The sequence below is a fragment of the Hemicordylus capensis genome, chromosome 3, assembly GCF_027244095.1.
Source record: "Hemicordylus capensis ecotype Gifberg chromosome 3, rHemCap1.1.pri, whole genome shotgun sequence".
NCBI lineage: Eukaryota > Metazoa > Chordata > Lepidosauria > Squamata > Cordylidae > Hemicordylus > Hemicordylus capensis.
In genome coordinates this window covers 301,617,579-301,739,474 of record NC_069659.1, presented here as the reverse complement: position 1 = coordinate 301,739,474, position 121,896 = coordinate 301,617,579, and the positions used below count along the sequence as shown (strand labels likewise).

Genomic DNA, 121,896 nt, shown 5'->3' with positions numbered 1-121,896 from the left:
CTGCCTGCTGCTGCCCATTCTCGTCTCCCGACAGGAGACGAGAATGGGCAGTAGCAAGCAATGAGGAGAGTCAGCACGCAGAGGCAGAGCACCAAATACAGAGGGCAGATGTTCAAGCCAGGCATGTGTCGCAGGCATGAGGAGGAGCGCACGCCGCGCGGGACAGTCACAGGCTATGTAGTTATAGGTTGTTAATTATTAGGCCACTGGAAGAGTGCTGTGCTGGGACTGGATATAGACAGCTGCTCTCCCTTTGTTTAAGACCACTTTAAAAGGATCCACCACTTTAAGAGGTGCCTCTTTGCTCAGGTTTGCAGTTAGCAGCCTTAAACTAGAAGTGTGAAAGTTTTCCACCTCAGGGGGTGGAACCCTGTTCCACCTTAAGGCTGAATGCAGAGAGAGGAGCTCTGATAAATTCTGCTGCTCCTCAAAGTTATGGAGTGGAGTCTCCTCTCCTACACATGGGATATGTGTGTCTTAAGCTGCCAATCCAGAGGCAATGGGGGGGGGGGAGGGGAGAAGAAGGAGGAGGGATTCCTTCAGTCCAGAAGCAAAATTTGCAGGGCTGGCACAGCTTTCCAGATTATTATTACATTTATATCCCGCTCTTCCTCCAGGAGCCCAGAGCAGTGTACTACATACTTAAGTTTTTCTTTCACAACAACCCTGTGAAGTAGGCTAGGCTGAGAGAGAAGTGACTGGCCCAGAGTCACCCAGCTAGTATCATGGCTGAATGGGGATTTGAACTTGGGTCTCCCCTGGTCCTAGTCCAGCACTCTAACCTGTTCCTTTCAACAAGCCACAAGGGAGGGGCTGCCCGTGACCCTCAGCCCCAATTAAGAAAACAAGGATGGGGTTATCTGATCAGATCACCTTACTGGTCTACAAACACAGAGGAATAATAGCTCGGATTTCCCGCATTCTCAGCAGAGACTGTAAGGTTTCTAGATCAATCCTTGCTGGTTTTGATGGGTCAACTCTTTGCCTTCCAGCTTCCACTTAGCACCCCCACTGAGTTTCTTTCTAAAGTGAAGCCCCAAACCTTTTTCTTTCTTTCCTGAATTACAAAAAGGACTAACTGGACCAGAAGAGTCTCTCTCTCTCTCTCTCTCTCACACACACACACACACACAGAGCTGCAGAAGCTCTATCATTCACACTACTCTAGGAGTAATTAACTCCTTTGGAGTTATTTTCACAAAGAGAAAGGGGGTGGGGAACAAAACTCTGAATGTTTAAATTAAAAGGTTCTCAGGAATTCTGTACTTTGAGAAATCTGAACCTATTAGCAATTTTGGCACACAACAGTGGATGTTTGATTCCAATGTGTGCAGAACATATTGGATCCCAGCAGCCATCACATTAAAAGGTCCATTTGACAATATTAAGAATATATGTTTAACCTCTTGTGCAAGCCTGACAGGAAGGCAGATGTATATTTAAAATAGTTGATGCATTGCAAATGAATGTGATTATGATGAGGTGCGTTAGCAACTTACATAAAAACAGAAGTATCCAAAAGACAATCTTTTGGCAGGAGGCACAGCCTCTTTCAATCTAAATTACACTAACATGCTTAATATTAAAAGGAGGAAATGCACAAATCATTCAGTGCAACCCTAAGCATGTTTACTCAGAAGTAAGTCCCACTGAACTCAATGAGCTTTACTCTCTGGTAAGAGTGTTTGGGTTTGCAGCCTCCATTTATCTTTGGACAATTTCAATGGGCATCCCAATGTAAAGCTAATGAAGTTGGCAACGCAACAGTAGTTATTTCAGTTCTATCTAGAGGAGAGGAAAGGAGCTCAGCTTAAATCTGGCAGTTCCTTGAAAAGCAATGATCACAAATTCCCTCCCAACAGCATGAGATACTAAAGGAGGATATAAGTGACCTTACCCAACAAGACCGTAATATAATCTCCCTCCAAGCTCCCCTCAATTGATCCACTAAACTTTGAGACTCCTCTTGCCGTGCATCTGAGTTACTTCCGGCTTTCTTTTTCCTCTCAAAGGTACACATTCTCATTGTTTATCTTTACCCTCTCCCAGTCAGTCAGAAAACGCTGGCATTGCAACATTCAACTAGCATCTTCTTTAGCTTCCTTTCGGCATTAATAGTTGGTTGTTTTTTAATCTAAACTGCTTTTTTTTCTTTTGCTCCCTCTGTGTACGTTTTTAAAAACTTTTACAGTTTAAACAAATAAGGACCAACTCCCTGGCGATTAAGTTATCTTTGAGACCCCTTTGCAAGCTATCTGTTCCTATTGTTGTTCTTACTACTCCCTCCTTAACATAGCTGCTTAACATAATAGATAACCCAATCAACACCATGGTGCCAGGAAGACCTTGCTTAAAAGCCCTTGAGCGATGCGGAGATGAGAATGGGCAGCAGCAGGCAATGAGGAGAATCAGCAGAGAGCAGAAAGAAGGGGCAGACATTCAAGCCAGGTGTGTGGGGCCCTAGAAAATGCGGGGCCTGTAGCAAATGCTACATTTGCTACTATGTTAATCTGGCTCTGGTAACAGGAAGAGACCGGTTCAACAAAGGTACAGGCAGGAAGAAGGAAGGGACTCTGCCCCCAGTTAAGATAACAAATAGGCAAATGCTAGTGCCACCTACTGGCTGGACATATTACAACAACATTTCCACACATCTTCCCCCATTTCTTAAACTGACAACAATTATTTTACTGATCTTGAAACCTCAGGGGTTTCCGGATAATTTGACCAGAACGAGTAGTGAGCTGAATACTGGTATCATTGTCATTTTTGGTGGCTGGCCCCAGTATAGTCCCTATAGAGGAACTTGGGGTTCCAGGTGCTGTTTTCTCATCCTCAGCCGGCAGGGGCTGCATGGATCGGGGGCCGCGCAGCCCCCGGAAGTTCCAGGATGCCCCACACGAGTGCACTGGGCATCCTGGAGAGACCCCCAAGCCCGTGAGGCTGCTTGCAGCCTCCCAGCTGGGGGTCTACTCATGTGTCGTCACGCACCGTGGCATTGCACACCCCATCTGTGAGTGTAGCACGATGAGCAGGGCTTCAGCCTGGATCATCCTTCCCCAGCTCTGAGAAAAGAGACTGTGTGCACGATATCAGTGTCTATCATCTAGGAAGACATGTCCTGGCATTTTTAGCCTACGTTCCAGTATGAACCAAATCAGGTACAGTTTAGGTACACATAGAGGCACCTCAGCAGTGTATTTTGTGATGATGTCATCCATCCCAATTCTAGATGGCAGACGTGTACACTTTTGAGATGTGTACAATTTGAACCAAATTTGTTACAACTGTAGAGACACATAGGAATGCCTCAATGGCATAGTTTGTGATGATGTCATCCACCTCTATTCAAGATGGTGGATGTGTGAATGTTTGAGGTGCAAATGAGTTAACTTGTGAACTGCCTAACTGATTTGAACCAAGTTTGCTAGAAGCATAGGGACACATAAGGACACTTCAAGATCATAGTTTGTAATAATGTCATCCACCCTGATTTAAGATGGCGGACATGTGAATGTTTGAGTGCAATTGGGAACCAATTTGGACCAAATTTGGTACAGTTTTAGGGACACTTACAGACCCCTCATAGTTTGTGATGATGTCATCTACCCCAATTGAAGATGGCGGAAGCATGGACGTTTGAGGCGCAAGTGGGAGAACTTGTGAACTGCCTAATTGATTTGGACCAAATTTAGTCCATTTGTATGGATAGTGAAAGGAAAGTAGGCAGATTAGTTCTTTCTTACTAGAACAACTTGTTCTTTTTGCAATCAGTCACTGCTTTTGAGGATTTGTATTATACTGCCAATGTGGTGCAGATGAGAAAAGTGTAGAATCTGAAGCTGAGAGACAAAGTTTATTTATTGTTGAGCCATGGGATGCCTTGGGTAAATCAGCATCAATCAAGCTAAGATTCCCACCAATAAAATTGTTATAATGGGCATTTACTTCATAAGGGCTTCCTGAGAGTGAACAAGATATATAAGGTATATACATATGTAAAATAAAAATAAATAAACAACAGTTATGCAGAACAGTTCAGTTATGCAGGACAGATGCAGAACAGTTCAGTTGGATATCATCATTTGTCCAAACAGTGGTCCTGGATCTACCAGTAGGTCACAGGAAGAAGTGCTGTATAGACATTAATGTGGGATTAATGTACAAAGTGGCTGACATACAGAGCAAGGATGCACCAATGCAGCAAGAAAGCAGCCTGATAGATAGCAGCCTGACATCGGATTATGTCCACCCCTTCCCTAGGAAGCCCTCTGTGCCACCCAAAACTATGTCTCTGTGGGTTGCAGCAGTTGTAAACTGCCTGGATGGTATTTTTTAACAAAAGGAGGTACATAAGTATTTGGAAAATTGGCTGACATACTGTGTAACACCATTTCCAATGGTCGTCAATTGCACAGCTGCGTTTGCACCATTTTTGTGTTTAGTGACTAGTTCTCTTGCTCACCTGCATGACTATTGATGTTGCAAAGCACACGTAACATTGCACAGTATTTCAGCCACTAATCAATAAACCTTACTGTCTAGCATATTTAGAATACTTGGTAGACTGGCATTTTCAGAGTTTCACAGGTCCATGTATCTCAACTGTGTTCAAGCAAGTGACCAAAGGCAGTTTATAGAAAAGGAGCTTCCAAGACATTTATTTAGAACAGCTGCTGCATACACAGAACTGTAAGAATGCACTGAACACATTGAGAATAGACTGTGGTACTAGGTAGTTTCTCATCTGTGGTACTGCTCTTCCTGCCCCTGAGAAGTTTCATTTTCTTGATTCATTGAATTTCTGTGTGGGAAAGCTTTGACAATATACATATGAGGCTAGTAAAAAAAATGCACTTAGACCAAAGAAACCCAGATGAGTGGCAGATTCAGTAGGCAGGCACTCCACAGAAAGCAGCACACAAAGAGAATTATAAATAATACAAAACTAGCTGATCTGGCGCAGACCATCTGTGCCCCTAGTTCTCCCTGTCATTTCTTCACCCTCCCTTCAGCCCCAGTCCATTCTCCTTTCCCCCACTCCCTTTAACCCCAGTCCATTCTCCATCCTCCCCGCTCCCTTCAACCCCAGTCTGTTCTTCATCCTTCCCCACTCCTTTCAGCCCCAGTCCGTTCTGTACTTGGCTTTCCTTTCCCTCCCTCCCCGCCAGCCGGCCGCTGCTGCCATTTTCTCCCCATACCCATCGCTGTCCCCCAGGCAGCTGCTCGCAAACTCTCATGAGAGTTGCCATGCATGGGATTCGCGACAGGTACGTTTAGGAGAATTAGATAGATAGATAGATAGATAGATAGATAGATAGATAGATAGATAGATAGATAGATAAACACCTAACAATCAAACAGCAAGACAAAACAGAAAAACTGCCCATCAATAGCTAGATCCTTAGCATAAACAGAAAAAGCAACAGGCATGCAAATGATAAGCTTTCCCACTCATACTATACATCCTCTTTCTGAAAGGAAGCGGCCAACGTAGTGTTCCTTTTTGTGATTTTCTAAATGTCACTGTCTATTGTGGCTGGGGTGTGTGGAAAGCCAGAAAGATGCTGCTGACAAAGAAAAAAAAATCCCCCACTATGCTTTACATTATTACATGTACATTATCAGAGCTGATGTCTAACTTGTCCATACTAAAGAGTAAACACTGAGCGAGAGAACAATCCAGATGGGAACTGTGGCATGTGAGGAGGCTTTAACCATTCGCTCCTGCCACAGTCCCAATCTAGACTGCCCTACCCCCACAGCTATTTGCTCTCAGGACAAAGGGTCCCATTTCAATATTTTGTTTGCCTAATCAAATGCATTGAGGTCGTTCACATGACTGGACAGGGTGGTGGGTGGGGGTGGAGTGTGGAAGGCTGGTCAAACTCACCTTCCCTCCAGGCAATGGCTGCAAAGTTGCTGAGAGTGCAGAGTGTGCATCCAGACAATCTGCACTGCATGCCTGCAGCATGGAGCTCTGGGAGCCAGGACGATGCATCCCAGCCTCCGGAGATACCGCAATTCACCGCCTGACATGCACAGTGCACTGGGGGTTTCCTCCAGGAGATGGGCACTCTAGGTGCCCTTCTCTGTGTCCACTGGGGCTAAACATAGCCCCAGCGCACACACAATCCTAGAGGCTGGGTTAAGGGCTCAGTCCTGGGTTGTGGGGTCAGTCCCAGAGCCCAGGTTAATGGCCCAGTCTTAACCCTGACTAAGAGCTGGGCTACAAAGCAGGGCTAGACAGTGCTGCCCTGCTGGGATTGGGCCCAATCCCGGTGGTCCTCACATGCAGCTTAACCCAATCTCTGAGTTAAGCGTGTGCATGAGAATAGCCTCATTGGTTGACTGGAAAATGTTTTTGTGATACTGTCATATTTTTTCAGTTCTGTTTACAATATGGAAGTAAAAACTGCAGATCAGTTGGGATCCAGAGCTGTGGTCTGAACGCACATGATGATGATGAGTACATGATGCAACACATGATGAATACACGAGATGCACATGATGAGCACAATGCAACACATAATGAGCACAGGACGCAGCCAACTTGCTGAAACCAAGTAGGTGTGAGCCTGGTTGTTTGGATAGGTGACCTGGGAATTCCACATACACCATCTAGAGCTCCATCATGGAAGAACAGTGGGATAGAAATTTATCTGAAGCTAGACTAGAGTGCCAATGGAGAAAGACTCGGCCCAGATTACAACATAGAGAACATTTTAAGATCTATGCTCTGGCAATACATGCATCAAAGAAGTTCTTTTCTGTCTGCATTACATCTACAAATTCATATCCAGCAATGTTTTGTCTAGGGTTGTGAGATGGCCAGTACATGCCCCCTCCCCCTTGAATTCAAATCTGGAACCATTGGTTACGCGCTGTGATGCTCTTAATAATTATTTTGTATCTCTCATATTTGGATTCTTCAATTATGGCAGAATCTATTACGGAGGTGTACAGCAACTCCTCTTAAGGAACTAGACTGGATGACTTTCAGCTTGTGATTCCTGAGGAAGTGGACAGGCTGCTTTGGACTGTGTGTGTTGGAAGTTGGGATTAGGTGGTACTGTTTTACAGTGGTTCCACTCCTACCTCTTGGGCAGATTCCAGATGATGTCTCTTGGAGACTGTTGCTCTTCATAGCGAGAGCTACTGTATGGAGTTCTGTAAGGTTCCATACTGTCTCTATTGCTTTTTAATATCTACATGAAATCATTGGGAGAGATCACCAGGTGATTTGGTGCAGAGTGTTACCAATATGTTGATGACATGCAATCTCTTTCTCCCTTCAGCTTCATCAGGAAATGGCATAACTTCCCTAATTGCCTGCCTGGAGGTGGTAATGGGCTGGATGAAAGATAAGAAACTGAGGTTAAATCCAGATAAGGTGGAGGGACAAATAATGGGGGGTTGGGACTCGAGGGATGGTTTAGATCTGCCTGTTCTGGATGAGGTTACATTCCCCCAGAAAAAAAACAAGTATGTAGCTTGGGAATACACCTGGTTTCTGAGGCTGGGGAAGTGGCCAGGAGTGCTTTCTATGAGCTTCATCTAATACATCAACTATGCCCATTTCTAAAGGGAAAAGACCTTAAAACAGTGGTACATATGCTGGTAACCTCCAAGCTAGATTTCTGTAACACACTGAGTGTGGGGCAGCCTTTGTATGTAGTCCGGCAACTGCAATTGGTTCAGAATGCAGCAGCCAGATTGGTCTCTAAGGGGACTCAAGAGACCATATAACACTAATTTTAAAAGAACTCCACTGGCTGCTGCTATGTCTCCGAGCAAAATACAAACTGCTATTACCTATAAGCCCTTAACAACTTGGGTCCAGATTATCCAAAGGAGCATCTTCTCTGTCATGAACCCCACCACTTACTGAGATCATTTGGGGAGGTCCGGTTACAGTTGCCACCAGTGCGATTGGTGGTGATGTAGGACTTAGCCTGCTCTATAGCTGCTCCAGGGCTTTGGAATGTGCTCCCTGTCATTGTAAGAGCTTCTCCATCTCTGTCTGCATTCAAAAAAATAGTTTAAGATAGACCTGTTCTCTCCGGCCTTTTGTTAAAACAATTTTCTAAAACTTTTAATTGTTTTATTGTGTTTTATTCCACTGTTTTTAAATCATTGTAAACCACCTTGAGATGCATGTTTAAGGTGGCTTATTAAATTAAATAAATTGATGGCCACTGAGAAAATGGCTGAAGGAAATATGCCACATGTTCTAGGGACAACAGGAGTCCTGTGCTGTTGGTATCACTGGGTGAGGTAGTCACACAAGGAAGATTTGGGAGGCTGTGAATTAGGGAACACAAAGTGTGGCCAAGAACCTGGAGTAAGGGAGGCCGGGATTCGACATTTTCTGGAACTTATCCGCTAGGTCTCTGGGGTATCCCTTAGATACCATATTATGCCTGTACTTAAACAGTTGTGCTGGCTGCCAATACGTTTCGGGCACAAAGTGCTGGTTATCACCTTTAAAGCCCTGAATGGCTTAGGTGTGGATAACCTTATGGAGCGCCTTCTTCTGTATGATCCCCACAGCATGTTAAGGTCATCTGAGGAGGTCTAGCTCCAGTTACCATCAGTACATCTGGTTGCAACTCGGAACCAGGCCTTCTCTGTAGCTGTTCCTGGGCAGTGGAATGCACTCCCGGCAGAAATTCGTAATTTGAATTTATTATTGGCCTTCAGGAGAGCCCTAAAACCTATTTGTTTGGTCTGGCCTTCCAGGGTTTTTAAACTGCTTTTAAATGTTCTTAACTGTTTTAATGATTTTAAACTGCTTTTAAATTTGTTTTGGTAATGATTGTTTTAAATGATTGTTTGTGGGGTTTTGTTTTGTTTTTGTTTTTGTGCATCACCCAGAGCCTTTGGATGGAGCAGTATAAAAAGAAAGAAAGAAAGAAAGAAAGAAAGCAAGTAAGCAAGCAAGCAAGCAAGCCAGGTCACTCCTCTCTTTTAGCCTTTAAAACCTTATTGAAGACATTTCTTTTCCGCCAGGCATTTGCCCTTTAAAATATATTTAAAAATAAATAAAAATATCTGATGCTATTCTTGTTTTGTACACCACCCTGAGTCTGTGGATTGGGTGGTATATTAAATCTTTTAATAAATAGAATAAAATAAATTTTATACTCATAATAACCTTGTGAAGTAAATTAGACTGTGAGACAGTGAATTGCCCAAAGCTCTACAATGAGCTTCATAGCTGAAAATTTGAAGGGTTGTTTTTTCATGCACAGTCCATCTTGCTGTTTCAGGGATAGTATCAGATTGACATTGTTGGGCAGCTTACTAAGGGCTCACTGCCAGTCCCTGAGACCATCTCTGTGCCCATAGCCTTTGTGTACTCATGATGAAGTGACTCTTTCAGGGCCCACTTACGTAGGAGAAGAAGGCCCACGAAGAGCAAATCCCCGAAGCCTCCCTGAAACGTGGAGCTGGCTCTCCTCTGTTTACTATCTCTGGTTACAGCAGAGACAGAGGTGAGACAGCACAGCCCGCCAGGAGGTTTTTCACACATGGCGTTTAGTCTTCATCCTCTCCTGAATGGAGGCTGCAAGTCAACATATCAGTTGGATTAACCCCGAAGTCCCTGCAAGCTATCAGGGACCAGTACACAACTGACTCTGCTTTTCTCCGAATTACTGTAAAAATTACTGCACATTCTAGCTTAGCCCAAATTATGTCCAGGGTTAAAAAATCCTCTATTTTCGGCAGCTTTTCTTTGAAAACCCGAGCTTTCTTGAATGCCGTGGGACTTCTCCTTTGATATATAGATTGGCCATTGGCAATAATTTGTGTTAAGGTCTGCTCTGAGTGATTTGCAATTGCAAGCAATGGTGAGGAGGGATTGTGGCAGAATGGTGAAACTAGTTGGCTACTAGTTGGACACCATCGGCTACTAGTTGGAGGGCTAAAGGCCACCTCCAGCCTCAAAGGCAGGATGCCTCTGAGTACCAGTTGCAGGGAGTAACAGCAGGAGAGAGGACATGCCCTCAACTCCTGCCTGTGGCTTCCGGAGGCATCTGGTGGGCCACTGTGTGAAACAGGATGCTGTACTAGATGGGCCTTGGGCCTGATCCAGCAGGGCTGTTCTTATGTTCTTATAGTGAAGCATCCTGGTATAGATATGCTGACAGTGTAATCCATAAAGCAAAGTAAATATTTGTAATGTATAACATAAGAACAGCCCAGACCAATCAGGCCCAAGGCCCATCTTGTCCAGCATCCTTCTCCAGCGCATGCCCAGAACACGCCGAGGGAGACACGACCGCCGGCACCAGGCGGCCATGTTGGCGGCCGCAACGCGACCGGACAAGCCGGGGGCAGGGTAGAGGCGGCGGCAAGAGGACCGGCCATGCCGCGGAGAGGATAGAGGCGGGAGGGTACAGGCGGGGAGGGCAGAGCTGCTGCCTCGGCATGGTGGGCCTGGCCGGGAGGCTGCGGGGGAGCCCAGAGAGGACGGCGGCCCCGGGGGAAGTCGGAGCCCTGGGGAAGCGTGCCCTGCTGGGGGCCGAGGCGGGCGGGTGCGGCCAGCAGGCGGGCGGGCGGGCGGCGAAGTGGGGCCAGGCAAGCGGAAGCGGCGGCGGCGAAGCAGCAGCAGGAGGCAGCGGCGTTGTGGTACAAAACTCTTCAAGCAACCGGCGGACGTTGAAACGCCTCCCTATTGCACACCACTCCCCTCCAACAGTTGCCCGCACGCTGACAAGTTGTTTACTTCCTCAGCCACTCCAGCCCCACTCCACCTTCCCTCGGTCCTCCCGCCCTGCGATTGGCAACGGTCCGGGCTGCCCGCTCGGTCAGCATCGCCAGAGCAGCCTGCCTGGCCGCCCCTTCGCTTCCCCGACCCACAGAGGCCCCCCATTGGCTACCCTCTCCAGGGGCCCGTAGCTGCCTGTATACCCCCCAGGAGAGAGATTCACAGCGAGGGTCACCCCTTGAGTTGCGCTGCTCTTCTCCCCTTTCCCCCGCCCCATCGCAGCGCTTTGCCTTGCTCAAGGGTCGCGCTGAACGGAGCAGGAAGGGGCGATGTCGGACCCTACTGCGCAATGAGACCCTGTCTGAAGGGACTGACTGCTTCATTAACAGAGGGGCTGGGGGTCTCTCCTGGCGGATCTCTTTAGTCCTGGGTGTCCCTTCCCCCAGTGCTGCATCAGGCTTGACGACTGCGGTCACAGGGCAAGAAAAAGGTGTGTAAGAATGGCACGACACGGGCATGGATTTAAGGGGTGTTGGGGGGCCCCAAGATAATCAGGGGCCAGGAGCATCTTCCTTATAGGAGGCAGGCAAGGCTACAGCATCTGTGGCTTTTTAGTTTGGAAAAGAGGCGACTATGGGGATACATGATAGATAGAGCTGTATGAAATTATGCATGGAGTAGAGAGAGTCTTCTCTTCTAGCGCCCGTTATTTTAACGGGCTTAAAAACACCAGTCTTGAATAATCCCATTCACTCCCATGTCATTTAATGGACCAACTGCCTCCCTGGCAGGTTTCCAGCTTCTGATGTTTTTAAAGAAGTTTTTGTTATTCCTTTGATGCTTTTAGCTAAATGTTCCTCTAACTCTCTTTTCACTTCCCTTATTTTCTCCTTGCATTTCTTTTGCCAGAGTTTGTGTTCCTTCCTATTCTCTTCATTTGGGCAGGCCTTCCAATTTCTGAAGGAAGTCTTCTTCTCCTTTATATCTTCCTTGACTTTATATGTTAGGCATGCTGGCATCCTTCCAGATTTGGTGGTACCTTTCCTCCTTTTTGGCATGCATTCTTATTGGGCTTCTATTATTGTGGTTTTAAATAAACTCCATGCATTCTGGAGCGAAGTGACTCTCATGATTTTCCATTTCAATTTTCTTTTCACCAAACTCTTCATTTTAGAGAAGTTTCCTCATCTGAAATACAAAGTGTCTGTATGAGACTTCATTGGTGATTCTCTCTGTGCATATACGCTGAATTTGGTCATACTATGGTCACTGTTCCCTAAAGGTTCCACAACACTGACATCTCATATCAGGTGCACCACTAAGGATTAAGTCCAATGTCACCTTCTCTCTGGTTGGTTCCATGACCAACTGTTCTAGGGCACAGTCATTCAGTGTATCTAGAAATTTGGCCTCTTTGTCATTACTGGAATCTGAATTTACCAGAAGGTTTTCTATGTGTGGCTAACTGAAGTAACCCATTATTACAGCTCTCTCTCTCTTTGGTGCCTCCCTGATTTCCTTTTGCAACTCCCAGTCACTGTCAGCATTTTGATCTGGAGGGTGATAACACATCCCTAGTACCACACTTCCTTTCAGGCCTTGTATTGTCACCAACAGAGTTTCTTGGTTTTATAGTTTGTTAGATTCTATAAATGATTAATAGAGCTGATGTGAAATTTGATAGTTTTTGAATTTCTAAGGCATTAAAAGAGCATTCTTTTTTAAATGAAAAGGTTTGTTTTTTCAAAACCAACATTGCTTTTTAACTGATATGTCCATCAAGCACTAAAAGGCTTTAAAAATTAGTGAGGCGGTTCCCACGATCAGTGGGAGCCGCCTGGGGAGGGTTAACGGGGAGAGCGGGCTTAGCCTGCTATCCCCGCACACGAGCAGGCAGTCTGCTCTGGGTAGCCAAAGCGGCCGCCCACACAACTGCCGGCTCCGTTACGGAGCCAGTGGGGGCTGCGATGATCAGTGGCCGTGTGGCCCCCGGAAGCTCCAGCATGCCTTGCGCAAGTGAGCAGGGCATGCTGGAGAAACCCCCGAGCCAAGAGGCTGCTTTTCAGCCTCCCGGTTGGGGGTCTACACGTGAGTTGCTGCGGCGCAGAGCCGTGCCACTGCAACTCACGATCAGAAAACCCGGGTTTGCGGAGTGCTTGCTCCACAAACCCAGTTTAAGTGCCGGGCTACTTAAGCGGGTGACCCGCTTAAGAACCACCAGGCTCACAGCCTAGCCCATTGGTTCTCACGATGTGAGGAAATCGGGCTAGCCTCCACAAGCCCGATTTTCTCCCATCGTGTGAATAGCCTCGAAGTCTGTCTTTCTGCCTGCCTGAGTAAAGGCCATTTTAGACCAATTATGATAACACTAAGTTCTGAAAATGTCATCTTAGAAGTATATTCTTGGCTTAGTGGCTATACTCTGGGGGGAAATGTTCTGCACATTAACTTTTGTGTTTTGTTTTTCGCCATTGTCCCCTGCTAACAGAGCAAAGAGGCACCTTTTCAAAGCGGTAATTCTCTTTATTTATCAAGGGGAGAGCAACTGGCCCTATCCATCCCTGGCACAACATCCCTCCAGTGGCTGTTGCTGGTGTCTATCTTATGTTTCTTTTCTTCTTCTTCTTTTTCAGATTGTGAGCCCTTTGGGGACAGGGAGCCATTTTATTTATTTACTTATGACTGTGTAATCCACTTTGGAAACTTTTGTTGAAAAGCAGTATATACATATCCGCTGTATTGTATGAGCAATACCAGGAACTACTCTAGTAGGAGGAAAGCTGTGACTGACTATTTTGATGCCCTGAGTAACCCCACAAAATAAGCAGAAACTGGCTTCCTCAAACCTCCAGTTGTGTAACTACCTTGTTGACTATAGTGTGCCAAAGATGCTAGAAAGCAGAAATATTTCCTTGCAAGTAAATGAATCATCATTGAGCTCAGCTGACACAGATACTTTGCTACGCATGAAAATTTGTTAAAAAACAAAAACAAAAAAGCAATGATATGAACTTATTGCTTTATGAACACCACAATTCTCCATGAACACCATTAATGGAAATGGAAAGAGAATTATGCTGTGCTCCTCTCTCTCTCTCTCTGTCTCTCTCTCTCTCTCTCTCTCACACACACACACACACACACACACACAAACACACACACTCCCCCCCTCCCCCCCATTAGAACAACCTTGTTGTGTAAGCTATTGTGGACTACAACTGATCAGATGAACTATCATTCTCAGTGAGTCTTTATATGGATCATTCAAGGATCACTAGATACAGGTAAGCAAACTGTTTTTCACACACATGGGTAAACAGTGGATACAAAAGGTCACGAAATGGAAGGACAACAATAGTTGTGTCATGTTTTTATGCCGAATCCAAGCATATGCAAAATAAGAACAGAGTGTTCCATTCACAATGGTAGTCACTGGCGTCATGGCAGACATTCAGCACAAGGGAACACGGGTGGCTGGAGCATTGCCCGCACCCCCTGGCTGTGTCTAAGTGCCACCAGTGTAGTGCTCATAAAGCTCTGCGAATGCAGCTATGTGACACGAAGCCCACAATTTCCAATGGGTTGTGCAACTGCATTCGTGACACCCGGGAGTGCGTCTGCATCTGCAGCATTGACATGCATGCAGGGGGCATAGGCACTGCTCCAGTCATCTGCATTCCTCTCTGCTGAAAGTCAGTCGCTAATATTTTGCTATGCTAATTTAGTACCTAAAGAAAAAATCACATTTTTATAGCAGGAGCACAATTTTAGTCCAGCGAGCTTCTGCTGGAATCTCCTTCTGAAGTTTTGTTGAAGTATGGTGAGCGAGGTCAGCAGCAGTATCTTGGAAAATTATATTGACTAGCTGAACATGCACAGAGCATCTGTGCGGCAGTTTACTTCCTTTTTGGGTTTAGTTGGGATAATTCGTTTGGCTGGTCCTTCCTTTGTAGCTGTGCATTGCACCCTGTTCCCCTCTCTCCCCTCCCAGCTCTCTCACTTGCTCTGTCCTCCCCCAGCTATCTCGCTCACTCTGTCCGCCCCCCCGCTCTCTCGCTCGCTCTGCCCGCCCACCCGGCTCTCTCGCTTCCCCCCCCTTAAAGGCAGCTCTTTGTGCTCACAGTTCTCAGCATTGTAGGCAATGCTGGCCAACACAGTTGCTTTTTTTGGTGGGATGACTGGGAGCATTGGTTCCCTTTTTTTTTGGCATGGGGGGGGTCAGGTAGACTGTCTGGTTTTTTGGGGGGGGCTGCCAGCAGCTGGCCCACGCTGTCCCTTTGTGGTTTGTTTTTGAATGGGTGATTTTTGTTTTTTGGTGATGTGGGGTGTGGAAGACTGGCTGGTGGTTTTTTTTGAGGGGGGGGGAACAATGGCACTGGGTTTTTTCTTTTTGGGCGAGAAGGTCAGCAGAGCATCCTCACAGTCCCAACGGTGTTTAGCGGCCCCCTACCTCCCAGCGATTTTGGGCTTCAATTGGTTCTCCGTTCTGTCCATTCTGTCATTTACCCACCAGCTGCCCCCTCTCTGTGATCCATTTGCTCTGCCTTTCCTTTCCGTTCCCCTAGTCTGCTGATTCCCACCTCCCTCGCTGCTGCTCCCTCCCCAGGCAATGGTTCCTCCTTTCCCCTCTGCCTTTCCTCCTTTCTTCTTCTGTCTCCTGAGTCTGCCGATTCCACCTGCCTCCCTAGCTTGCTGCTGCTCCCTTCCCAAGGCAATGGCTTCAGGCATCCGCACGGCTCCGGACGCCTCCGGACATAGTCCTCAACTCGGTCGTCCATACGCGAATTATATATAGAGATTTTATTATTTTATTTTATTTTTACACTTATATCCCACTTTTCTTCCAAGGAGCCCAGAGTGATGTACATCATTATGTGTATCCCCACAACAACCCTGTGAGGTAGTTTAGGCTGAGATATAAGTGAATCACCCAATTAGTTTCATTACTGATTGGGGATTTGAATTCAGGTCTCTCTGGTCCTAGTCAAACACTCTGACCACTATATACAAGTGGACCTTGTTATATGCAGATCCAGTATCCATGGTTTTGTGTATCCATGGTGGGGTAATTTATACCTGACCTCAGCATACACAAAGAAAAATGGCATATAAGTGGTTAATTTCACATATCTGCAGTTTGGAGATTACTGGAAATTACCTTGGTGGTTATATATATATATATATATATATACACACACACACACACACACACACACACACACACACCCCCCACAATTTAGACTACACACACACACACACGACAGAATTTAGACTTCTGGGGGGCATTGTTGGATCACTGAAGACCCGCAGAGCATATGACACTTTATTTGACTGTAGGGCACTTTATAGGACTCATTTTTACTGTTTTCCACCATTTAAAACACAGCTTTAACCTCCGGGAACCTAACCCCCGTGATCCCATAGACTTAGTAACTCAGTGCTCATAGTTTCCTTATCCAATGTAATTGCAGAGAATGGAACCCCCATGAATACTGACGTAGTGCTGTATTTTTAAAAGTTTCTCTTCCATGCTGCATTAGCAACATTAGGGAGTAAAACCCTCAGTTCTGCTCCTGTCCTCCCTGCTCCCACACACTTACCTGTCCAAATTCAGACAAGTGCTGACCTCTTCTCTGCAGCCTGAGAAACTGCAGAAAGAAGGGGGAACTGGCTGCTGGGTTTCATCCTTTGATTGATGTACAGTTAAAATAGAGAAAACAACATCAGCTGACTAAAAACTGCTGGGTGAACATGAAACCACTGGGTGAGGTCATCAGGAGTTTTGGTGCTGGGTGTTAACAGTATGCTGATGGCACACAAATCTACTTCTCCTTTTCATCTTCATCCTCAGGAAATGGCATTCATTCCCTATATGCTTGCCTACAGAAAGTAATGGGCTAGATGAGGGATAAAGAATTGAAACTGAATCCAAGCAAGACGGAGGTGCACATTGTGGGGGCTCAGAATTTGAGGGATGAGTTAGAGCTTCCTGTGCTAGATGGGGTACTCCCCCAGAAGGAGCAGGTACGCAGCTTGGGAGTACTCCTGGGCCCAGGCCTCACCCGGGTATCTCAGGTGGAGGCTATGGCCAGGAGTGCTTTCTATCAGCTTTGGCCAATTCAGCAAATGCGTCCATTTCCTTGAAGAGGATGATCTCAAAACAGTGGGGCATCAGCTGGTAACCTCCAGGTTTGACAATTGCAATGTGCTCTTTGTGGGGCTGGCTTTGTATGTAGTTTGGAAACTTCTGTTAGTTCAAAATGCAGCAGCCAGACTGGTCTCTAGGGCAATCTGGAGAGACCATATTATGCCTGTTTTAAAACAGTTGCATTGGCTGCCGATATGTTTCCGGGCAAAATACAAAGGGCTGGTTATTACTTTTAAATCCCTGAACTGCTTAGGTCCAGGTTACTTTAGAGAGCACCTTCTTCTGTATGATCACCATCACACATTAAGGTCATCTGAGAAGGTCCGTCTCCAGTAACCACCGACTCGTCTGGTGGCGACTCAAAGGCAGGCCTTCTCTGTAGCTGCTCCTGGGCTGTGGAATGCACTCCCTGCAGAAATCCGTAACCTGAATTCATGATTGGCCTTCAGGAGAACCCTTAAGATCTCTCTGTTTGACCTGGCCTTCCAGGGTTTTTAAACTGCTTTTAAACTGTAAATGTTTGGTCTGGTTTTCCAGGGTTTTTAAACTGTTTTAAATGTTTTGTTAATTGGTTTTATATTGTTTTTATATTTTTTTTATTTTGACTGTTAATTGATTTTAATTGTTTTTATTTTAATGTAAACCTCCCCGAGCCATTTTTGGAAGGGCGGTATAGAAATCAACCAATCAAATAAATAAATAGATAATAAAACAGCATATAAACAAAATAACTACATGAAAACGAGTCAAACATAGTGTTAGACAATCGTAAAACCAGGCTGATCAAAGCAGGGCACATTGCTGCTTAAACAAAAGAGACTTTATGCTGTACAAAAGAGATGGGGTGTGGTACAGCATGGTCCAGGAGGGGCAAGGGCCAAGTTCCATAAACACCAACCAAACCCCAGAAGAGCAGGCAATGTACTTTAACACAAAGTCCCAAAAGTAGCAGCTGAGGTTCAGAAGGGCCAGAAGCAAGTCGGGTAATCCAGGACAGCCAGGAGATCAAGTTCCAAAGGCAGGGGGAAAGGGGAGGCTCATAGTAAGACAGGATCAACTCCTCTGAGATAAATGAGGCTGAAGAGCATAATCTGAGGCTCAGGTTTTATAAGGCTTGATCAACTGACAGGGTTCAGCTGAGTGGGCTAGTACTGCAGCCTGAAAAGTGCCCTTGGGGAACACAATTTCAACACCAAACTTACGGCAGGAATGTGGCTCTGGTGGTGCAGGAGGTAGGGTGCTAATATCCAGACTGCAAGTGACAGCCAGGATTCACATCCTGAAGGAGAAGAGCCAGGTAATGCCCCAGCAGCAGCAGCAGCAGAGGTGCAGGACCCAGACACCAGAAGCAAGGGTGAACTGGGCAATGAGGAGTCCCAGGAACCCAAACCTAGAGATGGCCCCCCTTTAGCTTCTGCAGCAGAGGGTCAGAGCCCCAGGGAGGTAGTCTAGGCCAAGAGGCATAGAAGGGCTCAGTGGGAGCTGGGACTCTGGCAGCGATCAGCTTGCTCACTTGAAGCTCTTCAAGGTCCTGCAACTAGCCTTGCTTTTGCCTTACCTCTTCTTGCTGGCCACCAGGACGAGACAGCTAGAGCTCAGCTGCTAGGACATCCAGTTACAGGCCTTCTGGTCGTTACCATGGCTGACATCCAGACTAGCACAACGCTTTTGCGAAGCGAGTGCTCTGCAAACCTGGGCTATCTGCTCGTGAGTAGCTGCGGTGCTGCGGCTACTTGCGAGTAGACCCCCGACCGGGAGGCTTAAAAGCAGCCTCCTGGCTCGGGGGTCTCCCCAGTATGCCCTGCGCACTCATGCAGGGTATACTGGAGCTTCCGGGGGCTGCGCGGCCTCTGAGCTCTCCAGCCCCCACCGGATCCATCCTGGAGCCGGCCATCATGTGGGTGGCCGATCCAGCCACCCAGGGCTCCCTCCCCACTCAGCGCCCTAAACCAGGTCTCACGGATCATGAGACCTGGTCCTCTGTCTCATTCAAGATTAGGTCGAGTGGAAATGCTTCTAAGTGCAGTGGGGGGAAACACACAGAAGCTACAATTCTTTACATTCAAAAAAGAAAACTTTATTTTAAAATAGTTCAATTCAAAACAATCGTTCTTTGGGAAAATTTAGTACAAAACAGCAACCATATGAGCACAAGGAACAAATAAAATATGATAAAAATGCATCCAGTCTATCCTGCACTAATACTGGGCCCTCTGCATTACCAAGAATCCAATTGCAATCACTCCTTGTCAGCTTCTGCAGCAAGCCCGGCTTGTCCCTTGTCCCTCAGGTCCTGCTCTTCCTTCCCAGTTCTGGGGGTTCAATCCCAGACTATTCCTTCAGCTGTTTTAGGAGTGATCCAGTCCTTCAGAGAGTCCTCTCGGTGATTACTCATCTCTCTTTTAGGGATGTGCATGGAACTGGCTGGCTCGGTTTGGTTGAGTCCGGACCGGACTCTAACCTGACCGGGCCAGTTTGGTCCGGCACCCCCTCGAACCACCCCGGCTTGGTTCGGTCCGGGGGGGTTCGCGGACCTATTTGTGTGTATGTGTGTGTACACACACACACACACACACCCCTTTACTCCCCTTTGGGGAGTTGCTGGAGGGGGCGGGGGTGGTGGTGGTCCGTGGAGGTTCCCCCTCCCCCCACCAGCTTTTGATATGCCCCCCTCCGGCCGGTTCAGCCGCTCTTTGACCAGTTTTCAGCCTTCTCCAGCCTAGTGGCCATTTTGGAGAGCTGGAGGGGGGCATATCAAAGGCCGACCCCCCCACTGCCTCCAGCAACTCCCCAAAGGGGAGTAAAGTTTTTTTTTTTAAAATGAAAATAGGTCCACAAACCCCCCAAACATTTGGGGGTGTTCCATCTGGGGTCGGACCAAACAGGAGTTGGTTTGGTTCAGCCCCAAGCCATCAAGCCAGTTTGCACACCCCTACTCTCATTCCAGTATCAGCTCTGACTCTTTTTGACAGCAACTTGCAGTCCTTGAACTCCGTCACTTGATGCACACTGCATTTGACCAGGGCCGGATTCAGACATAAAAAGGAACTGGAGGCAGAATAACCAGAAGTCCACAAACATCAACATCCAAATGCGGGAACATGCAGTTTGGATCCTAACTCAACCCAAGGGTTCACTCACTCACCAAACTCCAATTTGAACCCTCAGTTTGATGTGAGGTTCACTGCCCTGGCCTCCAGTTTGTGGCTGCCTGCATTACACCCAAATTCAGTAATGGAGGCAGCCTTCCCTGGGACCAGAATTGAGGGAAAGAGGCTCCTCCTTCTCTCCGTTGTGATTGGCTGCCGCGGCTGACCATCAATCAAAGGCAGAAGCCCAGCAGCCACTTCCCATAAGGCCAGTGCTTATGTCTGAATTCCAGTAATGGATTATCCCTATACAGAAATCCCACTCATTGGCTGGCATCCAGACTAACGAAGCTAGTTCTGCTAAGACTGGAGTTCACGTTCTAGACTGCACAATACAATATTTGTAGTACTTTTATGCTAGTACCACCTAGTAGCATAGGTAGCTTAGTCTTATTGCTTTTATTTGTTTTCTTACAATAAACTCCTTTTGTTAATTAAAACTTCTCTCCCAGGCTGATTTTCTTGAGTTCATACAGTTGTACAAATTAAGGCTGATTGGAACTGTCTCCTCTTTTGAGCTAAATTCCCCACATTCGCCCTAATGGTGGGTGTTGACTTATAATCCCCGAGGCAGTTCCATCAACAACCGCACAGGGACTGCTTGCTGATGGAGGCCACACAACTTTCTAAGGCCTGAGGAGGGCTACTGAGGCAGTAAAGATGAGAAAGTATTGTTGCAGCACTTTTGGGGAAAGGAAACCATCAGTTGGGGGTGATTTTGTAGTTCTTAGCATTGTGAAGATTTTGGTGTGCAGCAGTTCTTAGGCTCATCCCTTTACTAGATGATTTCAGAGTTCAGAGTCCTGGTCCAATATTTGATCTCAGAAGCTTCCTGAAATTCCTTGTTTACAAGGTAATAGCAAATAGCATCAAAGCAGCAATTGGTGTTGGCAATAATTCCCGCAACTTGTAGAAAGTGGGCAATATTATGTATTGCAATGCAGCTGGCTTTCATGGAATCAGCTATAAACCGAACAAAGTGTGCAACATGGAGAGGCAAAAAGCAAATGATGAACACGGCCATATTTGCAAAAATGATGTTGATTGCTTTCTGGATGAGCTTCTTTTCATTTGGGTGTGTCTCTTTCTTCCTCATGAGTTTCTTTGTGCTTTGAATAGAACAGAAGCTCAAGATTGTTAAGGGTATAACAAACCCCCAAATGACTGATGCAAAGGCAGGCTTTGATGGCTCAATGGAACACTTTCTAAAGCAAACTATTGGCTGCATCCGTACTTCAGAGTATTTAGTTACACATACAATACTTATCATTATGACCCAGAGGACTCCACAGGCAACAGCTGACTTCAGAGGGGACCTCACGTGCTTTGCTTTGAGGGGATACTTGATGGCCATGTGTCGATCCACTGCTGTGATGGTAATAAGGAAGATGCTCATGTATCGGTTTATAAAGTATGCAGATTCCAAGAATAAACACACAGGTGTTTTCCAATTTTGCACCCTAAACATTATCTTGAAAGGCAAAGTTATGAGGAATAAGAAGTCTGCAATGGCTAAATTGGTCATGTATACTCTAGTTGCAGTCCATTTGCTCAGTTTGCAGCAGAATACCCACAAGGCCAAGATATTTAGAATGCTTCCAGTAATGAAAACTGGGATGTAAACAACCATTTGAATGAGAACTAGACTAGAATTGGAGTTGCATGCAGAAGTGCAGTTCATTTCTGTGTTCCTTACTTTGATGATGCTGTAAAAGAAATGTGATGTTATAATCACTCTAATATCATAATTAATGCTGTTAATGACTGTTTAACCTTTACGAGCACTTCAGAGTGTTAGAAGCATTATTTGTTTATTTAGCACATTTCTCTACTGCCCCATATAAAATTATCAGAGTGGTTTACAATTTAAACACAACAACAAAAGTAAAGATTAAACCAATATGAATATATTATACCAATTTAAACCAATTTAAAATATAGATAAAACCTCTAAAACTTAAAATGTAAAACTACAGATTAAAAGCCTGATTAGAAAAGTATGTCTTTAGATTTTTCTTTAAAACATCCAGAGAAGGGGAGACTAATTTTGTTAGGGAGTGTGTTCCCAAGTCCCAGGGCAACTCTAGAAAAGACCGGGTTTTGAGGCAGCGGGGTTAATGAAGAAGAAGGCGTTCTCTTAGATACTTGGACCCATGCTGTTGAGGGCTTTATAGGTAATAACTAGCACTTTGTATTTCACATAGAAACTCTTAATCCTTGCAACAACCCTGTAAAGGTCAGCATAATTATTCCCATGCAGCAGATGAGAAGGTGCAGACAGAGAGACAGTGGCTTACATACTACTTACTTACTTAGCTGCCTATCTAAGCACAAGTGAGCTTGTTGTTTTTGTGCCCCTTTAAACCCTGCTGGCATGGCTTGCAAAGGCTTGGGCTACTAAGGAGTACATCCCTACCCTCCTGCTGCTATGCCTATTATTCTCATTAAGAGATAGGGAGGCCAATGGAGACATTTTATTCATTTTTATTATTTATACTCTGCCTCCCCAAATAAAATTCTGCCTCTCCAAATAAAATTCAATGTTAGTTCTCAAATTCCTAACTAGAGAGCTGTGTGAGAGCAGGCTCTCCAAGGTCCAGGAAGCCGGAGGGAGCCCCTATTTGGGTCACAATATTGTGCGTTTGTATGACTGTGTTTGTGGGGAGGATATTTCTTTCCTACTGTATTAAATCAATTGAAATGCATATATATGCTGGGATACTAATTTAGTCCTATTTAGAGCAGACACACTACAATGGTGAACTTGTCAAATCTTCTCTTCCAGCTGGGAACCAGGCTACTAGATATCTAACCACTCTTCATTTTGCTAAATTTAGGTCAGCCTTTGCTAGGGCTACTATCTTTGGCTTTGCTTCAAAGGAGGTTCACTAAAGAACATCCTGTTTCGGGGTTATGTCCATGTGGAGAGGGTAGCCTGGAAACAGTCACTCATATTCTTCTATACTGCTCCCTTTATCGTGATTCTAGGAGTGAATTACTGTACCCATTACTAGAGCAATTCCCTGGAAGGCCTGATTCCTTCTATCTTAACTACTGCTTGGCTGATACTAACGATGAAGTCACCAAAGTGGTAGCCAAATTTATTTATGGGACGATGAGACAGACATCCCACCACAGTCTTTTATAGGTTTGATTTTATGGTAGTTTTAGTTTTATCTTTATATGTATTGTTATATTTACTCTGTTTATTGTAACTGAATGGTTGTGTTATCGTCACTTTTTTTTCTGTTTAGCCTATGGCTGCATTAAAAGAACAAACAAACTTGTCAAATCAGGATGCCAGCCATTATCTAGATGAGTTAACATCACAGTGACAGTGATAATTTATTTTACTTAGCCCTTGACATTTTTGGATGACAATTTATAGTTGCTTTATTACAGATACACTTGCAGGGTATTCAGGGAGTGAATGGCCTTCCCAGCTTTCTCCCCCAATGACTGGCCCTTCAATGCATGAAATGACTGTCTAAATAAAGTTGAACTTTTAAACAGCCCTGAAAATGGCAGCGTGGAATGTTGCAGGAGCTAGGAGCAGCTGTGTGGAAAATTAAGTTCGAGTTAGAGGCTACATGCATCCCAGGCTACATGCCTGGGGGTTGCTTTTGGGAGTGCCACCTCCCCACCACCCCGGAACACACCCACTATTCCACACCTGGGTGCACCTCTGCTGTCCTCTTTCCTGTGGCGTGCAGTCCATTTCCAGTCATTAGCTAAGGATAGCATGCTGGTTTTTGCTTACATTCATTACATTTCCTGACATTCACCTTTTTGACACTCCTATTTTTTTAAAAAAAACCATTTACCTCATATGCACACATTTGTATTTGCATGGGCCCGAAGACCCACCAGTCATAACGTTTGTGGTGTGGGTGGTTTCTTGAGGAGTGGATTGGAGGTTGCTTGACTTCTGGATCCTTCCCTAGGTCTGAATACCTTGTATTCCTCCCCCACTTAAATATATATATATATATATATATATATATATATATATATATATATATATTTCTATAGAGCATTTGCACGAATGCAAGCCAGAAAACACACTTCAGTTGCTGGGCATTCCTCCTGTAGCCATAATATTTCTGGGTCATTTTCTTGTGGTACAGGTCAGCATTTTGATAGTGGTTTGGCTTTGGGCAAGTGGTAATCTACAGTAGGTACTTCAGTGGGTTTCTGTTCTGCTTTTGCTTGGTTATTAAACTATTTACACACAGTCTACCAGATGTTATTGACTGGATTTGGTACTTTGATTATCAGGCCCTTTCCAAGGGTCTAGGATAATTAAAGAAAAATTAAAGATAGCCTCGTAGTATTCGTGCTGTCCAGAGTAGTTTGGCCTTCTGTAGCTGATGTGTTGTAATTTTATCGATACGCAAGGTGTCAAGATGACACTCTATGGATGTGAAAGCTGGACTTTGAAGACACAAGATAGAAAAAGCATTGACGCTTTTGAACTTTGGTGCTGGAGAAGACTTTTGAGGATACCACGGATAGCCAGGAAAACAAACAAATGGATCATAGAACAGATCGATCCAGAATTTTAACTCAAGGAACAAATGACCAGGCTCAAACTATCATACTCTGAACACATGTGAAAACCCAGATCCCTTGAGAAGTCCATAATGCTGGGAAAAGTTGAAGGAAAGAGAAGCAGAGGATGACCAGTAGCAAGGTGGATGGACTCGATTAAAATAGCAATGAATGCACCACTGAGGGACCTTAAACGCCAAGTTGAAGACAGATCATCCTGGAGAGAATCTATCCAAAAAGGCTCTCACCCTGGTAGCCACCCACCTCACCTCATTTGCCAGGGGTACTTGGAGCAGGACCTCTGAAGAAGAAGATCTTAAGGTCTGAATCAGAACATACGGGGCAAGGCGCTCTCCCAGGTAACCTGGTCCCAAGCCGTGTATGGCTTTAATGGTTAAAACCAGCCCTTTGAATTGGGCCCGGATACAGACTGAGAGCCAGTGCAGCTGATGAAGCACTGGCGTGATATGATCAAAACACCCAGTCCCAATTAATAATATTGCAGCCCTGTTTTGTACCAACTGCAGTTTCTAGTCCATTTTCAAAGGCAGCGCCATGTACAACGCATTGCAGTAATCTAAACTCCATGTAATCCCCAAGTACCACACACACACACACACACACACACACACACACACACAATGGGGGATGGGTGGAAATGAAGGGGTGATATGTAGACAATGGGAGGGGAAATGGGAGATGTCCAGTTCATATGTGACATGCTGCCAAGCATTTGCTAGTGCAAAGTGATGTTTATTGCTATTTAATTGTAAAGTGAAACTTATGTGCTTTCCTGGTATGGCAAGATGTGGCACCAGGGGTAGGGGGTGTGCACCAAATATCTGTTGGAGATGAACTTCCAGTGCATCGACCTTTTGCACCAACTGTCCTAATGACCACTAGGGGCATTGGGAGTAGAGACAGTGAGTGAGGGTCTCCCTGTCTGTCCCTACTCTATGACCCCTGAACTGACTCTGCAGCACTTCCTGTGCTGAGTCACAATCCTTCCTTTCCTCCTAGAGAGCAGATGGAAACATCTCTCTCTCTCTCTCTCTCCTTACCTATCCACTATGTAGTCCTTTAGATTAGAGATAGGTCTTTCCTATCTAAGTGTATTTAACCAATACATATTTAGTGTTTAGTCATACAAGGATCTCCATGTGTTTTCTCTAAACAGCTGCAATATCCAAACCATCCTCTGCTACCTACTCTGTAACTGGAGTGTGTGCTCATTCCTTAGTACTCTGCTGTTTTACCTATTGTGGGTAAAAATCAACAACCTCTAACAATCTCCTGGTATGCAAACTGGTTCGGTAGAACTGGCTGGCAGTTCAGTTCTGCAATCTGCACTCAAACCGGATCAAACCAGTTCAGCCTGGTTCTGCATGCTTGCAAAGGGGAGTCCGGTAAGCTCCCCAAGCTCCCCCTTCAGACATCCCTGCTTGCAGTTAACTGTATGAATATTGCCTACCTTGTTCAAGATCTTGACTGCAGCCATGCCACTAGCATAGTATATAAATTGTGCTCAAGGCTGCAGAATTCCTGGGTAAGCAGTATGTCACAAATCCAGTAACAATTATCCTTGCAGGAGATTAAAGTTCAGACTAAAAAAGGAGGAATGTAACAAGCATGCAACTCAGCCACAACTCAGACATGCAAAGTATTTGTTTCCACATCTCACAACTGCACATTTTAAACAGCTGCCAGATTAGACGCAAAGCCAGAGTTTACACGCCAGTGGATCTACAAAGCCTGGGGACAGCCTTTTGGGCAGGCTACTATCTACCACTGTATAAACTAACAGAGGCTTTGTTTCTAATCTGGCCGCTGTAGAAGAAACAGGCAGATGAGCCCTGGAAGCAAAGACTTGAATAGGCTTCACAAGATCGGAGGCAGCACAGACAAGCCATCAGAAGACCGCATGGCAATGGCTTGCATAGAGGTTGCAACTTTTACGAAGAAGAACTTACTGTTCAGAGAGTTCAAAGCAGGCAGCTGGCCTGGCTGCCTTCTCGAGCACCTTGCAGAGTGACTTCCCCTTGCAATGTTTTCTCTTTCGTATGATGAACTTGGCTGCTCTTCCTTAACTGGAAACGCAGGCCTTGTCCTCGTGACTTTTTCTTTTCGTGCTGACCTAGCCTTGTGCTATGTTTTTTCTGGATTAATACATATTATGTATTAGTATCATTATCTTTAAGAAGTGTCCGTGTTCGTTGCAGGAAAGTCTGGGGGCATTTCACAGAAATGTTAAGGATCTAGTATAGAAGGAAACCCACATGCTCTCCTAGTCATTAATAACTCAGATTTTCTGCTGAGGACAGCGTAGTGTTTGTGGAAAAAACCAGCATCCATTTTAGAAGAAACAGTGCTGAAGAAGAAGCCCCTCAGGGGAGGCAGCCCTTCCTTTATTTAACTCCATCTCTTAACATGTTAAATCTTTAACCCTTTAAATACTATACATAATTATGGCTGCTAATTTAAGCTAATTTAAAATATGGCTGCTTAAGCATGCTAATTTAATATGATTTTAACATAACATGTAAGTTGATCTCAGGAGCTGGCTTTTGAGAGCATCAGGTGCCAGATATTTTTACTCAAGTCTGTTATCTGTTAGAAAATGTTTGGCCAATTCTTACAAACACATTTATCCTGTGGTAAATTCAACCACTACATGAAAGCTGGTTCTGTATCAAAGCTATCATTGAGAGGGCAGTCTGCTAACTGAACAGACCCCTTTTAAAATGGTGGTTCTCTTATATTTAGCAGGGGGAAAGCAACTGGCCCGATCCAGCCCCAGCACAGCATCCCTCCAGTGGCTGTTGCTGGTATCTACCTTTTGTTTCTTTTTAGATTGTGAGCCCTTTGGAGACAGGGGACCATTTTATTTGTATATTATTTACTTTTCTGTGTAAACCATTTTGTGAACTCTGGTTGAAGGGTGGTATATAAATATTTGTTGTCATTGTCATCATAGTAGTAGTAATAGTCGCCTTATTTTCCTTCTTCAGTACAGATGGTCACTTCTGAAGAGTGTCAGGGCGCTTTCCAGACTAGACCCTACAATGGGGTCACGACGTATGTCGGAAGTGTGCTTCCACACTTCCTGCATTGTGACACCACAGTCCCTACGCGGACAGCAGGGTACTGTTCACATTTCCAATGCCTTGTTTTGAATTTAATCACTGCGATATAGTGCTAGGACATCATACATTTGGCGTTAAAAAGTTGCTGTTTTTTCGGGTTGTTAGTTGCTGCGAGACTGCTCCCCCTGCTGTTTACTTTTTGAATGTGACTTGCCCGAACAGAGGCATTTTGCTGCTGATGAGCAGCTAGTCTAGAAAGTGCCCAGGACAAAATATTTTCTCCATCTTATCATAGCACTAGTCCTGACCCAGTACTAATAACTTGATAACCTGACAGACATAGGGGGTGGGTAGTCTGTTCATTTCTATTTTTGATTCAGTGGTGACTGCAGCCCTCTTCAGATATTTAAAGCTCTGCCCCATCACAGACCTCCTCAGAATCTTCACCTATTCCCCATTCTAACAGTGTTTATCTGAAGAGGCACATGCTGTAACCGTGAACAGTTTCACCTTTTCTTATGGCCACAAATCCCAACACAAGGTCTAAGCTAGCATGTGGTGAAACTGAACAAGAATGAAGCTGTAAACATTACCTTTATCTATGTCCTTTCCTCACAACCATAGATCACTTCTTAAAAATCTTCCTTCCAATATTAAAAAAAAGGCATTTCACCTGCTCAGGCCATGGACAGGGACCCAAGGATTTACTATTTTGCACCGTCCAAAGTGAGCATGAGAAAATAGTGCAGGCTCCTGGATGTTTATAGCATTCTTCTCTGTCACAGGTTTGCTTTCCTTCCTGTTTAGTACCGGCTTTTTTTCTTCTGAACCATGCCCTTCTGGGGTGATAGCTCTCAGGTCTTTTTGTGTTGAAACAGAGAAGAAGGCAACCCTTGACACCAGCAGCAGACCACAGGAAAGGAACTATCTTAAAATGCAGATTCATATTTATGTCACATGGACTGACTTGACAAGATTATGATTAAGAACAACATGACTTGGACTCTTTCTTAGATCTCTTCCTGATTCAAAAGTGGGGCACTTATGAACATGTCCTGAGGGACTTTCCATGAGTTGCACAAAAGGCTGCGGCAGACTGAGAGACAAGGGCTTCCACAAAAAGCTCAAGACTATCGTCCTTCGCATGGGCGTATCTATGGGGGGGCAGGGGGGGCACATGCGCCACTCTGCTTGATCACGTGGGAGGCGCCAAAAAGAGCCCCTGTCTTTCCTTAAAAAAATATTTTTTGTTTGATTTTTTTTTTTTGCACAGCAGGCAGTGGGATGCATTGGGCAGTCCCCCTCCCCTCCCCCTCCCCGGGTCTGGTGCCCCCCATTGCTCAATCTTGGTGCCGCCGCGGCGCGGGCGCCTAAAGTGCAGTGACTTGAGTACCTGCCTGCTTGCTGCCGCTTTGGCGAATCGGCGTCGTGGGTGGGACTGGGACCGTCATCATTAATCATCCTCAGTCCGCTGACGTGGCGTCCCCGCCCTGTGGCGCCCCCCCCCCCACCAGTCGCGCATGCGTGTCTGGCCTCACGCAGCGACCACGAGGCAGGAGACCGCAGCGCTTTGTGCAGCAGCAGCACAGGCGTGGAGGTGGAAGAGGATTCGACGGCCTGCCTGCCTTGCCTTCAATCATCACCTCACAAGCAACGCAATCAAGCCAGCGTCGTTACAGACAACGGTGTGTGTGTGATGACGATGATCTTTCTTATTATTTTGCTGATTTTGCTCAACAATGCTCTGAGCTCTCTCAAAGCAGAGAGTGGGCGCCGGCGTCGAAGGTCCCCCAGCGCAGCGTGCCTTCCTCAGTGGCTTCCTTGTGCTGTGTCTCGGGTGTGGGGTCCTTCAAAGTGGACCGCACCTTTGTTTTAACAGCAGCGGGAGTCCGGGAGGGACTGAGAAAGCCGAGGGTGAGGGGATTGTGCCGAGGGTGAGGGGATTGTGGCTGGGGGGGAGGGTAGAAGCAGGTTTCCTTCTCGATTTTGTCAAAGCGTTGTTTTCTTGCTGCCACTGGAAGGGAAAGCGGGATCAACTCGAGTTCAGCTTCGCCAGCGCCGGGGTAGCGGGTAGGGAGGAGCTCTTCCAGTGAGGCGCAGTTCCACAGTCATACTCTGATTTGCCCCGTAGCCTCCCTCCTCCCCCACGTCCCATGTCCTGAAGGCTGCAGATGTTCTTGATGCAGCAGATGAGGGGGGGATGAACAACGTCCCATCAGCGAGCGAATCTACATCAGGAGCAAAAGTTACTCCTCTTTTGGAGGAAGTCTTTTGTCCCCTTCTCACCAGCAGATTTTTCCTTGACTGGAGCTCTGTGCCTGGCTAGTGATTTTTGTGATTTTCTGTGTCTCTGATTTTTAAGGCAAAAATGTTTTGTATGCACAGATATATTTGCTTAATGAGTTTCTTGTAGTACACAAGGATCAAACTAAATTATGCATATTAGAAAGAAATATGAAACATGAGGAGATCATTTATTATTTTAGAAAAATGCAGTGGGGTATCACTATGGGAACAAGTATTTTCAGTTTAAATTGATGAACTGCCCATGGGAAGAAATCAAAACTCAAGACTGGGTATGACATGAAACTGGAGGAAGTCAGCTGTTGAATCTATAGGGCAAACAAAAACTGCAACCTGCTTCTTAAAAGATTAATTTATTAACCTTAGAATTATTATTATGACTGTAAAAGATTAAAAGGTCATAATGAATTGGCATGCAGAACCACAACTATTCCGCATTATACACTCAGAACCTTGCATTCTTGCTGGGTGCAAAATAATATATTTTGCAACAGTTTTATATATGATTGAAGGAAGATGTTGCCATATACTTGCCTTTTATTCGGTCTGCCTCTTTTAAATTTAGCTAATAATATATTATACACTGAGTCAATAATACATTGATGATAATGTGTGCAGTTATTTGCTGTTATCCCCTGCTAACTGGGCAAAGAGTCACCTTTTACCATGGTGATTCTCTTTATTTAGCAGGGGGAGAGTAACTGTGATGGATTACTAGATAGATGCAGATTCATGGATAGTAATAATGATGCTTTTAATTGCTGTCAGAATTGTTTGTGATGGTAGTGTCTCGTGGTTAAACAAGGTTTACTAGTTTATGGTTGATAGAGTAATGTGTATTAGGTGATTTTCTTTTTCTGTTGAAGTAACTTTGGAGATTATGTATTTTTAAATGCAGTGATTGTAATATACAGACATATAGATAGGAGTAGCCCTCTAAAACATTCTCACTATGTTGTAACTCACCCTAAGAATTGTGATGGCATTGGGTATAATTTCTAGGTCATCCTCCTTTGCCTGAGTGCAGGTACAGAGAATCAGGCTTATCAACAGAAAAATAGGACCTGTTCCTCTTGCCCAACTAAGCCACAAATGAATGTTCTGTTTCTTACTCTAACAGTAAGAAACAGTAAGAAACAAAACATTGTAAATTAACAGGGTTTGAATTTTTCTGCAACAGTGAGCATGGCCACTGTCCTCCTGCTGTATTAATAAAAGAACAGCCATGCTGTTCTGCACTGTGTGAAAAGTTAAAGTACAAGGGCACTGGGAGCAGTTTAGCAACATTTTCCACCCAGAAGCACTCTCAGATAATAATGGTATTATGCTTAGCCTGCGCCACAAAGGTATGTATATTCTATATTCTGCAGTTTGATTTACATTTGTAAATTTGAAGGGAAATGATTGCTTGCTTAGCTACTGTGCTGTCTATTTGGAAAAGGAATAAGAATAAAGAAATGTTGTTATATTTATTGGTATTAAACACTTAGAGGAGTTGCCTTTTCTTCCTACAAACATCAGTATATTACAGGTCGTTTTAGGGATTTAAGCCATACCACCATTTTGAAACTTTTCCACCTTGTCATGCTGCTGTTCAGTTCAGAAGCATTTATATTAATGTGTTTATATTCAGACTGTCTAAACCAGTGATTCTCAAACTTGGGTCCTCAGGTGTTATTGGACTTCAACTCCCATAATCCCCAGCCTCAGTGGCCTTTGGTTGGGGATTATGGGAGTTGAAGTCCAATAACACCTGAGGACTGGCAAATTCATGGAGAGCAGGTCTATCAATGGCTACTAGTCTGGTGGCTGTGGGCCACCTCCAGCCTCAGAGGCCAGAGGCCCCTAAATCCCAGTTGCAGCAGGGCTGTTCTTATGTTCTAGTAGCAGCAACAATATGTGCTGCAAAGCAGTCTTTCTGCTTTTTTGGTCATTGAGGAGGGATTGGCAATATTAAATTCACTGAACCTACTTGGAAAGCTCATAAATGAGTTCAATTTCTGAGCCCCAGCTAATTAAACCATATGTACTTATGGGATCAGTATCAATATGTGCTGCATAGCAGTCTTTCTGCTTTTTTGGTCTGCACAGCAGGGAGGGGGGGAGACACAGGACACCAAATCAATAATAAATAAATTCTGATGTTTGGGACACAAGCCTAATTCACAAGGTTGTTGTGAGGAAAGACGTAAGTATGTAGTGCACCACACTGGCTTACTTGGAGGGAGAGCGGGATATAAACTGTAAAAATAAATAAATTGAAATACAAAAAATAAATACTATTTTCTCTCAAAAAACAACAGCAACTCTGCCGACTTGGATATTTGTTGGATTTTTGGATATTTTTTGGATATTTGTCACATTTTTGGTTATTTGTTGCATTTTTGGTTATTTATTGCATTTTTGGTTATTTATCGCATTTTGAAATTTTTGGTGATTTTTGTGATTTTTAATATTTTTAAAATAAAAGTTTTCTGAAACATGTGTGTCAGTCAGATGTATGTATGCTGGTGGGGGGGGCGCAATTTCAGTGCTTGCCCCGGGCGCCGTTTCCCCTAGTTACGCCACTGGTCCTTCGTGAGCCTTTGGATCACAAGCAAACAGGAGCTTGATGGAAGTACCATCAAAAGCTTGATGGGACTGCCGTCACCCCACACAGGATTACGGGTTGAGCGTGGCAGTTTGCAGGTGTTGCTTACACACTGGTAAGCACCTGCTTATTAGTCCTTAAAGGTGTCTCTTGCCCCTGCCCCCAGCGCTGCTGCTGCTCTCCTCCCACCTCCGGCATTTTCAAAAGCCAGAGGCAAGGGAGTAGAAAGAGAGAAGCAGCAGCAGCAGCGGCTGTTGTGTCACTGCTGCATATGGTTGGGAGGGGGCGCCTAGTGTTTGTGCCCACATCCCCCTGAGTGCTGCTGGCCAGGAGTACCAGATGTTCAGCATCACGGGTGGTGCCAGTGGGTGTGTCATGGCACAGCACTAGCAGCATTCTGTGACATGGCAGAGCTTTGGAAATAGTGAGGGAGGGTAGGGTTGAGCAAAACATTGTGGGCAGGTGACCAACAGCATGCATCAACCATGGTTCAATCACTCATCCACCTCCACTTCCAGCTCGGGGTGGCCCAGCAGGGGGAGGTTGACCTTGAGGAAGACCAACTGCTTCTCCAAGCCAGGGTCCAGCCAGGAGCGATGGGGTGTCAACACGTCGCAGCCATGTGAAAACAGCTGCTCACTCTGGACATGGGTTGATGAGCAGAAGAGGAGGCATACTGCAACTGCCGCCAGGTCCGGCCAGACTTGGCAGCGTGTTGCCCAGAACTGCATCTGATCCATTTTGGGGTCTTCCTCCACCAGCTCCTGCAGACACTGGTCAACACACTGCTCAGCACTCGTGCAGGGCCTGGTTGGTTGAGCCTCCCGTACCCTGGGCAAGGTGCCAAGGCACACCTGCTTGAACCACTGGGTGGAATGAGCAGGAGGAACTGCCTGCTGCGTTGGTCCTGCTGCCTGGGATGCCACACTGCTAGGCTGGGAAGGGGCGGGGAGAGGAGGGCCAACCCTCACTGCTGCTGGTGTGGATTACACACTCACAGGGGGTGTACCAGCACCCTACTCCTGGTCTTTGAGCCCCCCTAACCTCATCCTCTCTAACTCTCTTAACCAGGAGTCCCTTCTCCCGGGCAAGTTGCCAGCATGAACAACATTGCCCATAATAGTTGGGTCACAAAGACAAAAAAGGACATACTCCTCTTTGTCACCCAACTTACCAACTAGCCACTCGACAACTTCAGACCTCAGCCGGCCTGCCAGTGCTCAGCCGTCCTGAGTGGTGAGTGAGGCTTGGAGTTCACCCATGAGCTTCTCCAGAAGTGCAGTGGGCAGGGCCTGGCTCAGAGGAGTGGCATTGGCAGAGAAGCTCTTTGTGGCAAACAGGAAGGGTTCAAGTGCCAACATGAGCTTCCACTCCGAGTTAGAGAGGTTGCACACACCCAAGCCCTCGCTCCTCGCCAGGTCATTAAGGGCCACCTCCTGCTCCAGCAGGTGCTGGAGGAAGGGGAGGGTGGAATTCCACCAGTTCTCTACATCCCTAGGGATGAAATGGTGAGGAGCCCTCACTCATGCTTCCGCTCACAGAGCATGTGCCTGGACCTCTCACTCTGGTGGGTTGCAATCTTGCGGGACGTCTCCACAAGCGCAGCTGAGGCAGCAGCAGGACCTGCTGGCAGGCGGCCCTGTTCCTTAGCTGCCTTGGCCTCCTTGAGGCTAAGGGAATCCTTCACAGCTAGTGAAGTGTGTGTTGGCCATACACTGGATGTTCACACACTCCATGAGCTCTACTGCCTTAGTGGCATTGGAGGCATTGTCCGTGACAATGAACCCCCGGCTGAGGTTTGGCAATCTGGCTAGCTATTCCTCAGCCTGCTGGTCGATGATGGCTTTTCTTATTCCACTGTACCCCTGAACCCCAAATAAAACCTTTCTTTGTTTTGAACTTCAACCCCTCTGTCAATTCATTTCCCTGGGACCAGAACTTTGCACAAAAATTATCCTGACGTGGGACTGCTCCACTCCAGCTCTCTGATTCTCTCAAATGCCCAAACGCATTTAGAGATGTTTGCTAATCACCCTGGAGCAGTTCTGTTAACAGAGGTAAGATGTCAGAACCTGGATGAACCTAGGAACCCTGGTTTAAGACTTCTCCTAGTCTTACACACCTTCCTTTCTTAGTCAGTATGCTACCAGGAGCTTTGGGTACCAGCTTATACTGGTGACTTCAATCAACCAATGCTTCAGTTACCAATTTATACCAGCAGGCCAAGAAAACACCCCTTCATACCAATTTATATCTGCAAGCTTAATAAACTAATCACTCCAGATACCAATTTATACCAGCAGGCCATCTAAACACCCTCAAGTACCGTTTAAATTTGACAGGAGCAACAGATCCAGGGTGTTAATATCGGTGATCTAGAACATAAAATAAAAATGTATGCAGATGATGTACTCCTTACTGTAACACAGTTAGAAGATTCTCTTGACACACTGTTGACACAGATACATCAGTACAGTCTGGTTTCCGGTTACAAGATTAACAGGGATAAAACAAAGATTTTTACTTGGAACCTTACGGAAGAGGAAATGGAAAATTTCACTAAAGTTTTAGGAGTACAAACAAAGAAGAAGCCAATAAAATACCTGGAAATAAATCTTACTAAGAATAATAAAGACCTGTTTAAAAATAATTATATGGAAATCTATCGCGGCTGATCTGGACAGATGGAAAAAGCTGACTCTCTCTTGGCTCGGGTGGATTTCGGCGATAAAAATGAATGTACTGCCCAAGATGAATTTTCTTTTTCAAATGATCCCTATAAAGATAGAAGATAGGATACCGAATAAATGGCAGAGTCAGCTTAATTCATTTATCTGGAACTATAAAAAACCCAGAATACGATTTAAGGTTATGCAAGTTGTAAAGGAAAGAGGTGGACTAGGTGTTCCAAACTTGAAACTCTATTATCATGCCAGTTGTTTGACTTGGATTTCAGAATGGATTATATCCCCCTATGGTTATCTTACTGGAATGGAAAGCTCTGGTCTTTCTAGAGGACTGCATAACTATTTGTGGATTACAAGCTCAAGAAAAAACTCGGAGATACAATATCATGCCATTAGGCAAAGTCTTTTATACGTCTGGGATAAATATAAAAAATAAGTCCAAGGTCATCACCTTTGACCTCAATCTTGAATATGTATTTCTATGAAGAGGAATCTTTGTACAAGTATAAATCTTTGAGAGAGCACTCACATACTCTGCACAGTCTAATCCAAAGCCTTGCCCAAAGTAAATCTTCTGAACAACCACCACTTTTTTCATCTTGGTTTCAACATGCCCAGATCAGTTCGATAGTACGGAAGGAGTTGCAGATACAGGGTGGTAAGCTCAGAGAATTAACTGACTATGAGGATCTCATTACTCGAAATATGGATCATCTGTTAGGTAGAATATACAAATTGTTACTGAGATATGATACAGAGACTGAGCAGATTAAAGAATACATGATAAAATGGATGCAGAATTTTAACAGGTCGATCGACATGTCTGATTGGGAATATCAGTGGAAGAAGAACATTAAATTTACCCTGAGTAACAACTTAAGAGAAAACTGGTATAAGATGTTTTTTTAGATGGTATATAACTCCTTTGACAATTAACAAAATAGATAACTCTATCTCGAAGAATTGCTGGAAATGTAACCAGCATCCTGGTTCATTTTATCATATGTGGTGGAGCTGTGACAAAGCTCAACTGTTCTGGAAGCAAATTCATAAGAAAATCGAACAAATCTTAGAGGTTAAGCTTCCTTTTCTCCCAGAAATATTTCTTCTCAGTATGACCAAATCTTACATTTCTTCTAAACTTAATGAGTTATTCCTATATATGATTACCGCAGCAAGGATTATATTTGCCACAAACTGGCGAGTACCTGCGATTCCCTCTCTAAACGACTGGTTTTTGAAGCTATGGGATTATGCATCAATTTCGAAAATCTCAGTTTACAAGAAGGGTCTCTCTTCTGAGTCATTTATGTCTGTTTGGGAGCCTTTTATAAATTACAACATCCAACAAGGTCTCCATTTGTTCCCAATGTCGGGATTTGATTTATGATCTTCTGTTATGATCTACACAAGGTAAACACGGCATAAAATACTGCAGAAAGGGGTGTTTTGCCGTTTGTTAACTTGGCTTTTTTATAGAAATGACTCTTTTTCTACTCAATAGAACTGGTTGCTGTTGTTTCTTTACCATTCTTATCTGTAATTATGGAATGTTAGGTTGCTTTTTTTATTCAGTTTTATGTTCTTTTGTGTATACAAGGTAAAAATGGCATAAAACATTGCAGAAAAGGATGTTATTCCGTTCGTTAACTTGGCATTTTTATAGAAATGATTCTTTTTTACTCAATAGAACTGGCTTTTTATCATAACTGTAATTATGAAATGTTAGGTTGTTTGTTTAGTTATCAAACTATGGGCTGTGAAAAGTGTGGGAAGAGGTTGCTGGTTTTTTCCCTTTTTAAAAAATTTGTATTACTTGATATTTCCGAATACTATTGTTGTATCTCTCCTTTATCTACTTTTTATTTTGAAAATTAAAATTCTATTAAAAATAAATAAAACAAACACCCTCAAGTACCAGTTTATGTCTGCAAGTTTAATTCCCCAATCTGCCTGAGAACCCCTATACTTTGATTCAATAGGGCCCAACCGGTGTCTCAGTGGACCAGTACACCACTAATGTATCATTATACTATTGACTGACAACTGAGTGGGGTTCACCCAGTGGATGTGTGAGGAGACACAAGGAATTAAAATCGAGATGTACCGGTATTTTAGAATCTTACTTAAGGAGAATTGGAAAGGCACAACAGGTATCAGGCCCTGGCAAGCAACGCTGATTTACCTAACTATAATTCTAATACAAGCAGGTTACCTAGCCCAAGGGCTGGGGGGAGGACAAAAGGGGGGGAGGGGAGCAGGTAAAGTTCATTATCAAAGGTTGAGAGAAACCAATTGATTAGCCAGATCAAGGTTTGTTTATTTAACATATTTTTATACCGCCCAAAACTCACGTCTCTGGGCAGTTTACAGCAAGCAAAAAACCAGAAAAAGTTAAATCATTAGTTAAAATAAAGGACAACAGAAAATTTAAAACATTAGTTAAAACAAAATAAATGATACAGTAAAAGTTAAAACATTACAATAATTTAAATTTTAAAACCACGTTTTAAAACCATGTTAAAACAACATTTAATTAAAAGCCTGGGTGAATCGATGCATCTTTAAAGACTTTTAAAAAGTTGTCAGAGAGTGGGAGCAGTGTTCCCTCTAAGGTGTGCACATGTGCGTGCACTCACAAGTTTTTTTAATGTCCACTCAGTTAATTTTAGATCCTGCTCAGTTTGAATCAGGAAGGCTCCATTCTGAGCACATGTGCGCACATACTGCCCTGATTCTGCCACTCAGAACAAAATTCATTCCGCACACAGATGAAAAAAATGAGAGAGAACACTGATGGGGAGGCTCTTATTTCAGCAGGTAGCGCATTCCAAAGCTCTGAGGCAGCAGCGGAAAAGGCCTGTCCCTGAGTAGCCACCAGACAAGCAACTGCAGACCGATCTCTCCTGATGATCTTAATGGGCGGTGGGGTTCATAACGAGGAAGACATTCTCTTAAATACTCAGTATTTATCCAATCTCAACAAAACTTTTTACACATCCACTAGAGGACAAGGGACACCACTCCTCCAGATTTGGTGCACATTTGGTGCAAAATGACTGAAATACAGCAGTTTTAACATTTAACTCCTAAAAAGAGGGTTCCAAGTGTTGATGGTATTTTTTTCAGCACAGATAAGGTATATTTTTAAATGTTTGATGTCCCTTAAGGCAAAATATGATCTCAGCTACATCCATGAAACTCTGCACAACCCAAACTGTCATTTTAGCTTTGAGGCTGGCTGTGCATCTCGAGTTAAGTTGGACCCAGATTAAAGCTGTGAATCTTGCATTAAGGTGGACCTAGCTTGCATCAACGGAAAGGAAGTCGAGAGAGATGCAGCTTGCTGGAATTCCTTGGCAACCAAGTAATAGCAAACAGCATCCAAGCAGCAATTTAGATTAACTATGCATGAAGATATATGTATGGCCTTGCCGATGGCATGGTGCAGCCAGCATTCAGCTCCAGCTGTTTGCACTGCGTATCCAGCCAGCAGGGTGAGGTTGTAAGGTGCAAAGCATATGATGAATGTGCCCATGTTGACTGAGACGACACGGATTGCTTTCTGGGTGATTTTTTCTTCCTGTGAACCAGGATTGTCTTTCCTTTTGAGGCATCTGATTACTTGTGTGGAGCAGAATGTCAAAATTAACAGGGGTATGAAAAAAAGAATGAGATTTCGGATCAGGACATCCTGCAATTTTATAACAGTAGTTTGGAAAAAGCAATGCTCTTCTTTTTCTTTTTCTGAATAGGTAACTGCATATCTGATTGCAATAAGGAAACAGCAGAGCCAAAGAAACACACAGACAATGGCTGCCTTCCGTGGAGACCTTAGCACTTTGGCTTTCAGAGGATGCTTGATTGCAATGTACCGGTCCAGGGCTATGATGGTGATAATAAAGATGCTCATTGGCATGTTGAAGCAATAGATTGTAACTATAACTAAACAAAAGGCATCTCCAGCCCGGTGGTGATAATGAAAGTACATTATGAATGGTAAGGTAAAGACCACAGTGTAGTCTGCCACGGCTAAGCAGATCATGTAAACTCTGGACTCAGTCCATTTGCCCAGTCTGAAGAAGAACACCCACAAGGCAAGTGTGTTGAACAGGCCTCCAAAAAATATGACTGGGCTGTAAAGAATGAATTCAAAAATGATTATGCTGTCATCCCTCTTGATATTTTCACTGCAGTTCACCATGATGCTGTGAAGTTGATGTAAAGACAATATTGAATTAAATTATTAAATAGGACACCTTCAAAATCTGTCTATGATTATTTGTTCTAATAGTAGCAGCTGGTTGTGCTTCTTCACTTCCAAATTCCTCTGCCCTAGTAATACAGTGCTAGATTGAACCGTGTATCATTACCATCGAAAATGTATGGGTTACATGGATTCAGTATCAATGTGCTGGAGAGAACCCCAAAGAGCTTAATAGAGTCCTGGCCTGACCCCCTTTGATATGTCTACACAGTCTGTATCAACTGCCCAGAGACACGTGTGTGGGGTGGAATAAAAGTGTAATAAATACATAAATAATAGGTGTGGAGCATCTCTCATCTCCCCATCCAGCCTTCCTCACTGTTTGGTGCAGTTACTCAAAATCTGGTCTCATGTTAGCAAGCATGATTTGTCCCCTGCATATGAATGCATATGAACTGGTTGCATATGAATGGGAGACTATATGTGTGAGATATTCCCTGTAAGCGATGGAGCCACTCTGGGAAGAGTGCCTGCATGCTTGCATGCAGAAGGTTCCACGTTCCCTCCCTGGCATGTCCAAGATAGGGCTGAGAGAGATTCCTGCCTGCAACCTTGGAGAAGCCGCAGCCAGTCTGTGTAGATGGTGGACCAATGGTCTGACTCAGTATATGGCAGCTTCCTATGTTTTTAAGAGAAGAATTGGATGGGGAAATGGGAAGCACACACAAACATCAGTGTAATAGCATTGTGCCGCCTCAGTATGTGAGCATTGAAGGAGAATTGGGAAAAACAGCACTCTGTTCATTTATATGGGGATCAGTGCATGAGTCATAAGAACATAAGAACAGCCCCACTGGATCAGGCCCAAGGCCTATCAGATCCAGCATCTTGTTTCACACAATGGCCCACCAGATGCCCACAAGCAAGAGGAGAGGGCATACCCTCTTTCTTGCTGTTGCTCGCCTGCGACTGATATTTAGAGGTATCGTGCCTCTGAGGCTGGAGGTCAGGGTCGGATCGGGTCAGGATCTGGCCCCCGCCTGGTAGGCCCTCTAACAATGTCCTGTACACATGTCACTAACATGGGGGTGGGGGTGTCTCGGGCTCCAAAGAGCCCAAGCGAGCTCTCCCCCATCCATTTCAGGCAGAGTTTGCTGCCTGACAGTCTTTATTTCTCAAGCGAGGGAGAGAAAGGGAAATACATGCTGTCAGGCAGCAAGCACTGCCTGAAATGACAGGGGGAGAGCTTGCTTGGGCTCTCCAGAGCCCTGCTGCCTGACAGCATGTATTTCCCTTTCTCTCCTTTCAACGAGGGAGAGAAAGGGAAATACATGCTGTCAGGCAGCAAGCGCATCATGAGCCCAAGCCATGCCCCCCTACGGGCTTCGACGGCCTTTTTCATTGGTGGCCAAGGTTCTTTGAACCCATTCACACAGTGTTGGCTCTGCCCCTGGCCTATAGCCAACAGCCTAGTAGCCACTGATAGACTTGTCCTCCATGCATTTGTCTAAGCCCCTTTTAAAGCCATCCAAGCTAATGGCCATCATCACATCCCATGGCAGAGAATTCCATAGATTAATTATACGCTGTATGGAAAAGTACTTCCTTTTGTCAGTCCTAAATTTACCAACCTTCAGTTTCATGGGATGGACCCTCGTTCTAGTGATTTTGTTTGATACATTGCTATGTGTAATGTAAAATCTAAATAAAGTAGACAGTTAGATGGTATGGACATTGTTCGCTTTGCAAAATTCTGGTGTGCCATTCCCATAAAAAATTTCTAACTCTTTAATTCCTGCTTGTGTAATGGACTGCTACCCCTCCCTGCTGGGAACAAATGATACTGCCAGAAGGAACCTGGAATAGATCTCAAGAGATTGCAAGGTGCTGGATGGGGCACAAGTGGTGTTTTGTTGCTCCTTCCTGTTGAAGGTCAAGGAACAGCAAGACAAAGCAGGATTCTGAAAGTAAACAGCTGGCTGCAAGGATGATGTCATCAGGAAAAGTTGGGATTCTTTGACCACAGCCTATGCCATCAACACCAAGGACTCCTGACAAGAGATGAGTTACACATCATGAACACTGGGATGGTTGTGTTTAGTGGGAGCCTTCCAAACCTGACCAAGAGGGCTTTACACTGGATCCTGAGAGAGAGCGGGGGAGAAAAAAATCCTGAACCAAGTATAGAGTCAAATGCAAGAATGGGGGTGAGAATATGTGGGACAAAAGCAGAATGGTAGAAGGAGTGCAAAGAAATTAACAAGATTCTACAGCAGGAAAGACAGTAAGAGGTAATACCTATGATCTGTAGTGATGATCTCTGTATGAGCTGTAAGATTTCTATGGCCTGTATGATCTATACATGAATGCACAGAGTATGGAAAACAAACAGGAAGATCCTGAAATTGTAACATAGGAAAGCAAATACATCCTGATAGGTACTACTCATGCTTAGAATATAGTACAGTGGTCCCTCTACTTACGAAATTAATCCGTTCCGAATGCACATTTGTAAGTCGAAAAGTTTGTAAGTCGAAAAGCGGTTTCCCATAGGAATGCATTGGGAACGGATTAATGCGTTCCGGAGCCTAGAAAAAAGACCCAGACCCCCAGTAAGGCTTGCAAACTGCACAGGAACATTTCTTTTCAAGAATAAACAGGCAGTAAACAGGCAGGCAAGTCAAGGAAACCGCATGTAAAATTCGTAAGTCGAGGAAACCCCATCTAAAAATTTGTAAGTCGAAAAAACCGCATCTAAAACCGGATCTAAAACTGCCGTTTGTAACTCAAAAAATACTTATGTTGAGTAGTTCGTAAGTCGAGGGACCACTGTACTTGAAGAGAATGACTTGTTCTAAGGAATAGACCAGAACTCAACAAAATGGGAGTTAAAGATGCATTATATAGCAATAGCAATAGCAATAGCACTTACATTTATATACCGCTCTATAGCCAAAGCTCTCTAAGCGGTTTACAATGATTTAGCATATTGCCCCCAACATTCTGGGTACTCATTTTACCGACCTCGGAAGGATGGAAGGCTGAGTCAACCTTGAGCCCCTGGTCAGGATCGAACTTGTAACCTTCTGGTTACAGGGCGGCAGTTTTACCACTGCGCCACCATTATATGTAAAGAATGGAAGCCCTGTCAAAAATGTCTGGGTAAAAATAGGAGAGAGAAACAAAAACAATAACACTGTGCGGGTGTTTATTATATGTCACCTAACCAAACAGATGGCTTGGCTTTCCTAAATCAGATTGCCAAACTTCAAAGAGACGGACACTACTAGTAATGGGAAACTTCAGCAATCCTAACATCTGCTGAAAGTCTAACTTTGCTATGAGTGTGAGGTCGAATAAACTCTTGAGTGGCCTTGCTGACAACTTTATATTTCTGAAGGTGGAAGAAGGAATAAAGGTGGTAGATTTCCTGGATTCAGTCCTTAGCAATGGGGAAGTGAATGTGGGGAGAACCAAAAGCTTTAGCCTTCCTGATGCCATCCCTACAGGTATGGACCACTCTTTTGTGCTCTTCCTTGATTTTATTACTTGCAGATAGCCGCTACCCCACTTCTTTCTGTTGTCCCCAACTGGAACTAAGCCTTGCCATAGGAGCAGGGCCAGCAGTGAGACTTGGCATTTTGATGCCTGAGAAATTGAGTCTTGTGAAGGGTTAAAATTATGGAAAATCCACCTAGAAAAGGGAGACCACCCTTGCAACCCCCCCTCCCCACTGAGTGAGCTTCCTCCTTTCAAGAAGTTCCATAGAACAAAATGAATGTTGATGCTTCCAAGAGCATTCAGGTCAAACAAGCCTTTTGTCACACAAAATACTTCTTAATGCAATCAACTAGCAGGAACTACTTTTGAGTATGCAGACTGGGGACAGTAGGGCTTTGTTGTTCTGGTCACCTACTGAATGAGCATTGGGGCCAACACCTGAACAGGACAATACTTCACGTTTTCCCTACTACTAGCTTTGTCCCCAAGCCTAAAAAAAGTCTAGAAGAAGACTCTGCTCCCCCCCCCCGCATACCCCAGTTTCAGGAAGGGAAAGGGAAAAGGACTGGGTTGGGAAGGAATAGGCTTTGTACTGGCTGGGCCGCTTGGAGCTCTGATTAAGCTACCTTTGGGACACAATTCCCTAGCCCAGCTTCTGTGGGAGTTTAGTGACATATACTGCTAGACTGCACCAGAGCTTCACCTGTTATGTTCCTTTCCACTCACAGCTGAAATCACTAGGCTCCTAAACCCTGCTGGCACACTGGATTGTGGGATCCAGAATCCTGAGCAACCCTAGTGTGGAACAAGTATTGAGTGGGACACCAGTAATGCCCTGGCCATTTCAGACTCTTGAGACTTGATCCCATGGGATTCTCTCAGTAATGGGCCTTCACAAGGTCCTATCTCATGTTTTGACTGTCCGAAAAGACCAGGACTCCCCAAGTGAAGGGGGGGGATCCTTTTTGAGGCTGAGATTCTGCTGAAGCATGCTTTCCAGGAGTCCAGTAAGTACTTACCTGTATGTCTATTGCCCAGGACCCTCAGTGCTGCCATAGACTGCTGTGAGTTCTTTACCTCAAACTCTCTGCACTTTACTCTGCCTTACCCCATCTCTTCTCCTTCCTACCCATGTAACTGACTGCATGCATGTTCTGTGCCTTTGGTCAGCACAATCAGCCTGTATCTTGGCACCGATTGTCAAACGCATTGTGTTTCTGTTATTTCAATAAACATCACTTCTGTTTGTCACAGCCCTTGTCTCCTCCTGGCATGCTGTAACATTGATTTGTCTTTGCCCAGACTAATGATCCTCTGTTACTGCACGCTGGCAAATTGGTGCCAGAGCTAGTTCCCTTAGCTTGAGCCAAAGCATAATCACAAGAGGTGATCGCTGACATGCATCTGGGCAAGTGGGGTAACAATAGGTCCCTCTATCCTTCCTATAAACTTCCATTTTGCTTATCAGCTCTTTGCGCATCTACACTGGTTTCTTTAGAGGTCTCCTGTGTTTCTTTCAGATGGGAATTGTTTGTGTTTGTTTTAAGAATCTCTTATCCCTCTTGGACTCTTTATTCAAATTATTAATTTTAATTAAATTAAAATCAACTTCCCTGAAACCCAGGATATACATTTGACTTCCTTCAGTTTTCCCTTCCCTTTCAGGCTAATGTGGTCGCTTTTGGTTCCTATCATGTTCAGTGTGAACTGAAGCTTGCGAGGGATGTCAGAAACAACAAAAATGTTTCCAGATATATCCAAAACAAGAGAAAAATAGAGGAAGTGGTAGGTCTGTTGCTTAGAGAAGATGGGGAAAATAGTAACAGGTGGCAGAGAGACAGAAACTCCTGTTTTGTATCTATTGTCTTTCACAAGGGCAATGTGGCCCATCCTGTCAGCAGTCACACAAACTGAGATGGAGGGAATCACTGACTCAATATAGCTACTGAAATGGTGAGCAGAGCCCTTCCATGAGCTGAGGTGAGGCAGCGGCCTCAAGCACAAATTACTGGAGCAGCAGTGAGGCAGCAAGATACCTTTTCCTCCCTGTCCCTTTACAAATAAAAGGGGGAGGAGGTTGTGTAGAAGGAGGGCAGCATTTGGCATGCTGCCTCAGGCACACAAAGATTTTGTGCCGCCACTGATGGTAACAGAACACCTAGCTAGTTTAAATGAGTTTAATTGTAAAAGGATGAATTATATCTCAGGGTACTGAAGGAACTTTAAGGTGGTCTCAGAGACCCTATCTTTAAGAATTCCTGGAGTAAGGGTGAGGTGCTGGAAGCCTGGAGACAAGAAATGTCATGCCAGAAAGAAAGAAAGAAAGAAAGAAAGGCCAGGGCGGGAAGAAAGGCCAGGGAGCGCCAGACTGACATCAATATCTGGCAAGATCCTAGAGTCGGGTTTCTTAATCTTGGGTTCCCAGATGTTACAATTCCCATCATCCCCAGCCACAAAGACCATGGCTGGGGATGATGGGAGTTGTATTCCAGCAATATCTGAGGACCCAAGGTTAAGAAATCCTGCCCTAGAGCAATGCATGACGTTTTCAGTCTGTGAGCACTTAGAAAAGTATGTGGTGATTACCAAAAGCCAGTATGGATTTGTCAGAAACAAGTTATGCCAGACTAATTATTCTATGCCCTAAGCCATTTTTGAAATGGCAGTATATAAATAAAATAAATCAAATATTTATTTTATTTATTATTTCTCCATGTAATCCACCCAGAGCTACTTTTGCAAGGGCAATATAGAAATTGAATAAATAATAAATAAATAATCTTATCTCTCTCTTTTAAATAGAGTTATAGCTTAGTAGATCTTGGGAATGCAATGGACATCTTGTCCACTGTAATCTGGGTTCAGATGGTGAGGGATCATGAAAACAAGCCCTCATGAGGAATGGCTTTAGGACCTGGGCTGAGTTGCCTTGAGAAGAGAAGACAAAGTGAGATATTTTAGCCATCTTCAAATATCTGAAGGGCTGGCACATCGAAGATTGATCTCTGTTGCTCCTGAGGGCACGATTAGGATTATTGGGATAAAAGCTGTTCAACAACTCTGCTCTACATATTGGTGAGACAAGCTCTCCTCCTTCACTGGAAGACAAAGGGGTGATTCTCACAATCGCCCAAAAACGGGCTAAGGGAGCCTAGCCTGCTTTTGGGCAATTGTGTGCTTCAACGGTAGCTGCGCGGCTCCCGGCACTTAGCCCTCTTAAGTACCCCTCCCCTTAGCCCAGGTTAGCAGAGCGAGCGTTCCGCTAACCCGCGTTTCCGGATCGTGAGCCACCATGGTGTGGCTCCATGCCGCAGCAACACACAAGGAGACCCCCACCAGCAGGCTGCAAGCAGCCTCCCGGGCCTCTCCAGGATGCCGTGTGTGCTCGTGTGGGGCATCCTGGGACTTCTGGGGGCTGCACAGCCCCCGATCCTCGCAGCCACTACCAGCTCCATGATGGAGGCAGCAGCCGTGTGGGCGGCCGATCTGGCCACCAAGGGCTCCATGGGCTAAGCCCGCTCTCCCCGCAGACCTCATTTCAGCGAGTCTCACTGATCGTGAGACTCTCCTCAAAGGCTGGGTGTCAGGGTTGCTATAGCAGATTTCTTCTTCACTGTGGAAGGGAGTGGACTAAAAGACTCCAAGGGCACTTCCAGCTTTAACGCTTCTATGATTCAATTTCTCTCTCACACTACTGATTCCCCAACCTGTGAAAGGCCATAAAATATGTCACTGTATCTTGTTAAGTTTTATGTTTTATATTTTACTGTGGATTAAATTATGATTTTTATTATGATACTGTTTCTTATATATGTTTATTATTCACCTCAGAAATGGTTGTTTAGGTGACAAGGTATAAAAGTGTTCATGAAAAAATAAAAATACATAATGAGTCAAAGAGTAGAATATTTAGGGATCCAGCGCAGATGTTACCATATAACCATCTGCAAGGACTTTCAGAGAATCAGTCTGTGGGCTAACTAGACAAAATATGAAAGATGTGTGAAGAGTTTCCCTATGGGTTTTTGTCTTAATTTTTTTTTTTAAATGGAAAAGCAGCTGTGAGAGTTGCCAATTGCAGAGGAGGGACAACCAGGATAAATGAGGAACAGCCAGGATAAAAGAGGTTTCCCTCTTGCCATTTGTCTGCTCAAAATCACCCTTGTCAAACTGCTTTTCTTTCTCTAGGGGAAACAATAGACACTGCATCTTTTCTTCTGTTGAGGGATAGCATATTTCCAGATGGGGCTTTTAGCTTGCATTGCCACCGGAATGGAGGATGTGTGTTCACACATCGGCCCGATGTACCCCGAAGTCCATGTGACATATCAGAGGGTACACCATACACAGTTTGGGTTTCCCCCTGTTTATTGGAGCCTAGCCCGATTTATGTCCAGGGTAAAAAATATCCACTTTTTGTATCGGAGTATCCAATATGCCCTGAACTCCCTGTAAAGCCTTGCAGTAAACCTGTGGTAAAGCCTGCTGTCTGGGAAAGCCCCTGGGGAAGGTAATCTGAGTAGAAAACCAACAAGGGGGTTATGCACCATGCTCCCCACCCACTCCCATCCTTTCTAGTTTAAAAAAAATATTATTTGGGAGATTGTTCATGCCTCTCTGGTGTATCGTCTGGTTTCTCTAGCAGTTTCTTGAAATTTATTTATTTATTCGATTGATTGATTTCTATACCGCCCTTCCAAAAATAGCTCAGGGCGGTTCACACAGAGAAATAACAAATAAATAAGATAAACAAAATGGATCCCTGTCCCCAAAAGGCTCACAATATAAAAAGAAACATAAGACAGACACCACCAACAGTCACTGGAAGTACTATGCTGGGGGTGGATAGGGCCAGTTACTCTCCCCCTGCTAAACAAAGAGAATCACCACATTAAAATTCCCAATATAGGACATGAGAGAAGCTTGTTCTATTGCACAATTAAACAGTTTCTGTTTCCAAGCACTGGTCCTTTCTGATGCCCCAAATTCTCTTAAGTGAGAAACATAGTTGTAATGCTGTTCAGCTCAGCCTGAAGCAAAATAGGAAAGAAAAGTGAATGATTACCTTTCTCAGCTGACCGCAATCCTCATTCAGTATCTCTAGTAATCTTGCCTACTAATAAACATTTACTCTGCCAGGCTTGATTATCTTGATGCCTCAAGAAACATTTGATAGACTCAAGACTTGTTCCACTTGATCCCTCCCCCTTGTTAGGGTATGAAATACAAATGCAGAGACTGCTATGATTTAAAAGCATGCTGGGAGAAGAAAACCTCAGGTGTTTCTCATATGTTGCTAAACCTCAGAGTTAACTATATCTTGCCAGATCTCCTCATATACATTTCTTGTGATTTATCACTCTGTGCTATGGTGGGTTTAATTTTTTTAAAAAAATAATCCGTCCTACTTTGATCACTGCAAATAATCTATATTTACTGGTCAGGTTGATTATACTGGTAGACTGCCTTTGGACACAGAGATCCTATATCAGAGGTATATTGCCTATGAATATGGAGGCTTAACCAGCATGGGTTGGAGCCACTGTTACATTTCTCTTTCCCACAGTGCCTAATCAGATTTTCCTTTTTTAGAAGCCTGGAAATTCAGTAATCCAAAAAACCTTTGGTTTAAAAGGAGAGTTGATGCTTTCAATTTTCATTTGTGCTCTAAAATGCATGGAAATTGCAAGTCAAAGTGCCCAACTAAACTGCTGCAATCACCAGCAGTGACAGCACCAACATACGGAGAGCACAGAAATGGTAAGTTACATTTCAAGGGTGGGTAAGTTTTGATTGCCAGATTTTTGCAAGAGTGAAAAACATGTTTTATTTCACATTAGTGTGCCAATCCTAAACATTCCTTTCTCTGAAGTCAATCCTATTGATTTGGATGGAGCTAAGTTCTATGCTTGAACTTCATGTTGAACATCTGCCAGCCACAAAGCTATTAAAGAGGGGCTGCGCTCTCTCTCTCTCGCTCTCTCTCTGTGCAAGATCCAGACAAAGTTATTATTTATTTGTTTATTTATTCAATTTCTAAACTGCCCTTCCAAAAATGGCTCAGGGCGGTTTACACAGAGAAATAATAAATAATTAAAGATAGCTCCGTGTCCCCAAAGGGCTCACATTCTAAAAAGAAACATATGATAGACACCAGCAACAGTCACTGGAAGTACAATGCTGGGGGTGGATAGGGCCAGTTACTCTCCCCTTGCTAAATAAGGAGAATCACCACGTTAAAAGGTGCCCCTTTGCCAAGTTAGCAGGGGCATATTCATGACTAACTATTCATGACTATGTCCTACTGAAATTATTTTTTAAATGTTGCCTAATCATGACTAACTTAATCCGGCTCTTGCGCACTGATTGTTGATCATAAAGAAAAGCATCCTGGGTATGTGAAAAACGCTTCTTCCTTCAATCTCCACAGGGATCTAGCAATGGGTGGAGAAAAGCAGGCCTAGCTCATCTCGCCCCACCTGCCCGCTGACACCTGAGGTGGCATGGTATGTCATCTCTCCAATCTCCCTACTTGATCTCCTAATCGTTCCACCCAGTCTCCCCCCCCCCCCCCGCCGCTCCGCCATCCCAACCGCCCTGCCAGATTTGGTATTTGGGGCTACATGTGTGTACACCTAAGCATGCTAAAGGTGAATGCAAGAACTGTCCTCCCCAGGAATGCAACTCCCCATGAAATCAGGACTGGTTCCTTGCTGAGTATATACTCAGTAGCAAACCTGAGTTTGTCCTGTATAAAATGTGAAACAGCCCTCATGGACACAGCCAGGTAAAGTACATTTATGGCCTTAAAATTCTTTTTGGTAAATTTGAGATATCCAGTTCAGTGCATAAGAGTGGAAGCTTCTCAATTACAGGGGTGCAGAGAGAGTGAAAGCTCCTTGTTTAATTTTTTGGGGGGTGGGAGTGGAGTGGGGAGAAAATATGTTTTGTAGGGAGTTCAGTAAATTGAAGGGGGGACTCCTTAATTGCCATGTGTGTGTGGGTGGGTGAGTGGGTGCATTTGCAACTCTGCTCAGTTACATACTTGTAATATCAAGTAAGATGCTCCAAACCAGCATATTTTCCCCGAGTACTTATCCCTAGATATGACTATGACTCCCCCACCCCCCAGTCATAACTTTCTAAACAATTCAACCTAAGATCAATACCTAGACGAGATTGGAACATTTTCAAGTAGTTAAATGTCTAGTGAAGAAACATTTTTTTAAAAGTGTAATTGTATTTTAGCTGTTAATAGCAGAACTGACCATCATGCCTCAAAGCAGTAAAGTAAATAAATGTCTGTTCCTATAGGAATGCTATCTGCAGATGAGGCTTTTCATAAAGGTGTTATTACAGTGAAGATAACTGCATTCATCCTAACAGAGGTGCTGGATGAAAGCGATATTTAAACATGCGACAAAAGGTCATGCAGCTTGCTATGCAGAAAGTAAAACCATATAATGCTGTGGCTTTTCAAAACTACACTTACCTTAATTGACTTTTTGTATTCATAATCACATGGCTTCTGAAAAAATGCTTTCTAAAAAAAACAAAAAAACATTTATATTCCTTTCCAGGGTGTAAGCACTGTTACTTTACTGGGCAATGGCTCCCAGAAACATGCAGCCAAGGCAACACAACTCATGAAAGAGAATGCTTCCTCCACTGTGCAAGAGAGGAATGAGGTACATCTGACATTTTCACTCATTTCTTAAGGAAGTTTCTCATGATTTCTGCAACTTCCCCTTGGCCTGGCCACAATTCAGCCCTTGGTGTTCAAGGCTATATACAGTTTGACACATCAGTTTTAATGTGGTTTCAGACTTTAAAAAGTTATTCATCATAGGGACAAAGAGAAGGAACAAAAATACATTAGAAAGCAACATCTGGAATAGGAGAGAAAGATCAGTAATAATTATTGTGCACTTTTCTGCGGCTTACTGTTCTGCACGCAGTCTTCAAAAGAGTAATTTCCAGATTCACTGAAGGTTACTAAAAATAAGAATTATGTAGAAGTACTTAACTGAACAGGAACTGAAGTAATTGAATGAGTTCTGAAGAACAACTTTCACATTTGGTAAAGGTATTGCTCAAGCAGGAGTTTCCTCAAAGCAGCTTATTTCCAGGGGTGAAGCTGGTCAGCTGTCCCGCTCCTGGGGCCACCCACCTCAGCTCTTACCCCCCCCCCCCAAGCCAGTTCTCATTTCCCAGCTTGCCTTTGCTGGCTAGGTTTATATATTTTCCTTTCTCTCCCTCAAAGGAGGGAGAGAATGGCGGGGGGGGGGGATATGCACAGCCAGCAAACAATGGGTGGGAATGAGTTCCAAAAGGCTTGCAAATGTCCAGTTTAAGCCCACATCTAAACACCACCAACACAGCATGATCTGTGTCATTCCTCCCCAAAAGAAAACCAGGTCCAGTTAGGGGTCAGCCAGACAGGACCATTTCTCCCTTCCAAATTATTCTGGCCCTGGCCCAAAATTAATCTCTGCTCGACCCCCCTACAAAGCTGCATTAAGCTGCAGCTAGACCTGACTGCTGACCTGCAACTTTTCTACTTCTCGACTCCGTATTGCCTAAGGCAGGTTGTTATATTTGTCTTCCTGAGAAGATGCTCTCCTCTTGTTGTTTACTATTGCAGAGCAATTGAATAAATTGTTGAGCCGTTTCACCTTCCTGTGGTAGCTAAAGGGGCCATTCACATGACCTACTGGGCGGGTGGGGAAAATGCAAAACTGGCCTTGCCCCCAGATGAGCATTCATGAGGCTTGTGGGATGATGAGCACTTGAGCCTTGTGGGAGCATGCTCCGCTCTCCTATACGACCTTCACTGCTCCATGCAGCACGGAGCAGGGCAGACCACTCTGAGGCCAGGACTCGTTACCCCCCACCCAGGTATCCCATAGTGCACCGCACACTGAGCGCAGTGCACTGGGAGATTCCCAGTGGGAATCTTTAGGCACCCATCTCTGTGACCTCATGAATTACAAGTAGCCTGCACTGACACATGATCCCGGGAGCTGGGTTACAGGCATGTTTGCTAAGAGCCGGGTTTGGTCCTGAGTTTGGTGCTGCAACACCGCTGGAATCTGCATGTATCTCGGCAGTTCTCATAGCTGCCTAAGCCTGGGCTTGGTTGTTCATGGGAACAGCCTCCAAGTGTTTTTACCCAAGGATATGGGTGGGCTTTAAAGTTTTTGTTCAGAACTTCAGATTACTCTGGAAATAATGCAGAGTACTTTTTTCTGACTGAGAGAGAAAAGCCGAACTCACAAAGCATCTTTTTCTGCACCTGAGATGTCTATGACCATCTGCTCTGGATTAGAAATGTAAACAGAATCGTTATGTTTTGTACATTTTTCATTTGCTTTATGTAAACCTCTTCCTTGACAATCCTTAAAGTACTACATATTTTATTCTTTTTAATGTGATTCTGTTCTGTGTGCTTCTGCTGCTGCTGGTGGTTTTATACTTTACACACCTGAGCCCCTTCTTTCACAAGTCATTGAAATCAGAGGATACACAATCTGTAAAAGTCATTTATGACTCTGTACATGTCCTTCCATACACGTCTTCTTCCCATCTTCCATGTGAATTGTTCTGTTTAAATGTAAAAAAAGAAAATGATAATTTCTGTTGCAGAATGATCATGTTTTTTTAAGTCACTCAGATAGCTAAAATGCTGCTGAAAAGTGGAATAAAGCTCTCTCAGTTGCCTGACATTGATAACTAAATTGTAGTTATTGTAATTGTTTTATATTTTAATGATGTTTACTTTGTTTTAGTTCTTGTATCTTGTCTTTTGTACTGACCAATGGTCATGCAATAAAGATGTAAAATAACAAGAACTGCCTAGTAAGAACAGTTGGCGGGTGTGTGTGTGTTTTTTAAAAAGCCCACACCAATAGCATTTCCTTAATATTGGAAATAGTATTTAACTCCCACACCTTCTTTCATATGTTTAATATTAAAAGCCATGATATGGAAAAAAAGTGGCAGACTAACTGGATTTCAAAGATTCTGCCAAGCAACACTTGGTGGCAAATTGAACTCCAACGGGAGAACTTAAAAAGGTCAGAAGAGTCCTTTAAGAGACAGAGCATCACACAGGTCCTTTCTTTAGGTTTTGCTACATTAATTCTTCAATCAAAAGACTGTCCATTTGGCTGGCCGAATAAACATATTATATATGTAGAGCTTTTAATCCCTAAAGATAGAAGGACTGTGGTCAGTGGCGTAACTAGGGGAAACGGCGCCCGGGGCAAGCACTGAAATTGCGCGCCCCCCACCCAGCATACATACATCTGACTGACACACATGTTTCAGAAAACTTTTATTTTAAAAATCTTTAAAATCACAAAAATCACCAAAAATTTCAAAATGCAATAAATAACCAAAAATGCGACAAATATCCAAAAAATATCCAAAAATCCAACAAATATCCAAGTCAGCAGAGTTGCTGTTGTTTTTTGAGAGAAAATAGTATTTATTTTTTGTATTTCAATTTATTTATTTTTACAGTTTATATCCCGCTCTCCCTCCAAGTAAGCCAGTGTGGTGCACTACATACTTACGTCTTTCCTCACAACAACCTTGTGAATTAGGCTTGTGTCCCAAACATCAGAATTTATTTATTATTGATTTGGTGTCCTGTGTCTCCCCCCCTCCCTGCTGTGCAGACCAAAAAAGCAGAAAGACTGCTATGCAGCACATATTGATACTGATCCCATAAGTACATATGGTTTAATTAGCTGGGGCTCAGAAATTGAACTCATTTATGAGCTTTCCAAGTCAGTTCAGTGAATTTAATATTGCCAATCCCTCCTCAATGACCAAAAAAGCAGAAAGACTGCTTTGCAGCACATATTGTTGCTGCTACTAGAACATAAGAACAGCCCTGCTGCAACTGGGATTTAGGGGCCTCTGGCCTCTGAGGCTGGAGGTGGCCCACAGCCACCAGACTAGTAGCCATTGATAGACCTGCTCTCCATGAATTTGCCAGTCCTCAGGTGTTATTGGACTTCAACTCCCATAATCCCCAACCAAAGGCCACTGAGGCTGGGGATTATGGGAGTTGAAGTCCAATAACACCTGAGGACCCAAGTTTGAGAATCACTGGTTTAGACAGTCTGAATATAAACACATTAATATAAATGCTTCTGAACTGAACAGCAGCATGACAAGGTGGAAAAGTTTCAAAATGGTGGTATGGCTTAAATCCCTAAAACGACCTGTAATATACTGATGTTTGTAGGAAGAAAAGGCAACTCCTCTAAGTGTTTAATACCAATAAATATAACAACATTTCTTTATTCTTATTCCTTTTCCAAATAGACAGCACAGTAGCTAAGCAAGCAATCATTTCCCTTCAAATTTACAAATGTAAATCAAACTGCAGAATATAGAATATACATACCTTTGTGGAGCAGGCTAAGCATAATACCATTATTATCTGAGAGTGCTTCTGGGTGGAAAATGTTGCTAAACTGCTCCCAGTGCCCTTGTACTTTAACTTTTCACACAGTGCAGAACAGCATGGCTGTTCTTTTATTAATACAGCAGGAGGACAGTGGCCATGCTCACTGTTGCAGAAAAATTCAAACCCTGTTAATTTACAATGTTTTGTTTCTTACTGTTTCTTACTGTTAGAGTAAGAAACAGAACATTCATTTGTGGCTTAGTTGGGCAAGAGGAACAGGTCCTATTTTTCTGTTGATAAGCCTGATTCTCTGTACCTGCACTCAGGCAAAGGAGGATGACCTAGAAATTATACCCAATGCCATCACAATTCTTAGGGTGAGTTACAACATAGTGAGAATGTTTTAGAGGGCTACTCCTATCTATATGTCTGTATATTACAATCACTGCATTTAAAAATACATAATCTCCAAAGTTACTTCAACAGAAAAAGAAAATCACCTAATACACATTACTCTATCAACCATAAACTAGTAAACCTTGTTTAACCACGAGACACTACCATCACAAACAATTCTGACAGCAATTAAAAGCATCATTATTACTATCCATGAATCTGCATCTATCTAGTAATCCATCACAGTTACTCTCCCCCTGCTAAATAAAGAGAATCACCATGGTAAAAGGTGACTCTTTGCCCAGTTAGCAGGGGATAACAGCAAATAACTGCACACATTATCATCAATGTATTATTGACTCAGTGTATAATATATTATTAGCTAAATTTAAAAGAGGCAGACCGAATAAAAGGCAAGTATATGGCAACATCTTCCTTCAATCATATATAAAACTGTTGCAAAATATATTATTTTGCACCCAGCAAGAATGCAAGGTTCTGAGTGTATAATGCGGAATAGTTGTGGTTCTGCATGCCAATTCATTATGACCTTTTAATCTTTTACAGTCATAATAATAATTCTAAGGTTAATAAATTAATCTTTTAAGAAGCAGGTTGCAGTTTTTGTTTGCCCTATAGATTCAACAGCTGACTTCCTCCAGTTTCATGTCATACCCAGTCTTGAGTTTTGATTTCTTCCCATGGGCAGTTCATCAATTTAAACTGAAAATACTTGTTCCCATAGTGATACCCCACTGCATTTTTCTAAAATAATAAATGATCTCCTCATGTTTCATATTTCTTTCTAATATGCATAATTTAGTTTGATCCTTGTGTACTACAAGAAACTCATTAAGCAAATATATCTGTGCATACAAAACATTTTTGCCTTAAAAATCAGAGACACAGAAAATCACAAAAATCACTAGCCAGGCACAGAGCTCCAGTCAAGGAAAAATCTGCTGGTGAGAAGGGGACAAAAGACTTCCTCCAAAAGAGGAGTAACTTTTGCTCCTGATGTAGATTCGCTCGCTGATGGGACGTTGTTCATCCCCCCTCATCTGCTGCATCAAGAACATCTGCAGCCTTCAGGACATGGGACGTGGGGGAGGAGGGAGGCTACGGGGCAAATCAGAGTATGACTGTGGAACTGCACCTCACTGGAAGAGCTCCTCCCTACCCGCTACCCCGGCGCTGGCGAAGCTGAACTCGAGTTGATCCCGCTTTCCCTTCCAGTGGCAGCAAGAAAACAACGCTTTGACAAAATCGAGAAGGAAACCTGCTTCTACCCTCCCCCCCAGCCACAATCCCCTCACCCTCGGCACAATCCCCTCACCCTCGGCTTTCTCAGTCCCTCCCGGACTCCCGCTGCTGTTAAAACAAAGGTGCGGTCCACTTTGAAGGACCCCACACCCGAGACACAGCACAAGGAAGCCACTGAGGAAGGCACGCTGCGCTGGGGGACCTTCGACGCCGGCGCCCACTCTCTGCTTTGAGAGAGCTCAGAGCATTGTTGAGCAAAATCAGCAAAATAATAAGAAAGATCATCGTCATCACACACACACCGTTGTCTGTAACGACGCTGGCTTGATTGCGTTGCTTGTGAGGTGATGATTGAAGGCAAGGCAGGCAGGCCGTCGAATCCTCTTCCACCTCCACGCCTGTGCTGCTGCTGCACAAAGCGCTGCGGTCTCCTGCCTCGTGGTCGCTGCGTGAGGCCAGACACGCATGCGCGACTGGTGGGGGGGGGGCGCCACAGGGCGGGGACGCCACGTCAGCGGACTGAGGATGATTAATGATGACGGTCCCAGTCCCACCCACGACGCCGATTCGCCAAAGCGGCAGCAAGCAGGCAGGTACTCAAGTCACTGCACTTTAGGCGCCCGCGCCGCGGCGGTGCCAAGACTGAGCAATGGGGGGCGCCGGACCCGGGGAGGGGGACGGGGAGGGGGAGGGGGACTGCCCAATGCGTCCCACTGCCTGCTGTGCAAAAAAAAAAAAAAATCCAAACAAAAAAAATTTTTTTAAGGAAAGACAGGGGCTCTTTTTGGCGCCCACATGATCAAGCAGAGTGGCGCCGGGGGCACGTGCCCCCCCTGCCCCACCTATAAATACGCCCATGACTGTGGTCAAGTTAAATCTAGACCCCATTGATTTCTCAGTTGCAATTTGATTTAACCCAAGCTTCCCCAACCTGCAGCCCTACAGATGTTGCTGAACTACAACTCCCAGCATCCCTAGCCACAATTTATTGTGGCTGGGTATGCGGGGAGTTGTAGTTCAGCAACATCTGGAGGGCTGCAGGTTGGGGAAGCCTAGATTAAATCTAATTTATTGTGGCTGGGTATGCTAGGAGTTGTAGTTCAGCAACATCTGGAGCGTCTCAGGTTGAGGAAGTCTGATTTAACCCATTGAGGTCTTTACCATTAAATCTCTGAGAACAGGTCAGTATTTGAAAGTCCTGTGTTATGACAAAAGTAATATATGTTTGCTGTTGTATGTTCCTCAGCTGTATTTTACAAACACAGATAAATTGTGTAGAACCTTTTTGGGAGAGTGGGCGTGTAGGTCAGCATCCACATATAGCCTTGAGCAGGATAAAATTGCCAATTGAGAAAGGGGGATTTAATATTCTCAACCTTCAACTATATCACCATCATTTGATTGTGCACTCTCATCTTTGGCATACACAAAATATATATTCAGGAAGATCAACGACATAGACATAAAATGTAAGATTCAGTACATATACATAAAATGCACTACATAGGAACATAGGAAGCTGCCATATACTGAGTCAGACCATAGGTCCATCTAGCTCAGTATTGCCTACACAGACTGGCAATGGCTTCTCCAGTAGTGCAGGCAGGTGTCTCTCTCGGCCTTATCTTGGAAATGCCAGGGAAGGAAATTAGAACCTTCTGCTCTTCCCAGAGCGGCTCCATCCCCTAAGGGGATGCTCACACATCAAGTCTCCCATTCATATGCAACCAGGGTGGACCCTGCTTAGCTAATGGGACAAGTCATGCTTGCTACCACAAGACCAGCTCTCCTCTCCACTACATATTCAGGAAGATCAAGTAGGTAACCAGCCTACTTGGGATATTATTGAGATGTAGCAATTAAGTCCACTGATAGCAAAATATTTGAGGGACAGTAGCAGATATGCGTTTACTATTATCACCACAAGAATGGCATGGACAAACATCCTTAAGCAATTCCTTGATGACCTATTTATTCATAATGACGTAGGGCTTTGAGGCAATCCTCATATAAAAATTGCAGGACATTTGGTCAATAACCTTCAAAGGTTATTTTTATGTTCAGAGTTGAACATGGAGTTGTCCAAGCTGAACCTATGATGGAATTGAAATAGCAGAGCACTCCTATTTGTTAGCAACAGGTTACATCAGATCCTCATTGACCAAACCCTGCACCCTGAGGTGTCTCAGCTTCCTGTTTGGCTTCTCCATTCCCAGACCCTTCAAAACTATCTGGGGTTGATTTGGAAAATACTCCATCTGTCCTGCACCACAGGCAATGAAGATATGCATGCTCACAAATACTTCCCCCAATTCTGGCATGTAGGGCGCTTGAGCTGTTTAGGTCCAGGATGGGGGGGGGCAGCTCTGAAGGAAGCTGGTATCTGGGTCCACAGAGATTGGCTGTAAATCCAAGGTGGCAGAGCCACATAGCAAAATCCAGTGCAGCCGCGGGGCTATTTCCAGCAATAGGTGTTGAAGGTCAAAGGAATGAGAAGCTGGTAACATAATTCAAGCACAGGCCAAGGCGTAGCAGTTACATAGGAACATAGGAAGCTGCCATATACTGAGTCAGACCAAAGGTCCATCTCGCTCAGTATTGTCTACACAAACTGGCAGCAGCTTCTCCAAGTTTGCAGGCAGGAATCTCTCTCAGCCCTATCTTGGAGATGCCAGGGAAGGAATTTATTGGAATCCAGATGCTCTTCCCAGAGTGCTTCCATCCCCTAAGAGGAATATCTTACAGTGCTCACACTTCTAGTCTCCCTTTCTTAGGCATCCAGTGCAGACCCTGCATAACTAAAGGGACAAGTCATGCTTGCTACCACAAGACCAGCTCTCTTCCTTAGAGACAAGGGAGCAGGAGCTCAGCTATACAAGGTCTTCCCTGTTGAAAGGTTGCTCCGACTCAGGAACAGGTTTTGAGGCTAGGGTGTTATAGGGCCAGGTATACAGAGACTGGTCCTTGGGATCAGCTGACTGCATACTCAGCATGGCTGGTACTGTGCAACCTAGGTGGTGACTTTAAGGCACAAAGCTTCATTTGCAAGGCTTGGGCTTGTCACAGATTTCTTCTGGTGCAGGAGGTAATGTGCCAGAAACTGGATAAGCCTGGTTTAAGTCCTCTCCTAGTATTAGGAATGTGTTTGAATCGCTTCAGCGCCTCTTTGGAGAGGCACAAAAACAATTTGGTCTCCAGAACTGAAATGTTTCGGCCCTGGGCAAGGGGTTCCTTTAACCTTTTTAGCTAGGCTTTTAATAAACTCAGAATGTTTTAATATTTTGAATTGCAGTTTAAATTTTTAATTCCGGTAATCTTTGAAAGTTTTACATTTTTGGGATGTTTTAAAGAGAATTTTGGATGACACAGATTATTTAGATCCTTTCCAGACTGGCTTCCGGGTGGGCTATGGAGTTGAGACTGCCTTGGTCAGCCTGATGGATTATCTCCAATTGGCGATCGACAGAGGGAGTGTGACTCGGCTGATCCTTTTGGATCTCTCGGCAGCTTTCGATACCATTGACCATATGCTGGTAACCTCTAGGCTTGACTACTGTAATGCACTCTATGTGGGGCTGCTACAAAACTACAATTGGTACAGAATGTAGCAGCCAAACTGGTCTCTGGGTTTACCCCAAGGGACCATATAACACCAATTCTAAAAGAACTACACTGGCTGCTGGTAGGTTTCCGAATGAAATACAAAGTGCTAGTTATTACCAATAAGGCTCTTAACGGCTTAAGTCCAAGGTTTTCAAGAGAGCGCCTTTTCTGTCGTAAACCCTGTCGCCTATTAAGATCATCTGGAGAGGTCTGACTATGAGTGCTGCAAACTCGTTTGATGGCAACTCGGGACTGGGCCTTTTCTGTGGCTGCCCCAGGGCTTTGGAATGCACTCCCTGCTGAAATATTTATTATTATTATTATTATTATTATTATTATTATTATTAATTCGATTTCTATACCGCCCTTCCAAAAATGGCTCAGGGCGGTTTACACAGAGAACTAACAAACAAATAAGATGGATCCCTGTCCTCAAAGGGCTCACAATCTAAAAAGAAACATAAGATAGACACCAGCAACAGTCACTGGAAGTACTGTGCTGGAGGTGGAGAGGGCCAGTTACTCTCCCCCTTAATAAGAAATAATAAGAAATAAGAGCATCTCCTTCTCTGTATGCTTTTAGGAGGACCCAGAAGACGTACTTGTTTTCCCAGGCCTTCGACTGAGATTCAATTTTTAAATTTTAATGTGTTTTTAACATGTTTTTAATCTAATTTTTATCTTATGGATTTTAAATGTGTTATACTTTATGTTTTAATTCTGCTCATCGCCTCGAGATTTTCACACTAGGCGGTATATGGATTTAATAAATAATAAATAAATAAATCCATTTTAATGGTTGTCGAATAGTTTGTGTCATTCTGTTTTTATTGTGTCTATTTCTGTAAACCGCCCAGAGCCTTTGCAGTCAGGCGATAAATAAATTAAATAAATAAACAACTCAAAGGCGTCGGGCCGGTCATCCTTGCTCCCCGGAGAGCTGTCGCTGCCCTGCCTTGCCCCATTGTGGCGCTGGCTGTCCTTAGGTAAATCCACCTTGCAAGCAGTAGCTGCACAGCTGACCCCTTCAAACTGCTGTGCTGTGCCTATAGGATGCTGCCCCCAGCAGCCCTTGCGCTGTGTTGGCACGCAGAGGGCGTCGATGCATGCGCCAAGGCCATTTGTGTGGTCAGCGACAGCATGATCATCGGAGCAGGAGCAGCACCCCTTGGGTGTGGCGCGGTGCTGCAGTTTAAAGGGGTCAGTGGCGCAGCTGCTGCTTGCAAGTTGGATTTAACAAATGACAGCGCCATGATGGGGCGACACGGGGCCGCCGCGGCTCACCAGAGGACCAAGTACAATTTGCCTGCCTCCTTTTAAAGGAACCCCTCCCCGCCCCCTGGGATATGCATGAAGCATTTTGTGCACATGCCTACTTAGCATCTTTTAGTAGAAAGAAACTATTATGCTGTAGATCAGTGATTCTCAAAGTTGGGTCCCCAGATGTTATTGGACTTCAACTCCCATAATCCTCAACCAAAGGCCACTGGGGCTGGGGATTATGGGAGTTGAAGTCCAGTAACACCTGAGGACCCAAGATTGAGAATCCCTGATGTAGATCATGCAAACCTGCTTCATTGGTAAGATATGCACACCAGTATTTATACATTGCAGCAAAATCATTTTTATTTTTATAATAATGTTTGTTGCAGAATGAGAACTAAAGTTACCCTTTTAATTAATAACAGGAACACAAATATGAATAAGACCAATATTTCCATACTGCTTTTCCACAAAAGTTCCCAACGTGGTTTATATGGATATAAGTAAATAAATAAAATGTCTCCCTGTCCCCAAAGGATTCACAATCTAAAAAAGAAATAGAAGATAGACATCAGCAGCAGCCATTGGAGGGATGCTGTGCTAAATAAAGAGAATCACCACAAAGGTGCCTCTTTGCTCTGTTAGCAGGGGTTGGTTATGATCTTTCTGTTGGGCTTCATTTGATGGGGTTTGATTGGACATGGTGCTCTGAAGATGAGAATGTGCACAATTTAAACTTCTGGAATTATGCTGTGCTTTGAAGCAGTGCATCTCGAGTTAAGTTGGACCTAGATTGAAGATGTGAATCTTGTGTTAAGGTGGATCTAGGTTGCATCAACTGAAAAGGAGGTAAGAGAGATGCAGCTTCCTGGAATTCCTTGGCAACTAAGTAATAGCAAATGGCATCCAAGCAGCAATTTAGATTTGCTATGCTTGCAGATATATGTACGGCCTTGCCAATGGCTTCGAATACCCAGCATTCAGCTCCAGCTGTTTGCACTGCATATCCAGCCAGCAGGATGACATTGAAAGGCACAAAACACATGATGAATGTGCCCATGTTGACTGAGACCACATGGATTGCTTTCTGAGTTGACTTTTCTTCCTGTGGACCAGCATTCTCCTTCCTCTTGAGGCATCTGATGACTTGTGTGGAGCAGAATGTCACCATTAACAGGGGTATGAAAAAAAGAATGAGATTTTGGATCAAGACATCATGCAAACTTATAGAAGCTGGGGAAAAACAATACTTTTCTTTTTCTTCTTCTGAATGTATAAATACATGTCTGATTGCAGAAAGAAAACAGCAGAGCCAAAGAAACACACAGACAATGGCTGCCTTCCGTGGAGATCTTAGCACTTTGGCTTTCAGAGGATGCTTGATTGCAATGTACCGGTCCAGGGCTATGATGGTGATAGTACACATGCTCATTGGCATGTTGAGGCAATAGATTGTAAATATGACTAAACAAAAGGCATCTGTAATCCAGTGGTGATAATGAAAGTACACTATGAATGGTAAGGTAAAGACCACGGTGTAGTCTGCCATGGCTAAGCAGATCATGTAAACTCTGGACTCAGTCCATTTGCCCAGTCTGAAGAAGAACACCCACAAGGCAAGTGTGTTGAACAGGCCTCCAAAAACTGTGACTAGGCTGTAAAGAATGAATTCAAAAAGGATTATGGTGTCATCCATCTCAAGACCTTCACTGCAGTTCACCATGATGCTGTGAAGTTGATAGAAAGAGAATTTTGAATTTAGCTGTGAAATAGCTAAACATTAAATTTAACTGTTAAATGTACTTTCAACATCAGAATATAATTATTTGTTCTAATAGCAAATGGCTGGTTGTGCTTCTCCATCCCCAAATTCTCCAGCCTTGGAGTAGTACAATGCTAGATTTGAATCATTTATTCTTAGCATTAAAAAAATTTATGGAGAATGCAAGTTCAGCACCTTTATGCTGGGGAGATCTCCAAAGTGTTTAACAAAGTCCTGGCCTCCCATTTTGACCCCTTTGACATTTCTGCACAGACGTTCCAAGCCATGATAGGCGTGGAGCATCTCCCACCTCCCCATCCAGCCTCCCTTGCTGCTTGGGCCAGTTACTCAAAACGTGTAGCTTGATCAAGTAGGAAAGAAGGATTGGGTAGGAAAATGAGAGGCACACCCAGACACCCAGCTCCCTGTAATGGCACCATGCTGCCGCAATGTGAGTGCATGGAAGAAAAAAAGGGGAAAATAACTTAGTGTGCAGTAGCTGTAAATAAGGCCAATTCAATGCTAGAGAACACTAGGAATAAAACTGCCAATATAGTAATGCTCTTATACAAATCTATGGTGCAACTGCACTTGGAATGCTGAGTACAGTTCTGGTCACTACACCTTAAGAAAAATATTGTGGAGCCAGAAAAGGTTCAGAGAAGGGCAACCAAAACAATCAGACGGTTGGAGTGACTCCATATAAGGAAAGACTACATGATGTATGTATATATGTCAGGTTCTCATTATGGTCATCCACTTTCCACTGAGCACAGGGGTTGAGGTGGCCTCAGAGTTTCTCACCAGGAGAGCTTTTCAGGTTATGGTCAGGGCTTGTTATTTTCACCAGCCCCACCCTTTCCTAGTTACCGCCACTGCTCATCCAGAATCCCAGGGGTCCTTCCACTCCGAGCCTTCCTCCAGAACTGGCCTCTCATCACTAGCCAGTCCTCCGTTATTTAGCCCCTGACAGCTGGGGTAAGTCCCACGAGATCCTCTCACAAGATCACACGAGAGCCGCTCCCGATCCTGCGAGGCCTCATTGTCTTTTGACGGTGAGACAACACTTTTCTGCTTGGGCCAGTAAGAATGCCATCCTGTGAGTGTTTTAGTGTCTACTTCCTCCCGCACCTGATCGGAACATTCCTGTGAGATTCAGGTGGGGGAAGCCCTACCTTGGAGCTTCACATTTTCCCGTGGTGATCGACATTTCCCTCCCCGCCAATCAACTCTGCCTCTAGGATTCCCCGACAATATATTATAATAACGAAAACACAATAAACTTTATTTGTTAGCCACCCCATAACAAATTGTTCTCTGGGTGGTTTACAACACAGCATTTAAAAACATCAATAAGTACACATAAAACACTGCAAACAAATCACAACAAAAAACAAAAAGTACAAAATAGAATACAACATATTTAAAAAAACTGTTTTCCCACCATGTTCACTGAACCAATAGGATGTCAAGGGATGTCAAAAACAACAACAAAAAGTATTTTTCATGATAGTTCTGAAAACAAGAGAAAAATCAAGAACAAGAGAAAACTCAAGGAAGTGGTAGGTCTGTTGCTTAGAGAAAATGGGGAAATGATAACAGGAGACAGCAGAGTAACAGAGATGCAATCTCTGTTTTGCATCTGTTTTCTCTCCCAAGGGCAGTATGGCCTATCCTGTCAACAGTTGCACTAATTGAGAAGGAGGGAGCTGGCTCAAGATAGGTACAGAATTGGTGAACAGAGTGCCCTTCCATGAGGTAAGGTGAGGCAGTTGCCTCAGGCAGAAGATTATTGGGTCACCAGTAAAGCAGTGAGATCCCCTACCTTCCTTTTAAAGCGGGAGGCAGAAGGGTGAGGAGGGTCCATGCAAGGAGGGAAGAATTTGATGCCTTGCCTCAAGCACACAGAGGTCGTGAGCTAGCACGGATAGTAACAGAGCACCTGTCTACTTTAAATGAGTTTAAGTCTCCAGGGCCAGATGAATTATATCCCAGGGTACTGAGGTAACTTCAAGGTGATCTCAGGGACCCTATTTGTAGTCTTTGAAAACTTCTGGAGAAAGCAAAGTCTGGAGACAAGTAAATGTCACTTTCTTCCAAAAAGAAGGAGCCAGAAAAGCACAGACTTGTCAGCTTGTTGTCAGTATATGGCAAGCTCCTAGAGCAGATTATTAAGCAGTATTATTATTATTACATTTATATCCCGCTCTTCCTCCAAGGAGCCCAGAGCGGTGTACTACATACTTAAAGTTTCTCTTTCACAACAACCCTGTGAAGTAGGCTAGGCTGAGAGAGAAGCAACTAGCCCAGAGTCACCCAGCTAGTATCATGGTTGAATGGGGATTTGAACTCGGGTCTCCCCGGTCCTAGTCCAGCACTCTAACCACTACACCACGCTGGCTCTGTGAGCACTTAGAAAAGAATGTAGTGATTACAGTGAGCCAGCAAGAGCTTGTCAGAAACAAGTTATGCCCGGCTAATCTTACTTTCTTTTAAACAGTTATAGCTTTTTAGCTCTTGGGAATATAATGGACATAGTGCAATTTGATTTCAGCAAAGTATTTGTTGACAGGATGGTAAATCATAAGCTTGGTGATGGTTATATTACATGGATTCATAGCAGGTTCATAGCTCATTAATGTCCCTCCATGTCAGCCTGGTGGGAAGTATAAAATGAAGTGCCACAGAGTTCTGTGCTGTTCAACATTTTTATCAATGAATGACTTAGATGAGAAAGTAGAGGGAACGCTCATCAGATCTGCAGATAACATAAAACTGGTGGTGGACTGGCTAGCTAAAACCTGGAAGACAGAATAAAACTTCAAAATAATACTGATAGGCTTCAACATAGGGCCGAAACCAACAAGATGAAGTCCAACAGAGACAAATGATAAAGTCCAGATCATGAGAAGTAATAGTTCTGCTCTATTCTGCATCAGCCAGGGCTCTTCTGTAGAGGTGTACATGAATAGTTCATGGCGTGAACTTGTCTGCCATGAACCAGGCCGGTTCAAGCAGCCCCATCAAAACTGGACCAGCCTTCAGGAAAGCCGGACAGCATGCTATCGAAGTGAACTGAGCCCAGTCAGTGGCAAACTGGTCCACTGCGGCTCAATGGTTAGAAGGGCTGTACACCTCTAACAAGCAAAGGGGAATCTTTGAAAAGTCTTCTAAAGGGCCCCACTGAGGGGTCAGCAAGAGGGCACCTTTAAAAGTAAATGTAAGGTGCATCTACCCTTACATATACACGCCAGCCATGGTAGTGCTGCCACCGCCCCTTGAAGGCCCCCCTGGCACAGACCCAGTGTGCGTGAATAGCATAGGGAAAGTTCCTGGGCTACCTGGCAGGGCAGCCCAGGGATCGGCCATGATCTCGGTGCTTCACACAAGCAGTCCTATCCCAGTATGGATGTGCAAGCCCAGGCAGGGTTGCTCATGAGAACAGCCTCATAGTTGTAACGCTGTGCAGCCTGAAGCAAAACATGACAGAAGAGTGAACAAATTACCTGTCTCAGCTGATTGAGGTCCTCCTTCAGTATCTTTGGCAATCTTGCTTACTAATACAAGTTTAGTTCACCAGGCTTGACTGTCCTGATGCCACAAGAAATTTTAGATAGACTCAGTCTTTCGGTCTCCTTGTCAGGGTATGAATGCAACACCTCTGCAAGAAGCTGCTGTGAAGTAAAATTGTTCAGCGCTTCTGGAGGGAAGAAAACCCCAGCTGTTCCTCATTTCATAATAAGCCTCAGACGTTAACATATCTTGTCAGATCTTCTGAAATTATTTTCCTGTTATTTATCATGACGTACTATAGTGAGTATGTTTTTTTAAAAAAGCTTGAATTTGCCCTAATTTAATCTTTGCAAATAATCTCTGTTTCCTCATCAGATTGATCAAATGATTATACTGGCACAGTAGTACTAGTGTAGTTAAGAAGAGGAATTGTTTCAGCATTGCATCATATGCCCTGCACATTCTATTGGTCACAAAATAGAAACTGTATGTTAAATCTGCTTGACCATTTGCAGGCATTAACTAGGTGACAAGAGAGTCAAGCTTCCAAATCTGGTGCGATCTGATGTGATGTAAAATAGCTGCATGCGAGCAGTTTAAAAAGAAACCCTTAAATTCTCTAAACAACTGCTTGCTATGCCTTTTTTTGCCACTAGATAATGTATCTTATTCTTTTTGTGATGTCTCTTTACTTTTTTTTTTTTTTTTGGTAAACGTCCTGCTGTATGCTGAAGCATAATCCTATGTTGTTTTTAAAAACAATGCAGAGGTCATGCAATGCACAGGTTATATAGAATATCCTATATAAGAGATATATACTCCCTGTGAATATGGAGGCTTAACCTGCATGGGTAGGAGAGACTGTTAACAGTAGCGGGCAGTGTGGGCACCACCGTGGGGAGGGGGCAGTGAGAGGCACCTTTAAGTGTAAATTAGTAGGTGCTTACTTCTGGGTAGAGGCACTCTGAGTAGAGGCGCGGCACCCATCAACTCCTGCGGTGGGGCATCGGCTCCACCACTCACCTGGTGGAGGCCATCTGCATGGCCTGCACACATGTGCGGAGGCCAGGTGAGTGGCGGAGTTGATCCCCGACCGCAGGAGGTGCTGGGCACCACGCCACTGCTCAGAGCAGCTTTCATTTGCGGTGTTAGTGGAGGTGAGCACTGACTAATTTGTGACCGCACTCCATCCAACTCTGATCTCTGGCTGGGAAGTAGCTGCAGGAGGCAGGAGCAATGCCATTGTGCTGGGGGTAGGCAGTGCAGCCTCGCAGTGCTGTTCCCCACAGTGGGGCTGCACTGCCTACCCCCAGAACAATGGCAGTGCTCACCCACTGTGGGGGACAGCACAGCGGCTGGAGTGACCAGCAGGGGAGGAGCAAGCTAGGTGGCCCCTGTGGCACGGTGAGGCAGTTCTGGAAGCAGGGTGGCATGGTCTCCAGACCTGTCCTCTCTATTGTAGCTCTGCCCCTGTGCCAGAGCAAGTATCCAGCAGCAGTGGGGACAGGCCAGACAGTCGACTTTTGCACTGATTCAGCTTCAGTATAAGTGTGGTGCTGTCCTCCCAAACTGTTATAAATCAGGGACCTCAGAAGCACCCAAAGCACCTGGCTCAGGCCATACATCCAAGCTATGTTTAAGGGGAAGACACTGCCAAGCAACACCTGGTGGCAAATTGAACTCTGATGGGAGATCTTAAAAAGGTCAGAAGAGTCCTTTAAGGGACAGAGCATTACATAGATCCTTTCTTTAGGTTCTACTACATTAATTCTTCAATCAAAAGACTGCCCATTTGGCTGGCCGAATAAACATATTCTACATGTAACGCTTTTAATCTCTAAAGATATAAGGACTGTGGTCAAGTTAAATCTAGACCCCATTGATTTCTCATTTGTGATTAGATTTAATCCATTGGGGTCTTTACCATTAAATCTCTGAGAACAGGTCAGTATTTGAAAGTCCTATGATATGACAAAAGTAATATATGTTTGCTGTCATATGTTCTTCAGCTGTATTTTACAAACACAGATAAATTGCGTAGAACATTTTTGGGAGAGGGAGTGTGCAGGTCAGGATCCACATACAGCCTTGAGCAGGATACAATTGCAAATTGAGAAAGGGGGATTTGATATTCTCAACCTTAAATTTCACCATAATCATTTGATTGTGCAGTCTCATTTTTGGCATACACAAAATACTTAGCCATGCACTACATGTTATAACGATATATACATAAAATTTAAGTTTCACTACATATTCATAAAATACACTACATATTCAGGAAGATCAAGTTGGTAGCCAGCCTACTTGGGCTATAGATATAGTGATTAAGTCTACTGATAGCAAAGGTTTAGAATATTTGAGGAAGGGTAACAGATATGTGCTTAGTATACTATTATCACCACAAGAATGGCATGGATAAACATTCTTAAGCAGTTCCATGATGACCTATTAACTCATAATGAGCTAGCACTTTGGGGCAATCCTCATATAAAAATTGTGGACATTTGGTCAAACAGAAAAGTGGTCTTCAAAGGGTATTTTTATGTTAAGAGTTCAGAGTTGAGCATGGGGTTGTACAAGCTGAGCATAAGATTGTGTTGAAACAGCAGAGCACTCCTACTTGTTAGCAACAGGTCGCATTAGATCCCAAGGGACCAAACCCTTCATCCTAGGTGCCTCAGCTTCCTGTTCAGTTTCTCCACTCCCAGACCCTTCAAAACTGTCTGTGGTTTGGACACTACTCCATCTGTCCTGAATCATAGGCAACTAAGATGTGCATGCTGGATGAACACACACATACTACCCCCCCCCACCCGCCCCAATTCTGGCATGCAGTGGTGCCTCTAGAAATAATCATCTTGAACAGCCTGGGAGGCAAGAAAGACGTGCACTCACATGGCACATGCACATTCTCATCATGTGTGGTGGACTGGGCAGATGGAGCATTATTTGGTCCTGTCCTGTGTCTGGCTCACACATATCCTACAAAATAGCTGGATTATTTCCCCCTATTGACTAAAACCTACTTGGATTGGGGGCAGAAGGAGGGTGAATCACCTTATACTTCACAGCAGCTTCTCGTATCAGTTGGAAGTAAGGTCTGACCATAGGAAGCATCTTACAAGACTCTTGATGGCTTCTTCAGGGCCAATCATGGCCCATTCATATTTTGGCTTCCTGGCCTATTTCTACTACTACCAGTAGTAGTACTACTTATATACTACTTTTATTTTATTATATACTGTTATTATTTATGTACCACTTCTAGTCAGTCATCTGCCTAAGAAAAGAGTTGGCCAGCTGTTAATAATCATAATCATAATCATAATCATAATCATATAATCATAACTGCAAACTCATTATACTATATTCCTGGAAGGAGCTGTTAGGTTGTGAGTGAGTGAGTGAGTGGGTGGGTGGGGGGGAAGCAAGCAGATTTCTGGGTCTGCAGATATTGGCTGTAAATCCAAGGGGACAGAGCCACATAGTCAGGGGCGTAGCGAGCTTCCTGGGGGCTAGGGGACAAAGTGCAGGCAGGGGGCCTCCATCGCGTGCACCAAGTGTGCACATGCCCCAGTGCCCCAAGCCACACCCCCTGCATCTGACGTCAGACTCAAGGGTGCGGGGCAATTAGCAAAGTGCTAATTATCAATTACTTTGCCGCCGTGTGTGGAGGAGGATTGGGAGGGGGTTATCATGAAGATGATTATCAATTAAGCTACTGCTGCTCTGGAAGAGGATTGCGGTCCACTTTGGCTGAAACATGTTTCCCTCTGTCCACCCTGATGGATATTGCTGGCTCCTCCTGCGCTTGCCCCTTAATTCTCCTCCAGAGGTTGCTTGCTGGAGCACATTTTGTTGCATTTAATAGTGGAGGGGGCGGGGAATGGAACTCTGTCTCCTATCAATCAATTGGGTCTAAACAGGCTTTCCTCAGAAAGGGGAATTGTGTGTGTGGTGGGGGCGAAGTGAACAGGCACAAGCCAGTGTGCGCCCAGCGGGGAGCATAGAGGCCTCGCTCAGCCAGTGTGCACTTGGTGGCAGGCCCTCTTGGCCCTCACCCTCACCTCTTGTGCATGTTTGGTCCCTCCCAATCTTCCTCCACATGCAGGTCCCTCCCAATCTTCCTCTGGCAGCTTATTTAATCATCTTCATGATCTTCCCTCCTGTCTCTGGCAAGTTGTGGGGGGCGGGGCATGCAATCAGCCTGTACACACAGCTCACATGGCACACACTGACTCCATACAGGGGCAAGGGGCAAGGGAGAGAACGGGAGGAAGTACTACCTTTTGAGGAATGGTACTTCGCTCTTTGCCTTTGTCCTTGGGTCCTCTTTCCGCCTCTCCTCCCTGCTTGGCCGTCCCTCTCAGCACTTCGCACCTCTCACTTCCTCTTTTGGGCAGGCACGGGAGAGACAAAAAGTATGTAACAGTCACGTTCATAATGGAATATGCAGGTGTATGCACGGAAGGCGGAAGCAGCAACTGCTCAGCAGAAAGAAGCGCTGCAGCAGGCTGCTGCAGCAGGCCTAGGCCAAGCAGGAAAACTTAGGGTGACACATGCTGGAGAGGGCAAGGGGGGATGAGCCGTGGGCACCCCTCCAAGGCTGTGGGCCAGGGGACATTTGTCCCCCCCTTGTCCAATGGATGCTATGCCTCTGGACATAGTAATATCCAGGGCACACACAGGTCTATTTCCAGCAATGGGAGCTGAAGGTCAAAGCGATGAGAAGCTGGTAACATAGTGCAAGCACAGGCGAAGGCAAACGTAGCAGTTGAGGACAAGGGAGCAGGAGCTCAGCTATGTAAGGTCTTCCCTGTTGAAAGGTTGCTCAGACTCAGGAACAAGCTAGGGTGTTATAGCGCCAGGTAGACAGGGACTGGTCCTTGGGACCACCTGACTTGGTACTCAGCATGGCTGGTACTGCAACTTCAGGTGGTGACCTTAAGGCACAAAGCTTAGTCTGCAAAGCTTTGGCTTGTCACAGATGTCTGCTGGTGTAGGAAGTAAGGTGTGAGAAACTGGATGAGCCTAAGAACCTTGGTTTAAGTCCTCTCCTAGCATCTTTTAATAGCAAGAAAATATTATGCTGTAAATCATGCAAACCTGCTTCATAGGTAAGATATGCACACCAGTATTTATACATTGTAGCAAAATCATTTTTATAATAATGTTTGTTGCAGAATGATAAACTCATTCACCCGTTTAATTAACAGGAGGAATAAGCTTCCTTCTTGCTTGGAGACATTCCATATATCAAATGTGAATAGCAAAATGCCACCTTAGATATGGATGGAGCCATTCATCTTTCAAAAACATTAAGTCAAAATATGATCTCTACTATGTCAGTGACCATTCGAGTAGGCTCACGAGATTAAAAGCTAAATTTAACACAACACCTGATTGCTTTGCTGGTTATGATCTTTCTGTTGGGCTTCAAAGCTCTCAAGATGAGACTTTGCTAGGCTTTGTCTGGACATGGTGCTCTGAAGATGAGACTGTACATAATTTAAACTTCTGGAATTAGGCTGTGCTTTGAAGTGGCGCATCTTGAGTTAAGTTGGACCTAGATTGGAGCTGTGAATCTTGCATTAAGGTGGACCTAGGTTTCATCAACTGAAAAGGAGTCAGGAGAGATGCAGCTTCCTGGAATTCCTTGGCAACTAAATAATAGCAAACGGCATCCAAGCAGCAATTTAGATTTGCTATGCCTGCAGATATATGTACAGCCTTGCCAATGGCTTTGAATACCCAGCATTCAGCTCCAGCTGCTTGCACTGCATATCTAGCCACCATGGTGACGTTGAAGGGTACAAAGCAAATGATGAATGTGCCCATGTTGACTGAGACCACATGGATTGCTTTCTGAGTTGACTTTTCTTCCTGTGGACCAGCATTCTCCTTCCTCTTGAGGCATCTGATGACTTGTGTGGAGCAGAATGTCACCATTAACAGGGGTATGAAAAAAAGAATGAGATTTTGGATCAAGACATCATGCAAACTTATAGAAGCTGGGGAAAAACAATACTTTTCTTTTTCTTCTTCTGAATGTATAAATACATGTCTGATTGCAGAAAGAAAACAGCAGAGCCAAAGAAACACACAGACAATGGCTGCCTTCCGTGGAGACCTTAGCACTTTGGCTTTCAGAGGATGCTTGATTGCAATGTACCGGTCCAGGGCTATGATGGTGATAGTACACATGCTCATTGGCATGTTGAGGCAATAGATTGTAAATATGACTAAACAAAAGGCATCTGTAATCCAGTGGCGATAATGAAAGTACACTATGAATGGTAAGGTAAAGACCACAGTGTAGTCTGCCATGGCTAAGCAGATCATGTAAACTCTGGATTCAGTCCATTTGCCCAGTCTGAAGAAGAACACCCACAAGGCAAGTGTGTTGAACAGGCCTCCAAAAACTGTGACTGGGCTGTAAAGAATGAATTCAAAAAGGATTATGGTGTCATCCATCTTGAGAGTTTCACTGCAGTTCACCATGATGCTGTGAAGTTGATAGAAAGAGAATTTTGAATTCATTTAAATAGAACATCTGCAGAACGAGAATGTGATTATTAGTTTTAATAGCAAATTATTTGTTTTAATAACAAATTATTTAGATTATTTGTTCTAATAGCAAATGGCTGGTTTTGCTTCTCCACCCCCAAATTCTCTGGCCCTGCAGGTGTACAGTGCTAGATTTGAATCAGTGATTTATTGTTAGTATAGAAAACAACAGGCTGGAGAGATCTCCAAAGAGTTTAACAAAGCTCTGGCCTCCTACCCTGACCCTCTTTGACATTTCTGCACAGACAGTCCAAGCCATGATAGGTGTGGAGCATCTCCCACCTCCCCATCCAGCCTCCATTGCTGCTTGGACCAGTTACTCAAAATCTGTAGCTTGATCAGGTAGGAGATAATTAGGAAGCGGACTGAATATAAAACTGCCAATATATTAATGCTCTTCCAAATCTATGGTGCAACTGCACTTGGAATACTGAGTACTGATCAGTGGAGGAGGAAGACCAGTGGTGGCCTGTGTTCGGCCACCATTGTGGCCGCCCTTGCCCCACCCCCTGCATCCGACGGTTCTTTGAACCCTGTCGTCCAATTGTGACTCTGCCCCTGGTACTGTTCTGGTCGCCTCATCTTAAGAAGAATATTGTAGAGTTGGAAAAGGTGCAGAGAAGGGCAACCAAAATAATCAGAGGGTTGGAGTGACTCCATATGAGGAAAGACGACATAAAGCATATGTAACTCACCCCTGTAGAGTGAGCTGTGTCCTCTGTGGAAGCATCCATTTCCACAGGACAAATTAGCTTGGAGCTCTGAGCAAGCTGCCTCTTTGAGCCACAATTCTCTAGGCCTTATTTGTGGTACACACTGTTAGCTGCTACTGCACCAGAGCTCTACCAAACAATCATTTCCCCTCAGAGCTGAAATCATTATGCTTTTGAGCCATTCTGGAACACTGAATCCAAGATTTTGAGGGACCTAGCCTCAAATGTGGCTTGTGTGGTACACCTCTACTGCAATGGCCATTTTAGACACTTGAGTTCCTGGGAGCCTCCTCAGTAATGGACACACACTAGGGATGTGCAACAGGTTCGAATTTGAACCAGTTCGAAGGTTCAAACTCGGACCAAACAGTTTCGAACCAAACAGTCTGGTTCTCTTCAAACCAGTTCAAAGAGGCTCGAAAGTTCCATTTTAGGTGCTGGTGGCCATTTTGTGACACTTGTGTGATTTGCTGTGATTTGCCGAGCTCCTGTTTCCCTGATTGACCAGTTGTATCTGAATCTCTGGTAGGCTTTGCAGTGCTGGAAGTCCTGGACAGCTGGCAACCTATTGTCCCTGGGGGAGGGCAAGGGTGGGGGCTCCCAAAGTAGGGAGAGTCAAGTTGTATTTAAGGGCAGCCCCTGCCTTGAAAAATCATTCTGCTTCACTGATGTGTGTGAGAGAGCTGCCTGGCTGCTGCTTCTTTTTTGACTATGGTCTGTACTGCCTCTGTCTCTGGTCTCTGCTGTGCGATAGTGAGGTATCTGTCCTGCCCTGCTTGTTGTTGTTGTTGTTTTTGCTCCCCACCCCCAACTCCCCTCCTTTTAAAAGTAGTTTTTCCTGACTGTGTGTGGCTGCTGTACTGTCACTTTTGGATTTTTTCCTGCATTTTCTCCTGCTGCTTTAAAAAGCTAGCCATTGCCGGGGGGGGGGGGAGCACAGAGGCCACTCTGGCCCAATTTTTTTTAATCCCCACCCACTTTTTGCTGACTGTTCTTTCACCAGCATTTTATTTTATTTTATTCATTGTTTCTTTTAATTTGCTTGCTTGCTTGTTTGTTTGGGTAGCTGGAAGGCTCAGGGGCGTATCTTGGGTGGGGCAGGCAGGGCACGTGCCCCGGGCGCCACTCGAAGGGGGCACCATTTCTTAAATTTTTTAAAAAAAATTTAAAGGCTGCCGAAAACAAAATGGCTACCTCGCATGCTCAAATGGCCTCTGTGAGGCCCTAGGCCATATTAGGTGCATGCGTGGTGGCCATTTTGTTTTCAGCTGCCATTATATATATATATATATATATATATATATATATATATATATATAGCCACCACACATGCTCAAATGGTCCCTGTGAGGCCCTAGAGGCCAGCAGGGGGGAGGGGAAACCTTTGCAGACCCCACCCCATGGCCTTTATGAAGCCTCCCAAAGGGGCTACAGGTAATTTTTTTTTTTAAAAAAAATATAATATAATATAAGTCACTGTACACATATTCAGATATGTGACTTGTATGTGACCTTCAGACTTGTATTTTTCAGCTGATATTATGGTAAAGTTATCTGAAAGATGAGTGTCAGATGTTTGGACAGGGGGAGCAATTTCAATGCTTGCCCTAGGCGCTATTTTCCCTAGATACGCCTGAGGGAATGCTGCCCATCTGCCCCCACTCCCCGCCCCAGCTGAGTGTGCTGCCAGCCTACCACTGGTCAGGCTTTGCCCCCCTGATTAGTGTGTGGGGCAGAAGCCTCTTCAGGACTACGAGGGGATAAGTGATTGGTTTTTGTTATCCCCTTTGCCTTTAGTTTTCATAAATAGGACCTCCTTGGTTGGGTTTGGGGGAGGTATTTTTTCTGTGCTTTTTAAAAAAACAGGTTGTTTCTTTTTTTTGCAGGTTCCCCTTAGTTGCCCCCCATTTTATTGTGGGGTTCTTGTGGGTGGAGTGTGTGGGTTGGTGTGTTTAATTAAGAATTGTTGGGTGTGTTTTTTTTAAGGTCCCCCCCTTTTAATAAAATCGCCTCATGAACAACATTCAGCTGGAATGTTTCTCCTCTCTATTGGCAATGCAGAGAACTCGTGTCAGGCATGCTGCATGCACTGTTGCCTGGCACCAGTGTGCATTTCACCACTGATCTCTGGAACAGTGTGAGTAGAATGCATGCTGCTTTCCTGGCCCTCACTGCTTACTGGTGGGGCCTGGAGAGAGAGGGGACCTCTGGTGCTGCCTCTTGCTCCAGCATATCCCACACCGCATTTCGGCGCAGGTGGGCCGTCTTGCATGTGGAGACCTTGGATGTCAAGCACACCAAGGAGGAGGTGGCAGCCGTCAACAGCTGTCAAACTGAGGAGCGGATATGTGGGATGCCACACCTCTGCTGGGGCTTCATTGTGACAGATAATGGCTCTAACATCATTGCAGCGGTAGAGTCAGTGTTGGAGTGTGTGAACTCCCAGTGCATAGCACAAATACTCCACCTGGCTGTGAGGAATGTCCTTGGCCTCAAGGAGGCTAAGGCACCCAGGGAACAAGGCTGCCCATTTCAGGGTGCTGTTGCTACCACGGCTGTGCTTGTGGACAAGGCCCACAAGATTGCAGCTCACTTCCACTGGAGTGAGAAGTCCAGGCGATTGCTTTGCAAGCGGCAGCTTGAGCATGTTCTTCCTTACCAACTCATCCCAGGGGATGTAGATACCCGGTGGAACTCCACCTTCCTCTTGTTCCAGTGCCTGTTGGAGCAGGAGGTGGCCCTTGATGACCTGATGAGGAACAAGGCCTTGAGCATGTGCAACCTATAAACTTGGAGTGGAAGCTCATGTCTGAGATGGTTTCGGCACTTGAGCCCTTCCTGTATGCCATGAAGAGCTTGTGTGCCGATGCCACTCCTCTGAGCCAGGCCCTGCCCACGGCTATTCTCCTGGAAAAGCTGGTGGGTGAACTCCGGATGCCACTGAACACACCAGAGGGTTGTGTGCTGGCTGGACAGCTGAGGGCCTGGGTTGTCGACAGGCTGGTTGGTGTGTTGGGTGACATCCTGGCTTGTCTCTGTGACTTGACTATCAAGGGCAGTGTTTTTTGCACAGATGACTTGCCCAGGTGGAGTGACCTCCTGGTTGATAGAGTTAGAGAGGAGGAGGTCAGGAGGACCAGAGACCAGGAGGGTCGTGATGGTGTGCCCCCCGAATGTGCATGAGCTACACTCAGCATCAGTGCGGGTAGCCCTTCCTTTACTACCCCTTCCTCTTCCCAATCTAGTAGTGTGGTATCCCAGGCAGTGGTGGCAACACAGCAAGCAGATCCTCCTGCTACATCAGCGCAGTGGTTTAAGTGGGTGTGCCTTGGTGCCTTGCCTAGTGTGCAGGAGGCTCGGCCTACCAGGCCCCCTCTCGGGTGCTGCACAATGCGTTGTCCAGTATCTGGGGGAGCCAGTGGAGGAAAACCCAGAGATGGACCATTCACAGTTCTGGGCAACCCACCACCAGATCTGGCTGGACCTGGCGGTGGTTGCTGTGCACCTCCTCTCCTGCCCACCAACCAGCATCCAGAGTGAGCAGGTGTTTTCACGTGATAGTGACATGTCAACACCCGCTCAATCCTGGCTGGATCCTGGCTTGGTCTAGCAGTTGGTTTTCTGTAAGGTTAACCTCCCCCTGCTGGGCCACCCCAAGCTGGAAATTGATCTGGGTGAGTGATTGGCCCATGGTTGACCCGCTCATCCTAACCCCCCACTTCTTTCTTCAGCTGTGCCATGTCACAGAGTGCCACTAGTGCAGTGACATGACATCTGGAAACACCCACCCACTAGGACAACCCATGATGATGAACATCCCCTGGTTCCACCTGGCCAGCAGCACTCGGGGGGCTATGGGCACACACACAAACACTAGGCAGGGATGTGTGTGTTTCAGTGTGGCACTGTGTATATTTGTAAATGTGTAGATCTGTAAATGTATATGTGTAAATATTTAAATGTGGATTTGTAGAAATGTGGATTTGTAAAAATATGACTATGTAGAACTAGCTACTGAATATGTGTAGAACTGTTGTCCAGATGTGTGTGTGTGTGCGTGCGTGTTGGAGACCAGAGGTTTCTTTTTTGTGTGTTTTGGAAGCTTTGGTTTGTGTAGATCAGACCTGCTCAATTTCAGCCCTCCTGCAGATGCTGGCCTACAACTCCCATAATCCCTGGCTATTGGCCTCTGTGGTTGGGGATTATGGGAGCTGTACTCCAAAAACAGCTGGGGGGCCAAAGTTGAGCAGGCCTGGTGTAGATAGTTGGTGTGTGTAAATACTATAGCTGTATTGATGCTTGTGTGTACATATACTTGTATATAATATATTTGTACAATTATATATATATATATATATATATATATATATATATATATATATGGATTTGAGGTGGCCCCATCTGCCCCCTTGAGGGGTGCCTGGGCTGAGGCACATAGGGCCACAACTTTCCCCTACTCAAGCCCCAAGCCGGTGGGGTTCATAGTTTTCTTTTAGGATTTTTTGTTCTTTGCCCTGTTTGACAGATTTCTCTCAATCAATGAGACCCCTTGAGGAAAAGAATCCACATTCCACACACAGTTCACAGCAAGTCCACAGTTCTTTTTCTCAATGGTACTCACTCAGTAGTATCAGTATGTCCCTCCTTCCATTCCTGATGCACTTTTTTGCTTATCAGTTCTCTGTGCATCAAGACTGGTCGCTTTTGATGTCTCCTGTGTTTCCTTCTGATGGGAATTGTTTGCAATTTTGCCTTCAGAAGCTTTTCAGAATCTCCCATCTCTCTTTCTCTTTTTTCCTTTCAGATTTCTAGCTATCGAGTCCTACCTAAATTATGTCTGAATTAAAATCATTTTTAATTAAATTAAATTATACGTCTTTCAGCTTTCCCACTCTTGACATGAATTTCAGGATATTGTGTTCAGTTTTGGTTCCCATCATGTTCACTGAACTGATATTTGTGAGCGATGTCAAAACAACAAAAGTCTTTTTCACAATAGATCCGAAAACAAGAGAAAAATCAAGAACAAGAGGAAACTCAAGGAAGTGGTAGGTCTGTTGCTTAGGGAAAATGGGGAAATTGTAACAGGAGACAGCAGAGTAACAGAGATGCAATCACTGTTCTGCATCTGTTTTCTCTCCCAAGGACAGTATGGCCTATCCTGTCAACAGTTGCACTAATTGAGAAGGAGGGAGCTGGCTCAAGACAGGCACAGAGCAGAGCCCTTCCATGAAGTGAGGAGAGAGGCAGTTGCCTCAGGCAGAAGATTATTAGGGCACCAGTGAGTCAGGGAGATCCACTCTTCCCCCGCTTTTAAAGTGGGAGGCAGGAGGGTGAGGAGAGTCCATGCAAAGAGGGAAGAATCTGATGTCCTGCCTTGTGCACACAGAAGTCCTGAGCCAGCACTGATGGTAACAGAGCATCTGGCTACTTTAAATGTGTTTAAGTGTCCAGGTGATCTCAGGGACCCTATTTGTAGTCTTTGACAACTTCTGGAGAAAGCAATGTCTAGAGGCAAGCAAATGTCTCTTTCCTCAAAAAAGGAAGAAGGGGGAGCCAGAAAACCACAGACTGGTCCTCTTGATAATAGTAAATGGTAAGATCCTAGAGCAAATTATTAATTCTGTGGGCAATGAACCAGCATGAGCTTGTCAGAAACAAGTCATTTTAAACTAATCTTACCTCTTTTTAAACAGAATTATAGCTTTTTAGCTCTTGGGAATATAATGGACATAGTGCAATTTGATTTCAGCAAAGATTTGTTGACAAGATGGTAAATCACAAGTTTGGTGATGGTTATATTACATGGATTCATGGCAGGTTCATAGCTCATTAATGTCCCTCCATATCAGCCTGGTGGGAAGTATAAAGTGAAGTACCACAGAGTTCTGTGCTGTTCAATGTTTTTATCCATGACTTGCATGAGAAAGTAGAGGGAACGCTCATCATATCTGCAGACAACATAAAGCTGGGGATGGAGTGGCTAGCTAAAATGTGGAGGACAGAATAAAACTTCAAAACAATACTGATAGGCTTGAACATAGGGCCAAAACCAACAAGATGAAGTTCAGTAGAGACAAAAGATAAAGTTCTGCTTTTTGATAAGAAAAACCAAGGTCACAGCACATATAGAAACTATCTACCTCCCTTCATGGACCACAAGTTGGAAATGAGGGAGCCGTGTAATGCTAAAAATGGTAATACAGTGTTGGGCTGTATTAACATAGGCATAATGAAAAGTAATAGTTCTACTCTCTTCTGCATCAACCAGGGCTCACTTGTAGGGGTGTGCATGAACAGTTAGCAGTGAACTGGTCTGCCACAAACTGGGCCAGTTCAAGCGGCCCAATCACAAATTGGACTGGCCTTCAGGAAGGCCAGCAGGTCTGTGTTCAAACTGAACCGAATCTGGTCCGTGGCAGACCAGTTTGTTGCAGTTCACCAGTTCGAGGGACTATGCTCCCCTTACAAGCAAAGGGGAATCCTTGGCAATACTTCTAAGGGGCAGCTGGGGTGGCACCTTTAAAAGCAGATGTAAGGGGCATCTACCCTTACATATAAATGGCAGCTGCGGTAATGGTACTGCTGCTCCTTGAAGGCCTCCCTGGCCCAGACCCAGTACATGTGCATAGCCCAGGGTAAATTCCTGGGCTACCTGGCAGGGCAGCCCAGGGATTGGCCATGATCCCGGTGCTTCACATGAGCAGCCCGACCCCGTTATGGATGTGCAAACCCAGATAGGGTTGCTCATGAGAACAGCCTCATAGTTGTAATGCTGTGCAGCCTGAAGCAAAACATGAAAGAAGAGTGAATAATTACCTGTCTCAGCTGATTGCAGTCCTCCTTCAATATCTTTGGCAATCTTGCTTATTAATAAAAGTTTAGTTCACCAGGCTTGACTGTCCTGATGACACAAGAAATATTAGATAGACTCAGTCCAACATGATCCTGCCTCCTTGTCAGGCTATGAATGCAACACCTCTGCAAGAAGCTGCTGTGAAGTAAAATCGTGCAGCCCTGCTGGAGGAAGAAAACCCCAGCTGTTCCTCATTTGGTAATAAGCCTCAGACAGAAACATGTCACGTCCGATATTCTGAAATTATTTTCCAGTTATTTATCTTGACGTGCTATGGTGAATCTTTTTCTTCTTTAAAAAATGCTTGAATCTGTCCTACTTTGGTTTTTGCAAATAACCTATATTTACTCATCAGATTGATCAAATTATTATACTGACTCAGTAGTACCAGCATAATTAAGAAGAGGAATTGTTTCAGCATTGCATCATAAGCCCTGCACATTCTATTGGTCACAAAATGGAAACGGTATGTTAAATCTGCCTGGCCATTTGCAGGCATTAACTAGGTGACAAGAGAATCAACCTTCCAAATCTGGTGTAATCTGATGTGATGTAAAATAGCTGCATGAGAGCAGTTTAAAAACAAACCCTTAAACTCTAGAAACAACTGCATGCTACACTTTTTTAAACATAAAAGAAATCAAATAAATAAACAAACAAACAAACAAACAAACAAATAAAAACAGATCCAATAATGTAACGAAAAAACAAAATAACCAACTAGATATATGAATATAAATTGTATTAAAAGTGAAACAATCAAATATATATTGTGATATGGATAATTGATATAATGTATATCAATAAGATATAATGACCAAACATCGTCAGAAGTATACATGTAAGAGCAATAGAACAGTATAATATAGTGATCTATGTAAACACAACAGTGTTCCAGTAGTATCTGCTGTTTCAGTAAACTTCTTCAAAAAAGTTCAGTTGTTCTTCAAAAAATGTGAATAGTTCCTTCTTTCTACTTCTGTGCTGAATAGTAGATCCTTCCCAATGGGAGTCCGCAAGTCTTCTCCCACCATATGTCCATTCTAAAAAATGCCCATATTCACCAATATATGTATTAATACTGTCATAATAATCTATTTCTTATATGATAAATAAATCATTAACACTATATGATAAAAAATCATTAAAATTTAACATAAAATAAAAGCAGTAAAATATTAACATAAAACTCTGTTTAACAACCATTAAAAACCGATCAAATATTATTAAAAGCCATATCAGCAGCCAGTGCAACTGTTTAAGAACAGACATGATGAGGTCTCTTCTTTGAGTTACCCTGGAGACCAATTTGGCTACCACATTTTGGACTAACGGAAGTTTCAAAACTATGTACAAAGGCAGCTCTACAAAGAGTGCATTGCAGTAGTCTAGCCTGGAGATTACCAGCTGATGTAAGGCCATTTTCTTCCTAATGGGTGGAGTTGTTGTATCAGCCAAAGATGTTAAAAAGCACTCCTGGCCATAGTCTCAACCTGACATACCTGTTCTTTCTGTGGGAATGTAACCCCATCCAGAACAGGAGATTGTAACCCCCTGCAAAGATCACCTCTGTCTTGCTTGGATTCAGCTTTGATTTTATATCCCTCATCCAGCCCATGTTTGCCTGTAGACAGACATTTAGGGAGATACTACCATTTCCTGATCATGAGGACATGGAGAGATAGATTTGGCTGTGTCACGGATCCCACCATGGTGCTACCGCATGTCACAGCCCAGTCTCAACCTGCTCCATGAGCAGTAGTTAGAGTGTTGGACTAGGACTGAGAAGTCCTGAGTTCAAATCCCCATTCAGCCATGAAACGCACTGGGTGATTCTGGGCCAATGACTTATCTCTCAGCCTAACCTACCTCACAGGGTTGTTGTGAGGATAAATATAACCATATATTCCACTCTGGGCTCCTTGTAGGAAGAGTGGGATATAAATGTAATAAAATAAAAATAAAACAAGTTTAACCGCTGTCTCCAAGTAGACTCTTTGACTTTCTCTGGCTGAGTCTACTGAAACCAGCCTTCCAACTTCGGTTGTATTAAAAATTAAGTAGTGTGGTAAAGGCTTTTGGCATGGGTTGAAGAAAACAGACAGAAGCTAAAAAGAAATTTTACTTTGAAAAAAATTCAATTTAAAATATAGTTCCTTCAGAAAAGCAACCAAATGAGCACAAGGAAGAAATAAAATGTGATTAAAATGCATCCAAACCAACCTGCCTCGCATAGCGAGGTTCCCAGCAGCTGGGGGACAAAGTCAGGTAGGAGGCCTCTATTGTGTGCACAAAGCATGCACGCCCCAGAGCACCAAGCCACACGCCCTGCATCTGAAGCGGTTGGGTAGGCAACTAGAGCGCAAGTGGAGGCGAAATCGGTTTGAATCTGACAGGATTCAGCATGTGACTCATTTGAAGGCTTATGCAGTGGCAGTGTGTGCAGCAAAAAAGAGATTCTGGTCTGCACTCGTTGCGGCTGCAGGTTCACGCTCGGCGGAGCTATCCTGGGTTGTGAGGAGTTTGGTTTCTGCTCCTTCTATTTCCAATCATTCCCTGGAGTTGCTCTGCTGTGATGCCTTTAATGGGTTCTTTGCAAATAAGATCTCCTGTATTCAGGCCAACTTGGACTCCACTATTTCTGGAGGAGGTGCCCAGCAATCCCTCTTGCAGTATTAGATTAGATCAGTTTCAAACTGTGACTCCTGAGGATGTGGACAACTTCTTGGGGCGGGGCGGCCTACCACCTGTTCTCTGGATCCTTGCCCAACTTGGTTGCTTCTATCTAGCATGGAGATTGTTGGAGGTGGCCTAGTTAATATCGTAAATGCATCGCTGAGGGAGGGTAGGGTGCCCCCCTGTCTGAAGGAGGCAATGGTTAGACCACTCTTAAAGAAGCCTTCCCTGGACCCCTTGGCAATGGACAGCTACAGGCCAATCTCCAATCTCCGTTGGTTGGGCAAGGTGATTGAGAGGGTGGTGGCCAACAAGCTCCAGGCAGTCTTGGAGGAAACTGATTATCTAGACCCATTTCAAACTGTCTTTAGAGCTGGCTATGGGGTTGAGACAGCCTTGGTCGGCCTAATGGATGACCTTTATCGGGGAATCGACAGAGGGAGTGTGACTCTGCTGGCCTCATTCCTTCACAAGATATCATATGATACGAAGTCAAGCACATATATATGGGCAAGACTGAGATGAAGTTAGTCATGATTAAGTTCTATTGGCTATTTCAGTTCAATAGTGCCTAGTCATGACTAACCTAGTCTGGATTTTGCCCACTGATTGTTGACAAGAAAGAAAAGCACCCTGGGGTATGTGAAAAGTGCTTTCTCCTTCAGGTAACCACAGGGATGCACTAATGCAGGGCTGTTCAACTTCGGGCCATCTGCAGATGTTGGCCTATAATCCCTGGCTATTGCCCACTGTGGCTGGGGATTGTGGGAGTTTTAGTCCAAAGACAGCTGGGTGGGGGCCTAAGTTGAGCAGGCCTGCAAAATGGGTGCAGAAGAGTAGGCCTGGCTCATCTTACTGCCCCTACCTGCTGAGGCGGCATGGTGATTCATCCTCCCAACCTTCCTACTTGATCTCCCCACACACCCATCCTAAATGCCCTGCCCACTCGCCCCCACATGAACCCTAATCCCCCTGCCAGATTTGGTATTTAGGGCTGCATGTGTACACCTAAGCATGCGAAAAGTGAATGCCTGCTCAGTTACAAAGTTGTAAAATCACGTAAGATGCTCCAAAATGGCATAATTTCCCTTATATCATCCCTAGATATGATTACGACTTCCCCCCCTTTACACTTTCTAACCAATTCAAGCTGAGATATTCAGCTAGACCAGCTTGAAATATTTCCAAGTATTTAAATATCTAGTGAAGCAATTTTTTTAAAGGTGTGATTGAATCTTAGCTAGATGATTATAGCAGAGCTGACACTCATGCCTCAAAGATGTAGCATGCATAGATAGATAGATCGATAGATCGATAGATAGATAGATAGACAGCCCTGCTAATTGAGCAAAGAGGCACCTTTTAAAGTGGTGATTCTCTTAGACTTAGCAGGGGGAGAGTAACTGGCACTAGCCAACTCCAGCACAGCATCCCTTCCATGGCTGTTGTTGGTGTTTGCCTTATGTTTCTTTTTAGATTGTGAGCCCTTTGGGGAAAGGGAGCCATCTGCATAATAGAATAGCTTTTGCAAGAACGCTTTCTGAAAATAATACACCTTTATAATCCAGGACATAAGCACTGTTACTTTACTGGGCAATGGTTCCTAAAGATACATGCGGCCAAGGCAACACAACTCATGAAAGAGAATGTGCCTCCATTGTGCAAGAGTGGAATCAGCTCAGTCTGACATTTTCAGTCATCTCTTAAGGAAGAGAAACTATAGATTTCCTATTATTTCTGCAACTCCCTGATCAACTTGGCCACAATTCAGCCTTTGGCACGCAAGGCCATATACAGTTTGATGTCACACATCCTTCAGGTTAAAAGAAGTTATACGTAACAGGGAGAAAAAGAAGGCACAAAAATACGTTAGGGGAAAAAACTGACACAGGAGATAAAGATTAATGATAATTATTATGTACTTTTCCGTGGCTTACTGTTCTGCACGCAATCTTCAAATGAGTAATTTCCAGATTCACGGAAGGTTACTAAAAATAAGAATTAACGAATATTGTAGAAGTACTTAAATGGGCAGAAGCAGAAGTAATTAAATGAGTTCTGTAAAACCATTTTCACATTTTGTAAAACTATTTACCAAGCAGGAGTTTCTAATTCATTTCAGGATGCCACCTTCAAATTTGACATCATATGGCTACAATGTGAATACATTAAAATGCTGGACTTCTGCATTGTCATCATTTATGTCTTGTGGTAGCAAGCATGGACTGCCCCCTTGGCTAAGCAGGTCTAAGCAGGTCTGCCCGGGTTTGCATTTGAATGGGAGACAACATGTGAGCACTGTAAGATCCCTAGGGGATGGGGCTGCTCTGAGAAGAGCATCTGAGGTTCCAAGTTCCCTCCCTGCCTCCCCATAGGAACATAGGAAGCTGCCATATATTGAGTCAGACCATAGGTCCATCTAGCTCAGTATTGTCTACACAGACTGGTAGTGGCTTCTCCAACATTGCAGGCAGGAATCTCTCTCAGCCCTATCTTGGAGATGCTGCCAGGGAGGGAACTTGGAACGTAGAAACTCTTCCCAGAGCAGCCCCATCTCCTGACGGGAATATCTTTCAGTGCTCACACATCAAGTCTCCCATTCATATGCAAGAATATCCGAGATAGGGCTCCTGCCTGTAACCTTGGAGAAGCCCCTGTCAGTGTGTAGGCAATACTGAACAAACGGACCAATGGTCTGTCTCAGTATAAGGCAGCTTCCCACGTTCCTATGAAATTACAAACAGACGCATCTTCTGTCTGAAGAAAAAGGTCAGTGCTAAATTTCAAGAAGTACAAAGGGCCCAAGTTTGCCAGGAAGCCATGATCCTCAGGATTTTTTTTGAACATACAATTTTCACTTCCTAAAAATGTCATACTACTATGTTGGAAAAACATGTACAAGTTGTCTAGAGCAATATATATAAGAATTTCATGTAACTTAACATACTTTGGGAAAGACATCCCAGGTGAAGTGTGGGAACTAGTTGTGGTTACTCAGTATTGATTACAAGGCACTCTATACCATAGAGATAGAAAAGACTAGAGCAGGGCTGTACAACTTCAGCCCTTCAGCTGCTTTTGGACTACAACTCCCATAATCCTCAGGCACAATGGCCAACCATCAGGGATTATGGGAGTTGTAGTCCAACATCTTCAGGAGGGCCAAAAGTCTGCAGTAACACATAACTTCAACTTCTGCTGTTGAAACCTGAATGTTAACATTTGCTACATTCTCTATGGGCACAGAGAGTATCACTCTAACCAGGGGCGGAGCCACTATTGGGCCAATGGGTTCAAAGAACCCGGGCCGCTGACCAATCAGGGCCGCTGACCAATCTTCCCTTTGGAGGGAAGAGCCGCTCCTGGCTTGCACTGTCAACACAGTGCCAGCCTTAGTTTAGCTCCCAAAGGCCCCTTCGGCAGTTAAAGTGCAACTGAGTCGGCCGAACAGAGCCTCAAGACTCCGTTCAGTCAGACCATGCCCCCGCGTCTGATGTCAGACGCAGAGGTGTGGCTAGCCCCAGCGTCTAATGTCAGATGTGGGGGCGGGGTCAGCGGGGCCAAGGCAGCCGCCGCACACAGGCCACCGGTTGTCCCGCTCCGCCAGTTACTCTAACCACTGATATCTCTATGCTGAAGAACCTATTTAATTTGCTTTGGATTTTAAAGTGGAAAATAGTTTAATTTTTGACTTGTAAGTGCCAATCAGGATTGTGATGTTCTAGTACTCAAGTCCTTTTCTGTCTCTATGTTCTGTATGGTTTTAGGCACTCATCTTTTATCTTAAATTACTTCACATATTTTATGGTGTTTAAAACAAGCTCCAAGATTGAGCTCCAGGACAGATGTTGAGTGCAACTTTTGCCAAAAGTGCAACAGGATGTAAGATTGTCCAGTGCCCACATGATGCGCCACTCTGAGAAGTGCAGAAGGTGATTCCCTCCCTGGCACCTCCAAGATAGGGCCGAGAGAGATTCCTGTCTGTACTCCTGCAGAAGCTGCTGCCAGTCTGTGTAAACAATATTGAGCTAGATCTGGCCTGCTCAATTTAGCCCCCTCCAGCAGTCTTTGAACTACAACTCCCATAATCTCCAGCCACAGTGGCCAATAGCCAGGGATTATAGTAGGCCAACATCTGCAGGAGTGCTGAGGCTGAGCACCCCTGAGCTAGATGGACCAATGGTCTGACTCAGTATATGACAGCTTCCTATGTCCCTAAGTAGCAAAGCTGGAGTAAATCCAGTTTGCTTGGGGAGCTGGCAACCTGAGGAGCCAAATTCTACATGCCACTCCATTGCATGTACCTTGACTCAAAAAATAAAATAAAATAAAATAAAATAAAATAAAATAGTTGTGGAGACAGCAGTCTGCAGTTGAACATCCCCCATGGAGTATGCTGTCTTAACCCTTCCTCTCCTGCATTGTTATTATTTACTAAATGTTCCTTTTCTTAGCTGCTTTCACCTTCTGCGTGAAATGCAATGGGGACGTCTCTTCTAAGCTGGAACTGATCACCAATAATTTTAATAAGTACTTATATTAAAAATAATTATTTTTCTCCAAATAATCCACTTATGCCTGTTTAACTGCCATTGCCTTTTTAATTATTTAAAAAGGTTTGAAATTGAGTCATCTAACACAGTGTTTCTCAACATTTTTGAGTCATGGACTAGGGGTGTGCACGGGACCATCTGGCTTGGTTCGGTTCGAGACCAAACCGGCCTCAAACGGAATCGGGCCAGTTTGGTCCGGCCCCCATCGAACCCCCACCCCCCGGTCTAGTACGGCAGGTCCAGGAACTTAAAAAAAAAATTAAGTGAAAAGTAACTACCTGTAGCCCCTTCGGGGGGGGGCTTGTTTTAGCCGTGTGTGTGTGTGTGTGTGTCCGCGAGGGTTCCCTCTCCCCCTGCCGGCCTCCCTCATCACCGCCACGGCCAGGTAAATGTAGTCTTTTTGGCCCTTTCGGGCCTTCATAAAGGCGAGTGGTGGCCATTTTGTCTGCCGTGTATGCGCAAATGCCCTCTGTGAGGCCATAGGCCATGCCAGGCCTTGCAGAGGACATTTGCGCATGTGCGGCAGTGGCCAAAATGGCCACCGCTCGCCTATACGGAGGCCTGAAAGGGCCAAAAAGACTACATTTATCCTGCCGTGGCAGTGATGAGGGAGGCCGGCGGCTGGAGAGGGAACCCTCACAGACCCCTTGTGGCTACAGCAAGGCCCCCAAAGGGGCTACAGGTAGTTACTTTTTATTTAAATTTTTTAAAAAAGTTCACGGACCTGCTGGACTGGACCGGCGGTTTGGTTCCGGTCCAGATGGAATTGGGGTGGTGGTGGGTTTGGTTCAATCACAAACCCACGAACCCCCAGACCGAACCAACGGACCGCGGACTGCTGGACCGGTTCGGAACATCCCTATAATGGACCGGTACATTATTCAAGTGCAGGTTCTTGGACCAGCAATTAGTAAGGGTTTGCTCCCCTCACCCCCACTCTACCCCCAGGCACGCCCCCCCCCAACAATTTTGGTCAGCTCTCCAGAGCTCATTTCCAGGCAGACCTTGCTGCTGGATAATGTTCATTTCGAGGAAGTGAAATGAACGTTATCCAGCAGAGAATGCTGCCTGGAAATGAGCTCCAGAGAGCTCTCGGTGGTCTCTGCCAGCCCAAAATTCTTTTTTTGTGGGGTGGTTATTAGTGATCCCTCATGGACTGGTACTCAATTCCTCACGGACCAGTGGTTGAGAAACACGGATCTAACAGATCAAATGCAAGGTTTTTATGGTGAATGCTAATCAGCTGCAGTTTTACAGGCCACTATCAGATGGGCTTAAAAGAGTCATATTACAGAGTAGATACATTATTTCTAAACTAGCAGGACCAGGTGCAGAGCGTCTATGCCTCTGACCAGCCCATCCACCCGCCACTGCCTTTTTCTTTCTCCCACCCGCCTGCCTGCTGCTTTCTGGCCAGCCGGCCAGCCAGCTTCTTCTCTCCGCTGCCGCTTTCTGGCTGGCCCGCCCGCTTCTTCTCCACCCCCCTGCCTGCTTATTCTCCCCACCACCTTTCTGGCTGGCTGGCCAGCTGGCCCACTTCTTCTCCGCCTGCCCCCCACCACTTTCTGGCCAGCCAGCCAGCCACTGCCACCATTTTCTTCCCTTCCACCCGTCCTGTGGCTATCCGGCTTCTCTCTGAATTCTCGCGAGAGCTGCCACGCATGGGATTAGCCACGGGTATGCCTTAGAGAATTAAATATATAGATAGTAATAATAATAGTATTTGTATATGGAAATAGGTTATACTTAAAAGCCATTGGCTCAGACAGGAATTTAATGTAACATAGTAATGTTACATTAATTACTCAGACAGTAATTTAATGTAACACTGTTGTTTTAATATTGAAAGGCTTTTAATTATACTGGCATAGTTGTGCCAGTATAGTTAAGATGAAGAGTGTTTTCAACATCTCACCATTATAAGCCCTGACTATTCTATTGCTTATAAGATCAAAAGTATTTATCCAATCCCAATGAAATGTTTCACAGATCCACCAGAGAACAAGGGGCACCACCCCTCCAGAACTGATGCACATTTGGTGCAAAATGACTGAGATACAGCAGTTTTAACATTTAACTCCTAAAAAGAGGGTTCCAAGTGTTGGGTGATATTTTTTTCACCACAGATAAGATATATTTTAAAATGTTTGATGTTCCCTTACTATTCCTCAAAAGAGCATAACTGAGTCTGCCAACTGAGAATTCTAAAGCCAAAATTGGGAGGGGCAAATCCTGGCAATTTCTAGCAAGAGTCTTCCTGCTTCTGACTATAGGTGCCTGTCAAGGTGTGTTTATGAGCACTATGACATTTGTATAGTCCCCCCTCCCTCCCACTTTTTCTCCCTCTGCCCCTTTCTCTCTTTTCTCTTGCGTCCCCAGAGGGGGAAAGCAAGAACCCTTAGCAAAAGCATGGAATAAATTACTGAGAAGTAAGTCTATTGATTTCACTGAAACTTACTTCTGAGTAAGCCTACATAGGATCCTAGCAGGGATCTTAGGCAAGAATGTGAGCAATGTGTTCCCTTCCTCTGAGCCTATCAGGAAAGCATGGAAGAAATTACTGAAGGGGTGAGAACCATTTCTTTCTCTGGGGCTTACTTCTGAGTAAAAATATATATGATTGGGACTAAAAAACCCATGCTAGCAAGTTCCAAATAAATCCCAAAAACCATTTCCAGCACCAAGAAACCAGCATTCTGGTGTAGACTGCTTCTGAACATGGAGGTTCTGCACCAGAGCCAAACTGCCAGTGAATGTGAAAACTTCACTTGATGTTTCAGCTGATGGGTGGGGTGGTTTAAAATGTAAATGGCCACTCTACCCACTTTTCAGGCTAAAAGACTCTGAAAGTGTCCAGTGGCTTGGACAATTAAAGAGTGTCTCAGCCACTGATGCAGCCTGAATGCTGAATCTAACCCAATTTTTTGGGTTAGGTTAAGCACTCCAATATAGTGGATTCAGGGCTTGTGGGGTTTTCCCAGAACCTATCCGCCATGGTACTGGAGGGCTTCCTGTATTTTGGTGATCCATTCAACACTAAACTACTATTTTGGTGTACGTTGCTCTGAAACATGGAGGTTCTACATCAGAGCTAAACTGCAAGGTGTTATGGAAGCTTCACTTTACCATACTGAGGAAATGGAGCCTCAATTTTCACAGGCAGCTTTGGTGTCATGTAGAACCTCCATGTTCAAGGGCAGTCTGTACCAGAATAGTAGTTTGTTGGTGCTCCATTAAACCGTCTCCATTAAATTCAGTAGGACTTGCTTCAAAAGGAAGAGAGAATAGTTAAGCAATCCCTGAAAAATGATGTTGGGAGGAAAATAATGGAAATACCTTTTTAAAAAATGTGGGCGGGAAACAGTGTATACATCCTGTAATGTAAAGCCATGACCACTACCATCACCTCACCCAGTACACAGACTGTCCTCACAGGATCTGACCTTATCCACAGCATGCCACAGGGAATATCCTCTGTTTGCTAGGATATTAAGACAAGAGTGCCAATATTCCTACTTTGTACAGGATACAGCAAGAGAGATAGTGGCTGACATGATGAGGAAAAGTACTCAAAATAATCATATTGAAAAGTTAGGCAGTGCCTAATTGGTTCTTTTAATTTAAATTGGACTAGTTTGAGTAACTTTTCTCATGTCAGCTATTAACAATGAAGCAGAGAGACAATGTGGTGTAGTGGTTAGTGTGTTGGACTAGGACCAGGAAGACCCGAATTCAAATCCCCATTCAGCCATGAAATTCCCTAGGTGACTCGGGGCCAGTCACATATCTCTCAGCCCAAACTACCTCACAGGGTTGTTGTGAGGATAAACATAACCATGTACCACTCTGGGTTCCTTGGAGGAAAAGCAAGATATAAATGTAAAAAATAAAGTCTGTTCTTAAGAGCACAAAAAGTACTCATTTTGTGCTGAGAGGCTATGTTCTCTGTGTACAACTTTTAAAATGTTCTTCTTCCTAGAAAGCAGGAAAAGGAAGAAACAGATGCTAATAAAGACAATAAAACATGCCACCGTTTTATTAAAAGAAGAAAAGGAGCCATGCCAGAGGAGCTCATGTGACCAGGGAACAGGCCCTGGAAAGATGGGGGTCAGGACTGTTCATGGCCTGTGTCCCCTGAGGGGAGAAAAGGGAGAAGATATAAGGGCTCATAGGTTTTTATCCCTTAGAATTGGGGTTCCAAGGATTTGCGGGCTTGTCCTCTAGGTGGTGGGCATAAGGAGAGTATGAGTTACCATACATGGTAAGTAAAGTGTGCCATCGAGTCGGTGTCGACTCCTGGTTGTTGGAAGTTAAAGGACTTTGCGCTGTCTCTTTGCCTCAGACAGTGGAGGACAGACTAGTAAGTCAGAGGGCTAGAGGGTCAAGACATTTGTCATCACTTCTCCACTGCTCTGATGCTATCCCTTTGAAATGTAGATTGCTACTCTTAGGGGATTCAAACTTCCTTCCTCCTTCTCTCTCTTCCTACCTGCCCGCCTACCTTGCAACATGGCAAGCTTCTCTCCCTGCACCATATGTGCAGAGAGGATGCAGAATCCATCTGCATCCAGCTAGATAGATAGATTAGAGATCCTAACTCCTCACTTTCCTATCTAGAATGGAGTTCCTTAATAAATGCCTTTTATATTGGTTTGAAACTATGAATTGGCTCCAAGTTACTTTACTCTCAGCACACACGCATGCCTAACTAAATTTCCGCTGTGTTGTGCCTCTGTGCACTCTGCTATAATGAGAAAGGGATTCTCTCACCACAGAGAATTTCCAACACTGGTGACCACAGAGCCCTGTGGTTTTCTTTTGTAGAATACAGGAGGGGTTTACCATTGCCTCCTCCTGCGCAGTACGAGATGATGCCTTTCAGCATCTTCCTATATCGCTGTTGCCCGATATAGGTGTTTCCCATAGTTCATTATTATATTAATGAATTAATATACTGCCTGACTCCAAAGGCTCTAGGCGGTTCACAAAAATAAACACAATAAAAACAAAATAAAACAAACTAATAAAACAGCAATTTAAAAATTTAAAACATTCAAAGATTACAGCAATTAAAAATTTAAACTGCAATTAAAAAATTTAAAACATTCAGAGATTACTAAAGGCCTGGCAAAAAATATGTGTCTTTAGGGCTCTTTTGAAGGCTGGTAAAGATATTAAACCTTGAATGTCTATAGGGAGTGCATTCCACAGCCCAGGAGCGGCTATAGAGAAGGCCTGCTCCCGAGTCATCGCCAGATGAGCTGGCAGCATATGAGATGGATCTCTCTCGGTGATCTTAATGTGAGGTGGGGATCATACAGAAGAAGGCGCTCTCTGTTTAGGACTTTAAAGGTAATTACCAACACTTTGTATTTTGCCTGGAAACTTATTGGCAGCCAATGCAATTGCTTTAAAACAGGCATAATATGGTATCTCTAAGACACCCTTCCTCATCTTACTGCCAATTCTCTTTCCCCATGATCTCCAACTAAATACCCATCATATGTTTTGGAAACAAGCAGGAGGGGGAATGCAAAGCATCTCTCTCTCTCTCTCTCTCTCTCTCCTCCCCCCCCCCATTTGTTTCACTCTCATGCACTTATGATTTAGTAAAGATCCCCAATGACACACCCACTCCGTCCTCAACCACTTCAGAGTCATCTGACTACTTTTCCCTTGTTTCAGTTCCACCCCCTTTGTTAGAAGCTGTAGTGGAACTCTTCTCCACCCTATTCTTTCTTTCCCCCACTTTCTCTTCCCTACCCCACAAAATTTCATAATGGAGAAAGAGGAGGTGTGCTCCCCTCTCTCTCTGTTTGTAACTTTCATTCTCAGTGAGGGGAGAGGATTTAAGCTACCCTCGGCATTTTGAATTGCAGTTATCTTAACAATCAAAGCTAGGGGCTTCCTTACCCCTCTTAAATTCTCTCTATTTCTTTTCTTTTTTTCCTGAGTCTTCACAAATATGGTTCAGAGCTATGCGCACAAGAGAGCATGGGCATAAGTCAGCATGCACCCATAGAGTCAGGACTGGGGAGGGGAAGAGAAGAAGCCACCATCACTGATGTGGTTGTTAGTAGTGTAGGAGACATACCAGTTGTCAAGATCCATGTCCTTTTGTTTACAAACAGAAGCATATGGCTTTGGAATGATGTCATGCAGACCATGTGGGTGCTTATGTCATTGGAGCTGTCAGAAGGCCCTTACATCACAGGAAATGGTCTAAGGAGGGGCTTACATCACCAGAAATGGTCAGAACCTTACCCTGGAGGTTCTGGCTCCCCCACCCCCCCACCCTAGAATATGCCCTGGCATGCCCTGAAGGTGGGTCTGTGACTCTACAAACATGCTTCTCTACCCTGGACCAATAGAATACATCCCCGCAAGGAAAAGAAGATCAGCAATGAAAAGCCTTGTGAGAGCAGCTGTGTATGGAATTTCTACATACGTCCTTAGAAGTTACATGCATGATCCCTGCATTGGATGTATGGTATAAGCTGGGGGGATTCACATGAATGTGTCAATTCGACTGAAAGAAATATTTCCAGATTTATTAGAATATTGTCTTCAAAGATATGCTTGAAATCAGTGCTACATATTATCACGATAATTGCTTATAGTCTGAAAATGCTGATGTTGACTAGCAAAGCAGTGGGTCAGGTTCTTAATCTGATCACCGATGTCATGGATGCAAACAAGCCACAAGAAGCATTAGAAAAGATCCCACATGAAAAAGATTTAAGAATGCTCATGCCTGTGAACTGTGACTTTGAAAAGAGGAAATATAAAACATTTCTGAAACAGATGCCTACAGTATAAATTCCCTTTCTAAATATAAATGTAGTATTGGACATTGCTGCCATCTTGTGATGTGTTTTTGTCAGTACATACTACTGATTGATTGATTAAGTGCCATCTAGTTGGTGTCGACTCTTAGCGACCACATAGATAGATTCAATCCAGGATGATCTGCCTTCAACTTGGCCTTTAAGTTCTCTCAGTGGTGCATTCATTGTTGTCGTAACCGAGTCCATTCACCTTGCTGCTGGTTGTCCTCTTCTCTTTCCTTCAACTTTCCCCAGCATCATGGACTTCTCAAGGGAGCTGGGTTTTTGCATAATGTGTCTGAAGTCTGATAGTTTGAGCCCGGTCGTTTGTGCCTTGAGTGAAAATTCTGGATTGATTTGTTCTATGATCCATTTGTTTGTTTTCCTGGCTGTCCATGGTATGCTCAAAGCTTGCTCTCCCTGATCAAGCCTGCTCTCCCTGAGAAACCCCTTACAGCTCTCCACACTGCATGGAGAGCCTCATTGTTCCTTTGCAGAAGAATTAGTCCAAGAGCAGGCTGCATGGGTGATGAGTTCACCACATAATCCTATCAAGTTGTGGAAGAGACTTTCATTAGCATAAAAGTGGGCCATGCTGTGTTTAAAATATACAACGGGAGGAAGCCAAAAACACAACTTCAGAATGCTTCTGTTTGTTCATGTGTTTTTCTTAAATGTCAATTTATAGTGTCTATCATTTCATTTAAAAAATGCCTTCAATCTAAATAAAGTGACTCTATTATATTTTTTGCGGAAAAGTTTCTTTCTGCCTTATTTACAGGAAGGGTTGGGATCCCTAGAAGCTAGGGTAATAAGTTCACTAGATAATCTCATCAAGCATTCCTGCAAAGGAAAAACACTCACCAGCATAAAGAGTGACCAAACAAGTTCTGCTAGGTCCCCTACCAGCATGAATGACAACCAATCAGAAAACTCAAGCATGGTCATCTGGAGAATAAACTCAAGTTGATAAAATTACTGTTTCTCCTTCCTAAGAACCCCAGAAATCAGCATTCAGCCTGCAGCAAAGAAATATCCATAAGTAGCAAACCGCTTATTCTTAGTAAATCCCCAAAGTATTAATTTAAAATAGTCCCTTTTGTAGTTTAAATGGGGTCATGTCCTGTGACATAAGGACACATGTGGTCCCTGTGACCTCATTCCAAAGCCAAGTACTTCTGTTTGTAAACAAAAGAACATGAACTTTGAATGAATGAATGAATGAATGAATCAATCAATCAATCATTATGCACCCATGTGGTCCTTGTGACATCATTCCAAAGCCAGGTGCTTCTGTTTGTAAAAACAATATATGGATTTTGACACCTGGTATGTCTACTAAACTACTGAAGCTGCTTGGGGGCTGTTCTCTTTCTTTTCTTCCAGATTGTTGCTAATTTAGCCAAGGCAGAGGAGCAGCCAAGGGAGATGGGGATCAAGGTGCTAACAATCTCCACCAAAATGGGCTGCTTGCGGGTGTGCACTCATTTAGGGAGGAGGGGAGCTTGAAAGAGCTCTCCCATGCTGTTTCAGTTAACTGTTCATTCCTCCACGCAGCAGCAGAAGCTGCTTTAAAGTAAAATGGGGGCACTTCCTTCCCCCACCACAACCCTCCCAGCATTTTAATGTAGAAGGTGGGACTTGCCGCTTGGTTCCCGTTCCCTGCAGCTGCTGTGGTGGCATTTAGACATTTAAAAGGGGGGGGGGGCTTCATCCTCGCAACTCCTACCCTCCTCGCTGAGGTTGGGGTGGAAAACTCTTGGCTGCCTACGGGCGGCAAAAGGCTTAATCTGCCCTTGACCAAATAGCAATATTGGTAAATTGCCCAACGTGAAAAGAAGCAAGAGATGCCCCAGTGTCTCTCTGTATTACTTCCTACATTTGAGTGTTTTTCACCCAGAATCAGATATGCTTGCCTACAGCAGAGAGGGAGATAGAGCCTAAACATTGCTATATCCTCAACAGAGCTGCTATCAAATTTCACAAAAAGCTTCACTACTCCAACAACTGTTTCATATTGGAACAAATTCCAGTTCAGGCACATTTTTAGGAAATCAATTTGTCTTTATAACTGCAGTGAAATACTTAGTGTAGGAGGACAAGACAGTTGTAGATCTCTGCATTGCTACTGAAAATCCTCCTCCTTCCCTCCCTCACACATTGAATTTGGAGCTTTTGCTCAAGTGAAATAGATGTAGGCATTTCAAGGGGAGCACAACCTCCCCCCGCAAAACCCATGAGGCTCTTGTTCCATCCTTAGAAACCCCTCAGTTGAGAATGGCTATTGGATGCTAGGTGTCATTGGTTTCTGCTATGTACGGTCTTGGTGCAGCCCACATTCAGTTCCAGCTGCTTGCACTGCGTATTCAGCCAGCATGGCGATCCGGTAAGGCACAAAGCATATGATGAATGTGCCCATGTTCGCCAAGACCACACGGATTGCTTTCTGGGTTAATCTTTCCTCCTGTGGACCAGCATTCTTTTTTTTCTTTAGGCATCTGATGACTTGTGTGGAACAAAATGTCACTATTACTAATGGTATGAGAAAAAGAAAGTTTCGAACATGACACTCCACACTTCTGCAGGAGCACTGAAAGTATTGAAAAAAACCAATACTTTCTTTTTTCTTTTTCTGAAAAGTTGGCTGTGTATTGGATTGCAGAAAGAAAACAACAGAGCCAAAAAAAATGCACAGATAATGGCTGCTTTCCGTGGAGACCTTAGTACTTTGGTTTTCAGAGGATGCTTGATTGCAATGTACCGGTCCAGGGCTGTGAAGGTGATGGTATAGATGCTCATTGGCAAATTGAAGCAATAGATTGTAAGCATGACGAAGCAAATAGCATCTACCGTCCAGTGGTGATAATGAAAATACCATGATGAATGGTAAGTTAAAGAGCACGTGTAGTCTGTCATGGCTAAGCAGATCATGTAAACTCTGGACTCAGTCCACTTGCCCAGTTTGAAGAACACCACCAACAAGACAATGTGTTAAACAGGCATCCAAAAACTGGGCTGAAAAGAATTAATTCAAAAATGATTATGTTGTCATCTAACTTGAGACCTTCACTGCAGTTCACCATGATGCTGTGAAGACTTAAAGAAAATTTTGAATTAAGTTGTTAAATAGAACACCTTCTACATTAGAACATGATTATTTGTTCTCATAGCAGCAGCTGGTTGTGCTTCCCCACCTCTCATGTTTTCCAGCCCTGGAGTAGCACAGTGCTAGATTTGAATCATTTACTGTATTGTTACCATTAAAATGTATGGAGCATGCAAGTTCAGCACCTTTATGCTGGAGAGATCCCCAAAAGGTTTAACCAGAGGTGCACCTAAGTAATTTTGGAGCGTGGACCTAAAGGCCTTTGGAGCCCCTACCCCCGCCATGCTGGAGGCCCTGCCACTGCAAGTTAAGCATCATCCCCCTACACAAACCGTGACATATGTGGTATTTTTAAAAAATTATTTATTTATTTACACAGTCAGACAGGTGTTATTGACTGGTTTGTTTTATCCAGACATCAAGTCCTTCCCAGGGACCTGGGATGGCTGAATTTTATTATCAATGTTGTTGCTGTTATTATAGATATCATCGCACAATATAGGCTATTCCCAGTAACGTTGCTTTTTGTAATTGGCTGATGATGATTTCTGTGCCCCCTATGGTGTTGAGGTGCTCTTCAAGGTCTTTTGGAATTGCATCTAGGGCACCAATTACCACTGGGATTATTTTGGTCTTTTTCTGCCACAGCCTTTCCATTTCAGTTTGTAGATCTTTGTATTTGGTGATTTTTTCTATTTCTTTTTCTTCTATTCTGCTATCCCCTGGTATTGCTATGTCGATTATTTTAACTTGCTTTTCTTTCTTCTCGACTACAGTTATATCTGGTGTATTGTGTGGCAGATGTTTGTCTGTAATATTTTTGCATCTTCATTTTCTACCGCTTTTTCAATTGTATGGTTCCACCAATTTTTGGCTACAGGTAGCTTGTATTTTTTGCAGATGTTCCAGTGTATCATCCCTGCTACCTTGTCATGCCTTTGTTTGTAGTCAGTCTGTGCGATCTTTTTACAACAGCTGATTAGGTGGTCCACGGTTTTATCTGCTTCTTTACAAAGGCAGCACTTGCTGTTTGTTGTTGATTTTTCGACTTTTGCTCTTATTGCATTTGTTCTTAGTGCCTGTTCTTGTGCAGCCAATATTAGACCCTCTGTTTCTTTCTTCAAGTTGCCATTCTTAAGCCATTGCCAGGTCTTGGTGCTGTTTGATATTCCAGTTATATTGTGCAAATATTGACCACGCAGTGGCTTCTTTTTCCATTTTTCTGCTCGGTTCTTGACTTGTTCTTTCTTGTAGGCCTACTTGGTTTCATTGGTGTTGAATAGTTTCTCATTATTGACCATTTGAAGTGCATCTTCTTCACTGTCCTTGATATATTCTTCAAGGCCTCTTTTCTCCTCCTCTACTGTTTGATGGACTTGCAGCATTCCTCTTCCACCTGAGCTGCGACGGAGGTGTAGCCTATCTACATCACGGCGGGGGTGCAGAGCATGATTGATGGTCTTTATTTTCCTGGTCTTACAATCTAGCGTCTCTAGCTCTGCCTGGGTCCAGTCTATTATTCCTGCAGTGTATCTGGTAACAGGAATAGCCCAGGTGTTTATGGCTTGTATGGCGTTCCCGCCATTGAGTTTGGACTTGAGGATTTTTCTAACTCTCCTGATGTATTCACTTCAAATTTTTCTTTTAACTTCAGTGTGTGCAATGTTATCAGCCTGGAGTATGCCCAAGTATTTGTAATGTTCTTTCTCTTCCAGGTTCTTGATGTTGCTTCCATTGGGCAGTTCTATTCCTTCTGTTTTTGTTATTTTGCCTCTGTTCATTTTTAATGCAGCACACTTGTCTAGTCCAAACTCCATTGCTATATCGCTACTGAATATACAGACAGTGTTTAGCAGTGATTCGATTTCTGACTGGGACTTTCCATACAGCTTCAGATCGTCCATGTACAGCAGATGGTTTATTTTACTTGATGTTTTAGATGATTGGTATCTGAGGCCTGTTTTGTTTAGTATTTGTGAAAGTGGGGTCATGGCGATTACAAATAACATTATTATTATTATTATTATTATTATTATTTACACAGTCAGACAGGTGTTATTGACTGGTTTGTTTTACAGTATACAGACGTCGGGTTCTTCCCAAGGACCTGGGATGGCTGGATTTTATTATCAATGTTGTTGCTGTTATTATAGATATTGTCACAGAATATAGGCTGTTCCCAGTAAAGTTGCTTTTTGTAATTGGCTGATGGTGATTTCTGTGGCCCCTATGGGCCACAGATGATGATGATGATGATGATGATGATGATGATTTTTACATTTATATCCCGCTCTTCCTCCAAGGAGCCCAGAGTACTACATACTTGATTTTCTCTTTCACAACAACCCTGTGAAGTAGGTTAGGCTGAGAGAGAAGTGACTGGCTCAGAGTCACCCAGCCAGTTTCATGGCTGAATGGGGATTTGATCTCGGGTCTCCCCGGTCCTAGTCCAGCACTCTAACCACTACACCACACTGCTACATTTGCTACATAACAAATGCTAAATTTGCTACTATGTTAATCCGCCATAGTTCACTGGGAGACCTAAAGGGGGATGTTCAGCATTTCCAAGGCATTGCGCATGCCTGTCTCTTTACCTCTGTCTTTTTAGCTCTTTGTCTTTCACCCTCTCTCCCCCACCCACCTAACTGTTTTAATTGCATTCAAGATCTGTGCCTTTTGCCAGCACAATACCATCCATGTCTTGGCATTAGTTGCCAAATGAATTGCATTTCTGTTGTTTCAATAAACTATATTTGCATTTGTCGCAAGCCTGGTCTTCAGGTCTGTTGCTCCTCCTCATTGATTTTCCTTTGTCCAGACTAATGATCCTCTGTAATTGCACATTTGCAATGTACCTTGTTGCCAGAGTAGTTCCCTCAACATGAACAAAAGCATAGTTACAGACCCTGATAGCTGACATGTGTCTGAACAAGTGTGGTAACAGTCGCCCCCTTTGGATGAACCATGGGTTAACACAGAACCATGGGTTCAATGGACCCACAGTTCCAAAAACCCCTCCCGCTGCTCTCCTGTCCGCATTTGGATGGAATCGAGAGCTACCTCTCTGCAGTCTCACTGACTGAAGAAAGGAGCAGAAACTGGTTGTGAGGGCTTCCTTCTTTCATGAAGGACAGCACACACAGCCAATAGGAGCCGGAGTGAGGGAGGAGCTTGGTCCCTCCCTTGGTTTCAGAGGGGTAAAACCGGTGCCAGCATTTAGATGTAATGCTGGCACCACATAACCGCAGTGCAGGCAGCAAAACTGAAGATTCATTTCACAGTTTGGGGAGGGAAACTGTGGGTGTTTTGTTTTGTTTTTTTGGTCAAAACGGTGGTTTCCTGCATTTCTATGTACATCTTTGGAAGCTAGAGGTGAAGGGACCTCCAGTTTCCTATTACTTCTGAATTTGGCCAGTATGCCCCTCCTTCCATTTCCTATACACTTCCTTTTTGCTTATCAGCTCTGTGCATCAGCACCAGTTTCTTTACAAGTTTCCCCTGTCTTTCTTTCCAATGGAAATTGTTTGCAATTGTACCTTCAGATACTTTTCAGAATCTCCCATCTCTTAGTCTCTTATTTCCTTTAATATTTCTAGCTATTGAGACCTACTTACCTAATTTTTCTCTCAATTCAAATTATTAATTCTAATTAAATTTAAATCAACTTTCTTGAAATCAAGGAGATACATCTGACTTCATTCAGCTTTCCCTCCTTTGACATGAATTTCAAGATGATGTGGCCACTTTTGGTTCTCACCATGTTCACTGAACAGATCCTTGTGAAGGATGTAAAAAACAACACAATTTTTTGTTTCCAAATATATTCAAAACAAGAGAGAAATCAAGGAAGTGGTAGGTCTGTGGCTTAGAGAAGATGAGGGAAATGGTAACAGGAGACAGCAGGGTAACAGAGATGCAATCTCTGTTTTGCATCTGTTTTCTCTCCCAAGGGCAATGTGGCCTATCCTGTCAACAGCTGCACTAACTGAGAAGATATGTGTCTGTACAGAAACAGAGAGCAGAGCCCTTTCATGAGGTGAGATGAGGCAGTTGCCTCAGGGAGATTATTCAGAGATGGGCAGTATCTAAAATACAAGAATTTAAAATACGTATTTTCAATACTTTTGTATCTAAAATACTTTCCAGGAAAGTATTTTGTATCTAAAATATATTTGCTCAGGTATTTTGTATCTTTAAGATATATTGCTGAAACCAAAATACATCTCACCCAATCATTGCTTTGTTTTCTTACTTCAGAAGCCACCTTTTTATTGCAAGCAGGCAGCCCATTGGCTTCCAAGCATATCTCTCTCTCTCTCTCTCTCTCTCTGCCCTGTTCCTCCCTCTTTCCCCCCTGAAGTTTGAATAGTTTTATTCTGCTAACTGGTCAGCCAGCCAAGTTTGAAAATCAAAGAGAAAAAAGAGAGAGACTGTCCCTGTGAATAAAAATGGGAAGTAAGGGGTGAGGGTGGCATGGGAGCCCATGGGGGGGGGGAGAGGGCAGCCCCCCCCCCGCCGATTTTGGATGCAAGAGGACTTACAGCTCATTGGCTTTAGAATTTCTCTGTCCCTCTAGCAGCAACACAGCAACTAGAAACCTTGCCTGACCTAAAAAGGTGGAAGTTCTTCTGGTTCAGTCCCTGTGTAAATTTGAAACTTCCCTAAGGCTAAAGCAGGTTGTTTTGCAGAGTAGTTTACAAATATCTCCCTTTCTGTGTCCCCTATTATTTACTGTGGCTGACTAATGGTAGCATATTTCCATTTCTTTCCTCTCTGTAAAAGAAAGCATCTTTGAAAAACTTGTATTGCTTAAAAGAAATTGAAACAAGTTCGAATGAGTAACAAACATCTCAAAATTGTTTCCTTTTTTCAGGCATTGCATTTTGTATTTTAAGATTTATTTTAAAATACTAGTATTTTAAAATACAAGTATTTTGTATCCCAAATACATTTGCTTAGGTATTTTGTATCTCAAATACTTTTTAGAACTATTTTGCCCATCTCTGAGATTATTGGGGCACCAGTGAGGCAATGAGATCCCCTCTTTCCCCCCTTTTAAAAGAACAAGGTAGGAGGATCCATGCAAGGAGGGCAGCATTTGACGCCGTCTCAAGCACCCAGAGGTTTTGAGCCACCACTCAAAAAGAACATAAGAACAGCCCTGCTGGATCAGGCCCAAGGCCCATCTAGTCCAGCATCCCATTTCACACAGTGGCCCACCAGCTGCAGCTGGAAGCCACAGGCAGGAGTTGAGGGCATGCCCTCTCTCCTGCTTTTACTCCCCTGCAACTGGTACCCAGAGGCACCCCGCCCCCGAGGCTGGAGGTGGCCTACAGCCCTCCAACTAGTAGCCATCAATAGACCTCTCCTCCATGAAGTTTTCCAAGCCCCTCTTAAAGCCATCCAGGTTGTTGGCTGTCACCACATCTTGTGGTAGAGAATTCCACAAGTTGATTATGCGTTGTGTGAAAAAGTACCTCCGTTTGCTGGTCCTAGATTTCCTGGCAATCAATTTCATGGGATGACTCCTGGTTCTAGTGTTATGGGAGAGGGAGAAGAATTTCTCTCTATCCACTTTCTCCACACCATGCATGATTTTATAGACCTCTATCATGTCTCCCCGCAGTCGTCTTTTTTCTAAACTAAACAGCCCCAGGTGTTGTAGCCTAGCCTCATAAGAAAGGTGCTCGAGGCCCCTAATCATCTTGGCTGCCCTCTTCTGCACCTTTTCCAGTTCTACAATGTCCTTTTTTAGATGTGGTCACCAGAATTGTGCACAGTACTCCAGGTGTGGCTGCAACATAGTTTTGTATAAGGGCAGTATAATATTAGCAGTTTTATTTTCAGTCCCCTTCCTAATGATCCCTAGCATGGAATTGGCCTTTTTTACAGCTGCCACACATTGAGTCAACACTTTCAACGAGCTGTCCACCACGACCCCAAGATCCCTCTCTTGGTCAGTCACTGACAGCTCAGATCCCATCAGCAAATACTTGAAGCCAGGGTTCTTCGTCCCAACGTGCATCACTCTACACTTGCCAACACTGAACCGCATTTGCCACTTTGTCACCCACTCACCCAGTTTGGAGAGATCCTTTTGGAGCTCTTCACAATCAGTTATGGATTTTACTACCCGAAAGAGATTGGTATCATCTGCGAATTTGGCCACATCGCTGCTTACCCCTGCTTCTAGATCATTTATGAATAAATTAAAAAGCACTGGTCCCAGTACAGATCCCTGTGGGACCCCACTTCTTACTTCCCTCCATTGCGAAAACTCTCCATTTATACCTACCCTCTGTTTCCTGTCTTTCAACCAGTTAGCAATCTATACATGTACTTGTCCCCTTATCCCATGACTGCTAAGTTTCCTCAGGAGTCGTTGATGAGGAACTTTGTCAACTTTGTTAGACATCTCTGGTACAAGAAGTTTCTCTTTCCATCTAGACTGGGAGTTAATATCCCCCCCTTTCCGGAATTTTCTTCCAATCCCCTGATTCAATAAATGGGTTTTCCCTCTCAGCCTTGGTCTCTCGGTGGGGTATGTGTGCGGGAGGACAAACTGTGCTTCTGGCCACATCCTCAAAACCTCTCTCTGCAGGAGGATTCTATCAATTGGTGTAATCCCTCCCACCCCTTTCCCCACAGCCTTTTGGGAGGGAAAGACTCTGTGGTCCTTCCTGCCACTGTTCTGGGCACCTCCCAAGGAAGCATGAATCTTCGGGGCCACCTGTTCTCCCCCTTGCATGCCCCTCTGAAACCCTTCCTGGGGGCTCCCAAATCCAGCACCAGGCTTTTAGAGGGGCACGTGGCTCACAGAGGTACCTTTCCAAGGGGTGGCTCTTTTCCTCTTCAGCCGGCGGGGCCCAAATGGCCCTCGTCCACCCCAGCACAGCATCTTTGACAGGGCCTGTTGCTATGGTTGACCTTTGTCTTTCTAGAAGATGGTATAATGGCAATGAAATATGCATTCCCCAAAAGAACACAAGCTTTTTGAGACCTCTTTCATGCAGTGCAAATACAATAAGACATAAAGCAGATGTTTAAGATAGCAAAGGATTTGCGGCAAAGATAGCAAACTTCGAAACGTTTGCTATTTTTAACAGCTGTTTTCTGCTTTCTTTCATTTGCACATTGAAGAGGTCTCGAAAGGTTTGTGGTCTTTGTCTTTCTCCTTAGATTGTGAACCACTTGGTGGACAGGACACCTCCTCCTCCTCCTTCTCCCTCTTCCCTCTCCCTCTCTGAGAATGGTTCCCTTTCTTCTCCTTTCTCTTCTCCCCACTTCCCTCTTTCTTTACTTTCTGGCCACCCCACAGCCCTCCCTGCTGCAGACTTTGAAAGGGCCCTGCAGCTGCCAGAGGAGAGCTTCGGGCCCTTCTTCTCCCCCTCTCTGGGAAGCGGGGCAGTAGTGGGAGCCACCACTCAGCCCCATCCGGCCGCTGCGATGCTTTCCCTGCTCTCCCGGCCTCCAGGAAAGAAAGAGGGCTGGAACAGAAGCACAGGAATGGCGGGGTGGTGGGGGTGTTTCCACACTTTCCATGATTCATTTTCCAGCTCCCTGTGTTTGAAATAGGCAGAGCAAGAGCCGCGCGGCTGAGTGGACCTGAGCAGTGGTGGGCGGCTTCCTGAGGCGGAGAGTGCTTTGCTGAGCAGACACCCCCAAGCCCTGCCCCTTGATGTGGCTGCCTCACCCCCGCCTCATGGAAGGGCCACCCTCTGCATTTCCAACAGGCTTCTCCTAAGGCACAACCTTAGCTCCCAGGAGCTGACTGGTCTGGGCTGTTGGCCGGCAATCTGCCGGGCCCAGAAGCATTGATGGTCAGCCAGCTGCACTTCACGACTCTCTGAAAAAAACCCAGAGAATGTGTGACGTCCAATGCGTTCCAGGAGAAAGAACGCAATTCAAAGCAGATCAATGAAAGATGGGATCCTCCCGAAAAAGACAACTAAATCAATGAGGGGGCACTGTACTTGGGCACAGCCTCCCAGTCGTGCCCAGAACTCCTGACCCGGCACGGATGCTCCCGAAAGCATCGCCCTCTTCTTGTTTACGGTCTTTTTCCCAAGAGGCCAACTCTGTCAGCCTGATGGCGGACTTTTCTGCAATCACAAGACTGGGGCCCCCAGTAGCATTCCTTTTAAGAGGGCTTCCCAGAGGCTGCTGACTACAACTCCCAGCATCCCCAGCTGCAATGACCTTTGGCTGGGGATGCTGGGAGTTGTAGTCAACAACACCTGGAATTCTCTGCTATGCCTTGTAACCATAGAAACACCCACCATCAGGCTCACGGCCATTGCCTCTTGGGACAAACACCCACAGCAGGAAGAGGGGGAGGACGGTGAAGCTGTCAGGTGCACCAGTGCCCAGAGCGGGACGTCTGGGCGCGCTCTGTAATGCTGCGCACGAGTAGAGCACCCCCTGTTGAAAAGGAATGGTTGGACTTCCCGGTCTCCAGACCCGATGGAGGGGGCAGACTGTGGACGCAGGGATGTAGCTTGGGGGGGGGGTGTTTCACCCCTCTCTCCAGTGGCCCCTCAGAGTGAGGGAGATAATGAAGGAAATAGGTAGGGATGGAGTGGGGGGGGCCCTCTGGAACCTGGGGGCCCAGGTTCTTTGGAACCCATCCGTTCAATTATAGCATGAAGACAAAGAGATATATAACATGAAGACAAAGAGATCCTCTCGGATGGGTGTTGGGCTGTCTCCTACCTGACAGATGGGTCCAATGACTGCATCCATGTGGTGCTGGCGACGGGGATACTGCCATGGTTGATGCAGCTCATGGGTACTCCAGAACTGTGTATCCTGATGCTATCGCTGTGAGCAGTGTGCAACATCGTCACAGGATCAGATGAGCAAACGCAGACAGCCATTGATGCTAGCCTGCTGTCGGTCCTGCCCCAGCTCCTATGGCACCTGAAGCACACAGTTCAGAAGGAGACGGCCTGGACTCTGAGCAACCTTGCAGCAGGGCCCCCCAATCAGATCCAGCAGCTGATCACCTGTGGGCTGCTGCCTCCCTTGATGGAGCTGCTGGGACAGGGAGAATTTAAAGCTCAGAAAAATGCCATCTGGGCAGTTGCCAACTTCACAACTGGAGCCACTGTAGAGCAAGTGGTGAAACTGGTCCAGGCAGGTGTCCTACAGCCTCTTCTAAACTTACTGACTGTCAGAGACAGCAAAACCATCGTGATCCTCGATACCATCAACAATCTATTTGTGATGGTGGAGAAGATAGGCAAGATGGAAAAACTGTGCCTTGCAATTGAAGAGCTCGGGGGCCTGGAGAAGATTGAAAAGCTTCAGATGCACGAGAACAGTTTGGTCTATTGAGTGGCTACCAACCTCATTGAGAATCATTTTCCAAGCATGGTGGTGGAAACCCAACTCCAGAAGCAGACCAAGAAAGCAACATGCTTCCTTTCTCAGCAGAGCAACAGGATTTCTATGACTTCTGAAGAGGGGCCTGGCTTGCCAGCCACACATCTGGGGAGGGGCTGCACACTGCACTTGGCTGTCGAAGCACTATGGGGCGAAGAGACAAAGGTGTGGAGGGGTTTGTTTATTGTTCTGTCAATAAATTGCTGCTCTTGATTTGTTTTTTTTAAGAAGGCGGAGAAAATATGAGGCTACTGGCAGAAGTGGCGGGACTGAACGCATCAGTTTTAAGAAAAACTTAAAACAAACGTTTCAACGTAAACACGTAAGCTTCAGTCTTGGATATTCCACTGTTTAAACTGCATTCTTACAATTGAAGATCTTCCCAATCAAATCAAGCAGAGACAGATAACTCACAGCGATGCCTTCTTATCAAGGGAAGAAAAAAAAGGCGGGGGGAGGTGGGTAAGAGAACAAATTCCTTTACACACCCCTTAATGACCTATGTACTTCAAAGTTTCTTTCAGTTTTTCCTTGCCACGAACCTCAGGCCTCGGTTTGCCTAAATGTGACGCTTCTCTCATTTCTTTTGAGCGTGCAATGTTCTGACTCCAGAATACACACTTTAAATGGCATTTAAAATCCCTCCTGTTGATTTTTCCTATGTCTTGACCATGGTCTTTCCCTATTGATGTATTCCAAGTCTGCTCAATGTTCTTTAAAGCTGGACAGTAGACAACTCCCTCCCCCCTTTTCACAAACTGGACAGACTTTGGTTTCATCCTTTTTGTCACATCATCTTGGTCTTACTTACTGTTGCTTTACAGTCTTGGCTGTTTGGCAGACCACATTAGCCTCGCTCCCTCGTTTCCTTGCACTTTTCTGGCACTGCCTAATAAAATGATCTGAAATCAAAGGATCTTCAGAACAGGCAGTCCTGCTACATATTTTGTCCCCCCTGTTCTTCTGAAGGGGAATTTAGATCCATTAACCTCTGCCAGGTTTCTTGCTCTTTCTATGGCCTGCCCTCTGTATTCCCAAGAAGAAACTTTGGCTGCCCTTTTAACAATATTTTCCACCATTTGTACAGTATTTATCTGTTTGTGGGTGTGCTGATGTGCTGTATGATTAATTGTTCATATTTGCATTTCCATCATGGCTGCTTCCTCTTAGCTTTGCAAGCACGATGACAGACGTATGATTTGCCATGGGACATTGAGTCGGCCATCTGTCTTTTCCCTCCGCTCATGCTGTAGAGAGGCATGAGTTGGCCAGCCATTGGCTGGAGGGCTGTCTGGGAGCGGGGCTCGAGCTGCTGATGCTGTTCTCACCCCACCCCAAACTCAGTCCTTTCTCAGCAAGGGATGAGAGGGGATCGTTCTTGTCACTTCCCTGGAGTTCTGGCAGGCCACGGCAGTGTCTGGTGGCATCAGAAGCGTCCCGGGAACATGAAAAGCTCCAGCAGTGACTACGCCATGGGGAAAGGCGGGTTGGCATCTGTGGGGGATTGGAGTTCAGGCCTCTCTTCTGCCCACTTAATTCCCTTCAAGGGCATGTGTCTGGAGGGACGTACTCAGGGGTTGCATCCCAGGTTGGTGGGAGGAATGTGGAGATGGTAGCCTTTGTGGGCAAACCCCCCCCCCCCGACTGCAGCAGGTCGCAGAGCCTCAGTGGAGACTGCCTCTTACTATGACGAACGTCTTTCTACCGCTCTTCAATGCCGCCTTGGTGGCTCACTAGCAAAGGGCAGCTGTGCCAGAGCAGCTCCTACTAGAGGACCAGCAAATATGGAGAGGCTGCATCCAGATATTGCATGAAGCCAGAGTTACAGGTTACCAGGAGACCTATCACTCCCATTTCGGGCAATGTCTGGATGCATGCAACCATCACGGCCCCTCACCACCAAACCACAGGGTTCTTTTTACTTCCCCAAACTGGAATTTGGAACTGGGATTCCTCCTCTGTTTCACTGCTCTGCACGTCTGTGAGAAGGGGCTACCTTGATGGTGGTTCATGGGGAGGAAAAGAAGTGGGCACGGGGCATGGCACCAGTTCCCTCACTCTCTCGAGCACATACACACACGACTCAAGGGGAGCTTCATTCTTGCTGCCACTGTGCCCGCCCCGCCTGGAATCTGCCCAGCTCCCTTCCCCTCAGAGGTGACGCGCATGCATCCCCAGCACCCTGCCTTAGCCGGGCTTCCCTCGAGCTGAGAAGAGCCTCTCTTTCTCTCTTGCCAGGGGCTATTCAGTGTGAAAAAAGTTAGGCTGTCACTGCTGCCCGCCGCCCGCTCTCCCAGTTCCAGGTTACTGTCGGTGATGTGTGGGAGGGTCACCCCACTCCAGCCGAGACTGAGACACCCTGAGCCCCAGAAGAAGCCCGCTACTGCCAGCTCATTGCTCAAGAGTGCCAGGAGGTATGGCAAGGCCAATGAGCAGCAGCGTGGTGCCCAGAGCGGAGATGCAGCGCTGCGGCAGCACTCAGGGTGCCCAAAAAAGCTAAAGATGGGGGGGGGGGGCGCCGGGAGGGGGGGTCAGTGGCATTTTTGCATCCCCCCTCAAGTGCCGCCCAGGGCACGTGCCCTGCCTGCCCACTCTACATACGCCTCTGCAGGGAAATGCTTGACTAACAAGCAGAAGGTTGCCGGTTCAAATCCCCACTAGCACCTATATCGGGCAGCAGTGATATAGGAAGATGCTGAAAGGCATCATCGGATACTGTATGGGAGGAGGCAATGGTAAACCCCTCCTGTATTATACCAAAGAAAACCACAGGGCTTTGTGGGCGCCAGGAGTCAAAAGCGACTTAACAGCACACTGTACCTTTTACCTTAATTTTGTAAATAACTCTTTTTTGTTTGCAGAGCCCTTCCCCATTTTCACAGACTGGGCAGGCTTTAATTTCACACTTTTTATCATATAGTCTAGATCTTACTGCTGTTTCAAAGTCTTGGTGGCTGTGCATTCTACATTAGCCCTGATCCCATGTGTTCTTAAACTTTTCTGACACTGCCTAATAAAGTTGTTAGAAATAAAGGGGATCTTGCTTATTAATGCTTACTAATAAAAATTTAGTTCACCAGGCCTGACTGTCCTGATGCCACAAGAAACATTTGATAGACTCAGTTCAACATGATTCTGCCTCCTTGTCAGGGTATTAATGCCCCACCTCTGCAAGAACCTTCTGTGCAATAAAATTGTACAGCCCAGCTGGGGGATGAAAACCCTAGTTGTTCTTCATTTTATAATAAGCCTCATATGTAAACATATCTTGTCAGATCTTCTGAAATTATTTTCCTGTTATTTATCATGATGTACTATAGTGAGTATGTTTTTTAAAAAGCTTGAATCTGCCCTACTTTGATCTTTGCAAATAATCTATATTTCCTCATCAAGTTGATCAAATGATTATACTGGCACAATAGTACCAGTATAGTTAAGATGAGGAATGGTTTCAACATTGCATTATAAGCCCTGCACATTCTATTGGTCATAAAACAGAAGCCATATGTTAAATCTGCTTGACCATTTGCAGGCATTAACTAGATGACAAGAGAATCAACCTTTCAAATGTGGTGCAGATGTGATGTAAAATGGCTGAGATATAGCAGTTTAAAAGCAAACCCTTAAACTCTAGAAACCACTGTTTGCTACACATTTTTTGCCACCAAGTAATATTTTTGTAATGCCTCTTTACATTGTTGTTGTTGTTTTTAATTCATGTATATGCTGAAGCATAATACTATGCTGTTCTGGGGCGGGGGGGGGACCCAACCCATCTAGTATTTCTTGAATTATTAGCTTTTGAAGATCCCATAATAACAGGGTAAAATCAACAAAGGGTGCAGCTCCAGAATTTTCCTCAATGAGAGTTTTGAGGCCAAAGATGGGAGGGGCAAGTCCTGTTGTCCTCTGGGGTGTGACTTCCTAGTTTGGAATGCAGCTGCCTGATAATAAGTCAGGACCTGAGAGATAGATGGTTTAGATCTCGATGGGGTTATACTCCCCCTGAAAGATCAGGTATGTGGCTTGGGAATGCTCCTGGATCTACAACTCTCTCTGGTTTCTCTGCTTGAGGCAGTGGCCAGGAGCACTTTTCCTCAGCTTTGGCTGATATGTCAAGTCCTTTTCTAGCTCTACATTCTGTATGTTCTTAGAGACACTCATCTTCTGTCTTAAATTACTTCACATACTTCAGAACATAGCCGTGGTGTTTAAAACAAGCTCCAGGACTGAGCCCTGGCACAAATGTTGAATGCAACTTTTTTCAAAAGTGCAACTTCTTTAGGATGCATATACTATGTTAAGGGCAAATCATCAAGAAAAAAGCTGAATAATGCTTCTGGCTGTATGAACACCTTGCTGATGCCATATGGAACTTTCTGAAAATTCCTCCTTTGTATGAATCCCCCCATCCTAAGCATAGCGAAAAAGGAGTAAATCACCATTTGGAAAATCTCCTGGTTAACACACCCATTTCCAATTATTCAGTAAGTGATACTATCTGTAAAATTGTCACTGCAGAATGTACTTTCCACAGTGAACACACACACCTCCCCTTCTTCCTGTAGCAAACAGACTTTCACTTTAACCTCAGGGTAGGTGTTCTTTTCTCTTGTGTATAAGAAATGGGTGGATAAATATGGTGGTAATATTAAATTGGTAGACAACATATTTCAATGTGGAGTAGACATATTTGAGTTGCCATAATAAGCTGGAGATATTTTATGAGTTAATTATTTTACAAGTTTGTCTGCAGACTAGCCATTTGTCAGGTAGAACGTAACCTTGTTAACATGAAGGAATGGAACCATATTAATAATTTTTAGGGCTGTGCATAGTGATCATTGTTGGGATCAATATTGACCTGATCCAGGTAATGATTGAATACTGCACTGGATATTGGGGGTGTCCTGGATCGTATTGAACCAATATATCAGTATCAGCTCAATCCATTGGGCAGGTGGGCGGGGGGGGGTTACCTTTACTGAAGATCTGGCACTCCCTGAAGAAAGAGGCTACCCAAAAGGTAATCACAGTGGCAGCAATTCAAATTGGCATGTTTCCCTCCTCCTTTTGCTCTAGAATGCACCAGGACAAGAAGAAGAGTCATTATGTTGCATCATTTTCCTGGTGCATTACTGGGGGGAAATGGTCACACCCTGTAGTTAAAAGGTCTGGCTATTCCCCTCCCCCTGTCCCAGTAATGCATAAGGGAAAATATGCAATGTTGCTTCTTGCCATGGTGTATTCCCGGCTAACAAGATGCAGGAAATGGCAGCTATTTGAATTGCTGCCACTGCCTTTCAGGCAGCTACTTTCTTCAAGAAACCTCATCCTCTGATAGCTTTGAAGCAAGGTCAATATGATGTGGCATTGCATTGAATCTATTTTCAATACTGATGGCATTTTCCATCAGAATTGTTTCCAATGAAAATGCCCCAATATGCCTTGCATCAATCAGAATTGATTATTGTTCTGATTCAATGCACAATCCTAATGCTTTTTTTGCAAATTTAAATGGCTGCATGTATTTGCTAATCAAGTTGCTTCAGCTTCTAATCCCTAGTGGGCGCTTCCTGGCATCGCCCACTCAAGGAAGTAATAACTGAATAGAAAATACAACCCCTGAAGCCATAAGGAAGTGCATTTTTAAAATCAATTTTTACTGCCTTTGGGGGATCGGCACCCCTTAGAAATCAGACTGACTGGAACACCTTGATTAGCAGGCTGTTCCCACCAGTAAGACCCAAACAGAAAGTTACAAGCACAGGGAGGAGGGATTGGAGGAAGCTCTCTGCTTGGGAGAGTTCACTGGTTGTAAGTTTGATATCCCTGTGATGTGGTGGGGCTTGTTCCTGGGTCCGCTTAACCAATCAGTCAGACACAAGGATTGGGAATTATTAATTGAGGTTTTATTGCTCTGCAGATAGCAATAGGTAATCAATAGGCTCATGCTCTCAAACCAATTAAAGTTTGGTTACAGGTGCATCTTACATTTATACAAACAATCTAAATGGTGCTGACACCCTAGACACAGTATGGTGGTCCAAGTATCTAGTACGCATGCGAATGCTTGATTCATTGTTCATTGGGTGATTACTCCTTATTTGGTTAGTTCCTGTTTTCTTAGCCTGGGAAGCTTAGCTGTGTTAACAAGTTTCATGGATCCAATTTAGCTAGAGAGAGATAATGATGTTAATCATGAGAGATTGGCTTTTTAAAAGCCAAATTTTGGGTTACGGCCCATTTGACCCACGAGTATACCCCTCAGGTTCTGGCCACCGTGCATGAGAGGCAGTGATGTCCCTGAGTTTGGGCTAGGTTACTTTAAGTTAAAATGAGCTTTTCTAGGCAAAATGTTCTTTGGTTTTCTAAACACATCACCTGTGTTTGTTTTTGTTTGTGGGAAGGGAAGGGAAGGGTTGAGAGAGAGAAATGGGGGAATAGATGGCAAAACTTGGCAAGAGATACAAGAAAGAAGAGAGAAAGAAAAGGGGGGCATGGTTGGCAAGCCTTAGACAAGAGAGAGAAAGAGAGGGGCTCGGTGTGTGCACGAGAGAGACAGGGACAGAAAAGGGGGCACACATGGCAAGTCTCAGAGAGAGGAGAAGGAGAAGGAGAAGAAGAGCATGGATGGCAAGGCTTGGTGAGAGAGAGCGAAAAGGGGGGCATGGATGGACATCTAATTAGACTGGATTAATTAGATTAGAAACTGGGATAAGGAGCCAGAAAGTTTGCTTAGGGCATATGCATGGACTAGATATGCAGGACTTTTAGGGCTTATGCATAGACATATCATATGCATGGCTTTTCAAATAATTGCATAAGTGGCCTATGTGGATGTGGTGCAGAGAAGGAATAGATTCTGTTGGAAGGAAGATAATTTTAAAAACTCAGTTTGCTGTGCAGAGAGCTAACCAGGTACTGTGGCCATTATCTGTAATAATGTGTTTAAAGCATTGTTTAAAGCATACCACCTGGTTACCAAAGTCCCAAGGTGGTTTGCAAAAATAAATAACCAATTTTTGTTGCTTGTTAGGACAGCCACCTAGGTTGAGTGGTGGGCACCGAAGGTGGGCAAAGAGTGGCACCCAGCTGTTCAGCAGGTGTGGAGTAGGGAGAGGGTGTCCCCTCATACATTTTTGCTTCCCATGGTGTCCTGTAATTTACTAGATATGGCTCATAGCTTCAGCAAGCATCATTGAAGAAGCTGTGATTCCCCCCTGTTCTCATTCATTCATTTATTACACTTCTATACTGCCCTATCCAAAGGCTCTGGGCAGTGCACAACAAGTAACATACAACAACAAACACCATTTAAAACAAATAAGTGAAAACAATATAAAAACAAATCTAAGAGTTCAGAGCCATTTAAAACCAATGCAAAATACTTAAAAACAATTTACAAACCTTGGAAGGCAAGGCCAAACAAGTAAGTCTTTAGGGCTCTCTTGAAAGCCAACAACAAGCCCAAACTGCAGATATCTGCCGGGAGTACATTCCATAGACCAAAAGCAGCTACAGAGAAGGCCCGGCACCGAGTCGCCACCAGATGTACCGGTGGTAACTGGAGACTGGCCTCTTCGGATGACCTCAGCGTGCAGTGGAGATCATACAGAAGGTGCTCTCTAAGGTAGCCTGGACCTAAGCCATTTAGGGCTTTAAAGGTGATAACCAGCACATTGTATTTTGCTCAGAAACATATTGGCAGCCTAAGCAGCTTTTTTAAGAACAGGAATAATATGTTCTCTCTGGGTTTTCCCAGAGACCAGTCTGGCTGCTGCATTTTGAACTAACTGAGGTTTCCGAACTACATACAAAGGCAGCCCCACATAGAGAACATTGCATTAGTCAAACCTGGAGGTTACCATCTGATGCATGTATCTTGATTCATGTGATTTATGTATGTATGCAGAGCTACTATGTAACTTCAGAATGTAATGGGTCTGTAGCGGGTCTCTGCTTTACTGTTGGCTTGTAGATATTTATTTACTTTCACATTTATAGTCTGCACTTCCTTCAAGAAGTCCAGGATAGGGTTGTGCGAGCCGGTTTGAACTTGGACCAAACAGGGCATTCCTATGGCAATGCCAGTCTGAGTTCAAACCAAACAGAGCCTGGTACTATCAAATCAGTTTGAAGAGGCTCAAAGAGGCCCATTTTAGGTGCTGGTAGCCGTTTTGTGACTGTTCTGTCACTTGCTGTGATTTGCTGAGAACCTGCTTCCCTGATTGGCCAGATGTGTCTGGCTTTGTGGTAGGCTCTGCAGTGCTGCCAGTCCTGCAGAACTGGCACCCTATTGGTCCTGAGGGAGGGCAGGGGGAGGGGCTCCCAAAGGAGGGAGATTCAACTTAAAGCCAGCCTCTGGGCTTAGAAAAGCACTCCTTGCTGAGATGGAGGGCTGCTTGCTTCCTGCTTTTTCTTTTTTTATTTTTTGGCTGTGGTGGTTTTGCTGCCTGTCTCTGGCCTTTGCTGGTGAGGTGATCTCTGTCCTCCTGCCCTGCCTGTTTTGGCTCCGCCCTCAAACTCCCCTCCTTTCCAAAGTAATTTTGCCTGGGTGTGTTTGGCTGGCTGTGTGCTGTTGTCCTTTTGGGATTTTTATTTCCTCCCCTGCAGTCTCATTTGAGTGTCTCTTCCTGCTTTAGCCCAGCTAGCCAGTGCCAGGGAGAAGCGGCACAGGCCTTTGGTCTAAGGCCCCTCTGGCCCAATCTTTTTGCTCCCCCAACACCCCATTCCCCCTAGCACCCCCTTTTTGCAGACTGTTCTTCCAGCAGCATTTTATTTTATTCAGTGTTTCTCTGTTTGGGTGTGTGGGTGGGTAGCTGGGAGGCTGCTCATCTGCCCACCCCTGCCTCGGCTGAGTGTGCTGCCAGCCTGCCACTAGTCAGGGATTTTTTTTCGTGATCAGTGTGTGTGTGGATTTTCCCCCTGATCAACCTCTTCAAGATGATGATGTGGTTGTTGTAAGTGGTTGCCTTTTAGTGCCCCCTTTGTCCTTAGTTTTCATTAAATAGGGCCTCCTTGGTTGGGTTTGGGGGAGGTATTTTTTCTCTGCCTTTCTTTGCAAGTTGTTTCTTGTTTTTTAGATTCCCTTTAGTTGCCCCCCATTGTATTGTAGTGTTGTTGTGGGTGGGTAATTAAGGGGGGTTTTGATAGGTTTTTTAAACTTTTAGATTCCCCCCTCCGTTTTTTAAAAAAAATCTAAATGTTTTAAAAAGCCACCAGGGATGTCTGAATGCCGTGTGACAAGCAAGGCTCATAGCAGGGTGGCATGCAGAGGTGGTAGGGGTATCCCAGCTGGTATGGGAGGCCAGGGTGGGGGGCAGAGAAGACGTCATGGGGTCCCACAGGTCCCCACCAGCGAATTCTTTGCTCCAGGCAAGGTGGTGGCGCTCTCCTATCCAGAGGAGCCTGCTGCTGCTGAGCCAGGTCCAGGTGCCCCATCAGTGCTGCGGCCCCATGTGGAGCCTGGGACTGTGGGGGGCTCTCCTGCCAGGGGAGCTGCTTCCATGGTGGGGGCGGAGGGCAGGGGCTCAATGGCTGGGAGTGCAGCCAGACTGTCCCTCTCTCGCCACTCAGTAGGGGCTCCCCTGATGATGCCCCTGTCATGGCGGAGTCCAGTTCTGGGTCCTTCGGGGCTGAGTCTGCTGCGGTGGAGCAGGTGCCTCGTCAGCCTCAGCCGGGCCCTTCTGGCACACGTCTTCAGTGCATGCATGGGATTCCATTAAGAAATCCAACCTGTGTGACCTGACCTAGTGACCTGTATGTGGACTCATGGATGCTGTTCGGAATAGAATCCATGAATGAATGCATTGGAGAGATGATGATCATGATGATGATAATAAATAATAATAATAGTAAAACCCATGAACCCCATCAGCTTTGAGCTTGAGGGGGGAGTTGTGGCCAGACCTGCCTTGCCCGCGAACCCATGTTGGGGTGCCCAGGCACCCCAAAAAGGGGCAGATGAGGCAGGCTCAAATCCCCATTATTCCCTATGGGGAAAATGAAAAAAAAAGTAAAAATCTTCAAAGAATCATTAAAAATTGCAAAATTGTCCGACTGCTTTGGGGTTTTGGTGGTTGTTTGCACCCATGGGTTCCTACCATCCCACCCCACCCCCTGAGTTTGTGCCCCTAGGTGCTCTGCATAGGGATTAATGAGCCAGTTTGAGTCCCCATTAAACTCTAAGTAGAACCTTTTAGAACCAGTTCGAGTTGGGTTTGAATTCGAACTGAACCTGGGTGGGGGGATTCAAACAAAACCAAAACCAAAATTGAACCTACCCACCCCAGTTTGAGGTCAGTTCAAATTTGAACCGAAACATGCAAACCAGTTTTGCTCACACGCCTAGTCTAGAATGTTGCACGTGGTTTGAATATGGATTTCCCCAGTCTAGTCCAGCATGGTAACCACTGTACCACACCGCCTCACAGTTCTATTATTTATTTACTCATCTGAAATAATCAGAAAGGCAGAAAGGTGACTTCAGAATGCATTTACTCTTCATAAAAGCAACTGGTGTTGTCCATATCTCTCTGTATCTCTGCTGATGAGCAATTAAGATTTATGCATGTGTGTGTTGATGCAAATCTAACGTTGCCATTTATTGCTAAGACACCCACCTAGTTCTGGTTCTGCTTCTGCTTCCATGGCTGCTCACAATGGGCCCTGCCTCCTGTGCAACCCAGAGTTTGTCCCACCTTTTACTACCTCTAGCTCCACCCATCACCTGCCCTGCCTAGAGCCCCCACCATCTCAGGAGCTACCAGCCACCACTGGTATATAGTACTTGCGGACTCACATGAATTAATGTTTCATCCCTGTGCACAGGAACCTAGACATCAGGGAGAAGAATTCTAGACTAGCCTTTTGTGTGAGTGGGAATCTTCTTTGTGGGTGATCATTCCATCACTGAAACCCTTCCTATCTGAAGTGGCACAGCTGAGTCATTGCTTAGCATGTCATCTGCTGTTTGTGAAAACTAGGCCTGAGTGTTGAAATTACAGAAATTTCAAGGTTCAGGTGGTGAAAAAACTCTATATCAAACACCAACAATGTGGAAATAGAAAATGCTTTTCACTAAAAAAAAGTCTCAACTTTGCATAAAATTTACATACTTTTATTGGTATTATGTATGCATATTTTAAAAAAATAAAAATTGGATAATTTGAGAATAAATACAGCTCACCATTGTGAAAATGATGACCAGATGAGCTGTATGTCTTCTCATCTGCTGTCTAGGTACAGAGTTCTCAAGACCCTTGTTCTTAGCCATAAATCCATCTCCTGGTTAGGTTTACCACACACACATTGTTCTCCCGCAAGGGTCCCCCAGCCTGGCCAGCAACTTGGCCTTCAGGCTCAAGGCAGGGCAGCCAGCTAGCTGCTGAGCCAGCCTCTTTGCATGCTTGTGCAGTGGTGCAAAACATGCACAGCCTCCCACTTGCTTGCTGTTCTCTAGGACTACAAACGTGGAAATATAGCTTTTAAACAGAAGGTTTCACAGTGATTTTCATAGAAGGATAAATAACAACAACAGATATTTATATACCGCTTTTCAACAAAAGGTTCCAAAGTGGTTTACATAGAGAAATAATAAATAAATAAGATGGATCCCTGTCCACAAAGGGCTCGCAATCTAAAAAGAAACATGATAGACACCAGCAACAGTCACTGGAGGTACTGTGCTGGGGGTGGATAGGGCCAGTTACTAAACAGGTCCTATCCACCCCCAGCACAGTACTTCCAGTGACTGTTGCTGGTGTCTATCTTATGCTTCTTTTTATATTGTGAGGCCTTTGTGGACAGGGATCCATCTTATTTATTTATTATTTCTCTGTGTAAATGACCCTGAGCCATTTTTGGAAGGGTGGTATAGAAATCAAATTATTATTAATAATAATAATGATGATGATGATGATGATGATGGAGCCCCTGGTGGCGCAGTGGTAAAACTGCCGCCCTGTAACCAGAAGGTTACAAGTTCGATCCTGACCAGGGGCTCAAGGTTGACTCAGCCTTCCATCCCTCTGAGGTCGGTAAAATGAGTACCCAGAACGTTGGGGGCAATATGCTAAATCATTGTAAACCGCTTAGAGAGTGCCGGCTATAGAGCGGTATATAAATTTAAGTGCTATTGCAATAATAATAATAATAAATAAAGAGAATTACCATGTTAAAAAGGTTCTTCTTTGCCCAGTTAGCAGGGGTTAAGGTCCCCTGTCCCCTAAAGGCTCACATAACACCAGTCAGGTGCGTAACAACGATCGGGCAAGGGGAGACAGTTGTCTGGGGGCCCCACTGCCTGGAGGGGCCCCCCAGAGGCACCTCACGTGACTTCCCATTGCCCCCTGCCCAGCCCCAAGGCCCCGCAGCCACTTGCCCTGTTCGCCGTCTCTCCAGCTTGTTCTCCTGGCCGGCAATCCAGGCAGCAGACACGCTGCAAAGAGCTCCTTTTCTCCCGCCTCTCAGCTGATCGGCGGGTGGGCGGGGCTTCCACGGAGGTCTGGTGTAGGCCTCTGTGAAGCCTGAACTCCAGTAGGGCCCAAGCCAGCCAGGAAGGAGGAGGCAGCCAGAGAGGCCTCCACTGTTCTCTGCAGCAGAAGACCCCCTGCTGCCAGGTAGAGTGTGAACTCCTTTTTGTGGTTACCTTCCCCACCCCCCACCCCCACCCGGATATATAGGGATCTGCTTGCCATAGGGCTTTGATATGGGGGGGAGGGACTGAGAAGTCTCTGAATATTTATTTTTAAACAGCTTGGAAAATTTGCTGGCTTTAAAAAAACTATCTAAAAAGTCCTATAAGTGGCTTGTTTCATGGCAGAAAATTACAAAAACTTCTGGAAGAAACAGTATTATATTTATTTTATTCATTCATTTATAAATGCACTTATGTTCAAGTTGTTTTGCAACCCAGAAGGTCTGAGTGAGAACTGTGAAGCATGTCTTCTGCTTTTATTTTATTTTATTTTTCTTGTGTGTGAACTGCTCCCCAATAACCTGCAGGGACTTCAGGATAAATCTGGCCAACATGTGAATGCAGCACCTCTATTCCAGAGGAGATGTGTGTTAAAGGGCTTTAAAAGCCTCCTGTGAAAAACCTCCTGGAATCAAACTTGACTGAATTTGTTCAGAATTCTGAGAAAACAAACATAGGCTCACCCTGCATGGTTGAAAGTCTCCTTGGCTAATCTGCAGCGAGGGGCCCATTTTAATCATTCATCTTTCTAGTGTGTTCTAGGCATTAAAAGTAAAACAAATGTATAGTACTCAATGTATATCACTATATATTGTGACGTGTGCATGTGTGTATTCAGTGAAATGTATTTCCAGGCAGCATACTTATTTTGGAATATCAGACTTAAATCCTTGGGGGCCTGGGGTGTGCGGAGGCCCTGGACTTTGAGTGGGGGGGGCCCATTTTAAAATCTTGTCTCTGGGCCCACTCCAACCTTGCTACGCCCCTGACACCAGCATCAGCCAGTGAAGGAATGCTGTGCTGGGTTTAGATAGGGCCAGTTGTTCTCTCCCATGATAAACTGAAGAGAATTAGCACTTTAAAAGGTGCTTTCTTACTGAGTTAGCAGGGGTAGCTGCTAATTGTGTAAAATTAGTTAGCTAACTGCTAACTTCTCATTGCCACCACTTGAAGGAAGGAAGCAAGCTGCACCTGCCGGGCCCTTCTATCCATGCTCCTGCATCATGTGGCACTGCAACCTTCCACAGAAGCAGGACGTCCCTTCTGGCTTCCCAGTTGGATGGATGGTTGGTAGGAAGGTGAAGGGGACAGAGGAAGAGAAGCTGCTTGTGAATGCTGAGTGAACAAAATGTTCCCCAGAATTTTGGGCACCACAACACATGCAAAAAAAGTCATTTAGTCCCCTAAACAGGCTCTATTCCATCTAATGCAAAAAAAGTTGTTTGGTCCCTACCATAGTAGCATGTCCTCTATAAAAGTCCCTAGTTGGCAATGTTTTGTTTAATGATTCTCCGAATCTTATGTATCTTTCTTTTTTTAGAAAGTGAAATTTTAAGATTCAATCTAAATCTGTTTGTTGCATATCAAACAGAAATATTGGTCAATTGCCTAGCATGAAAATAAACAAGAGATGCCCAGGTATCTGTATTATTCCTGCACTTGAATGTTTTTCACCCAGAATCAGATATGCTTGCCTACAACAGAGAGGGAGATAGAGTCTAAATATTTCTATATCCTCAATAGGGCTGCTACCAAATTGCACCTTAACTGCAGAGATTCCTGTGCCTGTTTCATATTGGAACAAATTCTGGAGAATTCTGTTCAGGCACATTTTTAGGAAATCAAAATTTTCTTTATAACACTGGTGAAATACTTTGTGTAGGAGGAGAAGGCAGTTGTAGATCTCTACATTGCTACTGAATATCTCTCTCTCTCTCTCTCTCTCTCTCTCTCAAATTTGGAGCTTTTGCTCAAGTGAAATATGTGTAGGAATTTCAAGGGGAGTAGAATATTTTTTATAAGACAGTGAAGTTTCTTGAAAGGGACAGGTTTCTATTTCTCAGATTCTCTGAGGACTGTTATGTTTCACTGAAAAGATAGATGGCATATATATGTCCCTAGGGTATTTGCCTGGAGCAGAGAAGGATTATAAATTGGATAGCTGAAGCTAAAAAACCTTATTGTAGGTGAACTTAAGAAAATGGTGATCTCTTAGCTCCCACCTGCACAGCACTATTGAAAATCTAGCCAGGATACAAAAAGCTGCTTGGCCTTGTGTAACTTTTGACCAAAGTTTAATAAACTAACATTTTCAGCTAAATGTCCCACCAAGTCACTCAAGGGATTCTCACTACCTTACTCTTGCCTGTGAACCTCTGTGAAACAGGCACAAGCCTCAAATAATATCACAGAAGAGAGAAAGCTGCTTCTATATGTTGCACATTATTTATTATTTATTATTATTAATTCAATTTCTATACTGCCCTTCCAAAAATTGCTCAGAACGGTCACTGGAGGTACTGTGCTGGGGGTGGATAGGGCCAGTTACTCTCCCCCTGCTAAACTGGCCCC

The 121,896-nt window shown here is 44.6% G+C and overlaps 3 protein-coding genes, 1 long non-coding RNA gene and 2 pseudogenes across 12 annotated transcripts; 2 read left to right on the top strand and 4 right to left on the bottom strand.

Moving 5' to 3' along the window:
- Window positions 1-18,920: 18,920 nt before the first annotated feature.
- On the bottom strand, window positions 18,921-50,586 carry LOC128348808 (G-protein coupled receptor 35-like). 5 transcript variants are annotated; one of them, XM_053304489.1, is made up of 3 exons: window positions 28,239-28,347; window positions 26,533-26,718; window positions 18,921-21,717 (listed from the first exon to the last, which is right to left on the bottom strand). In XM_053304489.1, the coding sequence occupies exon 3, from the start codon at window positions 21,690-21,692 to the stop codon at window positions 20,790-20,792; it is 903 nt and encodes a 300-aa protein (XP_053160464.1). In that variant the 5' UTR covers window positions 21,693-21,717; window positions 26,533-26,718; window positions 28,239-28,347; the 3' UTR covers window positions 18,921-20,789. The 5 variants fall into 5 exon arrangements, with proteins under 5 accessions (XP_053160464.1, XP_053160463.1, XP_053160466.1 ...); XM_053304488.1 differs by lacking the exons at window positions 26,533-26,718; window positions 28,239-28,347 and adding an exon at window positions 50,427-50,586; XM_053304491.1 differs by lacking the exons at window positions 26,533-26,718; window positions 28,239-28,347 and adding an exon at window positions 48,000-48,071.
- On the top strand, window positions 48,207-52,803 carry LOC128348809 (uncharacterized). Of its 2 annotated transcripts, XR_008318350.1 has the most exons (4): window positions 48,207-48,305; window positions 48,527-48,694; window positions 49,365-49,440; window positions 50,515-52,803. It is a non-coding gene; the product is annotated as an uncharacterized LOC128348809 (long non-coding RNA). The 2 variants fall into 2 exon arrangements; XR_008318351.1 differs by lacking the exon at window positions 49,365-49,440.
- An 8,476-nt stretch (window positions 52,804-61,279) lies between these two features.
- LOC128352234 (G-protein coupled receptor 35-like) lies at window positions 61,280-62,604 on the bottom strand. Its single transcript, XM_053312629.1, has one exon. The coding sequence runs from the start codon at window positions 62,602-62,604 to the stop codon at window positions 61,627-61,629; it is 978 nt and encodes a 325-aa protein (XP_053168604.1). The 3' UTR covers window positions 61,280-61,626.
- An 8,760-nt stretch (window positions 62,605-71,364) lies between these two features.
- Window positions 71,365-119,043, bottom strand: LOC128349196 (G-protein coupled receptor 35-like). Of its 4 annotated transcripts, XM_053305224.1 has the most exons (4): window positions 87,803-87,968; window positions 80,259-80,343; window positions 78,061-78,276; window positions 71,365-72,664 (listed from the first exon to the last, which is right to left on the bottom strand). In XM_053305224.1, exons 3-4 carry the CDS (start codon window positions 78,216-78,218, stop codon window positions 71,683-71,685), a joined length of 1,140 nt encoding a protein of 379 aa, XP_053161199.1. In that variant the 5' UTR covers window positions 78,219-78,276; window positions 80,259-80,343; window positions 87,803-87,968; the 3' UTR covers window positions 71,365-71,682. The 4 variants fall into 4 exon arrangements, with proteins under 4 accessions (XP_053161199.1, XP_053161202.1, XP_053161200.1 ...); XM_053305227.1 differs by lacking the exons at window positions 78,061-78,276; window positions 87,803-87,968 and adding an exon at window positions 119,019-119,043; XM_053305225.1 differs by lacking the exon at window positions 87,803-87,968 and having other exon boundaries at window positions 80,259-80,392.
- Window positions 96,663-97,434, bottom strand: LOC128350610 (G-protein coupled receptor 35-like; annotated as a pseudogene).
- Window positions 106,125-107,252, top strand: LOC128350609 (importin subunit alpha-1-like; annotated as a pseudogene).
- Window positions 119,044-121,896: the final 2,853 nt, after the last annotated feature.

What these genes read in the sequence shown, in the direction of transcription:
- LOC128352234 (XM_053312629.1), bottom strand. Translation starts at nt 62,604, where the DNA reads ATGGTGAACTGCAGTGAAGGTCTTGAGATGGATGACACCATAATCCTT.
- LOC128348808 (XM_053304487.1), bottom strand. Translation starts at nt 50,449, where the DNA reads ATGAATACAAAAAGTCAATTAAG. An exon ending in AATACAAAAAGTCAATTAAG is followed by an intron (nt 39,435 to 50,426) that starts GTAAGTGTAGTT and finishes TCAACTTCACAG; the next exon opens with CATCATGGTGAACTGCAGTG.
- LOC128349196 (XM_053305224.1), bottom strand. Translation starts at nt 78,218, where the DNA reads ATGGGAGATTCTGAAAAGCTTCTGAAGGCAAAATTGCAAACAATTCCC. An exon ending in GGACATACTGATACTACTGA is followed by an intron (nt 72,665 to 78,060) that starts GTGAGTACCATT and finishes TCAACTTCACAG; the next exon opens with CATCATGGTGAACTGCAGTG.